The sequence below is a fragment of the Neolamprologus multifasciatus genome, chromosome 4, assembly GCF_963576455.1.
Source record: "Neolamprologus multifasciatus chromosome 4, fNeoMul1.2, whole genome shotgun sequence".
In the NCBI taxonomy this organism is placed as follows: domain Eukaryota; kingdom Metazoa; phylum Chordata; class Actinopteri; order Cichliformes; family Cichlidae; genus Neolamprologus; species Neolamprologus multifasciatus.
Genome location: NC_140442.1, coordinates 29,013,193 through 29,151,325, shown reverse-complemented (window position 1 = coordinate 29,151,325; position 138,133 = coordinate 29,013,193). Strand labels below are relative to the sequence as shown.

Below are 138,133 nucleotides of genomic sequence, written 5' to 3'. Positions count from 1 at the left end.
TCCTGAAGATAAATTTGTGCACTTAATCAAAAGCCTAAAAAAAAAGAAGAAAAAGACCCGGACCCAAAAGTTTTCTGGCCAACTTTATCTCCATTACTTTTATAAGAATATTTGCTGAATTTAAAACCATCTACAGTTATTGAATTGTCATGGTGCCACTGTCCTTGCTGTGCCGACCTATTGTTTTCTGTCTCCACCTCTTGACGTCTCTACCTCTCTCTTTCTGTATCCTGGTGTGTGTGTGTGTGTGCGTGTGATAGACTGTGTGTGTTGGTTTTATGCAGTGGTGACATTCAGCTCAGGTTTCTGCACACCTGCTGGTAATTACACACCTCCTTTGTTTGATGCGCATTTTGGAGCCGCAAGTGGAGTGGAGTGAAACCTGCTACCTCACCTGATTGTGCAATTTGCCTTTGAATGAAAAAAATGTACCTGTGTGGCTCTCCTGAAAAAACCTGCAGTGGGATTCAAATGTACCAAACTATGAGTCCTGTGTTTGAGTTCAGTCTGACCTGGCTTCCATGACACAAATATGAATACAGCTTTGATTACCTACAAGGAAACCTACAACCAGGGGCAGTCCCTGGGCTGTGCCCTGGGTGAACACTTCCTCTGGCACTTCCTCTCCCCCTTGTAAAAACTGTTGATGGAACCATACTGAATTTAACCAGATAAACATACACACACACGCACACACACACACACGCCTGTGGCCATCTCCGTTTACAACTCCTCCATCTAACACACTGTAAACACTGCAATAGGTAGACCCTTTTTACACATGCTCTATTCCACTCTGTAATATTCTAGTCAGTTTTCTTGATATGTATTTTTAATCACCTCTGTTAATCCTCTGTTAAAAAGGTGCTTGTCTGAATGGCTCAATCTGGTCGTTAAGTCTGACGTCACTAGCCGTGTCTGGGCCTAAACTCCGCTGCAGGTCCATATATCAAACGATCACTATGGCATTACTGAGAGTTGAAAAACTGTCTAAAGTCTTTCATCTTTAATAAAATGTTCAGCGTTCTGATCTACCAGGTGTAACAGTCAGTGTTGGGAAGGTTACTTTTAAAATGTATTCCATTACAGATTACAGATTACATGCCCCAAAATGTATTCTGTAACGTATTCCGTTACGTTACTCAATGAGAGTAACGTAACGGAATACTTTGGATTACTTAATATATTATCATGCTGTTTACAACTACATGAATGTACTATTGCTGTGATTTATTACTGTTACTGAAGGTCCGCGGCTCCGAACCGTAGTAAAGGGACCTCTGGCTAATACGGTGGGTTCTGTGTTGGCTCGTAGCTGAAAACTAGCTTTACTTTGTTGTCTGGGTCAACTTTGCTAGCAGAGACAGAGAGAGGCGTTGAAAGGCTGCTCCAACAGAACTTATTGTTTTTGGCTAATAGCTTACTAGCTTAATAGCTTACTTACAGCTGGGCTCGTCAGTAGGGTTGGGTATCGTCACTGATTTCTAGAATTGATTCAATTCCGATTCACAAGGTCCAGAATCGATTCGATCCACGATTCGATTTAATTCGATTCGATTCACTTCGATTTGAATATGGGAAATTTTGACAGTCGGAAATATTATAATTCAGATCAGTACATTTACATATTTTTGTATCTATAAAAAGGAAGCTGACACACGCAAGACTTTATCAAAGGTGTGAGCATCACAGCAGATGCCTTTGTGTCAAAGTAGCTGAAGATAAAACACAGAAACACATGAAGGTGATTTTTCCTGGCCTGGGATTTTATAAAAATATTCTGCAGTACATCAAAAACGAAAGAAAACCATTAATCAACACATGAACATTACCTCTGAAGTTACAGCGGTTTTATTAGAGACACGGCTAAGCATTTTGCATTTTGCATTTTGCATAATTTTAAAAAGTTTAAATTTGTTCAGCATTGAACGGCAGAAATTAGGTTTTCTTTTCGGAAGTAAGTAAAACGGAAAGAAAAAAAAAGTCGGCCGATAGCGCTGTAAACAAAGGTAGACTTGTGCGTAACAAGCAAGCGAATAATGCAGAAAACCATACAGAGAGACAGAGGGGGAGAGAGAGAGAGAGAGAGAGAGAGAGAGAGCTGTGCATCATGGTAGAAGCAAAACAGTAAAAGTCAGAGTGAATACATGACGATGTTTATGTGAAGTTTGGATCTTCTTTTGCTGCTGGTTCGGTCAATATTGTTTGGAGAGACATCAAACTAACAGCTTTACAATCAGCGCATAAAGGGCGTGAACACAAAGCGCGGACCCGCCGACAGATCAGAATCAGCGGGCTGTCGGCTTTCAGCCCCGACTGTGAGAAATTCAACATCTGATTCTGATCCGCGGGCTGCACTGTGTGTTTAAGTCTTTGTGCAGAATCCGTGTTCCTGCTCTCATTTACTGTTTTAGCTGTTTGGTGGTTGTTGAAGTTTTGTGAGATTTCACCTGAGATTCTGGCATTTCGGGCAAAATAAATTTATATTAAAAAATCGATTCAGGATTTTAATGAATCGATTTTACGTAATCCAAGCCAGAATCGATTTTAATCGATAAATCGATTATAAAAACCCACCCCTACTCGTCAGGCACTCTACTTGGCTGCAGTGGTTATTATTATATTTACATGCTTCCAGCTCCCGTTTTTGCTCGATGACAGCTCATACTTTTCCTTTTTCTCCCTCCCTCGCTCACAGACACATAACAGATATGGCAGTCCATTCTCCCTGCAGCACGGACTACACTGCCTATGATGTTACATTCTTTAGAGCTATACCGGTAGCATTCTGCATATTAGCTTAGCACAACAACAACAAAAAGGCCTCTCTCACCCAGGAAACACGCAGAGAGAGAGCGTCACCCTGTAACCATGGCAACCGTAACGCTGCCAACTGGAACAACAGAACGTAGCTGTCAAACAAAACCCAAACAGTCCTGACCCGCTATAATATGAAACAGGGAAGTACCGCCGTGTAATCCATTTATTTCAACAAAGTAACTGTATTCTAAATACCACCTTTTTAAATGGTAACTGTAACGGAATACAGTTACTCATATTTTGTATTTTAAATACGTAACGGCGGTACATGTATTCCGTTACTCCCCAACACTGGTAACAGTTGAGTTTAACATCCAGGCATCCATGAAAACGGAATTTATGACATTTAACGGAGTTAGAAGTTAGCAGGAAGTTAGCCCGCTAGCTTCTATCTAAATACAATATAGCATGCCCTGACTGCGGGGGTTTGGAAACAAATTAAAACATACAGCTCTGTTATCACTTCCAACATAAATGAAGACAGAAAACTAAACAGCAGTGACGTTTGTAGGGTTACTGAAGTTTGGCTAGCTGGTATATAATGATGTGCTACGTGACCGCTAGCGACACAGATATGTTAGCATAATATAAACAAGCTAACTTTTTTTCCACTCGATAAAAGTTAACGTGAGTGTTCTCGGTGGTCAGGAACAAATGTAATCGCATGGCAGGATGCTGAAAAAGGACCAAATTTCAGCCAGGAGAACAACTGAGATAATCCATTATGTTACGTCCTAAGGTTTTAAAAACTTAGCTTAAATAAATGATTAGCGGTAATAAAAGCCGAGGGAGGTCAACAGTGATCACTGACTGTTTTAGGAGCTTTTTGAGATTAAATAGAAGAAAATACAAAACATTAAACATGTTAACAACACAAAAGCCATATTAAACGCAGACTACTTTAGGCCCAGAAGTAGTATTCATCACGCCATCACTTAACGACCAGATAGGTAAGTAAAGGCACTTTGAGAGCTCAGTTGGAGTAGAAAAGTGCTATATAAGAACTATTTACCTTTCCCTAAGTGTGAATATCTCTGTGTCTATCTCTCTTTGTTAGACTGTGATAGTCTGGGATAGGCTCCAGTCCCACTTGCAACTGGATAAGTGGGAAAAAATGGATGGCTACATAGAGTGACAAAGAAAAACACATTTTGACAACAAATAGGTTTTCATAAGCTGTTGTCAGTAAACATTTCTCAATACCAACTATAAGCCTGCAAAGCACAAATTGCAAGACAATCAACGGTATATATGTGGAATGATGGTGGTAGCAAAAAGGTGTAAAAACTGTGTTACACTGTATAATGTTACACTCATTGCTAATTGGACAAAATACAGAGAAATGATACTTAACCCAACCTAGAAAACTGTAAAACTTCTAATTACCACAAGTGTGGGTGAGTCAGGTTGCACTGTGTGTCCACAGATGTCTTTATGCTAAGAGTTCTAGCATTACAAAGCCAGGTAAGACATTTAACTTTTTCTCCTAAAATAGAATAGTCAAGTTTTTAATGACGTGATGATGTGGAACAAAATCTTGAAGAAACAAGATAATTGAAATGCAATTGCACTGTCAAATATACTGAATTATTACTCTTAAAATTTTATTGAAAACTCTCTCTCTCTCTCTCTCTCTCTCTCTCTGAGTGAATGGCGGAGTGAATGAAGCTGGGGACGGGAGTGTCAGAGTGAGTGGATTTCTGTTTTCGAGTTCCTTTTTTCTGTCTTTACTGTCAGGTGTAATTATTTTTGTCGACACACGGTTGTTGGTTTGTTTTGTTTGTTGCCAATTGTTTGTCCCATTGGTTAGCCCTGCTAAAAAGGTTACCATCTCGAATGCGCCTCCTTTTATTAAAAATGAAACTTTAGCCAAGGAGCTGTCACGGTATGGCCAACTAGTTTTGCCCACAAAGATGGTCTCTTTGGGGTGCAAATCTGTGCTCTTCAAACATGTTGTGTGTCACAGAAGGCAGGTTTTTATGATCCTCAAATTACACTGCTGGTGAGCTGAACCTGTCTTTCAGTTTCAAAATAGAGAGTTTCAACTACATGGTGTTTGCTTCGTCTGAGAGCATGACATGTTTTGGTTGTGGTGGAGAAGGGCATTTAATTTGATCCTTCCAGAGAGGCTAAGAAACACGCAGCCAGCGGATGATGCCATTGGAGAACCGGTCCCGGCCAGGGCTCCTGGTGGGGACACAGCGATCGCTTATGTGAAGCCCGCTGAGGCCACGGGTGGCTCCGCTGAGGCCGCGGGCGGCTCCGCCGTAGCTGAGGCGGACCACACTGCCGAGGCACCGGTAGAAAAACGGCTTTTTACGAGCAGTACTGGGTCTGATGAAGCTGACATTGTGAAAAGTGCTGACGGTATAGAAACGGATCTGACTAATGACCAGTCTGCAGGTTTTTCTGACATCAGTCAGAAAGATGGCACGACTCTTGAGTCTGTGTGTGATGATCTTTGTGAGGATGACAACATGCTTGATGAGGAGTTGCTGAAGTTGTCTCAAAAGAGGAAGAGCTCTGAACCTGCCCACTGTAGTACAAAAACGTCGAAAGCTAAGAGAGGAAACAAAACAGGAGAAAGCAGTATGGAGTCTGAAAGCGATTTTTTCCTAAGCCAGGAACACCAGAATCTGTACTCTCCTGCTGAGATCAGGAGATTCTTACAGAAAACCAAAGGCCTCAGCAGTAGCGGTTTTTGATACGGGTGACACGGGCGGTTGCCCGGGGTGGCATCGTGGTGGGGGGCAGCATCACGGCATCGGCAAAAATAAAAATAAAAAATTGCTCGTACTCATGCTGCCCCGACATCAGCCAGCGCATATTGGGAGTGGCATAGGCACCAATCGGTTTTCTATCGCCCATTTGCTGGGAGTAAGGGAGGGAGTGTTCGCCCGGAGCGCCAAACAGGCTAGGACCGCCACCAGGCCTCAGGATAGTGAAAGTGGAGGACCATTTTCCGGACCTTAAGCTTTTTGTTGAGTCGTCTCGGGTCTTGACAAAAAAATCTGGAAATTTTATTGATGATGTGTTGACAGACCAAGAGATTTATCGTTTAAAGAAACTGATTTTGAAAGTGAGAGCTCAAGCACTTACTACTGATGACGACGATGATGTTTAGGAACACACTCTATATGTCCCTGTCTTTTTTCCTCTGTCTCGCTTCTCTCATGTGCGAATTCAAAATAGGCACATTAAATTTGAATGGTACTAGAGATGAGGTGAAAAGAGCTTATGGACTTAAAGAAATTGGATATTATGTTGGTTCAAGAAACTCATAGTACTGGTGACAATGAGAGTGACTGGAGGAAGGGCTGTGGCTCTAGTCACAAGTCCAGTTGTAGTGGAGGTGTGGGGATTGTGTTCTCTAAGAATTTTTTTACCTGTGATTGCGAAGCAGAGGAAATAATCAAGGGGTGCTTGCTGAAAGTTAAAGTCAAATATGAAAATGTGAATTTTGTTTTTCTCAATGTATATGCACCAACTAAAGGAGTGGACAGAATGGGTTTTTTTTTTAGATGTCCTGTGTGATATTGTTGTTTCTAGCGATGATGAGTATTTTTTTTTTTATGTGGGGATTTCAATTATACTGACAACCCACCTTTGGATAGGAACCACACCAAACCTCAGCTGGCTGCAGCTGTGGACCTGTCAGATGTGTGGAGGTTTTTCAATGGACATCAGAGACAGTACACACAGAGTCACTCTAAGGACAATCATTTATCTTTGGCAAGACTGGATCGCATATACTCATTTAAACACCATTTGAGTATTTTTAAAGCAGTGAAAGTGTTAGGGAACGGCTGTGTGCAGGCAGGAGAAGGACCCAAAGTGCAGACTCCGGAGACAGAAAGTAACTCAAAACAGCTTTAATGTTAAACTCAAAAAAGTAACAAAACTGAGTATCCAAAAAATAACTTACATGGACAGAACACACAGCTAGATAAACGGTAGATCGCGACAATGACAAACTGAAACACAGGGCTTAAATACATAGAGGGAGCAATCAGGGAATGGACAACAGGAGGGAAACACAGCTGGGGCAAATCAGAACTGACGAGACAAGGAAGCGTAAACTGAACACACTGAGATAAGACAGAGACCTTCAAAGTAAAACAGGAAACACATAACACAGACTGAACAAAAGACACAGACTCACATGCAGGCACTACAACAGAGGGAACAGAGATGTGGGACCAGGACAGACACAGACTGGACACGGGGATATAGCAGACAGGGGAGACAGCAACTAAGGATTACTCAGAGACAAACCGTAAGACATGACTCTAATGAAAACCCAAAGACTAGAAATTATAAATAATATAATAAACTCAAAACCCCTGGGTCAACGACCCAGGCATCCTAACAGTATCCCCCCCTAAAGGGCTGGCTCCCAGACAGCCCAACCCGAAACACCAAAACAAAAAACAACCCAACCAGGGTGGGCGGTGCGCTGCAGGGAATGGTGTGGGAGCCGCAGGTGGTGGCGCTGCAGGCGACGCAGGTCGTTGGACGGGCCCCTCCAGCGGGAACAGGTGGCTGGACGGGCCCCTCCAGCCGAGGCAGGACGGGCCCCTCGGACCCTCCAGCCGAGGCAGGACGGGCCCCTCGGACCCTCCAGCCGAGGCAGGACGGGCCCCTCGGACCCTCCAGCCGAGGCAGGACGGGCCCCTCGGACCCTCCAGCCGAGGCTGGACGGGCCCCTCGGACCCTCCAGCCGAGGCTGGACGGGCCCCTCGGACCCTCCAGCCGAGGCTGGACGGGCCCCTCGGACCCTCCAGCCGAGGCTGGACGGGCCCCTCGGACCCTCCAGCCGAGGCTGGACGGGCCCCTCGGACCCTCCAGCCGAGGCTGGACGGGCCCCTCGGACCCTCCAGCCGAGGCTGGACGGGCCCCTCGGACCCTCCAGCCGAGGCTGGACGGGCCCCTCGGACCCTCCAGCCGAGGCTGGACGGGCCCCTCGGACCCTCCAGCCGAGGCTGGACGGGCCCCTCGGACCCTCCAGCCGAGGCTGGACGGGCCCCTCGGACCCTCCAGCCGAGGCTGGACGGGCCCCTCGGACCCTCCAGCCGAGGCTGGACGGGCCCCTCGGACCCTCCAGCCGAGGCAGGAGGCTGGACGGGCCCCTCGGACCCTCCAGCCGAGGCAGGAGGCTGGACGGGCCCCTCGGACCCTCCAGCCGAGGCAGGAGGCTGGACGGGCCCCTCGGACCCTCCAGCCGAGGCAGGAGGCTGGACGGGCCCCTCGGACCCTCCAGCCGAGGCAGGAGGCTGGACGGGCCCCTCGGACCCTCCAGCCGAGGCAGGAGGCTGGACGGGCCCCTCGGACCCTCCAGTGGAGACTGAAGACGGCTGGAGTGGTTCTCCAGAACCCCCAGCGGGACCAACAGATGAAGTGGGTGTGATGCCAGAATGTCCAGAGTCAGAATGCTCAAATGGAGCATACAATAAACAGTCACCGTCTCCCCCGAGAGGAGTTTGCTCAACCGACCTGGAGTGGCGGCGGCCTGAACGCCGTTTCCTTCGGGATGAGGAAACAGGAACCGGTGGAGAAAAGGAGACCTCCTCCTCATCCTCTGACCACATAGCCGCCAGGAAAAAGGCAGGCGAACGAGGACCCGGCTGGTGTGGGGAGGGAGAGGAAGTCCGCGGCAGTGTTGAGACAGGTGGAGAGTGTGTGTTGTCCTGGGGCAGCGGTGGGGAAGATGTAGTGAGTGAGAGAGCAAGCTCACCAGCCTCGACTTGCTCTCTCCAGGCAGTAAGGGTGCCATCCAACTTAGTGTCCTTAGCAAACTGAGAGAGCTGAGGGTTATGACGAATGATGGCATCTACTGCACTTAGCCCGACTGCCATAGTCCGTAAATCCTGTGACTGGGCAATGCGGTCGAGCAGACTCACCATCCGCACCATCTCGCCGTTGAACTCCGAGGAAAAAGAGTCTGCGGGGTCCATGTTCTGGTCGCGATCTTCTGTTAGGGAACGGCTGTGTGCAGGCAGGAGAAGGACCCAAAGTGCAGACTCCGGAGACAGAAAGTAACTCAAAACAGCTTTAATGTTAAACTCAAAAAAGTAACAAAACTGAGTATCCAAAAAATAACTTACACAGACAGAACACACAGCTAGATAAACGGTAGATCGCGACAATGACAAACTGAAACACAGGGCTTAAATACATAGAGGGAGCAATCAGGGAATGGACAACAGGAGGGAAACACAGCTGGGGCAAATCAGAACTGACGAGACAAGGAAGCGTAAACTGAACACACTGAGATAAGACAGAGACCTTCAAAGTAAAACAGGAAACACATAACACAGACTGAACAAAAGACACAGACTCACATGCAGGCACTACAACAGAGGGAACAGAAATGTGGGACCAGGACAGACACCGACTGGACACGGGGATATAGCAGACAGGGGAGACAGCAACTAAGGATTACACAGAGACAAACCGTAAGACATGACTCTAATGAAAACCCAAAGACTAGAAATTATAAATAATATAATAAACTCAAAACCCCTGGGTCAACGACCCAGGCATCCTAACAGAAAGTTCCCTTACCACTGCATATAAAGATATAAATAATCGCTTAGCTGCACATTAAGCTTTATTTAACATCTTCACTGACTTTAAGCAATTTTAAATTATTGATAGTCCAACATTTACTTGACATATCACAAAACTACTTTACTTTATTGATTTATAAATCAATTTATTGTTGGGCGACCGTGGCTCAGGAGGTTGGGAAGCGTATCTGTAACCTGAAGGTCGCCGGTTCGATCCCTGGGCTCTCTGTCCTGGTCGTTGTGTCCTTGGGCAAGACACTTCATCTACCGCCTACTGGTGTTGACAAATCGTCAACATATTACGTTTTCGGCTACCCACCACGTTCCTAAATGACGACCTCGGAAAAATGAGGAAATATGAGAACCGTATGGACTCAATCTACACATGTTCGCTCTTTTTCTTCAAATCACTTAGAAACACGCTATTTAACATCATTAAAGTCATGGTTAAGGTCAGGAAAAAGGTTATGGTTAGGGCTAGGGATAAGGTTAGGTTTAGGGCTGGAATACAGGGCTGGAACGTCTATTACTGCGGGAATGTCATTGCACTGGATTTCGGCCATAACCCGCCGCGTACCATAAGAACGCTGAAGGTCTCCTTTTGCGTTTCCTCAGGAATGCCGCGGGACGTGACAAAACGTCGGCATGTTACGCCTCGGGAGTGAGAACGGGCTCCCTCTGGAGGTGGTGAGTGACAGGAGAATGGAACGGTGGCTAAACTGTCATCCCTGTTGGACAACACCTTTCCCCCATGCAGGAGACTGCAGTGGCTGGCTGCGGCCCCCACAATGCGGGACAGAGAGATTTCACAGGTCTTCCTTTCCAACTGCTGTCAGACTCTACAACATGATCTCTGCAGATGACCACACGTGCACACAGACACACACACAGACACACACACACACATCGCATACACTAGTGTAACTTTTGCCCTTTCTCTCTGCAATTTTCCAACTATAACTAAGCATTTTATTCTATTTTGTGTAGAACTTTATTCTACTGTATATAGTATCTTATTCTGTTTTTTATAGTATGTTATTCTATTTTATCTTATCCTATTCAATTGTGTTTTTCTTAATTCTTACTGCTCTTATATATACTGCTCACTCACATCTCAGAAAGTGCTGTCAATAAGCTCCATCCTTTTCCTCTATGGCCTCATCTTGTGGCCATAGTTGGCTATTGTCACTGAAAGCTGCACGTATTTGCTCATGTGCGTTGTGGTCGTTCACAGTCAAGTGACTGTATGAGGCAACTTTCCGATTGCTCAGTTTTCACTGATCTGCACTTCATGTGGATATTGACATTTAACCTACAGTGCTCAAGCCTTTAAAATTAGCAGATTGTTTTTCTTATTAATATTTTACAATTAAATGAATAAAAACACGTATATAATATACTTCTGAGCTCCTTTTCCATAGATATGTGGTCCTCGAATGAGAGCCACTGCAATCATATGATTTATTGAATATGATGCTAAAGATTAAACAGAATGTAAAATATTTCAAATGAGCTGAATTTTTAACGTATGCATTAGTAATATTAGTCCATTTAAGACTGATGATTATTCTGCAGAAGCATCCTTTTTAATAGTCGACATTTCATTGAAAATGTTTCAGGTTGTTTTTAAACTGTGTTTTATTTATTGGTTTCCTTAAAGGAATGTTTTCAAAAATTCCTCCACCACATTGTTTTCTATAACGCTTAGGCTTCTGCTCCTATTCCTGTAAGGGTAGTTCATTTAAGCTGGATAAACAGTTTTCCTAGGTAGTTAAATCTGCCTTCTTCCAATTGCGCCAAATTTCAAAGGTCAAACACTTAATGCTGTACAAAGATGTTGAAAAACTGATGCATGCCTTTTTGACCTCCATATTAGATCATTGTAACTCGCTCTACTCTGGAATCCAACTTGCTCACTCCAACGATTACAGCTCGTTCAAAATGCTGCGGCTCGTCACCTAACCACAACTAGAAAGTTTGCCTCTATTACTCCAGTGCTCTCTGACTTACATTGGCTGCCTATTAAATTTCGTATTGATTTTAAAGTTCTGCTGCTTACTTTCAAATGCCTAAACAACCTTGCCCCTGACTATCTCACCGACCTCCTCAGTCTCTACTCCCAGCTGTTATTTACGATCATCTGGTCAGTTACTCCTGGCCCAGCCCAGGCACCGTCTGAAGACTGGGGGTGATCGTGCTTTTGCCTCTGTAGAACCAAACATCTGGAATAGTCTTCCTGCTACCATTCGTACCTCTGACTCCACTGAATCCTTTAAAGCACGTTTGAAAACTTACCTATTCAACCTGGCTTTCCGACTCGCTAATTCTCACCGCTCATTAATTGCTGTCTGGATAATCATGATCTCTACTTACTAATGATTTTGCTTGTTTCTCTATTTTACTTTGTTTTAATGACTTACTGTTAAATGTAGCCTTTATTCCTTACTGTGAAGCACTTTGGTGTACCCCCGTGCTATATAAATAAAATTCTACTGTATTGTATTGTAATAAAGTACTTACTAGTTTATTACTATTTAAATGATGTTAGGACAGCAATATTAGCTTCTTTCATGATGAATTAAGTTCTAATTAATTAAGTTTCCAGTAAAATGATTAATTACAGCCACAGATTCCCAATTCCCAATCCAGATTACCTTCAATGCAATGACTTCTATTTTCAATCTTTGCTTCATTTAAACTGCATCATACTTATATTGATATATGTTGTGATGGAAATTCCTTTTTCTTTTATGTATTGATCATGTATGTTAACAATAGTATACATATAGAGGTATTAGTTAAAGAGATGGAAAAGATAGCATCATATATGTGTTTTATATTTTATTCTACACATACGCAATTAGGTATTGTAAAAGTTAGACTGACACATCCAGGCACCATGAGACATTAGGCAGATAGCAAAAGCCTTCTCCTTATCTTAGAGAGGAGGGGGCCTTGAGGGAACGATTCAAGACGTAAATCTTTAGGTGACAGTTAAATGAAAAACAACTCTCTCTAGGGGAAGGGGGCATTAGAAACCTTAGGATGAAGTTTTACTGGACCCTCTTTCCTACTGAAACACCTATTTCACCTGAAAGTAAGTTAGAAGCTTAAAGTAACATTTACATAATGCAAAACACTATCAGACTGTGAAATACTGTAAATGATCAGTTACTTAGTTCAACCATAAACATTTATTTAGCAGAAATTCTAAACAGAATCATGCTGAATATTACAGGAACTGGCTTCTCTGTTGTGGTCACTGAATGCTGCTGTATTTTCTTTTGTTGGACATTCTGATGGCGGACAGTCAGAAAACACACGTGCAGTAATTGGTTTGTATTACAGTCTAAGTCAGACTGCAGTGTTTGTGCTTTAAAAATTAAAGGTCTTATAATTTATATAACAGATACTGTCTCTAAGAGTATCTTATTTGAAAGTGGAGACAAGATTATCCACTGATCCAATTCACATTACCTGAATATTTTCTTTGAAGCTGGATTCAATTTAGTTTCTTTCATCTTTTCTCTCCACGATAAAAAAAATCATAGAACATAAAATCAGTCTGCTACAGACCCCTCCCACCAAAACATTCAGCTTAAGAGGAAACTATACAGTACATTTTCCCAGAAATAAATGTGGTTCAAAATATACATAATATGCTTGAATAACATGTCTGAATGTATTTTACCTTGTTCAAGGCCAGTGTACAATATACAGTTTAACCTCAATAAACTTTAAATTCAAGTACATACAATTGCCATACTGACAGTTATGACAGTTATTATGATGACTATCTAAACTGCATGTGACTGTGTTGGAAGAGATATAGCATAAATGCCAGTTCATCTCACAAGAGCTGTTGAATGTATTCATTTAAGTTTTTTTAAAATTAAGAATGTTTTAATTTGGCAGGAGCTGTAGGGAGATGTTTTTATGAGAGAGAAGACAATTATATGCTCCAGTTATACTTTAAAAATTTGTTATCAAAATGGTTTGAATTTAAAATACATTTTTCATGGTGCCGTGGACCTTCTCTCTCTGGCTCAGAGACAAAAGGCTGCAGTAAACACTTTTTTATTGCATGTCACAGAAACACGGTATTAACATGATCGATCAAAACAGTTTAGATTGGCCTTAGGTCTGATATCAGCTCATGTTTCTTCTCCTGAAGCTTTCTGGGCATCTCATTATATGGAAACGCCACTTCATCCTTCTGTCAGCAAAACTCCCGTTACCATGACAACCATCTCTGGTCCTCCGTCAACCTGCAAAAAGGTCTAGAGAGCTTTCCCAAGCTCAGAAATTTACAACCATGTTTATCTTCTGGTGCTTTCACTAGAGAGGCAACCTACCCCCTCAAATTCCTTGGAAACAAGTAATGTAATGTAATGTCAAATAATATCAGAGTAGCAGTCCACCTCCAAAACTTCTCAACATTACACTGTGTGCAGTAAAAGACAAAAAACAAATGTCCAATGCTAATTATGATAAATTAGCCTTACAGATAAAAATAAATCCCAACAATTTCCTCCTTTTCAAGGTGTAAATTCATAATCCAACTTAAAGCCTCATGCCCCTCCCTGGTATCCTTCACAGGAGTGATACTCGATCAGGATGGTCTTTCTCTCTTAAACCTGTTTTAGGGATCGCAAGAAACTGTGAATACTCTGTCACTTTTCTAATAAAAATTACTGGACCTATACAGGCCATCAGCCTAGCTCATCAGAAGAGTGCAACAACATGAGGTCAGCTGAAATGTTTGATGACACAATTGCTACATAGTGAAAGACAACAAAAAACTTTTAACACATGAAAAGAAATCTCCTACTTTGGTATTCTTGTTCCGGTCTCATCCTCGATCCCATCCTCACTTTCCAGGTTCACTAACATACTCCAACAATGGGCATCTGAAGCTGTGTATTTAAAAATTAAGGAAAGTACACAATACCAAACACACTTTACCTCTCCGACAGAAGCATGTCTAAGACCTTCCTCAGTGACGTGTATACAAATTGTTCAAATAAACCTGCAATTGTATGTTAAGATTAAATTAGCCAATTAAACATTACAGTGGACAGAGTCATGAAGATCAGACCTAATAAATAAACTGCTGGCTGGCAAATGCCATTCATTCACTGTAAGAAAGGTCATTGGCAAAAAAAACCCCCAAACAAAATCAAGTCATTAATTATCCAATAATTGAAATTATCCTCTTAAGCAACAACGTCCCCATATACGGAGCCAAAAGGGAGGAGATCATATGTAGGGTTAGGTGTGCGTGCTTAAGAGGTTAAGTTCTTTAAAATAAAATTAAAGATCTCGCGTCTCCCCTTCAAAACCACCTTACTATCTATCCTCATTGTTGGCTAATCAGCTGTGAACATCTTCCTCCTGTACAAAATAAATACAAGCCCACCACCTCTGCAACTCCTCTCCTCGCCAGAGTTGTGACTTTTAGCGTGGCGTGAATAGTTGGTGTGTTGTGTATTCATTGTTTTATTTTGTGTGTTTGTGACATTCATTAGTACCCTCACTAAGGCAGGTTACCGTGTAAACACTGTCTCCAGGTGGAGCACAGGAGTGATACACCTCCTGTTTTGTATACGACTTTATTGTTTAAAAAGTTTGGGCTTAAGTTTTCAAAATTTTGAATTTATATTTGAAAAGTTATGAAAATAATTTACTAAACACGTCTGTGGATTTTACAGTTAAAATCAAAATACAACTACCACTTGGATTTTGTTTTTTTGTGTTATTTCAGATCAGTTGTGTTAATAGAGTATGTCGATGAAAAATAACTAAATTCAGACACCTGAGGTTGAGCTGAAAAGAATGACACTAAGCAAGGCAAGGGAACAACAATTTGAAGGTGAAATACACATGTAAAATCAAAAGTAATCAATAATGGCCAATTATATTTTGGACCTCAGAGGGTTATTATGTTTATGGGGCAATCACTTTTTTTCCACAGAGGGCCATGCTGGTGATAAATGATAAACCCCTTAATTTAGAAACTGCAAGAATTAGGTGACACAGTCTGAGTGCAGCTTTATCTTTATCCACTTGGTAGAGCCCCAGAGCTAAACATGTAAAAGCAGGAAGTTGTTTTCAGGTCTGAAAACACAGCCTGAGCTCATTACAATAAAGCATTTAACCAGAATTTAATATTAAATTAACATCACAGCTTAAAGTGAGGCATTCACATGGATAGAATCACACCCCCAATTACAGATACTGAAAAGGACTGCCCACATAATCCAGGAGTTAAACATTATAACAATAGCCTACATGAAGTATTAAACTATTGTGCTTGTTGTGCACATTGTTTTCCTGTATGGTTAGAGGGAGGGTGTACTTTTCCCGATATGGCTCTGATGAGTCATACTGAAAACAGGAAGTACAAACCCACCACAAAATAGATGGCTCATCAGTGGTCACAGTTTTTTTTTCTTCTTAAAATTAGGTTACAGTACTTCAAGCATCAGCACCCATTTGCTTTTCCTAAAACAATTGTGCCTTGTGTAGGGTTTTGTGCAGAATCCATGCACATACACAGTCAGGGTGCTCTGGAAAAGAACTGGAGGTTGTAAAACAAACAAACAAAAAAAACAGTTGATCCCGTTCAAGCAACCGTAGACAACTTTAAAGAAAAAAACCTGATATAGAATATGGAACTGTAAACAGCATAAAGAACACTTCATAGAAAAACACTTCATTGTGGAGCCTGGTATTACATGACGATAACATGACAGCTTTGGGGAGAGAACACGATTGCTGTGTTGTCATATATATAACACTAAGAACAAAGAAAAACAGTTTAAATGGTAAATTGACCGGTTTTTATGTGTAACATTTACATTTAACCCTTATCTTCATGCTACATATATTGCATGCAAATGAGCAACATTTCATCTTTTAAATACAATGCTACAAGCCTGGTAATCTGAGGGTAGGAGTCCAATCTTTACTTTGCACACACACACACACACACAAACAAAACTGGGTAACAGCCAGGAACCTTGTGGTGTGGGTTTAAGGTGAAGGCTAGACTGGAGAAAAGAGCCAGGGTGCTCAGAATTACTGTAACAGAAGAAACAGGAGTCAAGGGGTGTTCCAGACACTGATCCAGGGTGAAACAGACAAATTGTGAACAGTCCGGGTTAGCAGTGAGTCAAGATTGGAGATCTGAGCTGTTCCAGTGAGTTGGGCAGGGAGGCAGGAAGGAGCATGAGCAGTGAAGCTGCCGAGCAGACCAGTGACTGAACAGAAATCTGGTTATTGGAAGTTAGAAGCTGGAGATCCAATAAACTGGAAGAAAACAGCGCTCACCTGGACCATGACAATTTGTATGCACAGAAAGATTTATGAAAGACAAAAAGCTACAACTGAATACATTGTGTATAAATGTATTGGATGTACACATTTGTAAAATAGCTGTACATGTAGTCATATTGCTTCAAATTTGTTTGTGGATTGGCGCATGCATTTGTTAGTACTCAAAAGTTACACACAAATTTACTGTACACGTTTGCAAAGATTATTTTAAGCTTATGGATCATATGGTATGCATTCATAGCCATTTTGGGGGTAAATATCTCTCCATAGTAATGTAGCATGGGGGACAGGCTCAGCAAACACATGAATGTGGGGTATATGTAGCTGCTGCACAGTGGAGTCTGGGTGGGAAGCCAACTGTTGATCCCAGTGTTGGCGCTGCAGTGTGTGACCCAGGCAAGGATGCTGTGGGCAGATCAGTTTTGGTAGTAGACTATGGGCTCAAATTGTGGTCATAAATATTTTGTACTTGTGAATCAGGATTTGTATTTGTAAAAAGAATTTGTGTTTGGTGTTTTGAAAATGACAGTCTTCACTACAAAGCTTTCTTCGTTATGAATTAGCATACATACATTAGCATTTATTGAACATTTGAAGAACTAGCAAATAAACCAGAAACTCTTGTAGAGGACATATAGTCCGAGATAGAAACGACAAGGAGCAGGTGCATCTAGTACAAGTAGAGCTGCTGCAAAAACCCACAGAGCTCAGCAGCCAGCGCAAGAAATTCTGGATCCTTTGGTTTTAGTTAGCATTAGCAGCACATCCTGCGTCCGTGCTCTCTGATTGGATTGTTACATTTGTGATTGACATGACATTGACCAATCAGATGAAAGAAAGAAAAATAGGGTCAAAATTCGTACTTGTAACTTGCAGTTTCACACGTTTCTTTTGGGCTCCGCACACAAATCTTTTTTACGCACACACAAATTCTTTTCACACATACAAATCCTGATTTACAAGTACAAAATATTTATGACCACAATTTGAGCTCATAGTAGACAACTCCAGAAGAGAAAATCACATCCTGTTTAAGGAGCCAGCTCAGACTTATAATAATAATTATAAGTTAATAATCACAAACCAAAAGCTCAGTCTTGATGACCTGCTCTGACATTGGAAGGAAAGAAGGCGACTTGGTGTTCGCTCACTCTGTGGTATAGTATCGCTTCCTGTTCCTGCTCAAACACAGTGGTGTTTCTGAGTAGCTTATTTGCTTAGCAGTTTAATTAACAACTTTTAAATACATTCTTTTTTCACAGTATAATCTTCACGTGTTTCATCCGAAGCACACTTTCTGTGTACTCACTACCTAATTTATACCCAAAGTATTCACTCACTGTCTCTGTACTGTTTCGCTAGCTTAGCTCGTAGCCGACCCGTTAGCACCATGGCTACTTCACCTGTCCCTTCTGCACTTTCTTGCTCATTGTGTCAGATGTTTAGTTACTCCTCGGCCTCCTTTAGCAGTAATGATATCTGTAACAAATGTAGCATATTTGCAGCTCTGGAGGCCAGGATTACTGAACTGGAGACTCGGCTTTGCACCCTTCACTCACCCTTAGCTAGCCAGGCCCCTGTAGCTGGTGCAGCCGAAGATAGCGTAGGCCCCGCTAGCTGTTCCCAGGCAGATTCCAAGCAGCTGCGGAAAGAGGGCGGCTGGGTAACGGTGAGGAGGAAGCATAGTCCTAAACAGAAGCCCCAGGTACACCACCAGGTACACCACCCAGGTTCATGTGTCTAACCGTTTTTCCCCACTCGGTGACACACCCGCTGGGGGTCAAACTCTGGTAATTGGTGATTCTGTTCTCAGACATGTGAAGCTAGAGACACCGGCAACCATAGTTAATTGTCTTCCAGGGGCCAGAGCAGGCGACATTGAAGGAAATTTAAAACTGCTGGCTAAGGGTAAACGTAAATTCAGTAAAATCATAATTCACGTCGGCAGTAATGACACCCGGTTACGCCAATCGGAGGTCACTAAAATCAATATTGAATCGGTGTGCAACTTTGCCAAAACAATGTTGGACTCTGTAGTTTTCTCTGGTCCCCTCCCCAATCAGACCAGGAGTGACATGTTTAGCCGCATGTTCTCCTTAAATTGCTGGCTGTCTGAGTGGTGTCCCAGAAACGATGTGGGCTTCATAGATAATTGGCAAACCTTCTGGAGGAAACCTGGTCTTGTTAGGAGAGACGGCATCCATCCCACTTTGGATGGAGCAGCTCTCATTTCTAGAAATATGGACAAATTTATTAAACCCCTCAAAATATGACTATCCAGAGTTGGGACCAGGAAGCAGAGTTGCAGTCTTACACGCCTCTCTGCAGCTTCTCTCCTCCTGCTACCCCCCCCCCCCCCAAAAAAAAAACCCCATCTCCATAGAGACTGTGTCTGCTTCCAAAAAGACAAAAAACAAACTAAAAACCAGCAACAAACAACTTAAACATTTACAAAGAAAGAATAATACAGTATCCACATCTGAACCAAAGAGTAAAACAGTGAAATGTGGATTATTAAATATTAGGTCTCTCTCCTCCAAGTCTCTGTTAGTACATGACTTAATAATTGATCAACAAATTGATTTACTCTGCCTTACAGAAACCTGGTTGCAGCAGGATGATTATGTTAGTTTAAATGAATCAACACCCCCGAGTCATTCTAACTACCAGAAATCTCAAAGCACAGGTCGAGGGGGCGGTGTGGCAGCAATTTTTCACACCAGTCTATTAATTAATGAAAGACCAAGACAGACTTTTAATTCATTTGAAAGCCTGATGCTTAACATTGTCCACCCCAGCTGTGAAACTCAGAAACCAGTCTTACTTGTTATCATCTATCGTCCACCTGGGCCTTACACAGAGTTTCTGTCTGATTTCTCAGACTTTATATCTAATTTAGTTCTGAGCTCAGATAAAATAATTATTGTGGGTGATTTTAACATCCATGTTGATGCTAAAAATGACAGCCTCAACATGGCATTTAATCTGTTGTTAGACTCAATTGGTTTCTCTCAAAATGTAAAAGAACCCACCCACCACTTTAATCACACTCTAGATCTTGTTTTAACATATGGCATAGAAACTGAACATTTAACAGTGTTTCCTGAAAACCCTCTCCTGTCTGATCATTTCCTGATAACATTTACATTTACAATAATTGATTACGCAGCAGTGGAGAGTGGACTTTATCAAAGTAGATGTCTTTCTGAAAGCGCTGTAACTAAGTTTAAGAATATAATCCAGCCACTGTTATCATTGTCAATGACCTGTACCAACACAGAGCAGAGCAGCTATCTGAACGCTACCCCAACAGAGGTCGATTATCTTGTTAATAATTTCACCTCCTCACTACGTACGACTCTGGATACTGTAGCTCCGGTGAAAACTAAGGTCTCTAATCAGAAGTACCTGACTCCGTGGTATAATTCTCAAACATGTACCCTAAAGCAGATGACTCGTAATCTGGAGAGGAAATGGCGTGTCACAAATTTAGAGGATCATCATTTAGCCTGGAGAAATAGTTTGTTGCTTTATAAGAAAGCCCTCCGCAAAGCCAGAACAGCTTACTACTCATCACTGATTGAAGAAAATAAGAACAACCCCAGGTTTCTCTTCAGCACTGTAGCCAGGCTGACAAAAAGTCAGAGCTCTTTTGAGCCAACCATCCCTTTAACGTTAACTAGTGATGACTTCATGAACTTCTTCACAAATAAAATTTTTATCATTAGAGAAAAAATTACCAATAATCATCCCACAGATGTAATATTATCTACAGCTACTCTTAGTACCATTGATGTTAAGTTAGACTCTTTTTCTCCAATCGATCTTTCTGAGTTAACTTCAATAATTACTTCCTCCAAACCATCAACGTGTCTTTTAGACCCCATTCCTACAAAACTGCTCAAAGAAGTCCTGCCATTGATTAATTCTTCGATCTTAAATATGATCAACCTATCTCTAATAATCAGCTATGTACCACAGGCCTTCAAGGTGGCTGCAGTTAAACCTTTACTCAAAAAGCATCTCTAGACCCAGCAGTCTTAGCTAATTATAGGCCAATCTCCAACCTTCCTTTCATATCAAAAATCCTTGAAAGAGTAGTTGTCAAACAGCTAACAGATCATCTGCAGAGGAATGGTTTATTTGAAGAGTTTCAGTCAGGTTTCAGAGTTCATCACAGCACAGAAACAGCTTTAGTGAAGGTTACAAATGATCTTCTTATGGCCTCTGACAGTGGACTCATCTCTGTGCTTGTCCTTCTTGACCTTAGTGCAGCATTCGATACTGTTGACCATAATATCCTATTAGAGCGATTAGAACATGCTGTAGGTATTACAGGTACTGCACTGCAGTGGTTTGTATCATATCTATCTAATAGACTCCAATTTGTTCATGTAAATGGAGAGTCCTCTTCACACACTGAGGTTAATTATGGAGTTCCACAGGGTTCAGTGCTAGGACCAATTCTGTTTACATTATACATGCTTCCCCTAGGCAGCATCATTAGAAGACATAGCATACATTTTCACTGCTATGCAGATGACACCCAGCTCTATCTGTCCATGAAGCCAGATAACACACACCAATTAGTTAAACTGCAGGAATGTCTTAAAGACATAAAGACTTGGATGGCCACTAACTTTCTGCTTCTTAACACAGATAAAACTGAGGTCATTGTACTCGGCACTGAAAAGCTTAGAAATATGGTATCTAAGCAGATTCTTACACTGGATGGCATTACCTTGGCCTCCAGTAACACTGTGAGGAACCTTGGAGTCATTTTTGACCAGGATATGTCCTTCAACGCACATATTAAACAAATATGTAAGACTGCGTTCTTCCATTTGCGCAACATCTCTAAAATTAGAAATATCCTGTCTCAGAGTGACGCTGAAAAACTAGTTCATGCATTTATTACTTCCAGGCTGGACTACTGCAATTCATTATTATCAGGATGTCCAAAAAACTCACTGAAAAGCCTTCAGTTAATCCAAAATGCTGCAGCAAGAGTACTGACAGGGACTAGAAAGAGAGAGCATGTTTCTCCTGTTTTGGCTTCCCTTCATTGGCTTCCTGTTAAATCCAGAATTGAATTCAAAATCCTGCTCCTCACATACAAGGTCTTAAATAATCAGGCCCCATCTTATCTTAATGACCTTGTAGTACCATATCACCCTATTAGAGCACTTCGCTCCCGCTCTGCAGGCCTACTTGTTGTTCCTAGAGTATTTAAAAGTAGAATGGGAGGGAGAGCCTTCAGTTTTCAGGCCCCTCTTCTGTGGAACCAGCTTCCAGTTTGGATTCGGGAGACAGACACTATCTCTTCTTTTAAGATTAGGCTTAAAACTTTCCTTTTTGCTAAAGCATATAGTTAGGGCTGGACCAGGTGACCCTGAATCCTCCCTTAGTTATGCTGCAATAGATGTAGGCTGCCGGGGGATTCCCATGATGCATTGAGTTTTTCCTTTCCAGTCACCTTTCTCACTCACTATGTGTTAACAGACCTCTCTGTATTGAATCATATCTGTTATTAATCTCTGTCTCTCTTTCACAGCATGTCTTTTATCCTGTCTTCCTTCTCTCACCCCAACCGGTCGCAGCAGATGGCCGCCCCTCCCTGAGGCTGGTTCTGCCGGAGGTTTCTTCCTGTTAAAAGGGAGTTTTTTTCCTTCCCACTGTCGCCAAAGTGCTTGCTCATAGGGGGTCATATGATTGTTGGGCTTTTCTCTGTATCTATGAAGCGCCTTGAGGTGACATTTGTTGTGATTTGGCGCTATATAAATAAAATTGAATTGAAGTGATGCTTTTGTTTGTTTGCTCACTGTGGAAACACAATTAAGTCATGACTCAGAAGGTTAGGCTTTGTTTTTAGCTTCCACCCCTTTTTCCTCCCTGTTGACATTCTGAGCTGGAGCTTCTGCTTCAACCTGTGGTGGAGTTCCAGGCAGCTCATTCCTTCCTGCATCTGTTCTTAATGAAGGAACCCATATTTGAGGGGCCGACTGGAGCCACAGTCCTCTGCCACATAATCCTCTCTGCTATGTCAACAGTTAACCCTGTCTTGTTTTTGTTTAACCTCAGTATATTATTGCCATTTTTTGCAAATAAACCAGGTTTATGGTCAAGTAGAGGTGGCGCGTTCGCGGTCTGCTCCAGTCCGGGGATTGCCTGTCGGTCTTTAGTGAGCTTTGTTTTCAGAGTGACGCAGTTTGTAAGGAATGTGGTTCAACAGTTTGTGAAAAAACTCTTGCTTGTGCCTTTAGTGAAAGTCATTTAGACAAAAGTGGAGCAGTTTCTAGACGTTGTTTTCACATCTTTATTTATGTACCAGTCAGATGCTCTTTTTGCGAAACATTTAGTGGTAAATGTGGTAGGCATGCTGTGAGCTGTTTTGAAAAACAGGATCCATTGTGGTTGCAGTGTCATTCTCGTGGTTCCAATGTGCTGCATGCAGATGAAACAGAAAATGTCAGTAAAATGTGTTTCTCCCTTTGAATTCATTTTTCCTCATGGTTGAAAACATTAAAGAAATCATATTTTACATTCATATGTGAATCCAGGAACTTGCTGTTTAAGTAATATTGTGAGGATTATTAATGTCTGATAACAAACAAAGTGTTTTATGAAGTTAATTTTATTTTCATGCAATACAATGTGATTTTTATGAGATATTCAGAATCTTTAATGCAGTTGTTAACATATATTATAAGCACATAAGCTGATAAAATCAGATATAGGAGTGTTAAGCTGCTCAAGTTTTCCACCCCCATCAGACTGTTTTTCGTTAACTACACCCCCTGAGTCACTGTACACAAGTGCCCAGCCCCTGAATTCTTAAGAGTTTTTTTTTTTCAAATCTCAAGCTGTTTCATTTCGTGGCTCCTTAATGTCTTGGATATTTATGCTGAATAAATGAGATAAGAGTGAAACTTTACAAGGAAGAAATGGTAAGACATGGATCATTTCTATACTGTAGCCTGTGGTTAAATATCATTAGTTTTGTTCATTCTGTTACCATTAACACAATAATAAAATTTCAATGACATATGACAGAAATTTACATAAATAAATGTAAATGTTAATTCAGTTAATTATGATATTAATTATAATGTTAATTTATTTTCATCTCTTATATGACTACTCCTGATTTCTGTGCAAAGAAATAAAAAGTATATAAACAAGAGTTTTGTTGTAGATATCATCCACGTGAAAGTTAACACTAAAAGAAAAAGGGAAAGATTTGTGCAGACAAGGGCAGACGATTATATATTATATTTGATTTGATTAATATTTTCTTCAGTGCCACATGCCAACATAATGGAGCAGGGGTGTAATTTCCAGGGGGGTTATAACCCCCCAATAATCAGACCCAACCAATATAACCCCCCCAGTAAAATTATGAATTATCTTGCATAAATAGGCTGTTGATTTTCTTTACTCGTTTCAGCTATTACCAGCAAAACAGTTGCATGTTTAATCATCTGGCAATTTAAAAAGATTTATTTATTTATTTAGACAAAGATCTTGACCCCACCAATGTTCAGCACAAAGTTACGTGCAAAGGCAAAAGAGAAAGTGTAGTCATTTTGTTGCGCTGTGAATATTTTTTATATAAATGTAAGGGCAGTTAAAATGTCAGGATTTTCAGATGTTCGAACATTGTCTCAGATTTCAGCGTGCAAAAAAATGCTTTTCAAGTTGGTTGATGGACCATTTTTTAAGAATATGTGTATTAAGTATTGCTATATGAAGCAAACTGTCACGGGGTGCCGAGGCAGGCCGTGTGTGGATAGTAACGGACCCAAGATGCAGACTGCTTAAGTGGAGGGTGAGCTTTATTAACAACAGGTGAAGTACAACAAAAAGGGTGGCGAAAAACAGAACTGTAAAAAACTCTAAACTGGGAAAACTAAAACTAAACACAAAGCCAGAACACGAACGAAGGTACGTGTAGGTGCAGGGAGAATGATGCGGCCAGAATACACAGGAAAACGGAGGGGAAATGACACAGACAAACCAGCAACGACTAAGACAGAAGACACGACTTAAAAACACTCAGAGAACACGGGGAGATTACACACAGCTGGGAGTGATTAACGTGACAAGACTAGGGAGGCAAACTGAAAACACTCACATAAGATGCAGACCTTCACAATAAAACAGGAAACACACACGCAAAGACACAGACTAGGAAACGCAGACTTAACACAGGAATAGATGGGCAGAACAGAATACACTAAACAGGACGAACAACAGAACCAAAATCACACTAATAGAAAACACAAAACGCTGGGTCAAAAGGACCCAGGATGACACAATCACTCTTGTGTCCAAATTTATTACTGCAAAGATTTTATGTAAATGCATTGGGTATGCCAGATATTGACTCTCCCTATACCAGATGCTGACTTTGCATCTTTAGTACTAAAATAAATAGAAATAATCCTGCCACCTGACAGCTGTTGGGGGCAGGAGCATTAGAACGGCCATCTTTCCTTTTGCAGGTCCTTTGCTAGCAAACTGTCTACAACGTGAGCTTGTGTGTGTGTGTGTCCGCAGATGTCATTGAGTAGCACAAGGCTCCAGCTGGTGGCTGTTACTCTGATCATCCTGATGGTTTTCTATGTCATATATTTCTCTAACGTTAATGAAAATCTGATCAAGTTTTCCAGCGCAACAAAACTAAGGTAATAATTTGTGTGTGTGTGTGTGTGTGTGTGTGTGGAAACCCCTCCTCTTGTATATTTGGCAGTGTTTGAAAGTGTTTTCATTAAATTGTCCTTAACACACACCACACGCACATGTAGCGTGCTTTGTATGATCACTTTGTTTGTGGTTTTTTGTTGCTGACCAGAGGTGAAACTGCATTTTATTTGAGGAAACTTGGTATACTGCTATCCAGATGAAGCAACAGTCTTGTTACCCTTAATGCATCATGAAAAGACTTTTTAGACTAGTCTCCCAAACTCCCATAAGAATTGAACTACTTGATTTAAATGACAATGTGATATAGAAGAGAATTTTGACCCTTTAGGAGTTCTGTATTTCCTTTGTTCTTCAGGTCAGTTTCTCCTAGGAACTTTTCATTGGCTCATCAATGTACCTGCCCTAAAGGCTCAGAACTTCTTAAAGATTATATAGCCAAGGATCAATACGAAGAGCTTGTTAAACGGCGAGCTAAGGACCTCCAACAGTACAAAACCAGGTAGAGGGTGGATGAATGAATGTTGTGTACTTTAACAGTAATGCAATGGCATTTGTAACTGAACATAATCAATTGGTATCTTTGTAAACTGTAATTAATGTAGACACATTTGGCATCATTTGATATTATAATCATGAGGTCCAATAAGATAAGGTAAGATGCTTTCTTATTCAAAAAATAAGAAAGGGTTGGGTAGCCTCTTTTTACTGGTCAGCCATGGCTATATCAAGTCAGTCCAACAGCAGGAACTGTGCTGTCCTCTACTTACCGTCATGTTGGACATACATTAACTGTCCAGACAAATGAATGTGGAAACCATAAATGACTATAGCCTTTATCGCCCCCGACCCACTTTGCTTTTTTATAAACAAATCTTACCAAAATGGCTTGATTAATTTATTAGGCAATTTACTATGTTCTTATTGAGATGCTCTGTTCTATAACTCTCTTTATATTGTGGCTTTGCAAATCCCCTAATTGTTTCAGATCTATTCAAATGCTCTGTTGCTGCTCTGCCCTTGTTGTACTGAATAAATGTGAAAAGAAGTGCTGTCAGCGTTAATGTGCACTTAGAGACATGTTGGGTACCCCTGTAACTGGTAAATGGCCTGTATTTGTATAGCGCATTACTAGTCCCTAAGGACCCCAAAGCGCTTTACACATTCAGTCATCCACCCATTCACACACTGGTGATGGCAGCTACATTGTAGCCACAGCCACCCTGGGGCGCACTGACAGAGGCGAGGCTGCCGGACACTGGCGCCACCGGGCCCTCTGACCACCACCAGTAGGCAACGGGTGAAGTGTCTTGCCCAAGGACACAACGACCGAGACTGTCGGAGACAGGGCTCGAACCAGCAACCTTCCGATTACAAGACAAACTGCCAACTCTTGAGCCACGATCGCTAGTGCTTCTTGCTAGTGCTAGCACTAACACATTTGAACTAGTGCTGTCAAAATTAGCGTAGATTAAGCCATCATCACGATTAACGCGATTTTAAAAAAAGTAACGCTATTAACACTTCTGGAGTGCAGAATGACTCAAAATCCCTGAAATGTTTCTGTCAACGCATTTTGGGCAGTTTGTCCAAGTAGAGTTACCTTCGCACATACGCAAATGGGCAGTGGATCTGGTAGTGACGGGCAGCTGAATCAATCACATTGTGCAAGAAGGAATTTTCTTTTCACTGAAGCACTTGCAGCTTAAAATATCACATTGATGCGAAGCATACATTAGCTGGGGATGCTGCTAGGACTTTGGCTAACGCGTCACCCAACTTGCGACAAACCACTCACGAAGCTTGCCCAAGGACACAACGACTGAGACTGTCCAAGCCGAGGCTCAAACCGGCAACCTTCTGATTACAAGGCGAACTCCCAACTCTTGAGCTGCTTCACCCCGCTGCAACAGGTTGGTCCAAACAGACTCCTCGACTCTGCGTTGTGTTGTGTTTTTAAGAACACAAGGAGTCTCTGATTGATTGCCTCCACTTTATTTCCTGAATGGAAACAACAGTGTTGTATCAGTGGGCGACCGTGGTTCAGGGGGTTGGGAAGCTCATCTTACCGGTCCGATCACCTGCTCGGTCTGTCTTGGTCGTTGTGTCCTTGGGCAAGACACTTCATCTACCGCCTACTGGTGATGGTCAGAGGGGCCGAAGGCGCGATATGGCAGCCTCGCTTCTGTCAGTCTGCCCCAGGGCAGCTGTGGCTACAACTATAGCTGCCTCCACCAGTGTGTGAATGAATAGTGGAATTGTAAAGCGCTTTGAGTGTCTTGAAAAGCGCTATATAAATGCAATCAATTATTATTATTATTATTATTATTATTATTATTAGTGCAAAGGGCTCGCCACACACCACTCCCCACAGCACACTATGGTCAGAACATCCCATTAGCATACAGTTTTACACAATAATAAACAAATGAAAAGTAATGGGGGGGGGGGGGGGCTGTTACCCCATTGCGCTGACATTTGTGGCAAGTGGAATAATACCACATAAACACTGTTACACCCAGAAGAGTAATATGTTGATGATTTGTCACCCAGCATTAAATATTACGCTTTGGGAGTGAGAATGTGTTGCACTTCAACAGCAGAGTTGCTTTGCTTGGTGCAGTCGTGCAGTCTGCAGTAAAAAGGTGATACCTGTTTCTATATCTACCCACATTTCATCTCTTCATCAGGATGGTGTCTGAACTATCCAGACTGCTGTTTGCTTCGCCTAACTCTCCTCTGCAGTATCCTATTCAAGGTTATATAGTACAGCCTTTGACCTCTACTCTCATACCAGGTATGCCAAGCCTAATATATGCAACAGACAACAGTTTACCAGTGGTCTGTATTGTTGTATATGTGCTGTATATTCTGTTGTGGAAGTTTTCCATTTAAATAAAGCCTGCAGACGAGCAGTGAGCGGTAGCTAACATTCTTTAATCAAAACACACAAAGAACAGACAAACAAGCTTGATGGAGAGCCTACGTGACCGCGGGGCAGGTCAGCAGAGTCTCACTGAGCTTAGCATGGCTCTCAGTTAAATACCTTCTTCAGGAACAAAAGGCAGTACATAGCTGTTTCACACATTAAGGTTCACACTTCCTTGCTACCTCCCAGAGTCCTCGAAGAGACAAAAGACTCTTCCTGTGGAGCTGTCTGCTCCCCCAACTTCCTTACTGCACCCCCACCATCTGTCTTACAGTATGGGTGTGGAACATGATAAATCCAGTGGCACCAAGGCATCATACAATAATGTGATTAATACATAAGTAAAAGAAATCCCTATACAATCCCTTTCTACTTTATTAGAAAAATGGTTAATAAATGTTGATCTGAGACTAAATTTGGTGGTATTTCTCAGATTATTAAGTTAACTTTAATAGCTCTGAATTAGAGTCATTAGTGAGTCAAATTAACATGCAATTTCAGGAATTTTCCATGTATAATTACATTTAAAACATAATTAAAAGATAATTAACCAAGAGCGATAATGACCAGCAAACTTATACCTCAGCAAACGAGATGGCAAAATTAAATCTGTATTACAGCCAACATATTCACAGACAAGAAGTTGCATGGGGGTTTTAAGGAATTCATGTTGATCCTTTATGCTTCAAAAACGTGTCATGGAGTCTTCCCATAAAAGGACAATGTAAAAGTAATGTCATTTTAATTTCAGGTTTAGGGCTGCATGCAGAAAACAGAAGCAGCTACAAGGTTGGTGTTTCTCCCTCACATCTAATATGAATTGTACAGGTTGGCTGGTTCATACAAGATGCCTCCTGAACATATGCATTTCAAACATTAAGGGCCCTGATTCCCTGATTTTGTGATCAATGTGTGGGGCTGACTTTAATTCAGCTTTAGGATAAATGAAAGAAAAAACACAAACCTCACTTATGGTCTGATGTACAGTATAAAATAGCATCTTTCTTTCCATCTTCAATAGGTATTTCAATGTTACACTGACATAGCATAATAATTTCATACACAGTTTATTTTTTTTGTAGACGACTGTATAGGATATTCTGAGTGCTTTTTAAATTTATTCAGGCCTTTCTTTTGTAGGTATCTTTAAGTGTGTCTAAAGGCATCCTGACCACAAATATTACACCTGAACAGACAATCATCAAAGGTGAGATTTAGTAAATAAGTGACTATATTGTAGGGGGTGTAACTACAGGGGTCCAACAAAGAATGGCCACGCATCATACTGATGTCTTCGGAAATTAATTTCTCTCTCTCTCTCACTCTTATTGTCTTCAGACACCGTGAAAACTGAAGAAACACAAAGTTTACAACATAAATGTTTTGAGCTTATCAGTCTCTCATATCAGTGTCCATAAACAGTCTTGTGCAAGCAGAACAGAAAAAATGCACAATAATGGATATAACAAAAACGTCCTGTCATTACCAGTGTAGAACACGTATGCAACATTATACAAACAATATACATGAAACCATACCGTGTGCGCCTCTTGGACCACATGCAGAATAACATTAATGTTGAGGCTGTAAATGCATCTGTAGCCATGTATCCATGCTAGCTCCACAATGCCATGGTTGCGCTCTCAACCAAACTCATGTGACAATTACAAACTTTACCTCATACAAACTTTACAGCACTTTACATATTTAACAAACCCATATTTTGTAATCACATATTTTAGACATGTTTTTTAATTAATGTTACACTTTAATCATGTTATCTTGTAAATAAATGAACTAAATTAAGCATGAATCTATCACAGAAACATGAAATAACCAACTTTATTTTAACTGTCTCAGGGACAGTTACAGTCCCTGAGACAGTTAAAATTGTTGTTGGATTGGTTTTTGGACCACACGCCAGATTAGCAGCAAGGGTCAGAACTTTCCAGCCATGTGGAGAAGAAAAACAATCTCTTACAAATATGAAATATAAAACATTTACAGCAGTCTTGTCATGGGCTGGGACCCAGCATTTTCTGTTCATTTTGCATTATTGACATGTACTGTAGAAGACATGCTAAGTTCTTGTTATTTCTATCCTTAGTTAGGATTGAGTTGCTTTGTATTTTGAAATTCTTTAGTCCTTGTTTATCTAGATCCTGTTGTGTCGTCACCCCTTATGTTCCAGTCTTCCTTGTTATCAAGTCAGTATTGTCTGCCTCCTGTCTTATTTTGAAAGAGCCTGGTTTTCTTTGTTCATTGTATTTAGTTTCACTTCCTCTGTCCCATTATTAGGTTCATGTGTGTCAGCTGTTTCCCTATGTGATTCCTGATCCCCCCTTGTGTGTTTTTAGTCTGTGTTTTCCATTGTCTTGTCTTTGTCAGGACGTCTGTGTCACCACGTCTAGTCATAGCACTCATAGTAGTCACAGTCATCATAGAAATCATAGTTATCAGAGTCATCGTGATTAGTCACAGTTATCTTTAGGGATGGGTATCGTTTAGGTTTTATCCGATACCGGTGCCAAACCGGTACTTTTGAAACGGTGCCGGTGCTTAAACGGTGCCCAAACCGGTGCTTAAAGAATGGAAAACACAAAATTGGTCCAAAAACCTCTCATGTTCAGCTGTTTTTTTGTAAAAAGATAACAATGTTAGTCTTTTCTGCAGGTATAGGGCATATATGGTATCACTCTGGGCTGGAAGCAGTGCTTAAACAATGGAAAAAACACAAACTTTGTCCAAAAACCTCTCATGTTTAACTGTTTTCCACTTTTTCTTCGGTCATTTTAGCCTTTTTGGCCAGGGTGAAGGGAGTATCTGCCATCAAACAAGAAGACAGCCGCATGTAGCTATGATGGTGTTTGCTAGTTCACGTTACATGCATTAATTTAATAACGCGGTTAGCTTACTCAACGTAAATTACACACGAACAACATTAAGCTACTCACGCAGAGAAGAACGGCTGCTGCTGCCATCATCATTTCTGCTACACTGGCAGGGCTAGGTTCATCGGATTTAAAGTGTGACCTCCTTTGACAGTATCACCTTAAAGCACTTGTTGCAGGCTACTGAGTTTGCATCTTTTGCTGTGAAGTACAGCCAGACTTTTGACTGCTTTGCCTTGGGCATTTTTAATCTGTAGCTCTGCTCTAAAAGAACGTACGTACCTGGACCCGCCTACTATCCTCGAAACGTAAAATGATTGGCTAGAATCTAAAGTGTATCATTCCATACCAGTTGGTGGCGGTAATGCACCTTTCAGTTGTTTGCCAACCGCCAATAGAAATGTAAGGAAGAAGAAAGTGTATCACAGCTCAGGAAAAAAAAGCACCGAAATAAAGCACCGAAATGTGCGCTGCTTTTCGGTCTGGTTACTACCGTTTATGTCAGAACCGGTGCCATGATGGCACCGGATACCGGTACCCATCCCTAGTTATCTTGTTTTGTTTTCCCACTTTAGTTTAGTAGCAGTTTATTTTGTCACCCAGTTTGCCTCGCATTATTTTGTATTCATGTTTATCAGCTAAAATAAAACGTCTCGCTTTTGGTTTAACTCTCCGCTCTATCTCCTTTTGTGTCTGAACCTGGGTCCTCGTTCTCACTCTTGCACAATCAGCAGGTGTGGATCTAGAGAAATTTTATTAGGGTGGCAGAGAAATCAAATGGGGTGGCAAAATCAAAGCCTTATTTTTCAAACACATATGCAGATGGTTACAATGTTATAATGATTCAAATGCATTAAGTATACACGCGTTTCATATAAATGTAATCTATAACTTAATTATTTTCTGTAGCCCACATAATTAAACACGTTAGTTTGACATAAAATTCACATAAAACATGTGAATTTTGTTTTTATGTACTTTATGTAAAATTATTTATCTAAAAATACACCTGGAATTCTTTACAATTTTGAACAACCATTTAAAAATATTACTATAACTAAAAAGAGAGAACAATCGGGTGTCAAAATAAGATGCCCCACAAATTATTTTTGCCAGTAAAAAGAAATGTGTTTGTCGGACACAAGACAGAGGAGAACACCACAGGATTAAACCCTGCAGGCCTGACAACAGGAGGTGTATCACCCCTCTGGTTTTCTACCTGGTCACAGTGTTTACATTGCAATCTGCCTTTATGACAGTCATTAGTACCCTCACTGACACACAAAACAAAACAATGACTACACAACACACTAACTACACACTCCACGCTAAACATCACAAATCTCCCACATCTAAAAACTCGATATCAATATCTCTCTCTCTCTCTGTCACTCGCTCTGTCTCGCTGCTGTCATTTCCAAAACTTTCCCCTCTTCCTATCTGTCCTTAGAAAATGCTTTAAAAGAAAACAAAACAAAATACAAAACAAAACATGACAATAGTATTTAGAAAAAAGCATGACTTATATTATATTTTTGCTATCATAACTCTGAATTTACTGGCCTGTAATTAAAATTTAAAAAACGGTGTATACTTTGAAGTCCGAACTTTCAACACGGGCTGAAAGACTCAGCGTGGTTGCAGCTTGTTGCTATGTCAGCTTAAATCAGTCATGTGATTTGGAGGTGCAGCGTGCCTGTGGACCACAGAGGGTTAATAACACTCACCTTCATTGTGTAACTGTCACGATCCTGGGTCTTATGACCCAGTGTTTTGACTTTAGTTTATTTGGATGTTTATATGATTAAGCTCATGAGTTTTTCTAGTTCTTTGTTATTAGATTCCCCTTGTGTCTTCCAACCCCTGTTAAGTCTCCCCTGCTCTTCATGTGTTTCATGTTTGTGTCTTACGTTGTCAAGTTCTGGTTGTCATGTCTGCGTCTCATTATGTTTCCTATTTTATTTTGAATAGATCTTGTGTTTTTATATTATGGATTATGTTTTGAGTCCTTTGTTGTACTGTTTCTTGTTTCCCTAGATTTCAGTTATGGTTATCATAGGTTTAGTTCTTTGGCTTTGTAATATGGCTTCCCTGTGTTCAATGTTGTGTCTACTGTGACCTTTTTGTACCATGTTTCTGGTCCCTATGTTCTGTCTTCTCAGTTGCTGTTAAGTTTGCATGTTTAGAGTTCAGTCAGTGTGTTTCCTGTTTTACTTTGAAGGTCCATGTCTCATGTGAGTGTTTCTAGTTTTGCTTCCCTTGTCTCGTCCAGCCTGATTACTCCCAGCTGTGCTCTCCTTCTGTGTCTCATTCTCTCGTTATCCCTCTGTGTATTTAAGCCCTGTGTTTCTCTTTGTCAGTGTCGTAGTCTCCCTCATGGCTGTGTTTCCTTGCGTGTCAGTTTATCCATGTTCCAGTTTAGTTTTCCATGCCATTCTGCAATAAAGCAGCTTTTTGAGTTTAATTTTGTTGTCGTGAGTTTTGCGTTTGGGTCCTTCTCCTGCCTGTACACAGCCAAAGCATGACAGTAACAACCAACCACCTGTGTGAAATCTGAAATTCCCATGGTGTTCTTTGAAATGTGCTCAGTCATAGTCATAAGCATCACTTGCTACTGAAAACAAGAAAAATGCCAGTCTGTGCTATGGGCTGAACCTCTTGTTAATGGTGGAGGGGGGTAACACTATGCAGTATATTCATTTGTAGAATTGATATTCACTGTTAACTGTAACTGTGCTCAAAGTGTTAATGCTATCTTATTTTAAAACACAACACTGTCATATGTAAGTAGGGCGGTACTTGGGGTGGCAAGAGTTCATATTAGGGTGGCACATGCCAACCTTCTAGATCTGCCCCTGACAGTCAGCTCCCACTGAGCGAAGTCTTGAGAACTTAATGATTTTAACAATCATCAGATGTTTCTTGTGTTATGAAACAAGCAATAACCTTGGTAATGCGACACCTTTTTATAGGCCATCAGTTGGTACTGAGGATTGGCAGGGTGTCTTTCTAATTACTGATAGATTTCAGCTGGTGTTATGACTTTCCATGCCTTCTTGCACCTCCCTTTCTTCTTGTGTTTTTTTTCCTGTATTAAACTCATTATTACACATCTTGATTCACCTTCCTGTTGTGTTTGGGTCAAATCTGACCCATTTACAAATTAAAACACTCATTTGATTACCTCAAGGCCTTATGACATCCTCCTCACTGTGCATTTGAACATATAAAAGTGATGAGTACCTCTTTCATTTCAGTGTTATGTTAATTTAAGAGCTGTTAAAACAGACCAGTCAATTGTTACGGGGAACACTAAAGTAAGGGGGTTGGGATGCACACAACTGGAGGGTTTATGGACAGTTCTAGTTTCTTTGCATATATCGATTGGATATGTTACATCTGGTACATTTGTGTTATTTTTCATAATTATGTTGTATGAGAAAGCAACATACAACACTAGCAGTTTGTTGTTGTTGTGAACTCACTGACTGCTTTTCAACTTTTTTTTTCTTGAAAATGTGTCCCGCCTTTAGTTGTTATTTAAAAAATATAAGAAAGTGTGATTTCAGCTAGGCAAAAACGCAGCGTAAATAGTTTGAATTCATTTTTATATAATCTATCTTTAAAACTTAAACTATTAATCAAGTCATTTTAATGGTGTTGTGAAATTTTGTGGTTTGAATTAACAGGATCTGGTGAGAACAAACTGATTATCGAGTCTCGCAGCCTGGTGACCCTCAACAACTTGCTAGCTAAAGTGTCCTATACCAGCACTGACTACCACATAAACACTGGAGACCTTGGTATGTGTTTAAGCAATGTTAAATGAGCTAGAAATTTGAAATTCTATATGAAAATAAAGTTTTGCATGAAATTTGATTGTTTCTGAATTCCGTATGTCACGTCCAAGCAAAATAAGTGAAAGCAAAAGTGAAATTAGACTAAGTGTTTTCCAGTTATGCAGTTTGTGTGCTGTTCTAAGGTTTATTGGAAAATCAGTGACTGTGTTTTGTTTTGTTTTTTCTCTTTATACAAGAGTATCCTTTGCACTGTATTTAATCTAAGCTTTTGTTTTCTGATTTTAGCCACTTTCCAGTTTGAAATGCATGAAGCTGTTTTTCCAATTGCCATCAAACAGCCTCGTGTACCAGTCCTGTATGACATGGGAACAGGTAGTTTGTTCTTCCTAGGAATTAAAGATCTCTGTGATGGTACCATGTATTGATTCCTGAAATTATGGCCAACTTAGACTGCCTTCCTCCAATGAATGAAATGTTTCTTAATTTAATTAAACTTGAAAACTTAATTCTGTTTTCAAGGTTCTTCACTAGAGGTTCTTTCAAAAAGTAGTTCCACCCTTCCTGATTTCTTATTGAATATTGTTTTGCATATTTCTCACACTTAAATGTTGCAGATCATCAAATAAATGTCAACATTATTTACAAATAATCTGGGTAAATACAAAAGGCAATTTTTAAATGTTGAATTCTTTCATTATTGAAAAAAGTGATCCGATCCCTTTTGGTGTTATTTGAAAAAGTAACTGCTCCTTATTGTTAAATTATGAATTGACTGTGATTGAGCACATTTTTAATTTTGGAAACGACTCCTAGGCCTGATTACTACCACACCTGCTGAATACAGGAATAACTTAAGTAGAACATGGCTGTGTCCCAATTCAGGGGCTGCATCCTCCTGAGGCCGCATTTTAAGGCTGATTACAGCACAGCGATGGCTGCTCCATATGCAGCCAACAAATGCATCCTTCATTTCCCCAAATTGGAAGGATGGGTCGGGTGTATCCTTTGTGGCCCAACCTATCCCAGAATTCATAGCGCGGCCCAGTCAATTCCAGTTTCCAACAATGGCGGCAGCTACTTAGTTGAGGAGCGTGGCTGAAGAGTTTAAAATATTACTCTTTTTGGGTCACAAAATAAAATTAAGAAATTTTCAGGCGAGAATGTAGCTGTGTCAAGTTCAAATATCTGCTCGGTTTATTAAGACATCACATATTTGCAAAAAAGTGCTCCGATGTTTTCGGAGACATCTGTTACCGACCAGCTCGATAGCTGACTGGGTGGTCAAGGCTAACTAGAGCCGGCGAGTACAGTCAACATCATTTTCAGACCCTCGTGCAGTCTTTCACTACTCAGGTTAAACATGATATATACGTCACTTGTTGATTAAAAATGTTATTGTTTGGTGTTTTTCAGTGTTTTATTTGTTCCTCAGTAAATCAGTTTAGCTGAGATTAAAGTTTTTTCACACAGCTGAATAAACGTCAAACAGAAAACTGATTAAACAGAAGTGTGAGATGGTTGAGAATTTACTCCAATATTCTGTTATATTTTAGATAGCAAGGAGCAGATGGCTGAGTTTATTAAACTCCACCGACACAGTGACACAAATCTGAAGTCTAGACAGTCCCATTTCACAGAATCGCACTTCTGGCCTTCTCGGACCTGGCCCACATAGACTGCAAAGGCGGGGTCCTCCAAAGGATGCAGCCACTGCATTGGGACATAGCCCATTTCTGACAAAATGAAACTAAAAGATCTTAAAAAGCAACCCATCCTAGCAGGACCTAAAGAAACTTGAGAAGATTAAAAACAATGTCAATAACATCAATCAGTCTGGAAAGGTTACACAGCTTTTTCCAAAAGTGATGAGTCCAGTTAACCAGGATGAGAGTCATTATCTACAAATGAAAAAAGCTTGAACTAGTGGTGACCCTTTCCAGGAGTGGCCGGCACACCAAAATTAATCCAAAAATGCAACATCAGCCAGAAGGTCACTAAAATACCAACATCAGCTTCTAAAGAACTGCAGTCCTTTAAGTTAGGGTCTGTGTTCATGATTCAACAATAAGAAAGAGACTGGGCAACAATGGCATCATCTGAGAATCCCTAGGTGAAAGCCACTGCTGACTAAAAAGAACACAATCTCACATTTGCCAAAAAATGTCCTGATGATCTCCATTTGAAAAAATATTCTGTGGACTGAGGAGACAAACATTCTGATTTTTAAGGAGATTTGCATTCTGTTAGATCAAGCATAAAAATAACATATGATATGATATCATAAAGGAATATCATATCAAGAGTCAAACATGGTTTACCAGAAAATCCTGAGGGAGACTGTATTGTCCAGTTTATGCCTTGAAGCTCAATTACAGCAATTCTGCAAAGACAAATAGGACAAAATTCCTCCACAGTGAAGAGAAAAAACATTGCCAGTAATCACTCGCATGAGTGCAGGTAGGTAGGTCTATCCCCCCCCCTTAAGAAGTAAAATCAGCATTTAAAAACTCCATTTTATATCTGAAACATTTCATTGTAGTGAATGGGGACAAATACTTTTCCATGGCACTATAGGTGAGAGAAGGATGCACATAGAGAGATACGATAATAGTGTCATACGATAATAGTGTCATACGATAACTCATTCTATGCTGTAGCAGATCACCCTACTTTTTCTTGAAATAAGTCTTTGTTTGCTTCTGTCTCTCAGATATCAGCTCTCAAGTCACCATCACAACAAAGACTTTCCAGCGCTATACACACTTAAGAGTGTTGCTCGACAGCATCCGGCAATTTTATAGCAACGTAAAAATTATTATTGCCGATGACAGCTTTGAAACGGAGCACATTACTGGAGAAAACATTCAACATTACATTATGCCTCCAGCACAGGTATATACCTACATTCTTATGGACTAAACTGACTATACAAAATTCAGAACATATGTCACTTTACTTTAATTCTTGAAATTTTATGTAGTAAAAGTTCTATAAAATCTGATAGGAAAATAATTCAGATTTCAGATGCATTTAAAATGTTATTAGCTAAACTTGTGTTACTTAGTTGTATCAAGCATGTTAAATTGCTGCTAATCTAACTAACTAAATAAAGAATAAATGGACAGCAGTCACATGTGGTCACCACCACAATTTAAGGATAAATCTGAAATCAGAATTAGAACTCTTATTATTTGCATTAAGATGTGAAAGATGTTTCCTTTCTCAGGGCTGGTTTGCAGGCAGAAATCTGGCTGTTTCCCAGGTAACCACCAAGTACTTCCTGTGGGTGGATGATGACTTTATGTTTATAGAGAAGACGAAGATAGAGAAGCTTGTAGAGGTGATGGAAGCGATGCCAGAACTTGACGTGGTGAGAATGAAATGGCTCCTGTTTGGGTTCATTTACTTCTATTTGCTTTATGGGATACAGGTTAGGGGTGGGCGATATAAACAATATACGATAGAAACGATATAAATTTGGCCAACGATAGAGATTTTGACTACACCGCTCTATCGCGATAGCACATGTTGATGATGTCATCAAGCTGCGCCTGTTTTGGTCGAAAGCATCGCAGCGGCTAAAACCATTATCATCTGCAAATTATGGCGACAGTCATGGCAAAGAGATGAAGCACTTTTGAAATATGGGGAAAGCCAAAAACTGCGCTTCCTCCACTTCCGTAACATTGATTCATTAATGTTGAATTCTCTCGCAGCTGCTCTATTCCCATGTTGTTGCAGTATATTAATGACTAACCTCGTATTGTGGATGGATTATCTCAGTTGTTCTCCTGACTGAAGTTTGGCCCGTGTATAGCATCCTGCTATGCGATTGCATTTGTCCCTGACCACCAGAATCCCTCACGTTAACTTTTATCGAGTGGAAAAAAAGTTGTCGTTCATCCTCCAGCTTCACTGTGCTAATGTTATGCTAACATAGCTGTGTCGCTAGCAATCACGTAGCACAACATTATATACCAGGTAGTCCAACTTCAGTAACCCTGCAAACGCCACTGCTGTTTAGTTTTCTATCTTCATTTATGTTGGAAGTGGTAGCAGAGCTGTACGTTTGAATTAGTTTCAAAAATCTCAGTCAGAACATGGTATGTCATGTTTAGGTGGAAACAAGCGAGCTAACTTCCTGTTAGCTTCTAACTCTGTTAAATTTAATAAATTCTGTTTTCATGGATGCATGGATGTTAAACTTAATTGTTACATCCAATAAAGCAGCAACATTTCTGCACGCCCAAATCGGTTTGAGGTCAGTAAGCACAACCAGAATTCATACATAAGGCACACTCTCGTTTTTTGAGAAAATTAAATGATTTTAAGTGTGCCTTATAGTATGGAAAATACATTATACAGAAGAAAAGAATATATTGTGATATATATCGTTACCGCACATGCTTCAAATTATATCGCGATATAAATTTTAGGCCATATCGCCCAGGCCTAATACAGGTTGCAACCAAACATCAAATATACATAGCTATTTCTGTAATTAGGTAAAAAAAAAACCTTTTAACTTTGTAACTTTTTTACCCTTTTAATACACTGATTGGTGTTCTTATGGACTTTACTCTTTCCTTGACGATGATTTATCTGATCCAGTTACAACATTACCAAATTAATTTTGGTTTTTCCAAAAATTTTGATGCATTTTTTTCATTTAATTAAATCAGTTTTAATAATAGTTAACAGCTCTAAGCCTGTAATGTTACGGCTGTGTGCAGGCAAGGATTGGACCTAAACGCAAACTCACTGACACATAGAATAAACTCAAAGCCAACTAAACTGGGAAACTAATAGAACTAATGCACACGAGGAGACACTGGGGAGCACACAGCATGAGGGACAATGCGACATGGAACAGAGGGAGACTCGGACAAAAATACCCAGAAGGTAATGAGGAAAGTGGAAGCACACGGGGAACGCAGCTGAGGATAATTACACGTGACAGGATGGGAAATGAAAACTGAAAATGTTGACAGCAGACACAAACCTTCAACACAACACAGGACATACACAGAGGCAAACTGGAGGGAGAGAGAGAACAAGAAGCAGCACATGACAGAGTGAGAAAAACACAAGGCACAAGAACTAACATCACAATTTAAACACAGTTACACAAAGGGAGACACAGAGGGCAACTACATGAGGGAACCCTACTAAATACACAACCAAACACAATACAAGAAACTCAAACTAGGACACCAGGCTCTGAATAAACTAGGGCAACAAAGAAAATTTACAACATACATTTATAATAAAAAAAGTGTACTGTCCCGAATTTGAAAATGTGGCACAAAAACAAACCAATGGAGGCCCAGTAGAGTGCAATCAGATGAAGAGTTTATTAAGAACACACGCGTGGGAAGAAGCACACAGCATCACATCAGCGGACTTCTTCGCCCAAAATACACAGACAATGGCTTTTTATAATGTCAGGGTTACCGCCCCTTCACGCGTTATAAGAACATTATTTGCATCTTGAGAAACATTATGTGCATCGTTTACAGACAATGATCAATTTTTAGAGCTAAACGCAGACACAGAAGTTCCTCTTGCTACCATCTTTTCCAAATATGGCGATGACTTCAGGCCCTGAAGGCCCCGTGGACTTGTCCTCCTCTCTGACACATCTTCTGTCACCTGTTACTAAGCAAACTCAAATGCAACAGGTTGCTGAATGCATTCAGGCCTTTGCTCAGGCTTGTTTCTAGATTGTATGTATTATATGTGTTTTGTAGGCGTGTATGCAGTTTTAACCTTCTGTAGCTTCACACATAGTGGAACACTATGGACTTAAAAATCAGACAATGTGATTTTCTGGATTTTTTTTTCTTATTTTGTCTCTCATAGTTGAGGTATATCTATAATGAAAATTATAGGTATACCTGTATGCACCACTTCCCACTGCACTCCCATCCTTACATCTTAAATCTCTTATTCCTTCCTGTTTTTCACTTCTGCTGCTTACACATGAACCCAGAATTAGAAAACTGAAAATCAACTCTTTCTTTTTTTTCTTCAACAACACCATGAATGTTACTTAAACATTTTTGCAAGCGCATTTGAGTATTTGAGGGCTGCAGCAGCAATATATTCCTTATTTGTATTAGTATTAGTAAGAGGGCATTTTGCTGTCTTACATAGCTAAATTCAAACGTGTGTAAGGAGATTACATTAGTACCTGTAGGAACAAAAATGAAAGTCTGCGAGGAGAAACAAAAACTCACTTAATATAGACTGCAATTATTCTAACCACGGTTAGAGTATGAGCTTAAATGCTGAAATGTATATTTGGTGCAGAAACTAACAAATGATGAAGCAGGTAATAACAGTACAATAATCAAGAACCAGGGTGAGTAAAAGATACTTCTATGAAATTTACATATATTTGCATCACTTTGGTGGAATTACAGAAGTTAAAAGCTGAACATGTGCAATGTTCACAGTTGAAGTTGAAATCAGGTTAAAGCAAGTTTCACAGGATGTTGGGTCAAGCTGAGACAACCACAGCTGTAGAAACCAGCCATTTCGTCAACTTTCTCACGCTATGAGGCTCACTGAGCTGTCAGCATGGCTATATGTGCATATGTCTGTGTTTTCATGAAGCCTTTAAACCACTAGTATTGTCTAACTGTAATTGTTTCACAGCAGACTGATCAGTGAGCGTGATTCTCTGTTTTAGAAGGCATTTGCATTTTCTTTCTTTTATTGGTGAGTTTTCCTCTCCTCTGGGTCTATTTACAGTTTAGTATAAAGAAGAAGTTAATAAAAAGAGACAGGATACTTGTACAAAAAATAGAAAAGAACATACTGTATAACACCTGAACTGTGACCACGCTCCCCCTTGTGGTGGCTAGTGGGTAATACACCACACTACAATTACTACTACAGGTTTTCAGCCATCATTGTATGTATTAACAACCAACAAAGCCTTTCACACACATAAAAACTTTTTTAATTGTAATATTGAGGTAAAAAGGTTTTACGATACACATTTAGGGACAAATGTGTGGCTGCTCGTCTATAAGTTTGTTTCTGTTTATATCATTTCTGACCTGCATCATTTACAAAAGTCGCACAAACCAGGTTTTCTGCACTGTCACCTAACGCTTCCAGAAATACAATAACTTCATAAACGACTTCTCTGATTTTTTAGCTGGGATTATGCCCAATTGTGCTGTTAAGAGGGAATGTCATCGAGCAGAACACAGATGTGATGGATGGTCCCAGCACGGAGCCTTGAGGAACTCCACATAGCAGCTCTGTGGATTCAGACTTAATCTGGTTTGCAGACACATTAAAATTCCAATCAGATATGTAGGAAGAAAACCACTCTAAAACAGAGTCTGCCGTGGTTTTTGTTACAGCCTCCAAGAGACAGCGTGTGGTAATCCAACTGCTCTCAGAACTGCTCAGTCCAGTGACTGCTGTCAAACAAATCCTTTTTATGCTGACACAGAGAAACTACCAGCTGACATAAACACATCAGGTTTTTATTCTGGGTTAAAATTAGTGCTGTCAATAGATTGGAAAAAAAACTAATTAATTTCACAATTTTCTGTAATTAATCGCAATTAATTGCAATTACTTGATGAATAGCGTGGCTGCAATTACACTTTTTTAACTTTATATTTAAGCTTGTAACAAACATTTATGCAATATAATGAAGTAATTGGAGAATAAACACAAAGAATGTGTGCTTAAATTCAGAGTGAATTTGAACAGTTTTCTTTTAGCACAGGTTCTCTCCTGTGAAATGCAACTTTTTTTAAAACCTACATACTAATAGCTAAGTATACACTAATATATAATATATATATATTAGTGCTCTCAAACAATTACAATTTTCAATCGGATTCATCACAGGGTTACTGTGGATTAATTTTTATTAATCACGATTAAATATAATTCATTTTTAATCTATATTAATCGCATTTCATTTTGCATGAGCAAACAGACTCGAGAAAAAAGCGGAAAATGTACGCACTTAACATGTTTATTGACATCTTGTACATTCATGTTAACAAAAAACTCTGTAAACATTTATCCTCTCTCGCTGTCACTCTTGCAGAGTCCCTTCAAGTCCTTGAGACGAGGAACCAAAGCTATGTAAAGCGCGTGTTCTCAACGACATTAACAGGTGTGCAGTTTGTTGCAATCCACTTGGCAATTGTGTCAGTCAATATGTTCGAGGTAGACTTACTGAACCCCCAATGCTTCGTGAGTGGTTTGTCGCAAGTTGGGTGACGCATTAGCCAAAGTACTAGCAGCATCCCCGGCTAATGTATGCTTCGCATCAAAGTGATATTTTAAGCTGCAAGTGTTTCGGTGAAAAGAAAATTTCTTCTTGCACAATGTGATTGATTCAGCTGCCCGTCACTACCAGATCCACTGCCCATTTGCGTATGTGCGAAGGTAACTCTACTTGGACAAACTTCCCAAAATGCGTTGACAGAAGCATTTCAGGGATTTTGAGTCATTCTGCACTCCAGATGTGTTAATAGTGTTACTTTTTTAAAATCACGTTAATCGTGATGATGGCTTAATCTACGTTAACGCGTTAATTTTGACAGCACTAGTTCAAACGTGTCAGTGCTAGCACTAGCAAGAAGCACTAGCGATCATGGCTCAAGAGTTGGCAGTTCGTCTTCCGACAGTCTCGGTCGTTGTGTCCTTGGGCGAGACACTTCACCCGTTGCCTACTGGTGGTGGTCAGAGGGCTTGGGGGCGCCAGTGTCCGACAGCCTCGCTTCTGTCAGTGCACCCTAAGGCAGCTGTGGCTACAGCGTAGCTTCCATCACCAGTGTTTGAATGGGTGGCTGACTGAATGTAGTGTAAAGCACTTTGGGGTCCATAGATACTAAGTAAAGTGCTATACTAATACAGGCCATTTACAATTGGCCTTGGTTATGGCAGGTTAAGACTCTACAGAACGTTGTAGAACCACATATCAAAGGATTTAAGTGAATCTTTGTATATATTTGAATATGTGTGAATAATTCTGACCATCTGTCAATTCGAGAAAAAATAATTAAAGTCAACCCAATTCTTTTGTTAAGTAATTATACACAGCAAATTCAAAAGTGTTAAATGTTTTGGTGTTAGTAGTCTTAGAGTTAATTTTACTGTAAGTAGAGTCACATTCTTTTAATGTAACTCTGAGGTGTAAAATGATAGTAGTTAAAATCGAGTGTTAGAAATGAGTGTTTCTATTTCAAATCTGGAGGTGTTACAATGGAAACATTAACTCTTGACCTCTTAACTCTGAACTCCTACAGGGGCTATGACACCAATAGAGTAAATTCACAGACTCCGCCCCCAGCACGGCTCCAATCGAAGCTGAAGTGAAGCCATTTCAGAACATTTTGCTCTACATATTTGAGTTGTTTGCCATGCTTGGTAAGTCATGTTTTCAAAGATTGTTTCAATTATTGTTATTAGCTTTTACTTCTGTGGCTCTTTGGAGTTGAGACAAAGCTGTGTGAAAGGCATTAGCCATGTTGCTCGGTGATAGCATAATATTCTGTTTTAGCTAGCTGAAAGGTATTGTTTGCGGGCAAATACCACAGCCTTGAAAAAAAGCTTGCATGTGAATTTTCAGTCAAATTTCTTGGTCAAATACACTTAAAACAATGTCTAGAATGTGAAATGTTGATATAATGGTGCTACTTGAAGCCTGAAAACGATCTCCCATAAAAAACGAGCAAACAGCAGTAGCAGATGTCCCGACTGAGTTCTACGTTAGCACTTAGATTCCTCCAGTTTTGTGCACACGGTTTAGGTAAAAATGAAAAAGGTTGAGGTTTTACATTTAGTTCAGTATTACCTGTTGTCTGTGTCCTTGTCTTTTGGGAAAATACTTTACACAAGTAATGGCTCAAAAAGGATTCCTTTTTTTTTTTTTTTTACTGTGCTGCAATTGATTTGTGCCATTAATTAGTGTCAACTAATTTTTATTCACTCTCCACATAGGATATGCTTGTGAAGATGGAATATGGGGGAGAGCAGAAGTGCGTTGAAGTTCCACAAAGTGATGAATGAAGGACATGCATATTGTATTTTATATTTATTGAAATAAGTGATGAGAATGCTGTTATTTGCATTTACCAGCTCACCTATGTCAGACCTTTTGATAAACAAAATTCTAATGAAAGTGAGAACATGTTCACTGTTACATCTTTAGAAAATGTTTTGAAATTGTGGTGCACAGTTCAGAATAAATGTTTTTCAAAAACCATTGCGTCTTTTTAGTAAATGTTTATTTCCAAAAGAAATTTCTAGAAGTTCAGAACAGTAAAATTCCCGCTTTTTAGAATTAATTAGAAGATAACTCTTACGTAGTTAAACTAAAATACTCTTTGAGAGTTAATATATAAACTCTTAACACCAAGTGTTAAATTATCAACTCCAGAGAGATTTGGTGTTTAACACTAAATCAGAGTTAACATACCAACTCTCCAAAAAGAGTTAAATTAACACTCTCGGGTGTGGACCCATATAGACACTTTAAAAGTGTTGAAATCAAATCTGACAGTGTTAATTTGGACATGCTGGATTTGCTGTGTAGTTTTAAGCTGTACAGTCAGTCCACCCAGTTAAAACATCAGTCTACAGAAATAATTAAAGGCTCAAAATTATTTTGGCATTTATGCCCAGGGTGGGCATTAATATCTACAAAAACGTGTGCGGTGAAGTTCATCATCTGCTAATACTTCTGTTATTGCTGTTATTGTTAATAATCTAGTTCCTTTATACTGCTGTCTTCTGTCAGGGCTGGCTCATTATATCTGTACCGTTCACTATTATTTCTATTGTGCTGTAAGCCTTTGGATCGCCGCCTTCCTTCTCTTCTACTTCCTAAGTAGCTTCCTTCTAATGATATCATAGCACTAAGCTACCAGGTACTTTCCGACCAGTGTGGATGTTGGTCTGCTTATCTATAGTTCCCACATGTGTTGCATGTTTGGTCTAGTTTTTAAGATAAAATTCTGGGTATTTTCTGTACTATCAAAGTAAAACCCAGCAGAGATGTGATATTCTGGTGATGGCACTGACCTTTGTGTATTCTTTGTGTACTGTGCTCATATGTTTCCTGGACGTTTGGCTCTTAGGCCGAGTTTAAAGTGCATGTTTTTGTGCATTAATGTCTCTTCAAACCACCAGATGGCAGAAGTGAGTAAACATTAACAGATGAGGATGGATTACTGCTGAAGGAAGTCTCATCACTAAGCAGGCCAGAAGCAAAACCTCAATTTATATTTATATTTTTAACATGTACCATGATCTTATTTGAAGAACGCTGAGAACATTGTGTGACACCGTCATGCACAGAGACATAATGTCATTTAATTTTACACATTCAGTCAAAGTTTCACATGTAAATTTGTTCATTAGAAAGCTGGTGTACTGCACTGATGTTGTGAATAATCTTAACAGGAATTAGTTAAAAATTTACACCAGAAGGAGACATTAGCTTTGCAGCAAGATGCCTTTGTGAGGCGCCAAGCTGTTTTCAGTATTTTATTTGTTTCATCATTCTTTATAATATGGTGAATGAAAGGCATCTATCAAGACCCATTGAGACTTAAATCTGAGCCAAAAACACACACACACAAACACACACACACACAACCATTAGGTTTTTATTCTTGGTTAAAATTTGTCATTAACTTAACTTAGCTGAGGTTTGTTTTTGCTCCCCAGATGTCTTGACTGACCCTTACTTCCTTGTGTGTATCTAAAGTCTCTCTTCAGTCTTTATCATTCCACTTATTGCTCTATATTTCTTGGTCTGTTTATTAACCCCTTTTAATGGTGCATTTTGAGTTGCTTTGCCTGCTTTTGAGCCTTTTCATTTAGGTCCTTTTGTCCTGCACACCATGGTAGTTATGATAGCATAACGTATCATATAACTCATAGCTCTTGCCAAACAATGTCGAACAGGTTAGATTTGGTTTGGCTTAAAATTCCTAGAGAACCACAGGATTTTGCATATATTTATTGAGATAATATATATATATATATATATATATATATATATATATATATATTTTTTTTTATTTTTTTTTTTTATTCACTTGCTGGTAACTGAAAACATGAAAAACTATATTTATTAATGGTCTGAGAAAGAGAACAGGCTGTGTATTATGAAAATAATAACATGTTCTTTTTTCAAGATTGTATTAGACTTGGGAATAATTACTTTTTCAGGGTTAAAATATGAATGTAATATATAATACATGTAAATAACAGTTGCATTTAGATTTTTTTTCATTGTGTCTGAAACTTTTACAATTCAAACACCTTTGTGACTATTGCATAAAAAGTGTCTTGTTCTGTTTTGTCACTTAAACATGTCCGATGTGTAGATAGTACTTGATGTTCCTAAGCCACTGCATATAACTACGACTTATAATAATAACATATAACAGCAAATTACAAATATCAAATGTGATTTTCATTCATATATTCAGATTTTCATCCAATACATAAACATTTTAGATAATAATTAATGATGACAGCAACCTAGTGGTTGTCATGAACAATAATATCTACATCAGAGTATTTATTAGTAAAGATTTGTTTTGTAATGTTCTCTGTTCTTGTTAGGTTGGTGGGTCGGTGAAAGGGAATCAGTTTTACTTCTCTCTCATCTATGAGGAAGGAGAAGAAATTGAAGGTGGCTGCCTATACAGGAAATCTGGAGGGAAATTTCAAACACTTCCTGGTTACCCACAATGTTCTATGACCAATGGAGTTGTCAACTTCTTCCTGGCACGCACAGATGCCGTGCAGAGGGTGGGCTTTGATCCTAAGCTCCAGCGGACAGCACATTCAGGTAAGTCCATACCTCATCAAAGTTTGAGTTCTAAGTGGCAATTAAAGTTTTTTATCTTATGGGGAAAATGTCTCTTTCTTTCTCCAGAGTTCTTTATGGATGGTCTGGGCACTTTGCTAGTTGCCACATGTGGTGATGTGTCCATTGACCATCAAGTCACAACATCAGAAAACAAGAGTCCTTTGTACAACAAATTTAGATACCCTGGACAAGGTGATGTTGAGTTCAAACTGAAACTTCACTTTTACAAAAATCATCTAAAATGCATTAAATATGGATAGAGTACCAAAAAAAAAAAATGAGAGTCACTGGTTTTAGAACATTTTATGTTTCTTTTGTTTTGGATGTTATTGCCACAATGAAAGAAAGTAAAAACAGTGATACTCTGGTCTCACAGCTTCCTTTCACCATGTATGACAATTTGTTATTTCTGTCATTTCGTTCAAGTGTTTAATTTGAATAACTATGTGAAAATTGTAATGTCACTGCCACTGACAATTTTTTCTAAATTTTTAACACTGGTACTTTATTTATTGCTTCTATTTAAAATTTTGTTTTATTGTCTGTGAAATTTTGTTTCTTTAATCCAACTATGTAAGGAACTGCAATAAGGGAGTACTGTTTTGATGAAAGGATGTCCATCGGGGCTGAAACTTGTGGCAGCAAGTGGCCTGGGAATATGTATATATATATGTGTGTATATATATATATATATATATATATATATATATATCATAGGTGTACACCTTGTGTCATCAATTTGATTGATGGCCCCAGCCTTGACCTTTTGACCTTACCGGAAGTACTCCGGAAGTGTCTAATCGATTTCATATGTGTGACTAATCGCATCCAATGGGGAAAAAAGGAGGGGGTTTGTGGTAGAGATGGACCGATCTGATATTACGTATCGGTATCGGTCCGATACTGACCCAAATTACTGGATCTGCTGGCAACTTGTGGCAACATAGTTATACCCTAAACTAGAGATGGACCGATCCGATATTACGTATCGGTCCGATACTGACGTAAATTACTGGATCGGATATCGGCAAGAAATAAAAAATGTAATCCGATCCATTGAATATCAAAAAAGCACCTCACAAAACTTGCTACATGGCGTAACTCGGCTCATAACTGCTGCACGTCGCAGCAGTGTGCATCACGTGATAGAGTGGCTGTGTTTATTTGTAGCCTTGCTAGCAAACCAGCATTTCATCTCCGAGGAAGTTTTCCCAGAGAGAAGTAAAGCAAGTGTGTAAGTTCATCTCTGAATGTCTGTAAAGCATTCCCACCTTAAGCTTAACAACAGATATATGGAGCGACTGCCTCTCTCTCTCTCTCTCTCTCCTGTTGCTACTTCAATCATGAAACTGATCAATGATCAGCTGATCGTCTTTTCTGTCGTGAGTCCGTCTCTCTTGTTTGTTTTTGGCCCACTTTGCACCAGAAAGAGGAAACCAGCGGCTGAACAACAGCAGCACGTTTAAGCTTGATAAGCTGTTGTTAGAATTTAATTAATATTACTTTCTACACCAGGATCTTTTTCTACGCAGCTGACGTAACTGTGCAGGGGCGGATCTAGCAAAGTTTAGCCAGGGGGGCCGATAGGGCATGAACAGGGAAAAGGGGGCACAAAGACATACTTTTCTTTCTTATTCTCATTTAAAATGTCTAGTTTTTAATAAATAATTATCCAAATCTTACTCCCAAAGTTTTAATCTGATGTAAAATGTATAGAAGTCCATTACTGTATATAGTAACTGTTAAGTCTAATATACCCTAGTAAGCTATAGTACTTTTTCCTTTGGGAAGATACCATCTGTGCAGTCTGCAATTCTGTTGAAGAAAGATGTTGAATCTATTTAATTATTCTTGAAAAATAATTTATTTCTGTGCATTTTTCCCCCTGCATCAAATTAAAGTTGATTACATCGATTAAGCATCATGAGGTGGAGGGTGGGGGGTGGTTCCCTATATAGTTTGCAACCCTATTAGTTAGGTTGCTTAATATTTCAGAATAAGTACCAGAATAGGGAGGATGGAGGATTTAAGTTTATTAGATTGATCAGTTTTGCTGAACTATGAAATATTTTGGGCGCAGTGTATTTTTTACATACAGGTATAACAGAATAGCTTTAGTGTTGTTATTTATTTAAACTTGAGTATAAACTTATACAAAATGCAGCAAGATATTAAAAAAACGTTTTATTGATTAAAAAACACACTATATCGGATTCATATCGGTATCGGCAGATATCCAAATTTATAATATCGGTATCGGACATAAAAAAGTGGTATCGTGCCATCTCTAGTTTGTGGAGGGAGGAATATAAAAACAGAGGGGCCGGCGCACACTTTTCTATGTGAAGACAAGATGGAGCCTGCACCCCTGCGTTCCTCTGTACTTGGACGGGGAAGAGATCTGCTCTCCTGACGCCGTAAGCATGGGAGGCAGCAGCAGCAACCGGTCCTCATTAGTGATCAGGGACACCCCCGTCACTGTCTACAGTAACAGATGCGATGCGGCTGATTTCATACAGGTCTCAACTCCTTGTACGTGTAAAGTAACCCTTAGTGGAAAAAAAGCACATATTCAGAACTCTATCCTAAATATCTTATTAAAACACCCTGATGAGGTATTTTGGTTTTGTGCAGCCACTCTTTCTCAGATCAAAGTAAAGAGTTTTTCTTCATTTTTTTGAGCTACTTTTACAACAGGTTTTCTCAATAGACAGAAAAACAGAAACCCTCAAAGAAAACGGCCTTGTTTTACACACCAAGGAGGAGTCAACAACCCCTCTAATCAATATTAGTATTTCTTAATGCCTCCAGCCAAGCAAATAATTTCATAAAGACCTCAAGTCCTTGTACGTGCAAAATAACCCCGAGTGAAAAAAAAAGAGAAAAAAAAAGGCACATATTCAGAACTCTATCCCAAATAATTTTATTAAATCACCCCGATGAGGTATTTTGGTTTTCTGCAGCCACTCCTTATCAGACCGAAAGTAGAGTTTTTCTTCATTTTTTGAGCTTCTTTTACAACGGGTTTTCTCATTAATAGAAAATAGACAGAATCCCTAAAAGAAAACGGCCTTGTTTTACGTACATCAAGAAGGAATAAGACGACCGTCGGTTCATCCTGGTCAATTACCTCCGAGAGATCGGGATGCTTCCTCCGTCGGGTACCATAAATGTATAAGAAAAACAACCCAGAGAATTTATTATTTGTGTAAGACTGAGAGAGAGAGAGAGAGAGAATTGATCAAACGTTTCTACAACACGTTATACCACTCCGGCTCAGGAGAGGCAATATAACACGGACCGGCTGGATGACTACGCGGATGGAAGCATAACCTCCTGTAGTAGTTTGAGTTGAGGCTTCCTTAGTTGTCCCTGCACGACTGAAAGCCTCTCCTTACAAAATACAATTAAAAAAGCATACATTAGATTGTCAAGGGAGCAGAACTATACACGTAAGTAGCATTAAAGAAACTGTAATTAACCCTTTAAAGCTGGTCGGAGCGGGCACGCTCCATTTGACATAACTATTTTTAAATCCCGGTAGCACTGCAGCCACGTAAGCTAGCAGTTTTTGCAAAGCTAGCTTTGCAAAAACTGCATAAAAAGCACTTGCAGCAACAAAAACATGATATTCTAGAAACACGCTTTGCCGATCCGATCAGCTGTTTGTAACACTTCCTACGTCCATCAGCGTGAATTATCGCATGTCCGCCATGACCTGCCCGAAACCGGAAGTGACGTCATTTTGCGGAAATATAGTTTTTTACCATCGGGGCCTTATGAGCCTATACTTGTGTTTTTAAAAGTTATGTTTGACTTTATGACTTTCTGTGTCGTTTCTGGGATGCTTAGGACTCATATTGCACTGCTGGAAATAGTTTATTTTGATGCATATGCTGCTTTTTTGCAAATTTGCATTATAATATTTATTTTCATTTTCCTGCAGTGTATAAAAATTGGTGTATTTCAAAAATAAAACTATGAAGACACTCAAAATAAATTTCCTGTGGTGGGAAACTATTTTGTGCAACTTTTTTGTATTTACAATTTTGAGGGATAAGCCTCTTAAATTTCTTGGGAAAAACCTTTTAATGTAACTAAAAAATATAAGGTTGCATTTTTACATTTCTGGAAAGACAGGTTGATGAGTGATCATCAATCAAGTGTTATTCTAATTAATTATTTTGAGTCAACTCAGTTTAGACTTTTTTTTTTAATTAAAAAAAAAAAGAAAAGAAAAAAGGTTTCACCAAGGACATGCAAGTAATTCTCACCTCTGGTCCATTGCTGTGAATTGCTGATATCCTGCCCTTAAGTGGAGGATCCTGGGATCGCAACTCAAATTCTTTGGCTTGTAGCAGAACCACGGCTCACCTGTTTGGAGGTCAGTGTAGTTGCACACGGGCTGCTGGGTTGGACGCAAACATACGTGACATTTGGTAGTTTCAGTAACTGAGCCTGAGCGGAACTGGCTCACAAAGCACATCCTGTCAGGCTGTTCGATGTTCAGGTTGTTCGATGTTCAGTCTGCGAAGTTCTGTGGCTGCCTCACTGGGGTGAACCAGTGTCACCTGGTAGGACCAAGAATCAAAGTCTGGTAACCCGGTCTCGTAGATTATATGTATACAAAGGACCATGTAATATACTCTTTGCACTCACGATTCTGAGTGCCAGCATGTAATCTACTCAGATTACATGCTGGCAACAGGAAACAGTGCCAATAGGAACAAAAACAAACCATGTGTGGATGGACACTAATCTACCTTGTTTATGTGAGATAGTAGCATTAATGACTAACAAAGTACACTGAAGGATTGGGTGTTAAACATAAGAAGAGAGAGATCAACACAGACTCGGCCTGGAGAAGACGCCAATCTGGCCCACTGGCCAGCTTTTGGAAATGTGAGGGAATGAATAGATTTTGAACTTTTAACTGTATTTCCACAAATGTTAAAGCTTTTCTTATTGATAAAGACCCCCCCCTCCCCTTTGCCATTCATATTACACCAATGTAATGACCTCAGTGATAAACAATTAAATGTTTGTTTTTCCACTTAATAGTGGAAAAACAGAAACTTTTTTATATATACCAGTGAGTCCAAGGTATAAATAAATAAATAAATGATAATGTAAAATTACATTGTACGAGTATAAAAGTCAGTGGGGCTGGCTTAAGACTTTTTGACACTACTGTACAAGTTGTTTTTTGGGCAACTCCAGTTTTTCCTTACTTTCACATTACATTTACTCCTTATCCATAGATTATGACCTAAAATCATGTGAGTAATCTGTGTGTGCGTGTCTGTGTGTGACTCCTCCCACCAGATAATGGCTGTGGATTTTTCTCTCTTCTCTGTCTCTCCGGTATGGACATGGGTGTGTCTAAATGGTGATTTTGACTCAGTGTCAACATGCAAATATTTGCATGCCCAAGAAACAAGATATAAGGTGTACTGTAATGAACAAATAACAGTTTGATCTTTAAATTCCCATTATACTAATAATCTAAATTCAAGGTCTTTGTCATCAGCTAATAGGATGATTGCATTTTGCCTTCATTAGGAATTTTTGGCATGAGCCTTTTAGAACAACTGAGTTAAATCAACACAGGTTATTTATATTCAATAAACCTGTGAATTCTTTGTTGATAAAACGTGATTGAAACGTTTAGATGAAGTAAATTGAGCTCTTGGAATATTTTTAATCCCTCCCTTACTTTGTCACTTCATTCCAAAACTATTCACTAACTTTTACTCCAATACTACTTGGTCATTTAAATACTACATGTGGTCTTCATATTACATATTGTTCAACAAAATCTAGAGTGTGGTCAACATAAAAATGCAATGGATTTACAACAACTTCCACTTTATCGACCTCCTTTCTTTATCCGGGTTGCAAGGGTGGGGGAGATGGGGCATAACCCAGAAGTGATAGGGCACAGGTCGCCAGTTTATCATAGGGCAAACACAGAGAGACAATCAAACATTTGCACTCACATTCACGGGTAATTTAGAATAAACAGGGTACGCAGAGAGAACCCACTGCAAGCTAGCTGGACTGTGGATTTGATCCCACCACCACGCCACCAAGCTGTCAATCCAAGCTTAACAAAAGTAGGAATGATTGCAAGGCTTGATGCTGAAGTTTTTGTCCTTCACAGGTTAAACCACAATAAATAGCAACAGCATACACGTGGTGTGTGTAGGGATGGGTACCAGTATCCGATGACAAAAACATTAGTAACCAGACCGAAAAGCAGCGCACATTTCGGTGCTTTATTTCGGTGCTTTTTTTCCTGAGATGTGATACACTTAAGATTCTAGCCAATCATTTTCCTTTCCAAGGATAGTAGGCGGGTCCAGGTACGTACATTCTTTTAGAGCAGAGCTACAGATTAAAAATGCCCAAGGCAAAGCGGTCAAAAGTCTTGCTGTACTTCACAGCAAAAGATGCAAACTCAGCAGCCTGCAACAAGTGCTTTAAGGTGGTACTGTGCAAAGGAGGTAACACCTCAAATCTGATGAAACACCTGGCGATGCATAGCTTATTTTTAAAGCCGAGAAATGCACCGTACTTACTACGGATGTGGTGCCTGTTATTGGACCCGGAGTTAGCAACATCCCCCAAAAACCCAAAGAGGAGAGTCCTGGCCCCTAGCCCTGCCAGTGTAGCAGAAATGATGAGGATGATGATGCAGCAGCAGCTGTTTTTCTCTGCGTGAGTAGCTCAATGTTGTTCGTGTGTAATTTACATTGAGTATGCTAACCACGTTATTACATTAATGCATGTAAGGTAAACTAGCAAACACCATCATAGCTACATGCGGCTGTCTTCTTGTTTGATGGCAGATACTCCCTTCACCCTGGCCAAAAAGGCTAAAATGACCAAAGAAAAATTGGAAACAGGTAAACATGAGAGGTTTTTGGACAGAGTTTGTGTTTTTGCCATTGTTTAAGCACTGCTTCCAGCCAAGAGTGATGCCGTATATGCCCTACACTGAAAAAAGGCCATGTTGGATTTACTTGATTCAATAGTGGACATTGGTTGCACACAAATGTTTTGCTTTGGCAGAAACTTAAACAATTGAGTTAAATCAACACAACTTTTTCATATTCAGTAAACCTGTGCATTTTGTGTTCATAAAACACGATTGAAACATGTTTAGATGAAGTATGTTGAGCTCTTGGAATATTTTAATCCTTCACAATTTTGTCATTTTATTTCAACACTATTCAATAACCTTTACCCCAGTACTACTTGGTCACTTAAATACCACATGTTGTCTTCATATTACATAATGTTCAACAAAGTCTAGAGTCTGGTTACCATAAAGATTGAATGGATCTACAACAGCTACCATCCTCCTAACCTTATTCTGGTGCAGGGGGGCTGGGAAATAACCCTGAAGTGATAGGTTACAAGGCAGGACAACTCACAAGTCTATCACAAACCACCATTTGCACTTACATTCACAGGTAATTTAGAATCACCAATTAACCTAACTCTAACAACTGCTTGACTTTTAACTGTGGGAAGAAACCAGAATACCCAGAGAGAACCCAGGGCAAACTAGCCAGATTGTGGATTTGAACCCAGGACTTTCTTAACGTGAAGCAACAGCACTAACCACCATGCCACCAATCCAGACTTAACAAAAGCAGGAAAGCTATGATTTCAAGGCTTGATGCAGAATTCTTTTGTACGTTTTTGTCCTTGACAGGTTAAACCACAATAAATAGCAATAGCATGCATGTGGTGTGTGTGTAGTTGTCTGCCTCTTATAACTCCAGTGATTTTCCTGCAGTTTGACATCTCGTGCGATCTTGTGAATTTCATGAGTTCAGCAACTAACCACTCTTACAAGATTGTATCATGTCATCTCAACAAGAACAAATTAAGTTGTTGAATTTCGTACAGATTCTTCATGATTTAATTACATTCATAGAAACATGAAATTATTGTGTTTAAATTACAAGTTAGACTTTTTTAATGCAACAACCACCCAATTTACTTAGAGGCGGCTGCTCGATTTGACTGAGATGGATGCCTTCCTGAAACCACGATCCAAAGCGTGCGAGACTGAAATCCCGTGCGGTGTCACAGTAAGTTATTGACTTACTTCACTCGAACATGATATGAACAATTTAATCTAGCCTCTCTGCATATCATGTAGTTTCTACACTATATAGTTACACTTAACTTTAAAGCATGAGGCACTTATGTTAAATACACGCAAGATGCTTACGTAAAACCAAGAGTTGGCCAATCCCTTTTTTTCAGTGTATAGCTGCAGAAAAGGCTAACATTGTTATCTTTTTACAAAAAAAACAGCTATACATGAGAGGTCTTTGGTCAAAGTTTGTGTTCTCCATTCTTTAAGCACTGGTTCGAGCACCATTTAAGCACCGGCACCGTTTCAAAATTACCGGTTTGGCACCGGTATCGGATAAAACCTAAACGATACCCAACCCTAGGTGTGTGTATAGTTGGCTGCCTCTTAGAAGCCCAGTGATTTTTCTGTGGTTTGAAATCTCGCGTGACCTTGTGAATTTCGAGAGTCCAGGACACTAACCACTCTTAATAGATTGTATCATCATCTCAACAGGAACAAATTAAGTTGTTGAATTTCATACAGATCCTACATGATTTAATTATGTTCACCATAGAAACATGAAATAATTTTGTTCAAATTACAAGTTAGACTTTTGTAAATGTAACAACCACCCAATTTCCTTTTTTGACAATTCTCTACAGTTAAGTGTCTAGAAATGTCAAGTCTGCTTTTCTATAAGGCAGTAGTTCCCAAACTAGCATACGCGTACCCTCGGGGGTACGCAAGTGGCTGTAAGGGGTACACGTGGGTCGGGGTTGGACTGGGGATCACAAATTTTAAAAGCCGAAATTTGCGCTAATGCATTTTTATGTGGCTATCAAATACATGACTATATACCATCCTCTGGTGTTCAGCAAAAAAAATAGCTCTGACAAAATCAGATCATATCTGAAGATGCATTTTCCAGTGACCGCACAGGTGATTGTTCAACAACAATGTGTTCGTCAGATTTGGATGCTAGCACGGATGTATCTGTGGTTACTAGCCAAGTGGCTAGCATAGCTGGAGCCAGTAATGTGGAAAGTGATGAAGTGTCTGATGCGGAGCGTCAAAGTGGGAGAAAGCATGACAGCTCGGACTGTAACACAACTTCATCAATGAAGCGTAAATATGATGACAATTATATTTCGCTGGGGTTCACATGTATAAATATTGTAAATACAACATACAACATGTTGGTTAGGGGGAATCCCTAACCAACAGGAATCCCCAGACGCCCTAAGCCCGTCCCTACACCCATATCAACCAGGCAGGACCAAACTATGACCCCCAACCCCCACTAGGTGATGAAACCGATCAAAGGAGCCGAGAGGGATTGATCAAATGTGGTGGCACTGGCAGAGGCTGTATCAAGACTAATGTGATCTATTAGATGGTTTTTATATTGGTTAGAATTAAGATTATTTTTAGAGTTAATGAGGACAATTTTCTTGGCAATGCATAGGGCATAAAAACAATGTGAACTGTGTTCATTTCTGTAGTGACCTCATTGACTGAATGATGAATTCCTATAAGTACGATGCATGGCAGCTCTTTCCTCAATAGACCGGGTGTTTCATGGAATGAACCCGCACAATATAACCCAGTTCAAAAATGTGAGCTTTTTCCATTATTAGAGTTGTACAATGAAAAACTGAACAGTGGTGAGAGTCAGAAACAAAGACAGTATTTGGAGCATTCAGAGTCAGAACTGTGCATTTTGAAACAGGTCAGCTGCAGTAGTAACAGTTTTGCTGCTCCACCATGCATGGGGGCAATACTTAAATTTACATATACTCAAAATGCATTCTTCTTTAACAGATTAAGAACTTACTTTAGAATACATAGTAGAAATCTGAAGAAGAACAGATCTTACAATAAAAAATGAGTGGGATTTGTATTATCATAATCATGCCAAAGAACTACACTTTTGCTGAGGTAACAGCAGCATGATATTATTTATGTAACATACATTACTTTAGTATTGTGTTACATTATAGTAATTGTTGGGTCTAAAGTCAGACCCCGCTGATCCCAGAACTTATTCCCGTGAAAGAAAAACAAGGCAACAGCGATCGATCGTTTTACTTGCAAGGGAGGCCTTGTCGGTATCTCAGCTCATCACAAATGACCTTCACGACGGCGTCCTCTTGCCTCCTTTTATTGACAACGTTCACACAATAAACAATAGTTTACAACACGTACCTTCCCCACGTAACCCCCCTTGGTTACAAAGACAAGGCACTGTGTGTGTGTGTGTGTGTGTGTGTGTGTTCTCCTGCTGATCAAAGGGTCATATAACATAAAAGCAGGAGGAACATCCTTGGTCATAAAGAGGGTAGTCTCCCCCACACCCTAGATGGTTCACCCTAGATAACACAGTGAAGCCATACAAAGAGGAGGAAGTTTACCAACATCAAACAGACCTTCACAAGGATGTGCCTGTGATAAAAACACTACTGCCCCCAATCCAGATTCTTGAGAATTTGGGGAGGGGAGGACAGAAAGAATTCCTTAAAAAAACAAAAACAGGAATTAATATTTTCAAAAGGAGATGCCACCAAGGACCAGACATTAACCAAGCTGTCCAGCCTTGTGGTGCATCTACTCCTGTCGTGCGATTCATTATGTATTTCTGCAAGTAAACAACTGAATGTCAAAAGTCAAACAAGAAGAATCATCATTCTCAAAAATCATATGTCACTACAATCCAACTCTATACAGACATAGGCATTCAAACACATCAGTTGACTTCCTTGTTTGTCCATGTGGCTCTCAGCCAACTTCAAAGCTGTAGCCTGGTCAACACCCTTCTTTATGACTCCTATCAACCCCCCAAATCTTCTCACTGTAGGCATCCTGTGGGTGAGTCAACTGGTGAATTATCTGCATTTACAACTCTTCTCCTGTCCTGTTGTCACCACAGAAAACGATTTGTAAAGGAAATTGGATCAAGCTGTTTTGATCCTCTTGGCTCAAAACCTCAAGTGTTCATGATGTAAATGTAGACAAAAGGCTTCTCTGTTTACATCCTTCTTGCAGAAGACAAAAGAATAGGTGATGTTGCACAAATTCCATGGTAAATCTCCAACTTGGACTAATCCATTGCCCTTCATACACATAGGTAACTGGCCTGTTTCCAGTTCGTTTAACTGTTCAATGTCCTGCAGCGAGTCAGATACTTTGAGTCAGATGAGCAGGTCTGTCGTACCAGAGCAGTTCACCTTCCCAGCTACTGGTGAATCAACCGTCCATTCAGGTTCAGAGCAGTTGAAAAGTTGGCAGTGTTCCAAGTTTACCAACTTGGCAACACATCGAGGATGTGTTGCTAAGGCAACCAAACAAACTGTCTCGCTCTCAGTGATGCTATATGGCCACAGTCCAGAAGAATGTGTAGCCAGTGGCATCACAAGCATAACCATTGGTCTCCTTCTTTATGTGAGCGGTTGTGTTCTTAAACAGCCACCAGTAGTTGGTTGAAAACCCATACGGGTACTGGGTGTGGTTTGCTCTGTCCCAGTGCGCTCCCTGTCACAGGCTCAAGAAGATGCACAGCACATTCCCAGCCATTCTGATGAGTACCTGTGGCTCAGTTGGTTTCTTCACCGGATTGAGACGAAGGGCCCTGGAGGCTTTCCCCCCCCTTTGTACCCGGTCTTCCTGCCACTTACTCCGAGCTGGCCTGGATGTGTGTCACCTTCTTGCAGTGCAATGTATCCAAGTGTTTCTTCCAGCAATCTTCACTGCTGTGGTCGTCGTCAGCAGCACCCGATAGGGACCTTTCCATCGTGGACTGGACCAGCACTTCCTCTCCATGGCCTTATCAACATCCAATCTCCAGACTTCAGACTCTGTTCCTGCGGAGAAACAGAATCATCTGGCAGATCATTTGTTCTCAAGACTTCTTTACTTTTGAACATTTCAAGTCTCTAATCTGCTAATGTGCTCTCTCTTCTGCTTTTCTATCATCACTACAGAAGACTAGAACTCTAAATGCTCTATCATATATAATCTCAAAGAGTCAGACCGTTCTCTGTTGGAGGAATCCTCATGTACATCTTAACTAATTCTATACAGTCTAACCAGTCTTATACAAATTCTTAGGCAGTATTGGTTTATCACACAGATAATAAACGCCATCCTGCAAGCTCGCTCCTTCTGTCACAACTGTTTTCCTGCAGTAGGTGAGTGGGCCTGCATGTCTGCTGATGTTGTACTGCCAAAATGCTAACACCATGTTCAACTAAAGCTGCCTCTCTTGCGATGTTATCTGCAAAAACATTACCTAATGCAACTGGATCTTTCCCTCACATGTGTGCCTCATATTTACAAACGGCAATTTTACTGGTTAATAACACTGCCTCCAGCAGATTTTGCAAGAGTTTGGCGTGTTCTACAGGTTTCCCTGTAGAGGCTGTCACACCACATCCACTGCACTTCAAAGAATTGTACAGTAGCAAATGCATACTGGCTATCAGGGTATATTGTCTCTCTACAGCTTTACACGCTTCCGTCTCTGCTGCTTAAGCAGATATGAAACATGCTAGTTGTCCTGCACAGATAACTTTCTCACCATCTACTACAGTAAAACCTGTTTTAATCTGTACCTCTGCTGTTGTAAAACCATCAACAAACCAAACCTTTCCCTCAACGAGTGGCACAGCTATTAAGTCATCCCTCAGCTTACACTTCTTCTCCACGTGTTCTCTACACTCATGAGAAGTGCCCTCCTCTTTCGTTGGCAAAAAGGGTTCGACAGATTCAGAATTGTGCACCACTTTATGGTTATGTATGGTTGTGCGAGTAACAGTAACATTAAAGACAAGTGTCTTGTAGGTGACAGAAATGTAAGTTTAGTCTGCAGTAGTAGACATCTACCTCGTGTGGAACTAACAGTGTCAAAAGGTGAAATAAACTATTTTGTGAAACATTGTACAGCTTAAGCTGCTGCACATACTGATCTCACGCATTGAAGTAAAGCACAAGCAACCAGAGCTAATCTTTTAGGATAGTAAGTTACCAACTTTACTTGTGGAAAAAGTGCTGTTAGTTATTTTACAGTCACCTGGCATTTGTGCTGTTCACAGAACCACAAGTCCATCGCTGGACCTCCTCTGCGCTGTCATTTTTTGGAGCTTGGCACGCTCCCTCAGGTTCTCATGTTCCAACGCTGCTGAAGATTTAAGGCAGAGCACATCGTACACCTTAGTTGTCTTCCTTAACGCCAACGTCGAAACTCTTTCATTGTATTTAAGATTTTGCTGTGCAAAGTCTCCTCGTGACGATTTCCTTGTGACAATCCTTTGGAAGCCCAGTAGCACAGCTCTCTGTGCTGAAGTCTCTCTCCAGGCCTCAGCTTCCATCTTGTGGGCGATCCTCTCAGTCACTCCTTCTCGTCATGGCACCTCACGACATATACAAATTAAAAAAATGACACTCCTCTTGCCACACGGCTTTCGCCATGTGTCAACTCCCCAATGAGCCATGTACAAAAATGTTGCACAGTCTCCCTAAAACAATCTCCAGGGTTTGTCCCTTGGAGCAGCTTCGCTCCAAGCTGTAACCCTGTGTAAAAACACATTAGTCAGCAGTTAAATGTTTAGCTTGTTTAACTCCCAGCTCCACCCAGAGCCTGTATCCTAGAAGACAAAGTCTTAAAGTTAAAACAACTTCACATTTGCAACCAACTGCAGCTCATAAGTGTAATAAAGTATTCAGCATCACAGAGACAAGTATCATTGCAGGTTTATTCTGAACTCATTAAACTCCTACTTTTTCCCATAATTTGTTCCAAATCATTTAACATCTCAACGTCATTCCACATTGTAATCAGTGACTTCCCTTAAGTTTGTCACTCACCACGAGCCCCATAGTGGTCAGATAATGAGCCCCATATAACTATTCAGTAACCACTGCACATCTGTTCAATTGTCACTTGTCTGCCTGTGCTGAATCCTCTACAAACACTCTTAGAGAAAAACAAACATTAGCCAAACACACGGATCATCCTGGTTGTCAGGTGTCGGGCATCCAGATTCCAGAGGAGCTGTGAAAGGTCATAAATTTAACACTCGCTGTGGAAAAAGTATCACTGGTTTCAAACACAGTATGTCTCAAACTGTATTAATTTCTCCCCTGTAACATTCAACATTTTCTCCAACATTTTTTCAACAACACAGTGTAATTTCATCATCAACATATAGCCTGTAACTACAGTTTTCTTCACATAAAATCTCAGTAATCCTGTGGTAGAAAAACATCATTGTGTCCTGCTGTAAATCACATGATCAAATCACATGATTAACCATCTGCTGTAAAAAGAAATGTAAATGTTAGCGCTGCGCAGGTGTATACACTCTTTCTCACAGTAATCTCTGTGAGCAACACAAGGTAGTGAATAACACACCCATGGTAAATTCACAGACACAGAAAATTTTAAACTAAAAAGGTTAAATTTGCAGAGTTCACATAGTCATGTGACCCAAGTTTCCTCCTTTGGTCTCCTTCTGCTCCTGCAACAGAGACACACACAGAGATACATCCACACCTTTGTCAGGTGGGGGTTAACTTCACACAATGGTGTTAAGTCAGTCAGTCTTCTCAGCTTCCCCATTTATTTTAAAATTCTCACTCATTCACTCAGTGATTCTTTCTTTTGCTGATTGTGGAAATTATCGTCGCTTTCGTTTCCACGCTCAGCAAAATGACGTCATTTCAAAAAGAAAAAGAATTTAGACTGGATTTTCTCGTTGAATCCTTTTGGACAGGAACTTGTTTAATTTTGGAGAAGCTCACTTTGCAACAGTTTTCTCGACGACGAGTCGTATAGCGCTTCTGTTCTAATCGTGCAGATCTGCTCAAACAGAGATCATCAAACAAAACTTCAGTGGACCATGAAAGTAACAAAATAAAAGGAAAGAAAGAAAATAAATGAAAGCAAAGGAAAGAAAGGCCTTGTTGAGTCATGACACGTGTTCTTCATGCCAGGGGGATAAATCGGCAGGCTCAACTTAGTAACAAAAGACAAATCAACAGCGAGTTTAATCTCAAACATTCATCCAATCAGCCATATACACAACATACAGCATAACCCTGTTGACTTAGCACATAATAAGTTTCTTCTCATGTAACCAAATGTGTGCCATGTTAAAGCTTCTTCACACACCAGAATCTCACAATCAGCTCACTCATTTAAAACCTCTCATCAGCATTCTGTTTTCTCCTCTATGATGCAACCATCTGTCCTCCTATAATATTCAGTCCACTAGTCTATGTATCACTTTCATCTTACTAGTTACTTGGACAAGATGACAAACAGAATCTCATGCTGTCTGGTCTTCATGAGTATCATTGTATGTGTATATGCATGTAGGGTTAGTATAGTTAATGCATTTTCTGTATGTTTTTGTGTTCCTCTCTCATCACATTTTCATTATTCTCATCACTGCTTTAAACAACACACATCTCTCTCTCTCTCTGTTTGTTTGTTTTTTAAACTGTCCTTTCCTCCAAAACAGAAAATAGCATTACAGTTGTTTCAGGCTGAGAAACACCAAACACTCTTCATGCTATCATTCATCCACACAACTATTTTATTTCTTTTGCCCACTGGGCAGGTGACCTGCAGAATCATGTCTGCCCCAGCTGGATACCTTTTCACACACACCGTGACGTCAGACACACTCATTTCTGCTTAGCGCACAATTTCACTTTATTCGTCAACGATCCACACACCACGTGCTGCCCAATAAAAACTTTGCAGTGTATTTCATCATCTTTCAAGGTAGACTTCTTTTAAGTTTGCGGCAGGCAACGTGCCTTACCCCAAAACCCAGGCTATGTGTACACAACAGGTCACAGAATTCCGTTAACACCGCTTTAGGTTTCCTTCTGCGCTGTTGCGTTCACTTACTGGCACTCACACACATATACGCTCATTCACACTCTTTTTAGGCCTACAATCCCCCTTACCGCAGCGAGCTCTTTCCTCCTAACTTTGGTGGAGAAACCATACACTCAACGCCCCTAATCTCCCCAATGTGTTCAGCTGGTGCTAATTGGCCACACCTAGTCAGATGTGTATAAAAACATACCTGAGGCAGGCTTTCCAGAAGCTCACTAGTCTCTGCCTTGGTGGCACCAGCCATTTTAGCTAACCTGCTATGCCATATAAAGACAAAACCTCTTCTCACTCAAAACACTCATCTCTTTTTTTATGTTGCATTTTTTGAGCTGGGTCGTAACACAACTGGGGGCTCGTCCGGGATATATTTTCCGGAGCTGTAGACAACTCTGGTGTTATGTTACTGCCTTGTATTTAATTATGGATTTTGACTTACAAGATTTCATTTGTGCGCTGAGTTCTGAGAAGTTTGAGTTATGTCGTAAAGATGACTTGTTGAGTTCTACAGCACACTTTGATATTCCAGTAAAGAAATATAGTGCGAAAAAAGAAATAAGAGTACCATTTTACAACAATTAGTTGAGTTGAAAATTCCTTCTATTGAGCAAGGTGTCCAACCTTTGAAGGAGGATGTTGGTGCTACAGCAACTCCGCCAAAAGTCCAGGTGGAGCCTAAGAAGCCTCACACTCTACCTCGTTTCGATCCTGTGTCCCCAGATTTCAGTTAATTGGAACTTTCCTTACCGAGTCTTACATAGATTTGGTTTGCATGAAACAATAATTAAGACCATACAGGCACTTTATGATAACCCTACGGCAAGGATTAAAAGTAATGGCTACCTATCAAATAGTATTAAGCTGGAAAGAGGAACAAGGCAGGGCTGTGTGTGTTCACCATTATTATTCACATTATATCTGGCACCATTGGCTCAAAATATAAGGCAAAACAAAGAAATTGAAGGCATTAATATCCATGAGAAGGAGCATAACTTAGCCTGCTATGCAGATGATATTTTAATAGTTTTGGGTAAACCAGCAAACTCTCTATTAATGCAATTATTTGAATACTTTGGTTAATTATCAGGATATAAAGTTAATATGAGTAAAACATATTTGTTAGTCCATATTAGTCCAACTATATTCCATCAGAAGAAATCATAAGTAAGTACCAATTAGCATGGCAAACACAGTATTTTAATTATCTTGGAGTCATAATACCAAAGGATTTTACAGAACTATTAGAACGAAATTACTTACCAATACAAAAGAAAATTAAGGGAGATGTATTGAGATGGAATTTAATTCCATATTTAAGTTTATATTCGAGAATAGATTCAATTAAAATTAATATACTGCCTAAATTATTATGTGTATTTCAAACACTACCAATAGAAATAAACCAGAAACAATTTAATGAGTGGGATAAAATGTTGTCAAGCTACATATGGCAAGGAATAAGGCCCCGAATTAGATTTAAAACCTTACAACTTAATAAAGCAAAAGGGGGGTGGGGCTTACCTTCTCTTGGGGATTATTATTGGGCAGCACAATTAAGGCCTATGATATGCTGGTGTAATCCTTCATATGACACTCAATGGAAAGTCATTGAGGAGGGTCTGACCTCCATCCCCATACAAGTTATTATAGCAGACAGCAGCCTGTAAGATTTAATAAAAAACTATTGAAAATCCATGGATCAAAAATTTGGGAAACAGTAATAAAAGAATATAAACTAGAAGAGGATATACAAATTCTGTTCAGAGACCTGGATATATTGCAGGTCTCTGGCTCTCTGATGATATCACATCTCTCTGGGATGTGATATGGAGTCATCCAAAAAAGAACTGTACCTGTGCCTGATCTTTTCAGTTTAAGAATCTGACAAAAGAAAATGAGCCCCATAAGTTTGCCATTTTGCCTAATTTGTAAAACTTCAATATTAAGCTACAGTCACTGTGTCTGATCCTCTTCTAAAATTCAGGCATATTTTACTTCCCTGCTCTTTGCTCCTGAGCTACCTGAGTCTTGATATTAATTGTTGGTGAAGTTCTGGCAGACGTCATCATTTTATTGTTCCATGCCATAAAACAACTGTATTATGTCTTAAAGCCTCTGTAACACAGGATTCTATTATCTGTGTGTCCACCTTGGTGCACATGTCTTGACACACCTTATCAGATACATACCATTTACAGGCATGTATATTGTGCTGCTGATGCTGCAGGTGTTTAAAATGTTCATACCCAGGCATACTTGGGATATGATAAACAACTGGAATATAAAAAAGTGCACCTGCTGTAAATAATCAGAATCCAGCAATCATTAACAGTTACAGACAGAAATGTGTAACCGCCTAATTTGCACTACCTCATTGCTTTCTTTACTGCCACCTTCACTTCCTGCTCTTCCATCAGTGTCCACATATACTACCATTTTGATCCATGCAGTGAGAAACCACAGAAGCCTTTCTCCTTGTTGTGAGTAAACTTCTTCTGCATCATTTTTACTCCGGGGGCAGAAACAGTATAAACAAGATCGTTGTGTGTTTGTTTTTTTCTTGTTAAAAAGCTTTGAAATTTAATTTTTAGTGCTTGTACAAAGTAATTATAATTTAAAAATGCTCCATACAGTGTTTATTTACTTTAAAAACCTTTATTATTTTACTTATTTTCAAGATTTGAATGGATTGTAGTGGTTATTCTAAAAAAAAATCCTCAATCAAATAGAAAGGGGAGAAGTACATGAGAACCAACTTGCAATAAACTTGCAAATGTCATGATACACTATCCTCTCATTTAAATATGGAAAATTTATACTCAAACATACAAAACAGCAGCAGTCAGTAAGGATCCATTTGTTTATTTACATTTTTATTCAACAACTGTTCATAGAACTGTACTTTGCACATTCCTACAACAATGTTGAGATTTTATGTTTATATTTATATGTTTATATTTATTTATATTCTTAAATTTGATCCTTAAACTCATATTTCCTAAGTGAACCCTGACAGCAGTGTTGCTATAATTGATTATATTAGATCAATTGTTTTACATCAGATGTACAACCTGAATCTGCGTGCAGCAAATGGCAACATAGATTCTGTTACATGTTTTTAGAGGAAATACTGAATGCCTATAGACTCCAAACCCAACATGTGGACTAACTTATATTGTGTAGTAAAATACAAAAGAAGAAATGTTGTTGCTGAAAATATAACTTAAAGCTTTAATTGTAGAGAAAACATTTGAGACAGACAGACCAACAAATGTTATCCTCTTTATCCTCCTAAGACCCGAACTCCTTCATGGCATGCATTTTTAATCTCTCTTTGCTATTTGGGCTGGTTGGGACCTGATGAATGCAAAAACAAAGAATTACCAGTTTTGTTTTTACCTGATTTTTGTGTCTGACAAAAATGAGATGCACATATGAGGACATTCATTTTAAATTTCGATAGAACAGTATAATGTCTTTGTAAGTGGATATCAGGCCATTGTGGAGCAAAATGTAGTATTTTGGTCTACACAACCCAAAATGTAATGTCCACATATGTGGATGCCAGGTCTTAGGAGGTTAAATAATGCTTATATTACCATCTGGATCAATGAGGTGGACTGTCTATCCAACTAGCCATTAAACTAGATACATACAAGTAGCTATCCCTAAAACATATTTGCTTTTTGGGTGACAGAATTTCAGTTATATTTACTGAAAGCAAGATGTGTGGGTTCGTATAGAGGGGGTTTTATTTTAATGTTTATTATGTATTATTTTGAAGCACACATTACCTCTTTGTTTTTTGGTTCTTCTTTAAAAAACAAAAACAAAAGAACAACTGATGACAGTACAACACTGCAGACAGAAATGAGGACAGCTCAACAATCATGAAGGTCCAAATTTGTAAAAGACAGGCGGTCTGCTCTTCCCTTCCAAAGTATGGTTACATCGTCCTGTTGTTGGATGTGTTTGTCTTAATCTTGATCTTAATCATGAAAGACAACATGGACACCTTAGAGGTAAGCACCCAGTTTTGAATAGTTTGACTGTAATGTTACTGTGAAACGCACTACACACAGGCACACACACGCCCAGGTCTTTGTCTCCAGATGCCACGTTTATTTATTCTTTCCTTTGTTATGACCGACCACAGTCTGACAGCTGTCGGTCTCAGCTGATTTCCAGCCCCCCTCCGCTCCTCTCCCGTCTTACTATAAAAGGGGAAGGAAACCATGATCAGTCCAAAACGCCATCAGCTGTTCTCACCTGCGTGTCCAGCACCGCCCCGTTGAGCTCACCGCACCACTCCTCCCCTGCAGCCGCGCCCGGGACCACACCTCCGCCACAGTTACTTATAAAGTTTGGCAGAAACATGGCATTGTATTCACATTTCTTCTGTTTTGGCTAACAGAGCCAAACACATATTCATGTCTTTCTTCCATTGCCAACTGATTACATGGAAATCTGCATATAATTTTGACACAGAGTCTGTGCTGCTATAACTTTATTTCATAGATTTTTTGTGGCGACAAAATCACAACCTATATATATATTTAAAAACATCTAAAGGACATTTTGGGTTTAGAGCTAGGAGCATTGCACAAAGCAGAAAGTAAATTTTGACATTCAGAGTATATCACTGTGCAAAGCAGCATCACACTTTATATTCTTACATCTTGCTTTTGATTGAAGGTGTTAGCAACTGAAAATCCTGAAAGGTCATTCCAAGCGATATCAGTAAGAGCGTCTCGTCTAAGCTCCCAAAATCCACAGATTCGTATATTTATTGAAGCTGCATAAAATATCTTCATATTTCAAAAAACGGAAACAATAAAAATATATGAATGCTGTTCTGAAAAAACAGTCATTTTTGTTGTGTAGTGATATCTGTGTGGAAATAAAATTTAAAAAAAAAAAAACTCAAGCTCTTACTGTAAATACTAATGTGCCTGCCTATAAAGCAAGACTCATACTTTTATGTAACTTGGCAAAGGTAGGACCCAAACTGATTATAGCCACTACTTGAAAAACTTAAACAAAAAGAGCTAGTGGAGAGCCGCACCTAGGAGCCGTGAAGAGCGATCTTCAGCAGTAACAACCAGCTAAACACAGATACAGTAGGTGTGTAAGACTGCAACTGGTCTTCCTTGTCTTTTGAGCTGTGCCATCCACAGTAGGATGGAGGCAGTCATTACAGTCTTCACTACCTCAATAAAGGGCTCTCCTAACAAGTTCGCGTCTTTCCCAGAAAGTATGCCAGTTATGTATGAAGCCTGCATCATTTGCTGTACACCATCTAGGTACCCAGTGCTTGAAAGATGACTTTGGGCTTTACGTTTCATTACTTGTTAGAATTAGAATGATTTTGTATAAAATCACACTGCAGGTAACAATGCTACTGCTGAACCTTTTTGTCAATACATTTTTTATTATTATTTTATATATCTTTTAGAAATTAATAATTTTGTTTACCAAAAGCTTCTTTGGCACTTCATTTGTTTGATGCATCTTTGTCAGCATGTCTCTTTCTTTCAGATTAAACTGAACTCCAAGATCTTTACCCCGGGTGTTTCCCCCGTTTCTTACACGGATCATGGCTTCTGCAACTTCCTACCATTGTCACCCAAGGATGCTCTTGAAGAAGAATACATTCTGAAGTCCATTGCATGGCCTGAAACTCCACCTTTACCATCTCCTTTTTCCCAGAACAAAACCAGTGATCCAGCCCACAGCATCTTTACCATTGTCTCAGGGAGAGGAGGAGGACAGTGGCATGTTGGGGATAAACTGGAGGTTATGGTCAAAATGTATGATTCCCAGAGAAATCCAAAGAAGTATGGTGGAGATGTCTTACTTGCCCGGCTGCACAACCCAGCTCTTGGTGCAGGTGTGGCAGGGCAAGTGAAGGATCATCTCAATGGCTCCTACTCTGCTGTATTCTCTTTACTCTGGGAAGGAAGTGCGCAGGTTGAGGTGATGTTAAAATTTATCATTTTTAAATGTGGTTTTAGGTGTTGTTAATCTATTTACCAGTCAACTTTGAATTCTGCAAAAAGTCAAGGGCCCCAAAATTATGCATCACTATTAACTCAGGCTGGTATTTGACTATTCAGAAAGTGATGAATCTGTACCTGGATCATGAGCCTCTTTATTTTACTCTATTTGAATAACAGTAGCCATATTACTGAGACTCAAGGCTCAAGGCGTTTGGCAGAAATACATGAAATGACCATTTTCTGCTGCTTATCCTTGTTCAGATTGCAAGGTCAGCAGTCCAAGTAGAGAAGCCCAGACCTCCCTTTCCAGAGCCAACGGTTCTATGAGCTAGAACCATGTCCTACTGTTCCACCTCCCTAATACTAACCTGATACCTTGTCCAGGGGTATTTGTTTTTTTTTATTTGTATAGCAAAATTCATTACAACAGCAGCCTTGATCAAAGTGCTGTACAGAATTACAAAATAACTAGTACCAAATAACGCGGTTGTTCCCAAACTTTCATACCCCCCCCCCCCCCCCACACACACACACACACAAACACATCCTCCAACCACACATACCCATATTTTGTTTTCAAACTCCATTGCTGTTTATTTCACACCTCAAACATTTAGTAAGCAATTAAACAAATAAAAGTCTAAAGGCTAAAACCGAACAAACCAGAGAGGAAGGAACCCGACGCTACGCAGAATTAGATCGGGTAGTGAAGAAAAGCTGTCGGAAAGCCAAGAAAGAATGGCTAGAACAAAAAGTTTCCGAAACTCAGGAAGCAGCGGATCGGAATGATTCCAAGACCCTATACCACATCGTAAACAAGCTTACGATGCAGGACCAATGCAAACCAAATGACTACGTCATGCGGTGAGCCGGTGCCCATACAGGAGTTGGCATCCATTGGTCTGATCAAGACCATCTTGGTGACCTCAAATTCGCTGACAATATCGCCTTACTTAAGGAAGACGAGCTGAAGCTACAGCAAGGAACGACCGATCTAAGAAGAGAAGCTGGCACAATTGGCCCGACGATCAGCTCTGAAAAGTCGAAGATCATGCATGTCAGCTCCAAGGACCCACAACGAGGGATCTACATCGGGACACAGCAGCTAGAAGAAGTGGAGAAATTCACCTCCCTGAGTAGCTTGATTTCCCATGACGGCGATGCGGAGGTGGATGTCAAATGCCGCATTGGAAAGGCAGCTGCGGTATTTCGGAGGATGAACAAGATCTGATCCTCCCCAACCATCTCCCTCAAGGTCAAATTCTGCTTGCTTAATTCGATCATGATCCCAACTGCCACTTATGCCAGCGAGACTTGGAAGGTGTTGGCCTGTATCAACACTAAGTTCGACATCTTTCAGCAGCGATGTCTTTGCCGGATTCTGAGGATCTGCTACACCTATCACATCACCAACGAGGAGGTCCTGCGAAGGAGTGGCACAGTCAAACTTCACAACATCGTTCCACACAAAAGACTCCGACTGGCCGGCCATATCCTCCGCATGGATGACGCACAGATTCCAAAAACAGCGATGCGCTTCCAACCCCTGGGCATTAAAAGACTACGAGGACGTCCCCGCAACACCTGGCAAAGGTCATTCCATCAAGACCTAAAGACATCAAATATATTGTTGGAAGAAGCTGAAGCCTGGGCACAAGATCGAGCCTGGTGGCATTCGTTTGCCGCCCGATATGCCACATAAGACATTGGAGGATCTAAGTCTAAGTAAGTAAAGCAATAAATTACAGGCAGCAATAAATTATAAAATAGGGTAGATTATTCCACAGTTTAGACGTTAGGACCCCAAATGCTTGATCGCCTCTGTGAACCAGCCTAGACATTGGTATGGCTATAAGCAAAAGATCATTTTATCATCATTTTCAGACAAATACCCAGGAGCCAAGGTTTTGTAAGTCAACAATACAAATTTAAAATCAATTCTAAAGTGAACAGGGAGCCAGTGAAGAGAGGCAAGCACTGGTGAAATATGCTCACGTCTTTTAGTTAGTGTCAGAAGATGAGTTGCGGCATTCTGGACCAACTGCAGTCTTGCAATGCAGGTCCGACCAACTCCAACATATAAGGAGTTACAAGAGTCCAGCTGGAAAGTAATAAAAAATCATGGATTGCCCGATCAAAGTTTTTAAAAGATAAAACTGAATTCACCTTAGATAAAAGCTTCAGTTTGAAAAAACTTCACTGTACAACTGAGCTAATCTGTTTTCAAGGGTGAAATTACTGTTAAATCTAACCCCGAAAATTTTTGTGTGCGACTTAATAAAAGGCTCAAGACTGCGCAGGTTAAAATGAGAAGTGCTGGGATCGCCACTTGGTCCAGACATTATCACTTCAGTTTTGTTCTTATTAAAGTTAAGGAAGTTAGAGGCCATCCAGGATTTAACTTCAACGAGACATTGAAGTAAGGGTTCAAGTGGAGCAGAACAGCATCTCTTCAGCTGAAGGCAGATCTGAGTGTCATGGGCGTATGAATGGAAACAAATGTTATATTTTCTAAAACTTTGACCAAGAGAAATAACATGGCGCCGGTGAGGTCGGATGCCGTGCTGGATGCTTTGCCCCAACTTTTCCACTTTTTGCGGTTTACGTCACTTTTTGCAATATCTGCCATAATCTTACATGGGCATCATGCAAAACACACAAATTCGCTACAGTAGAGACACTCTGGTTTCTATTGGTCTACAATACACGAACATTTCACCATGTTCAACTCCGGACCCAACCTGGCCAAAGGAGATCCTGAAAGAGAACAAAGGACGCGACCCTAAGCGACGACCTCGAGGGAAACGAGCCAGCATCAGGAACAGGCTACGGGCTCACGCAAACCGCGCACCCATGCCCAGTATCCTGCTAGCCAATGTTCAATGCATCGAGAACAAGCTTGATGACCTCAGAGACAGAATTAAGTTCCAGAGAGACATTTGGGACTGCAACCTCCCCTGCTTCACCGAGACTTGGCTGAACCCATCGATACCAGACCACGCTGCGCAGCCGGCGGGGTTCTTTTCGGTTTACCGCATGGACAGGACAATGGAGTCGGGGAAGAAAAGAGGTGGTGGAGTGTGTTTGATGGTGAACAACAGATGGTGCAACAGCACAAACATCTCCCCACTCACACGCTCTTGCTCGCCCAATCTGGAACTTTTGATCGTTAAATGTCGCCCTTTCTATCTCCCTCGGGAATTCACTGCGGTCATTGCCTGCACTGTTTACATTCTGCCTCACGCGGACTCGGACAGTGCCTTATGTGAGCTGCATGAGGCTCTCACACATCAACAAACACTTCACCAAGATTCCGCACTCATTGTTATGGGAGATTTTAACAGAGTGAATCTCAAACGGACATTTCACAACCTTCACCAGCACATCAACTGCCCCACCCGGGGCACTAGGACATTAGACCACTGCTACACCCCGTTCAAGAACTGTTACAAGGCTCAACCCCTGCCGGCATTTGGGAAATCGGACCATGCCGCCATCTTCCTCATGCCTGCTTACAAACAAAGGCTAAAGCAGCAACCACCAATCAGGAGGGAGGTCGCTCGCTGGACGGACCAATCAGTGACCACGCTGCAGGACACACTGGATGACGCAGACTGGGACATGTTTCGGCGCAGCTCTGATGACATCAACATGTTTACGGAAGCGGTTGTGGGATTTATCGGGAAACTAGCGGACGACACAGCAGAAAGACCTATCATCCAAATGTTTCCCAACCAGAAGCCGTGGGTGGATAAAAACATCCGCGACGCTCTGAGATCACGCACCGCTGCCTACAATGAAGGGCTCGTCTCTGGTAATATGGACCTATACAAGGCTGCGTCCTACAACGTGTGCAGTGCGGTCAGAAAGGCAAAGCGGAGCTACGGGGAAATACTAGAGTCACACAGACAGTGTGACTCTAGGAGCCTTTGGAAAGGACTGCGGACAATAACGGACTATAAACGACCAGCTTCTTCAATGATGAATGCCGACGCTTCACTGGCTGATGAGCTGAACACGTTTTACGCTCGATTTGACGCCGCAGCAACTAAAACAACAAAAGGCTGCGTGTGCTCGGAGTGCATCAGTGAAGAAAATGCATTCATCATCACAGAGCATGCCGTGAGGAACACCTTCAGGAGGGTGAACACCAGGAAGGCAGCAGGACCAGATGCAATCCCTGGCCGGGTCCTGAGAGCCTGCGCTGACCAGCTAGCACCGGTGTTCACGGAGATCTTCAACCTCTCCCTGGCCCAAGCAGTGGTTCCCACGTGCTTCAAACAGTCCATTATAGTTCCTGTTCCAAAGAAACAACAGCCCGCTTGCCACAATGACCACCGTCCAGTAGCAATGACTTCAATTGTAATGAAGTGTTTTGAAAGACTGATGAGAGATCACATCACTTCTTCACTTCCTGCCATCAGCGACTCACTTCAGTTTGCTGAACGATTCCATATCTCACCTGCTCCACACATCCCTGAGTCACCTGGACACTGGCAGAGGGAATTATGTTAGGATGCTGTTCGTGGACTACAGTTCAGCATTCAACACAATAATTCCCTCTAAGCTTTTCACCAAGTTGACGGATCTAGGACTCAGCTCATCACTGTGTCAGTGGATCCTCAACTTCTTCACAGACATACCTGGAGGAGATTAGGAACCTGGAGACCTGGTGCCAGGAGAATAACCTCCTAAACATCAGCAAGACTAAGGAGCTGATTGTGGACTTCACTACAAAGCAGGCGAGGAATTGCAAGCCCTGTCCACTCTCTCCAGTGGCACGCCAGTGGAGAGAGTGGACAGTTTCCAATACCTGGGTGTCCACATCACTCAGGACCTGTCATGGTCCTGTCACATCAACACCCTGGTTAAGAAAGCTCGTCAGTGTCTCTTCTTCCTCAGAAGACTTAGAGACTTCCATCTGCCATTGAAGGTGCTCAAGAACCTTTACTCCTGCACCATCGAGAGCATCCTGATGGGAAACATCTGCACCTGGTTTGGGAACAGCACCGAGCAGGACAGACGAGATCTGCAAAGAGTGGTGTGCTCGGCCAAATGCATCATTCAATCAGAGCTCCCTGACCTGCTGTCCATCTACACCAAGCGGTGCAAGACCAAAGCTAGGAAGATTATGATGGACCTCTCCCATCCCAACAATGGACTCTTCTCACTGTTAAGGTCTGGGAAGCGCTTCCGCTCCCTTAAGGCCAAAACAGAGAGAATGAGGAGGAGCTTCTTCCCCCAGGCACTTCCTATAATTTATAATCTCTTTCTGCTATTTGCACATTTTTACTGTAAATTTCTAAGATAAATCTATAAATTTTGTAATAACCTGTAAATTGTAAATACTGTAAAACCACTGTCATTTAATGGTCGGGCATTGCACAGCTACAAGCATTTCACCTCATGTCATACTGTGTATGGTTGTGTGTGTGACAAATAAAATTTGAATTTGAACTTAGAGGCAACCAGTGTTGGGAAGGTTACTATTAAAATGTATTCCAATACAGATTACAGAATACGTGCCCCAAAATGTATTTTGTAAAGTATTACATTACGTTACTCAATGAGTGTAACGTATTCTGAATACTTTGGATTACTTAATATATTATCATGCTTTTTTTACAACTACATGAATGTACTATTGCTGTGTGATTTATTACTTTTATGAAAGGTTATTCGTCATACCAATACCAATTAAATTTTTAAATCTTAATATAAAATGAGCAACAGTAGGTTGACATTAGGTAAGGCTACACTTTTTGTTGCAATCTCGTATAGAAAACTATTCTGCGCGTATATAAAACAAATGCGTAAAACCGTAAAGGGACCTCTGGCTAATACGTCGGATTCGATGTCGGGCTCATAGCCGAAAACTAGCTTTACTTTGTTGTCTGGGTCAACTTTGGTAGCGAGAGACAGAGAGAGGCGTTGAAAGGCTGCTCCAACACAGTGTACAGTCAAGTCAATGGCTTACTTATAACTGGGCTCGTCAGGCACTCTTTTGGCTGCAGTGGTTATTATTATATTTACATGCTTCCATCTCCCATTTCTGGTGGGTGACAACTCTTACTGTATGACTGTTCTTTTTCTCCCTCCCTTGCACTCACAGACACATAATGGGTATGGCAGTCCATTCTCCCTGCAGCATGGACTACACTGAGCCATGAGGCAACATTCTTTAAGGCCATGCCTGTAACACTCTGCCTATTGCCTTCTTATTAAATAATTTTTGTGAATGATTTTTAAAAAAAAATTCTTCACGTCATTTTGCAGGCCGCAAATAGAGGTGACATGGGCCGCAAGACTGACACACAGGCATTAGAGCCTCTTAATGTGCGTTTTGTTTAGGTTATCTCCGGTGTGGAATACCAAAAATAGAGAGAGCATAGCCAAATATATGAAACAGGAAAAGATCGCCGTGTAATCCATTTATTTCAGCAAAGTAACTGTATTCTGAATACCACCCTTTTAAACAGTAACTGTAACAGAATACAGTTACTCATTTTTTCATTTTTTGTATTTTAAATACACTGGACGCAGCATATAAATAGAGAATAAAATAGGCCTCAATATAGATCCCTGAGGAACACATAAAATGAAGAGGAACTGAGGAAGACATAAAATCTGCAAACTTCACAGAGAAAGTCCTGTCAGACAGGTATGACCTGGACTACTGTAATGAATTTCCTTTGATCCCGCAATGCTCCAAATGCAAGATCAAGATGTTGTGGTCAACAGCATCAATGGCAGCTGTCAGATCCAAAAACACAGCCTTTTTCTGTGGTGCCACGGTGCCACAATCCCAGCAACCACTGACGTCGGTGAGTCGGGAACTATCGCCTGGATGCCGAAGCTCCTGGTAGCCATGAGAATGCGATCCGCTTTTTCTGCGAGCGAGCGGTAATCCTTCACACCAGCAGCGGGGAGTTGGCGAGGCCACCTCGCACCGGCATCTGTTGGAGGAAGACGTGAGTGAAGAGAAATCCACCATCATCCATTTGTAGCGAGAGAAAGAGGAGTTTCTTTTCCCGCTTTGCATCCGAGAGGGAGTAGCGCCGCAGAAGCAGCGCCTTGAGAGCAGCGCCTTGAGAGCAGCGCCTTGAGAGCAGCGCCTTGAGAGCGGTGTATTTCCCTCGGGTGGGGGGATCCCAGAGGACCGTCATCACACGGCGGGTTGACAGCGGATCCAGCAAGGCCACCACATGATGGTATTTTGTGTCGTCGGCTAAAATGCCACGAAGAGCAAACTGAGCTTCGACGTGCATGAATCACGAAGGAGGGTCGTGAAGCCAAAAATCCAGCAGCTTCACCGCCACAGCAAAAGTTAAGACGTTCAACTCTGCTATCACTTCCAACAGAAAACTAAACAGCAGTGGCATTTGTTGCGTTACTGAAGTTGGGCTAGCTGGTATATAATGATGTGCTGCGTGGTGGCTAGCTACACAGCAGTACACAGTGGTTAGCATAATGTAAACACAGTGAAGCTGGAGGATGAACGCTAACTTTTTCCACTCGATAAAAGTTAACATGAGGGCTCCCGATGGTTAGGGACAAATGCAATTGCATGCAATGGACCAAAATTCAATGAGGAGAACCACTGCAATATTAGGTTGCTCATTAATATACCTCTGCATGGGCTGGGCTGTAGTTAACATTGTAAAGTTTTATAAACTAAGCGGTAAAATGAATAGTGACGATAAAAACCGAGATACAAAGATACAAAGCATTAAAACATGTTAAAAACACAACAGCCTTAATAAACGCAGAGTAGTTTTGACCCGGAAGCAAGGGTTCATCACGTCATCACTTAAAGATTGGCTATCCAACCTGCTGTGAATGTTTTAATGCAGTACAGTTATTATTATCACTCGTCACATCCTGTACTTTAATGTCGGTCATAAGGGTGGTACTTCAAGAGCCATAGATTTTATGAGTTGGTACTCATTGTGAAAAGTTTGAGAACCACTGGTCTAGATTGAAAAACTAGTTCATGCATTTATTACTTCCAGGCTGGACTACTTTAATTCATTCTTATCAGGATTTCCTAAAAACTCGCTGAAAAGCCTTTAGTTAACCCAAAATGCTAGCAGCAAGAGTATTGACAAGGACTAGCAAGAGAGAGCATATTTCTCCTGTTTTGGCTTCCCTTCATTGGCTTCCTGTTAAATCCAGAATTGAATTCAAAATCCTGCTCCTCACATACAAGGTCTTAAATAATCAGGCCCCATCTTATCTTAATGACCTTGTAGTACCATATCAGCCTATTAGAGCACTTCGCTCTCGCACTGCAGCCTTACTTGTTGTTCCTAAAGTATTTAAAAGTAGAATGGGAGGTAGAGCCTTCAGTTTTCAGGCCCCTCTTCTGTGGAACCAGCTTCAGGTTTGGATTCGGGAAACAGATACTATCTCTACTTTTAAGATTAGGCTTAAAATTTTCCTTTTTGCTAAAGCATATAGTTAGGGCTGGACCAGGTGACCCTGAATCCTCCCTTAGTTATGCTGCAAGAGACGTAGGTTGCCGGGGGATTCCCATGATGCATTGAGTTTTTCCTTTCCAGTCACCTTTCTCACTCACTATGTGTTAACAGACTTCTCTGCATTGAATCATATCTGTTATTAATCTCTGTCTCTCTTCCACAGCATATCTTTCATCCTGTCTTCCTTCTCTCACCCCAACCGGTCGCAGCAGATGGCCCCCCCTCCCTGAGCCTGGTTCTGTCAGAGGTTTCTTCCTGTTAAAAGGGAGTTTTTCCTTCCCACTGTCGCCAAAGTGCTTGCTCATAGGGGGTCATATGATTGTTGGGTTTTTCTCTGTATCTATTATTGTACATTCACTCCCTGATGACAGAGCAACATCCTTCAGTGCCATCAGCAGACTCTCGCCCTCCGCGTAGGCAAAAGAAAGGTTGATACAGCACCTTGAGGCGACTGTTGTTGTGATTTGGCGCTATATAAATAAAATTGAATTGAATTGAATTAGGTTGTAGTCAGATGACCAAACCACCTCATCTGGCTCCTTTCAATATGGAGGAGTAGCTTGGTTATTTGGGAGTCTCTCATGTTATGTCCAATGGATAGCTGATCCATCCTTCGAAGTGTCATTTCTGACACTTGTATATGGATATATAATCCCATGATTGTGTTTAGAATCCATAGTGAGGGCATTCTCATCACCAGTGCTGACACCACAGAAATGTGTCTGTCAGTCTCACACTCCAGTCTCTCCATACTTGTATCAGGGTCTATGAGTGGCTGAGCTTGGGTTTTCAGTTTTTGTGGGATTTTGTTGACACACGGATGGCCTGAGGGTAAAAGCTCCTCTTGAGCCTCTCTGTGCTTGCCCGGATGATGCAGAACCTTCTTTAAATAATATTGACATTATTGCTTTTAAGCAAAACAGAATGCTGGAAACCTAAGGTAGGATCAATTCAAACCTTATAATATAGTAATACTATATGCTACGCTACTATACCTACACTGGTACCAGTGCTACAAGCAGTTTATATATGCCCTTTGACTGTTTTTGGCTCAAAATGACACATATATCATTGTTTATGTTGACTATGTTTTTCCCAAATAAATGTCAATTTTTTGAAGTTTGACAAGTTAATTTTGTTGCCTAAAACTAACCAAACAGTGACCAAAAGAAGAAGTAATTGTTAAAATTTTTTTTAAATAAGTATAAGGACCCAATTTGAGGTACAAAGTCTGATCTCCTGGGTGGAAGTCTTCAACAAAACATGACAACAGTGTTCTTGATTGACTTTTCATTTTTATTGTTTTCACTTGCTGGCATTTTACAAGTTTACCAGCAACTGAATTCTGTTTTAAAAGACCATTGAGATTATTATATGCACTTTAGTGAGACCAGGCTGAAAAATTCTGCTAATCCTTTCTACCAGGTGACACTGGTTCACCCCAGTGAAGCAGTCACAGTGCTACGCAGGCTGACCAGAGAACAGCCCGACAGGATTTACTTCAAAAGCCAATTCCACTCCGGCTCAGCCACTGAAATTACCACCTGTAATGTATGTTTGAGACCGACCCAGCGGCCTATGTGTAACTACACTGACCTTCATACAGGTGATCTGTGGTTTTGTTACAAGCCAAAGAAGCTGAGTTGTGATGCAAGGATCAGCCACTCCAAAGGAGGATTTAATCAAAACATCTCGGCCATGGAGAGAAAGCTTTTTCAAAGGTATGTTTTTTCCTGTCTACATCTCCTTGGTGTGAAATTTCAGGCGCTATAAATTTGGATATCAGTCAGTTCTGAACAATATCCAAAAGAGCAACCATTAACATCACATCTAATTCACGCTAGTCGCACAGTGTCTGATAATATCTATCAAGGTGTGGTGTTCCTGAATTGAACGTGCAAGGTCATAAAACCAACAGTCGTATATGATAATATGCTTATCTCTAAAAGTATCGATTTCTGTTATTTTATTGGGCAATTTTTTGTGTGCTTTGCCTTAGTGGTCTCAACATGAAGGTCTCCATTCTGGCTTCAGGACCTGCCAAAATTACTGTGTTGCCAAAAAACAAAGGTAAAGGCCAAGTCACCAATATCCATAAATAAATAAAACAGAATGTAAGAGGTTATTCTCTTATCTCACAGAGATATGCACAAGATGTTCTTTGCTATCAGTGCCATGACTGGTTGACTGGTGGAGATTGCTAAATCATAAGACTGTGACCCACAGTGCTGTTTTGGAGTTTTGTATTTTGTTTCACTTTATTGCTCACCTCCATAACATATTATAGCAAATATCACCCCCTTATGATAAAGGTCAATGCCCTCTGCTCTTTCTCCTGGTGTAGCCACACTTGCACTCACCTACTACCCTAAATATTTGTAATAAGAGGTTTATGACGTACACACTAGACAGGTCACACAGCCATTTTAAGCACAGTCAGAGAGTGGAGCACAGAGATAGGTCCAGATATATTTCAATGAATCTTAATTGAGGGAACAAGTAGCATGGCAAATACTATATATAGTGAGAGGGTGTGTGTGTGTATGTGTGGTCCTAAATAAAACAGAAATGAAGGTTCAATAATAATTATTAGATGACCGATATAACAAAAATTAATCATCATTGTCATATACCAAAAGTCAGTTACACAATCATGTAATAATTAACTAAATATTTTAGGTAAATGAAATCTAACAGTGCAAGTTCAAACTGTAAGAAAGTACGAATATCTATATATCCAAAGTAATAGAAAGGCATAATATTTCAATATTGGCCAAAATGGACAATTAGGTAGCAAACAGAACCCCCCAAAAAACGTAACTGCAGTACCCAAATCCATCAAGTGTCAAAAGGCTGAGAGAAGTCATACGCTACAATTTCAGTCAAATGTCCAAAGATATTCAATATCAGGTACATGTCCTATAATGTAATACTTATTAAGGATGTAAACAATGTGACCAAGTATAACTCTGTCTCCTCCTAATTTAACCTGAGAGGAGATGTGCAAAATTTTATTTGTATAGCGCCAAATCACAACAAAAGTCGCCTCAAGGCGCTTCATAGATACAGAGAAAAACCCAACAATCATATGACCCCCTATGAGCAAGCACTTTGGCAACAGTGGGAAGGAAAAACTCCCTTTTAACAGGAAGAGACCTCCGGCAGAACCAGGCTCAGGGAGGGGCGGGGCCATCTGCTGCGACTGGTTGGGGTGAGAGAAGGAAGACAGGATAAAGACATGCTGTGGAAGAGAGACAGAGGTTAATAACAGATATGATTCAATGCAGAGAGGTCTGTTAACACATAGTGAGTGAGAAAGGTAACTGGAAAGGAAAAACTCAATGCATCATTGGAATCCCCAGCAGCCTACGTCTATTGCAGCATAACTAAGGGAGGATTCAGAGTCACCTGGTCCAGCCCTTATTATATTCTTTACCAAAAAGGAGGGTTTTAAGCCTAATCTTAAAAGTAGAGATAGTGTCTGTCTCCTGAATCCAAACTGGAAGCTGGTTCCATAAAAGAGGGGCCTGAAAACTGAAGGGTCTGCCTCCCATTCAGTACTCTTGCTGCAGCATTTCGGATTAACTGAAGGTTATTTAGGGAGTTTTTAGGACTTCCTGATAATAATGCATTACAGTAGTCATTAAGATAAGATGGGGCCTGATTATTTAAGACCTTGTATGTGAGGAGCAGGATTTTGAATTCAATTCTGGATTTAACAGGAAGCCAATGAAGGGAAGCCAAAACAGGAGAAATATGCTCTCTCTTTCTAGTCCCTGTCAGGACTCTTGCTGCAGCATTTTGGATTAGCTGAAGGCTTTTCAGTGAGTTTTTTGGACATCCTGATAATAATGAATTGCAGTAGTCCAGCCTGGAAGTAATAAATGCATGAACTAGTTTTTCAGCATCACTCTGAGACAGGATATTTCTAATTTTAGAGATGTTGCACAAATGGAAGAACGCAGACTTACACATTTGTTTAATATGTGCATTGAAGGACATGTCTTGATCAAAAATGACTCCAAGGTTCCTCACAGTGTTACTGGAGGCCAAGGTAATGCCATCCAGAGTAAGAATCTGGTTAGACACCATATTTCTAAGATTTTCAGGGCCAAGTACAATAACCTCAGTTTTATCTGAATTAAGAAGCAGAAAGTTAGCGGCCATCCAGGTCTTTATGTCTTTAAGACATTCCTGCAGTTTAACTAATTGGTGTGTGTTACCTGGCTTCATGGACAGATAGAACTGGGTGTCATCTGCATAGCAGTGAAAATTTATGCTATTTCTTCTAATGATGCTGCCTAAGGGAAGCATGTATAATGTAAACAGAATTGGTCCTAGCACTGAACCCTGTGGAACTCCATAATTAACCTCAGTGTGTGAAGAGGACTCTCCATTTACATGCACAAACTGGAGTCTATTAGATAGATATGATACAAACCACTGCAGCGCATACCTGTAATACCTACAGCATGCTCTAATCGCTCTAATAGGATATTATGGTCGACAGTATCGAACGCTGCACTAAGGCCTAGCAGGACAAGCACAGAGATGAGTCCACTGTCAGAGGCCATAAGAAGATCATTTGTAACCTTCACTAAAGCTGTTTCTGTGCTGTGATGAACTCTGAAACCTGACTGAAACTCTTCAAATAAGCCATTCCTCTGCAGATGATCTGTTAGCTGTTTGACAACTACTCTTTCAAGGATTTTTGATATGAAAGGAAGGTTGGAGATTGGCCTATAATTAGCTAAGACTGCTGGGTGTAGAGATGGCTTTTTGAGTAAAGGTTTAACTACAGCCACCTTGAAGACCTGTGGTACATAGCCGATTATTAGAGATAGGTTGATCATATTTAAGATTGAGCTTTGAGCAGTTTTGTAGGAATGGGGTCTAAAAGACACGTTGATGGTTTAGAGGAAGTAATTATTGAAGTTAACTCAGAAAGATCAATTGGAGAAAAAGAGTCTAACTTAACATCAATGGTACTAAGAGTAGCTGTAGATAATATTACATCTGTGGGATGATTATTGGTAATTTTTTCTCTAATGATAAAAATTTTATTTGTGAAGAAGTTCATGAAGTCATTACTAGTTAACGTTAAAGGGATGGTTGGCTCAACAGAGCTCTGACTTTTTGTCAGCCTGGCTACAGTGCTGAAGAGAAACCTGGGGTTGTTCTTGTTTTCTTCAATCAGTGATGAGTAGTAAGCTGTTCTGGCTTTGCGGAGGGCTTTCTTATAAAGCAACAAACTATTTCTCCAGGCTAAATGATGATCTTCTAAATTTGTGACTCTTCAGCTTACGAGTCATCTCCTTTAGGCTACGTGTTTGAGAATTATACCACGGAGTCATTTACTTCTGATTTGAGGCCTTAGTTTTCACCGGAGCTACAGTATCCAGAGTCGTACGTAGTGAGGAGGTGAAATTATTAACAAGATAATCGACCTCTGTTGGGGTAGCGTTCAGATAGCTGCTCTGCTCTGTGTTGGTACAGGGCATTGACGATGATAACAGTGGGTGGATTATATTCTTAAACTTAGTTACAGCGCTTTCAGAAAGACATCTACTGTGATAAAGTCTACTCTCCACTGCTGTGTAATCAATTATTGTAAATGTTATCAGGAAATGATCAGACAGGAGAGGGTTTTCAGGAAACACTGTTAAATGTTCAGTTTCTATGCCATATGTTAAATGGTAAATGGCCTGTATTTATATAGCGCTTTTACTAGTCCCTAAGGACCCCAAAGCGCTTTACATATCCAGTCATCCACCCATTCACACACACATTCACACACTGGTGATGGCAAGCTACATTGTAGCCACAGCCACCCTGGGGCGCACTGACAGAGGCGAGGCTGCCGGACACTGGCGCCACCGGGCCCTCTGACCACCACCAGTAGGCAACGGGTGAAGTGTCTTGCCCAAGGACACAATGACTGAGACTGTCCAAGTCGGGGCTCGAACCGGCAACCTTCCGATTACAAGGCGAACTCCCAACTCTTGAGCCACGATCGCCCCACATCGTGGGGCCCCACATCGTGGGGCGATCGTGGCTCTAGATCTTGTTAAAACAAGATCTAGAGTGTGATTAAAGTGGTGGGTGGGTTCTTTTACCTTTTGAGAGAAGCCAATTGAGTCTAATAACAGATTAAATGCCATGTTGAGGCTGTCATTTTTAGCATCTACATGGATGTTAAAATCACCCACAACAATTATTTTATCTGAGCTGAGAACTAAATCAGATAAAAAGTCTGAGAAATCAGACAGAAACTCTGTGTAAGGCCCAGGTGGACGATAGATGATAACAAGTAAGACTGGTTTCTGAGTTTTACAGCTGGGGTGGACAAGGCTAAGCATCAGGCTTTCAAAGTGCTTTGAGTGCTCAGATGAGTAGAAAAGCGCTATATAAGAACCAGTCCATTTACCATTTACCAAATGTATTAAAAGTCTGTCTTGGTCTTTCATTAATTAATAGGCTGGTGTGAAAAATTGCTGCCACACTGCCCCCTCGGCCTGTGCTTCGAGATTTCTGGTAGTTAGAATGACTCGGGGGTGTTGATTCATTTAAACTAACATAATCATCCTGCTGCAACCAGGTTTCTGTAAGGCAGAGTAAATCAATTTGTTGATCAATTATTAAGTCATGTACTAACAGAGACTTGGAGGAGAGAGACCTAATATTTAATAATCCACATTTCACTGTTTTACTCTTTGGTTCAGATGTGGATACTGTATTGTTCTTTCTTTGTAATTGTTTATGTTTAAGTTGTTTGTTGCTGGTTTTTAGTTTGTTTTTTGTCTGTTTGGGAGCTGAGACAGTCAGATTTAATCTTTATAGCCAGAGGTGTGTAGAGTAGCCAAAAATTCTACTCAAGTAATAGTAGCACTACCTTAACATCACAGAAGCATAAGTAAAATGTAGTTGTCCAACAAATTATTCAAGTAAGAGTAAAAAAGTATTTAGTAAAAAAGGCTACTTGAGGACTGAGTAACTGATCATAACATCTGATCTGACACAACAGTCTTAGCAGCAACAAACCTTATGTACAAACAAGAAGAGTCTTGGTCCTAGGTCAATTTGACCCAGCGTTCTTTGTTTCCTTGTGTTTCTGTATCATGTTAAGTTCATTTGTTATTCTTGGAGTTCTTCTACCGGTCCTAAGTTGTTCAGTTTAGTTTATTGGGTTTCCCCCTTCTTGTGTTTTATTCCTTGTTTCCCCAGCTCATCATGTTTGTGCGTTCCCTCATGCTCCTCAGTGTTTTCTTTCCCCTCCGGTCTGCGTCTCTGTGTATTTCCTGTTTTATTGTGAAGGTCTGCGTCTTATGTCAGTGTGTTCAGTTTACGTTTCCCCTTTCTCATCAGCTCTGATTTCTCCCAGCTGTCTCCGATTCCCTCCGATACTCACAGTGCCCCTGTGAGTATATAAGCCCTGTGTTTTCTCCTGCTTGTCATTGATCTGTCTGTATTTCTTCCCTGAGTCATCTCCCTGAATTGTCACCCTCTGTTTATCCAGTCTGTTTTGTTAGTTTTTCCAGTATAAGTAAGTACAAGTTCTGTTCATCCGTTCTACATTTCTGTTTGTATCACCAACTTTATTGATAAAGCTCACTCGCATCCAACCTAGTGCCAGTGTTTCGGTCCTCTCTCACAACCTCAACACGTCTGCCACCGCAGTTGTGACAAGAAGTCTCACTTTGACATAACCTGTAGGTTTGTGTCTGTGTCTCATACATTTTGGTCAAGATGTGTTTAGTGTTCATTAACTGAAGTTACTCATACTGAGTAGAGTAGCCAGTAAGAGTAGCAATACTTCATAATAATATTACTCAAGTAAAAGTAAAAAGTACTGTGTAGTAAAGCTACTCCTAAAAGTTTCTTCTTCTTTTTTTCAAAAAATGTACTCAAGTAAATGTAACTGAGTGTAACTGAGCCATATTCATATCCACTATATTTTGAATTTGACTCTGATAGTTTGAGAGATTCTGACTCAGGCACACAGCTAGTAATCTTGGTGGTGGTGGGCAGATCGATCCAAATATTGATACCAACGTTTGTACGAGTATAATGAGATTGATACTTTAGTTTCTGTTTCTCCCCTGTATGCACTGCTGCTGGCTGTCTGTGTAAGTGCCGCTGCTTTCAAGTGTCTCAGCACGGAGCAGGCACAGTTTGTTCGTCCTTTCTTGTGTTTCAGTGTTGATGGCAGAGGATATTCAGGTAGATCACGGTAGTAATAGTAATATTTTAGTTATCCTCAGCATTACTTTAATTTTCAAAGTGCAACTGGCTAATTCTTACTTTAGCCAACCAGGCATTAATTAGGCTAAGACATTGATATAATACATTTATCTCACTGAAACATGTCATTTAAATAAAACCATTTACTGAAATTGAAAAAAAAAATATACAGAATATAATATGGCTCAGATTTAATTGAATATAATTACCCTTTGTGTTAACTGTGAAAGGAATACCCTATGATTTCTATATTTAAACTACAAGTAGGTGTGCTATGGAGTATTTTGATTTTATTTCATTCTTTCAAGTTAAAAACTTACTTTTTTTTAACCTTCTTCTCAGGTCAGTCACAGGTGAGTAGCAGCAGCGTGGAGTCTGGGCCCTCTGGTTATTACTACCAGGGTGTGTGGCGAGCAATAGGTGGCACTACAGTTTCTCAGTTCAACACTTCCTCAGCCATCACTCAGTGCCTCAAAGGCAAGGTGGTTAACCTGTATGGAGACTCCACCATCAGACAGTGGTTTGAATACCTTAACACAGCACTACCAGGTACATGCCCAGGAAACCTTTTGTAGCTCCAATTAGATTTTCTTCACTCTGAAACTTTTTCTTCGATATCTTAGATCTTAAGGAATTGATCCTGCAAAATTCGAAGCAAGTTGGACCGTTTATGACCCTGGACTATGCAAACAACATCTTGGTGACATACCGCTGCCATGGCCCTCCTATTCGATTTAGTAATGTCCCAACCAGTGAACTCCGCCATATTGCCAACGAGTTAGACAACGTGGTTGGAGGCAGGAACACCATTGTAGTTCTTGGCATCTGGTCACACTTCAGTACTTTCCCTGTTGAGGTCTACATCCGGCGGCTACAGGGAATCCGCAGGGCAGTGGTGAGGTTGCTGTCCAGGGCTCCAAGCACACTGGTTGTCATTCGAACCGCAAACCCGAAAGCTCTGACGCTCTATGAGACACTTACTAACAGCGACTGGTACTCGCTGCAGCGGGACAAGGTGCTCAGGGCCATGTTTAAAGGATTGAATGTCCATCTGGTGGATGCCTGGGAGATGGTCGTGGCCCACAACCTGCCACACAGCCTCCACCCACAACCTCCCATTATCAAAAATATGATTAATGTTCTTTTGTCCTACATATGTCCTACATAAAAGGGAGCTTAGATGTATCTGGTTTTCTGCAGTCCATACATGTACAAGACAGACTACATTTATTTCTCATTTATTCCTAACAAAAAATTGGGGGTAGTCTTTAACTAAACAAACAGCATTCTAGGAGATACTGAACCCCAACCAACCAAGAAGTTGGTTAGAATAAGCCCATAATAGACAATTGTTTATTTATTTTTTGGTATAAAAGCACTGTATGATCGTCTATGTGAATGGGTGAGGCTTGTAGTAAAGTGCTCAGAGAAGTGCTGTATAACTACTAGTACATCACCTGAAAAAATAAATTTTCTGCACATTTTGATTTATGTCTATGGGTAATACTTTTTGTTTTTCAAGTCTTGTGAAGTGAAGTTTTACATATTAATGTAATATATATTACATTAATATTCACCAGCTGTGCTGACAATTTTACTATCCAGAACAAGGGGTAGTTTCAGTGCTAGAATTGTTGCAGCAATCAGCAATGAGGAATGTGAGGTGTTTAATAATAATAATAATAATAATGTATACTTTATTGATCCCCATGGGGAAATTACTCTCTCTGCATTTGACCCATTCACTCAGTGAAGCAGTGGGCAGCCACTAAGCAGGCACACCGGGGAGCAGTGTGTAGGGACGGTACCGTGCTCAGGGGTACTTCAGGGTAGCCTTTCAGTGGAACTCAAACCCCCAATCTTCCGATCATGGGGCGACCACTGCCACCAGGGATAGCTCAGTAGGTAGGGAATTATATATGGACAGGTTCAGTGAGTTATTTAAGCATTTTATTTTATCATCTTTTTGTTTCTTTTTGCTTTTCTTGTGTTGTTTCTATTAAGCTCCTTTAATATAATTTTTCCATTTTTTGTTCTGTGATATTGTATTGATTTTATTGAGTTAAGTTGATATACATGTTCTGTCAGCTACAGCACATTCATCTTGCAACTTTGAACATGAATACATTTTTTCTTCTTTTTTGCCTTCTTGTTCTTTAATGTCGTTCTTTCAGCAGCTTACTGTCCGTCAAGAGACAAACTACACTCTGCTGATTATGCTTCAAGGAAAATAAATGTGCTTCACCACACTCATCTTTACAATAAACATTTGTGCTATACAAGTGGTAGTTTAACCCTTACCGTACAGGTGATATCTGACTGTGTTGAGAGCAACAGTAAAAAACATTGTAAATGTAATTTGTTCGTAATTGACCCAGCATATGTATAAACAAAAATATTAGAAAACTTTATACTATTCCACACATTTTTTTTTTGCAACTGACTTTGTTCCAGGTCAAATTTAATCCATATCTATATTTTAGATCTAGAAATTGTGGTTTTAGGGAATCCTGAAACCATAAAATCATGTCTGTGTGTATTTTTTAATGGGACAGTGGTGACAGAGTTCAAACAGGACCTTAAGATGTCTCTCGTAAAAAAACAAAACAACAAACCATTTTTACTAGGATATACATTAATAAACTGCAAAATTACAACAGTCACATGCTCAAGAGTCCTATTCTTAGCCTTGAGAATCACAATTTGCACCCAATGAAGGGCAAGAACCTTCCATGGCACACACCAACAGTGGTGGACACTGGAGTGGGTTGATCCACATGGATACAAAGAAGGGTCATTTTTTTAGGATTAGGATCTAGTGCCTAAATCAAACAAATTAAAAAAAGTAATACTCACAAAGCTCATGATCATTCAGTTCAATTCTATTCTATTCTATTCTATTCTATTCATATGCTCCAAATAACAATAACAGTGGCCTCAAGGCACTTTATATTCTAAAGTAAAAACCCTGCAATATTAGAGAAAAAACTTTCAGACACTTTGATATGTGCAGAAATCTGTGCCATCAGAAACTGAATTTGAATAAGTTAAATTTGAATTTGAATTGCTCAGATTGAATCTGAATTGTAACTTGAATAAATGCTTTTACAAACTGAATTTGAATTAGCCTAATTTGAAATTCAATTTACTGGTTTGAAAATGATCATCACTAAATTGAAATTGAATTTTATATTTTGAAAAAAAAATTTGTTTGCTTTGAAACCGTATTTTATCCTTTAAAAATTTAGCTCTCGAATAATTTCAGATTCACTTCTCACCATTCAGTTTCAGTTCTACAATAGACCCTGTGCACGAGAAAATGCTAACTTCCTGGTTTGAGACCGGATGTGGGGTTGTACATTTCCGGTAGCTTTACTTTGCGGTCAATCGCTACTGCGAAGATATACTCCAAAATCATGTCCAAAACTCGGAAACGGAAAGATTGCGTTAAGTTACAAAGAGCAGAAGGTGGGAACACTCACCACTGTTGTGTCATAAAAAAAATCTAATGATCAATTTTGACATTTAAAGAGTTTTGATCGATCAGTTGTTTACATCACTCTGCACACTGCATTACAAAATCAGAAGACACATCGTCCACATTCAGAAGCACATCTCTGTATAGTGACTGGTCTTATGATTTAAACAGGCAAATGTTCAGCATTCAAACTACAGGTGAAGAACAGTCAAACCAGATGTTTCCCTGTTATGTGGATATCAGCTAGTCAAGTACACACCTACACAGCATGTTAACAAACCGTGAAAAAAAGTAACACAAAAAATGAATGATTGCTTGTAAGGGTTTCTATACATTAGTATTTACGAAGGGTATGTTGTGACTTACCTTCAAAATTACAGTGGTCCACCTTTCACCTCGCTGTTTCGCAGATTTTTTAGTGCAAGTTTGCATGCTTTTTTTTTTTTTTTTTACATCACATTGTGTCCTGTGTCCTGATCGCTGCAGACAATCTCCTCCGTGACGTCTCTCCTGTACAGTACAGAATCGCTGCATTGATCGCTAGCAGTGTGACTCTGAAGTGCAGTGCTGTATGTCGACGATGTCGACAAAACGTTTTGCACCGTCAAAAAATAAAATTGGCTACTTGATTTCACTTATCGTTGGTTATTTTTAGAACATAACACCTGCGATAAACGAGGGGCCGCTGTTTACAGATACTGAAAAATATAAAATTTGAATTCCTTTTCTCTTTTGCTCTGAGGTGCGGGGCAAAAAATATTGACAAGTCCATGAACATCATTTAAGATAAGATAAGATAAGATGAGATAAAACTTTATTAATCCCTCGGGTGGGTTCCTCTGGGAAATTCGGTTTCCAAAAAAGCACAGCATCGACAGAAGTTACAGAGTTACAGAATATTATATATATATATATATATATATATATATATATATATATATACACATATATAAATACAAAGACATATGTAAATAAAATATACAAAGGGGATAAATAGAATAAATAGGTATAAAAATAAAAATGCAAGTGAATTGCACATTTCAGGTATTGAAGTCTATTGCACCGTTGACTATTAACAAAAAGTATTGCACAAAAGGTAATTGCACAGTGAAGTGAAGAGGCACTACAGCTTAGTTGTTCCCCCCTCCTTTGTCCTCTTTCCCCTCCCTCTCCCCTCCAGAGAGGAGTTAAACAGTCTGATGGCGTGTGGGACAAAGGAGTTTTTAAGGAGTTTTTTAAGTTTTTATATTTACAGATATATATATATAATTTATATTTACAGATATATTGGGTAAATGCCCAAGACATCTATAGAAATGTAAATCGCCGCTTGATTCATTCATTTGCTTAACTTGTTTTGATGTCACTTATTTATGTGCGAATGTTTAGTAATGAAGAACATTAAAAAAAGTATTGTTGGCCACATGTCGGCAAAGTTATGTGACATTAGTGAAATTTGTACTTTCAGCGTTTTAAAGCCTCTACTTCAAAATATATATATAGTTGACCTTAATCTTATAGAGAATGTGATAATTTTATGGATAATTAAAGTCAGTCATATATCCACAAACACAACAAGCTGAAAGTCAGTGATGCTGCTCGGTTTGCAGTCCTGAATATTACGGCACAAGCTGGACTCACTGCACTGTTAATGTTAGCTACAGTGGGGCAAAAAAGTATTTAGTCAGCCACCGATTGTGCAAGTTCCCCCACTTAAAATGATGACAGAGGTCAGTAATTTGCACCAGAGGTACACTTCAACTGTGAGAGACAGAATGTGAAAAAAAAATCCATGAATTCACATGGTAGGATTTGTAAAGAATTTATTCGTAAATCAGGGTGGAAAATAAGTATTTGGTCACCTCAAACAAGGAAAATCCCTGGCTCTCACAGACCTGTAACGTCTTCTGTAAGAAGCTTTTCTGTCCCCCACTCGTTACCTGTATGAATGGCACCTGTTTGACCTCATCATCTGTATAAAAGACACCTGTCCACAGCCTCAACCAGTCAGACTCCAAACTCCGCCATGGCCAAGACCAAAGAGCTTTCGAAGGACACCAGGAAAAGAATTGTAGACCTGCACCAGACTGGGAAGAGTGTATCTACAATAGGCAAGCAGCTTGGTGTGAAAAAATCAACTGTGGGAGCAATCATCAGAAAATGGAAGACATACAAGACCACTGATAATCTCCCTCGATCTGGGGCTCCACGCAAGATCTCATCCCGTGGGGTCAAAATGATCATGAGAACGGTGAGCAAAGATCCCAGAACCACACGGGGGGACCTGGTGAATGACCTGCAGAGAGCTGGGACCAAAGTAACAAAGGTCACCATCAGTAACACACTACAACGGCAGGGAATCAAATCCCGCAGTGCCAGACGTGTTCCGCTGCTGAAGCCAGTGCATGTCCAGGCCCGTCTGAAGTTTGCCAGAGAGCACATGGATGATACAGCAGAGGATTGGGAGAATGTCATGTGGTCAGATGAAACCAAAGTAGAACTTTTTAGTATAAACTCAACTCGTCGTGTTTGGAGGAAGAAGAATACTGAGTTGCATCCCAAGAACACCATACCTACTGTGAAGCATGGGGGTGGAAACATCATGCTATGGGGCTGTTTTTCTGCCAAGGGGACAGGACGACTGATCCGTGTTAAGGACAGAATGAATGGGGCCAAGTATCGTGAGATTTTGAGCCAAAACCTCCTTCCATCAGTGAGAACTTTGAAGATGAAACGAGGCTGGGTCTTCCAACATGACAATGATCCAAAACACACCGCCCGGGCAACAAAGGAGTGGCTCCGTAAGAAGCATTTGAAAGTCCTGGAGTGGCCTAGCCAGTCTCCAGACCTCAACCCCATAGAAAATCTGTGGCGGGAGTTGAAAGTCCGTGTTGCTCGGCGACAGCCCCAAAACATCACTGCTCTTGAGAAGATCTGCATGGAGGAATGGGCCAAAATACCAGCTACTGTGTGTGCAAACCTGGTAAAGACCTATAGTAAACGTTTGACCTCTGTTATTGCCAACAAAGGTTATGTTACAAAGTATTGAGTTGTATTTTTGTTATTGACCAAATACTTATTTTCCACCCTGATTTACGAATAAATTCTTTACAAATCCTACCATGTGAATTCATGGATTTTTTTTTCACATTCTGTCTCTCACAGTTGAAGTGTACCTCTGGTGCAAATTACTGACCTCTGTCATCATTTTAAGTGGGGGAACTTGCACAATCGGTGGCTGACTAAATACTTTTTTGCCCCACTGTATGTTATATTGCTGCCTCTGTTCGGTGGTGTCGAGCCAAACGGACTTTAACGTGTGTTTGAACGAGCTGACGGTTCACTCGTTAAGCTGAAAGAAAGATGCTTTAATCACAGGAGTCACATGTGTCCACTGTACCACCTGTTTAGCACTCGCAATAACACACACACTAAATCCTCCTTCTCTTGTGCTGTTTTGTAGCAGTGTATAAACCTGAGACTGTCACCTGTCTGTCTGTCCTGCACTCTCTCTCTCTCTGTTTCTTTCTCTCTGATTGTGTAATAAAAGTATGAACATGTATTTATAAGTTACACTTGTGTTTGAATCCTGCAGCTTATCACATATTTGATTTCCATGTGTGACAACTGCAAGTGTCTAGAGTGAGGACAGACTGAGGGACCCACTGCTGCACATCATCTGTGAGGCTTTGCACCCCTGATGATCCACCAGGACAAACTCAGCAGTGTGTGAGGAAGAGGAGTAGGAAGAGCCAGCAGCAGCTGACAGATGGAGAGAATAGACAGACTGTTCCCTGTTTGTGAAGGACTGCTAGAAAAGTTTAGAATAACTAATTGTCTGTCCTGAATCAGTCTTATTAGGTAATGTTCAAATAATTTTATCATTCCAGTGTTTTCAGTGTGGGAGAAAGTGTCATGAACCAACAGGTTCGATCAGGAAAGTGGACCCAAAAATGCAGACAAACACGGGCAAGGAATGCTTACAGTGAATTTTAATCGAAAAAGTGACAAGGGGGGGGGGTCAATCAGGCTAGTTGCAGGGATCGGGAGGAGGTCAGTGAGCCGCGGGAATATTCTGTAACAGAGGAAGAGGTTATAATCGGAAGGGAAAACTGGAGCATAGATAACTAGAAACTGGAGAATTGTTCACCTTACTGTGCCAGTCCGGGTTAGAATCACTGAGGGGAGGGGAGAGGTCCGTGGAAAGTGTCTGGAGGGTCCCAAGATGAAGCGTGGGGGTTGGAGGGCAAGCGGACGAGTAGGCTGGGAGGCGGGGACTGTCCCCGTAAGGTGAAAGCCAGGATAGGAACTCCGCTGTACGAAGGGAAGACAGAAATTACTCCAAGAGCTAAGTCACACAAGGAAAACCACAAAGGGAAACGTCATTTACCACCGAGACAGGTAGAACAAACTGGCACGGAGGAGCCAGTTGAGACAGCTGAGGTAGGTCTCCAGCTGATTGCTCGCAGCTGAGGCTCAGTTGAAGCTCCGAAGTCCCCGCCCCAAAGGGATGGTACAGCAACCAAAGAAGGAGACACCCTCCAGGTACCCCCACGGACCATGACAGCACCCCCCCCCAAGTGTCGCCACCCGGCGACCGGCCAGACTGGGACCTACGAAGTGAGGAACGAAAAGCAGAAATCAGCGACGGATCCAAAACAAACGACCCGGGGACGCAGGAGCCATCCTCAGGGCCGTAACCCTCCCAGTCGACCAGGAACTGGAACCCCCGCTCCCGCTGGCGCTCGCCGACAATCCACTGGACCGCGTAGGCCGGGTGGCCACCGACAAGCCGGGTAGGCGGAGGGGTCCAGACGGAGGGCACAGGGGGCTGGTGAGGACGGGTTTAATTCGGGAGATGTGGAACGTCGGGTGGATCCGCCAGGACAGCGGGAGCCAGAGCCAGACCGCCACCGGGCTAATGACCGCCTCGACTTCATAAGGACCAATGAAATGAGGGGCCAGTTTCTGGGAAGGGACCCGCAAAGGAATACCCCTCGTAGACAGCCACACCTTCTGTCCGGGCTGGTAAACAGGGGCAGGGGACCGGTGACGGTTGGCATACCATCGCAAACGGGCCTTGGTTGTCAGCAGGGCTTGGCGAGCCTGGATCCAGACGCGCTGGTAGCGCCGAAGGCCAGACTGAGGGAACGGCTAACTCCAGCTCAGTCTCCGGAAATAGAGGTGGCTGGTAACCAAGGGCTATTTCGAAGGGCGAGAGACCAGTGGATGAGGTGGTGAGGGAGTTGTGGGCGTATTCCACCCATGACAGAAGGGACGACCAGGAAGAGGGGTTATGGGACACCATACAACTCATGGTTCAGTCTTTCGGTCTGGCCGTTGGTTTGGGGGTGAAAACCTGAGCTTAGACTAACACTAGCGCCGAGGGCGGGAAAGAACGTCTTCCAAACTTGAGAGGTGAACTGAGGCCCTTGATCCGACACTATGTCCTGCGGGATGCTATGTAGTCTAAACACATGATCTATCAAGAGTTGGGTCGTCTCTAGGGCAGTGGGCAACTTCTCAAGTGCAACGGGGGTTTAGCCTCTTCGCAGTGCTCAGGTAAGTGAGGTTCTTGTGATCAGTCCAAATGATGAATGGGAGCTGGGCTCCCTCCAGCCAGTGCCGCCATTCCTCCAATGCTAGTTTTATGGCGAGGAGTTCACGATCACCCACATCGTAATTTTGTTCTGTGGGGGAGAGACGGCGGGAGAAAAGGGCGCACGGCTGGAGTTTGCCGTCGAAATCAGATCGTTGTGATAATACTGCCCCAACGCCAATGTCGGAGGCATCTACTTCAACGACGAATGGTTTACTGGTGTTGGGGTGGACTAAGATGGGTGCTGAGGTGAAACGGTCCTTTAAGGTGGTGAAGGCAGTGTGGGCCTCAGAGGACCAGGTAAAAGGTACCTTGGGTGAGGTGAGGTGAGCTGCGTGAGAGGAGCAGTGATGTGACTGTAGTTTCTTATGAACCGCCTGTAGAAATCCCTCAACACGTCGTTCACTAACGCCTGGAACACTTCAGGGGCGTTGGTGAGGCCAAAAGGCATCACCTGGTATTCAAAATGTCCCAGGGGCATATTAAATGCCATTTTCCACTGATCTCCCTGTCGGATGCGAACAAGATGGTACGTGTTGCGCATGTGTAACTTAGTGAAGACGGTGGCTCCATGTAATAAGTCGAAGGCAGAATTCATCAATGGGAGCGGGTATTTGTTTTTCACCGTGATGTTGTTTAAGCCGCGATAGTCAATACAAGGGCGCAGCGAGCTCTCTTTCTTAGCCACAAAGAAAAATCCCGCTCCAGGTGGTGGTGGATGGTCTGTGAGCCCCACCGCAAGCGAATTGTGTATGTAACTCTCCATGGCCTCTCTCTCGGGTCGGGGCAGACTGGGAAAAGGGCCAATAAACTGAGGAGACAGCTTTTTAGACTCCGTAGTCCGTAGTGGCACAAAAAGATTAGACAGCCATTCCTGTTGCGTACTCAGGGGCTGGTGTCCGTATATGACAGTCAGCGAGGGCCTTGTTCCGCTCCTTGGTATGGAGTAGGGCAGCCCGAGTCGCACGCCAGGCATGACGACACCTGCGGAGGTGAGCCTGTACCAAAGGAATGGAGTGCTCACCCTCGATGGCGGGAAACAAAGGCGGTTGAAAACCCAGGGACGCTTCGAAAGGAGATTTGCCCGTGGCGGTGGATGTGTGGCTGTTGTGGGCGTATTCGATCCACAGAAGCTGTTCACTCCAGGTTGATTGGTTGTGCGAGGCAACACAGCGGAGGGCAGCTTCCAGCTCCTGGTTGGCCCGCTCCGATTGGCCATTACTCTGGGGATGGAAACCGGAAGAGAGACTGACCTTGGCCCCCAGTGCGGAGCAGAACTCCTTCCAGACTCGGGATGTGAACTGCAGCCCTCTATCCGAGACGACGTCCTTGGGGATCCCGTGAAGCCGGAACACGTGAGAGGTGAGGAGCCGGGCCGTCTCCAAGGCAGAAGGGAGCTTCGGGAAGGCGACAAAGTGTGCAGCTTTGGAGAAACGGTCAATAATGGTAAATAAAGAGGTGTTACCTGCAGACAGAGGTGGGTTGAGTATCCAAAAATTGTACCCAAGTAAGAGTAGCATTACTTTAAAATAATGCTGCTCTTATAATAATAATCAAGTAAAAGTGAAAAGTAGTCGTCAAAAGTACTTGGCGAAAAGACTAGTCAAGTACCGAGTAACTGTTTGAAATGTCTGATTTATTTTTTAAATAAATGTTATCAGACAAACAAAAATAAATAAATATACAAATTTTACCATTTTCAAAAGGAATATATGTAAAAACATCAACAAAATAAGGCAAAACAATTCTAATTTCCAGATTTCAGTTTTTCACAACATAAAGCTTTTTTCACCAATACCTACAGTAAATAATATAAATATATAAACAGTGCAAACAATTTCCAGTGACAAGATATGCTGTAAACTTTATATTCATTTTTGCTCCAAATGGCACAACAGCCTCAGAGAAAACATTAGTACGAGGCATCTTCAACATATGTACATACAAGGCAGCTCAGTTTACCATAAGTTGTATGGGTGTGCATTTATCTCTGCATATTTAGCAAAAATGTGCCATTTCTTCACTCAGTGAGGTGATGGTGTTTTTAGCAGCAGTTTGCGCTCAAGGTTCTTTCTGTGAAGCTGTGACTGTTTAGCAGTGAACATGAGTCCTGCATGACTAAAACGTCCTTCACAAGCTTCCGATGCAGGAAGAGCTGTATTGACTTTGATCGACAGCTTCTTGATGTGAGGAAAGCCATGCAATAGATCCACACCTCCAGTGAATGGACATGAAAGGTACCTCTCCAGCTCCCCTGCTTCTGGCTTTCCTGACCCCATGGATCCATCATCTTCGTCGAATAGGCCGCTGTTTTTGCTGGCTTCATCCAGCTCTGTGTCTAGGTGATGTCTGATGAAATTGAGACCTGTGGAAAGATGTAAGGTTTTCAAAAGAATTAGGTCTGGTCATTATAGTGCTGTATACACTGCCAAGCTGCAGATGTTTGTTTGGAGCTAGCCTCCAAAAGCTGGCCATACACTGTGCGATTTTTGGCCCATTTTGAACCGATTTTTCAGTCGCGCAACCGTTTTGGGGATCTGCCCGTGTTTTTCCTTAATCGTGTGTGCATCGTGTAGTATACATGGGGTAACGAAAAGCAGTTAACACCTCACGACCAGCTCCCAATCATCAATCGTATGGTCGCAAGATAATCAAACCTGTTTGAAATCCTGTCGCCCCTCAACGCACCCTCTCACACTGCGCACGCACAAACACAGAAATGAAAGAGAAAAGGTGGAGCAGCACGGCAGTGCAGCATGTGATCTGGACACAAGAGATGGAGGCACAACTTGTAGGATGAGGCAAGCTCATCCGAGTACGTAAGCATAGAGCTGCCACCCAGGCAAAAGAAAAATAGAGCTATATCATGTTAGAACGTGAAAAGTTTATTGTTCTAACAATATACTTTTCATGTTCATGCAATATACTGTACCTTTCACGTTTGAACAATATAATATCACGTTCATACATAATTGTGATAATTATGTATATTGTAATAACATGGTATTATTTTGTTCAAACATGAAAGGTATATTGTACTAACATGAAAAGTATATTGTTAGAAAAATAGACTTTTCATGTTATTTCACGTTATAACGTGATATAGCTCTATTTTTCTTTTGCCTGGGTGGCAGCTCTACGCTTACCTATCCGATGCTTTTCAATGTGGCCTCACAAAATTATCACGACTACTACAACCATGAAAAGAGTTGGATGGACATTGCTGCTCAATCACAGCTGCCTGGTCAATGTTTTTCATTAGTAATTTAGCAAAGTTGATGGTGTGTGTGTGTGTTTGTAAGACAGAGAGAGGGAGAGCGAGGGACAGATTTTGTATGATAAGCTTCATGTTATGGACGCACAGTTTGAGCACTCAGGTCGCATCAGAACATCAGGCCGTATAGTGTGAGACCTTACATCGTGACCTATGAACTTCTAACCCCTGAGATTCAATTGTACAGTTTGAGCAGGAGCTGAATAACGCGACTGGAAAAAATCGCACAGTGTTTGCCCAGCTTAATGCAGACTGTTTAAACTAAACAAGCTACTGTTTCACATAATAAACCCTGTCACCCACAGTATTGCCTTCTGTTTTAACAGTTAAAGCAGTAGAGACGAGCTGTTTACATGTGCGTTGAACTCCAGCGTCATTAACCAGGCTAGCTGTTAGCTTATACCTCACGTTAGCTAACCAGCGAGCAGTTAAAAAGACAGCTGAAGCTGCACAAAACACCCACAAACTTTTCTTACTACAACGTAGCGCCGAAAATATGACTCGCAGCTCGAGCTCGACACAGCTGCTGTAACATAAGACTGACATCCAGCTAACCACAGCTAAAAAGATATTTAGAGAATATTTACCATTTCCTCAGGTTACACGAGTTGAGTTGTTGCACGCTGAAAAGTTGGTTTGTTTTGGCTCTCACTGAAGACACCGGCACTGAAGACATACAGTGGGGCAAAAAAGTATTTAGTCAGCCACCGATTGTGCAAGTTCCCCCACTTAAAATGATGACAGAGGTCAGTAATTTGCACCAGAGGTACACTTCAACTGTGAGAGACAGAATGTGAAAAAAAAATCCATGAATTCACATGGTAGGATTTGTAAAGAATTTATTCGTAAATCAGGGTGGAAAATAAGTATTTAATATTAATATAAGTATATATAAATATAAGTATTTAGTAAGCTGTTCTGGCTTTGCGGAGGGCTTTCTTATAAAGCAACAAACTATTTCTCCAGGCTAAAAGATGATCCTCTAAATTTGTGACACGCCATTTCCTCTCCAGATTACGCGTCATCTGCTTTAGGGTACGTGTTTGAGAATTATACCACGGGGTCAGGTACTTCTGATTAGAGACCTTAGTTTTCACTGGAGCTACAGTATCCAGAGTCGTAGAGGAGGTGAAATTATTAACAAGATAATCGACCTCTGTTGGGGTAGCGTTCAGATAGCTGCTCTGCTCTGTGTTGGTACAGGGCATTGACGATGATAACAGTGGCTGGATTATATTCTTAAACTTAGTTACAGCGCTTTCAGAAAGACATCTACTTTGATAAAGTCCACTCTCCACTGCTGTGTAATCAATTATTGTAAATGTAAATGTTATCAAGAAATGATCAGACAGGAGAGGGTTTTCAGGAAACACTGTTAAATGTTCAGTTTCTATGCCATATGTTAAAACAAGATCTAGAGTGTGATTAAAGTGGTGGGTGGGTTCTTTTACATTTTGAGAGAAACCAATTGAGTCTAACAACAGATTAAATGCCATGTTGAGGCTGTCATTTTTAGCATCAACATGGATGTTAAAATCACCCACAATAATTATTTTATCTGAGCTCAGAACTAAATTAGATATAAAGTCTGAGAAATCAGACAGAAACTCTGTGTAAGGCCCAGGTGGACGGTAGATGATAACAAGTAAGACTGGTTTCTGAGTTTCACAGCTGGGGTGGACAATGTTAAGCATCAGGCTTTCAAATGAATTAAAAGTCTGTCTTGGTCTTTCATTAATTAATAGACTGGTGTGAAAAATTGCTGCCACACCGCCCCCTCGACCTGTGCTTCGAGATTTCTGGTAGTTAGAATGACTCGGGGGTGTTGACTCATTTAAACTAACATAATCATTCTGCTGCAACCAGGTTTCTGTAAGGCAGAGTAAATCAATTTGTTGATCAATTATTAAGTCATGTACTAACAGAGACTTGGAGGAGAGAGACCTAATATTTAATAATCCACATTTCACTGTTTTACTCTTTGGTTCAGATGTGGATACTGTATTGTTCTTTCTTTGTAAATGTTTAAGTTGTTTGTTGCTGGTTTTTAGTTTGTTTTTTGTCTTTTTGGAAGCAGACACAGTCTCTATGGAGATGGGTTTTTGGGGGGGGGGGGTAGCAGGAGGAGAGAAGCTGCAGAGAGGCATGTAAGACTGCAACTCTGCTTCCTGGTCCCAACTCTGGATAGTCATATTTTGAGGGGTTTAATAAATTTGTCCATATTTCTAGAAATGAGAGCTGCTCCATCCAAAGTGGGATGGATGCCATCTCTCCTAACAAGACCAGGTTTCCTCCAGAAGGTTTGCCAATTATCTATGAAGCCCACATCATTTCTGGGACACCACTCAGACAGCCAGCAATTTAAGGAGAACATGCGGCTAAACATGTCACTCCTGGACTGATTGGGGAGGGGACCAGAGAAAACTACAGAGTCCGACATTGTTTTGGCAAAGTTGCACACCGATTCAATATTGATTTTAGTGACCTCCGATTGGCGTAACCGGGTGTCATTACTGCCGATGTGAATTATGATTTTACTGAATTTACGTTTACCCTTAGCCAGCAGTTTTAAATTTCCTTCAATGTCGCCTGCTCTGGCCCCTGGAAGACAATTGACTATGGTTGCCGGTGTCTCTAGCTTCACATGTCTGAGAACAGAATCACCAATTACCAGAGTTTGACCCCCAGCGGGTGTGTCACCGAGTGGGGAAAAACGGTTAGACACATGAACGGGTTGGTGGTGTACCTGGGGCTTCTGTTTAGGACTATGCTTCCTCCTCACCGTTACCCAGCCGCCCTCTTTCCGCAGCTGCTTGGGATCTGCCAGGGAACAGCTAGCGGGGCCTACGCTATCTTCGGCTGCACCAGCTACAGGGGCCTGGCTAGCTAAGGGGTGAAGGGTGCGAAGCCGAGTCTCCAGTTCAGTAATCCTGGCCTCCAGAGCTGCAAATATGCTACATTTGTTACAGATATCATTACTGCTAAAGGAGGCAGAGGAGTAACTAAACATCTGACACAATGAGCAAGAAAGTGCAGGAGGGACAGGTGAAGTAGCCATGGTGCTAACGAGTCGGCTACGAGCTAAGCTAGCGAAACAGTACAGAGACAGTGAGTGACTTTGGCTATAAATTAGGTAGTGAGTACACAGAAAGTGTGCTTCGGATGAAGCACGTGAAGATTATACTATGAAAAAAGAATGTATTTAAAAGTTGTTAATTAAACTGCTAAGCAAATAAGATACTCAGAACACCACTGTGTTTGAGCAGGAACAGGAAGTGATACTATACCACAGAGCGAGCGAACACCAAGTGACACAAGACACCAAGTCTTCCCTTGATGTTCATCCCAGGGCCAGAGGTAACAGTGGATGAACGTCTTGTCCACTTTTCGAGGAAAATGCCCCTACCGGCAATACATACCCAGTAAGCCAGGAAAATACGGCAGAAAAATCTGGGAAGCCTGTGATGCAAAAACCAACTATGGCTGGAATGTACAGATTTTCACAGTCAAAGCTGTGAGTGGCACCCCTGAGAAGAAACAATGAAAATGTGTGGTCCTCGATATGACCACTGGACTGCAGGATCACAATATCAGCTGTAATATTTTATTTTATTTTTTACCAGATATGACCTCGGACAAGAACTTCACAAAGGGAACTTCACAAAGGTGTAGCTGTATCATTGGGAAGCGATAAAAAGCCCACAATTACCCACGACTATAACCAAAAGAAAGGAGGAGTGGACTTTTTCTTTTTTTCAGTTTATATTAAAGGTCTACTGCTAAAAAACAACAATTTTTTTTTGTCTTTTCTTGATGTAAATATCTATGGGTCGAAATTGACCCATAACACCATAGATGTCATTTTAGTAATTAATCTTAATGGGGTTACATTAATAGATTCAGGATTAAGTTAAAGTCTTATTTCAGTCTGACAACCTTGGGGGTAGAAACTCCAGTCATTCTGTCTTTGTTGATAACGTCTCCTTGATGGCAGCAGGAAAAAACGTCTCTTCCTGTTTGTGAGGCAGTTAGGTCCCCAACGGTCTCCGTATTTATTGCATGTATTTGCAATAAATGTGTCCTCTGCTTAGTGACTGAAAACTAGTTTGGGAGAATTGTAGATTTGCTTTTAAACTCTGAAAAAACAACTTGTTTTATAATCCAAAAACTGCTATTCTATGAGCAAATATTTAGATGTTGTGTGTCGCAGGATTACAGTTGTGCTTCTTTACCTTTCCCTATAGCTAAGCAAAAAGATAAAAAAAAAATCTACTTCATTTGCAAAGATAAGTATTATAGATACTTATCTTTTATACTTATCTGCAAAACTTTCTTTTATAAATCTTTTATTTATAAAATATGTTTCATGCCATGCTTTGTATGGTAGGAAGCAGATTCATGAGTTTGTTACATTTGGATTTCTGTTTGAAATCTCCACCCTGATAGGTTAGGGTGGAGTCACTGTTTTGTGACTCCACCCTAACCTTGTTTTGTCCAAGGTTCGCTGTTGTTTGGGATTACCGGAAGAAAAAAAGACAGCCCTCCTTCCTGTATGCAGTGCCGATGGTGGATGACCTCTTAAACAGTTTTCACAAGATTTCAGAGGTTCCAGTGATTCCTGCTGATCAGCGAAACTTAAAAAGTGGAAACGGTAAGAAGACATTTCTATACTATTATTTTTGTTCTCACTGCATTCTCTAACCTCAGTTTCTGTGTATTTACAAGAAGCATAGCAGCCGAGAATACTATGTTTTCTAGTAAAAAATATTAATCATAATTTTGTATAATACTAAAATTATTCCACATTCCTTCTCCAGATGTTTTCGTAAAAGAAAGCACCTTAAAAAGTCATATTTTTACAGCCTAGGTTCGTATTCTAATTATTCCTTGATGGCTACATTTCGTTGTATCCTTCAAGAATTCAAGACACCTTGGTGCTATTTGTAGTTCAGGTTTTTTTTATTTTCCATTCTTGTTCAAAGGAAAGTTATATTCTATTGTTCTGGAAAATTTTATTGTAAATGAACTTATTGATTCTTAAAAAGCTATTTGATTTATTCACCCTACTAATATTGCTATATTGATTGTTTTTTCTCATTCAAATACAAGAATTACAGTTGAAAATTATGCAAATCTAATTTTTTTTACTAACTGTGAGCAACACAGTGAAATTATATGAAATTAGATAATTATATTATTGCATTTAGACTGAATTCTGAATTCACCATTACTTCCATGGTAACAAAAAAACAACACCTTTGTCTTCCAAGATGACTAGTTCCTGGTGAGTAATATGAAAGGTTAGCATTCACTTTAGTGAATGTTTAACAAGGTGTGTACTTTCATAGAATTAGATTGCTCAATGTGAATCTTTGCGTTTATATGTATTCTTTTACATACTGATCAAGAACTGCTCTTAGACAAACTAATAAACAAAACAAGAATAAAATCAAGCAGGTTATAAAGACTTGTTGTCAGTACGAAAAAACTGCACTTGGTTCTTCAGTTTTGCTTAATTTCAAAATAGTCTTTTTCAATCACTGGTTGATCTGAGCTCAGAGTTCAAGAGGTCTTCATTGCGTAGCGGTTTGAGGCAGTTACCCCTCTATAACATCTCTGCAGAACACATGGCAGGTTGCTCAGAGTAAGTTCTGACATGTTCAGGGTGAATGTAACTGAACCCTGGTCCACAGAAACATTTGGGTATGTAAGTTCTTTAAAAAGCAAAAAAAACCCAACTTAATATGCAGCCACTATGAGCAGAGAGTACAAACATGTGGATGGATTGGCTGTTTTAGTTCAGTTAGAGAGTTATTTGTAAACAAAACAGTTTTCACTAGCAGTCAAAAATGAATGTGTACACTTATATCTGCATTTTTATTTTGTTAAATATGAACAAAATTATAGCAGAAGCGCTGCCACGTATCTGGTCAGAAAGAGGTTACCAGTTTGTTTATTTGGTACTTTAGATAAAGGCAACACTACATTTTTGGAAATATTTGTGGGTGTTTTCCTGTTTGTTTGTAGGGCTTTTTTTAACTACTTGAACACTAAATTGGCCCTCACGTGAGATGACATTGCCAGCAGTGGCCCACAGCTCATTTAAATTTGAGACCCCTAGACTAGACACTTCTGTTATTTCCCTTCACTGTATTAGCTTCCATGTTGCAGAAATTAACAAAACACATTCATTTTGACAGGATAATGTTGGCTAAGATTAAAATGTCTGTGAAGGTTCTCAGTCATCCAGGTCATCGTAGTCAAAGGAGCTTGCAAAGAAAAGCGTCTGGACTTCTTTAAGTTGCTTGAAGACGTTTCACCTCTCATCCGAGAAGCTTCTTCAGTTCTAAGGTCAAATGGTGGAGAGTCCGAGATTTAAACCTAGTGGGAGTATCCCCCCACAGAGGGACAAAAGGACCCCCTGATGATCCTCTAATCGCCTGAGCCAAGGTGTGAAACTGGGTGTGGGTCCCAATCAGCCAGGGAGGGAACTCAAAACTGGATTATAGATGGCAGATAGTTGGTGTTGTAAACCACCGCCTCTGTTCAAAGATGGTCGCTCACAGTGGACATAGATGCTTCTTTCACTCCTCTTTCAAACCATCTGTCCTCTCTGTCCAAAATGTGAATGTTGGCATCCTCGAAAGAGTGACCTTTGACCTTAAGATGCAGATGGACTGCTGAATCTTGTCCTGTGGAAGTCGCTCTTCTGTGTTGTGCCATGCGCTTGTGAAGTGGCTGTTTGGTCTCTCCGATGTAGAGGTCTGGGCATTCCTCGCTGCACTGTACAGCATACACCACATTGTTAAGTCTGTGTTTTGCCGTTTTGTCTTTCAGGTGAACCAGTTTTTGTCTGAGTGTGTTGCTGGGTCTGAAGTACACCGGGATGTCATGCTTGGAGAAAACTTTCCAGAGTTTTTCTGATACACCGGCTACATAGGGGATGACAATGTTGTTGCGTCTGTCCTTCTTATCCTCCCTCGCTGGTGTCTGATCTTCTTTTCTGTGCCTCTTTGCTGACTTTAAGAACGCCCATTTAGGATAACCGCACGTTTTGAGTGCTTCCTTTACATGTGTGTGTTCCTTCTTTTTTCCTTCAGGCTTAGAGGGAACATGTTCTGCCCGGTGGTGTAGGGTCCTAATTACTCCAAGTTTGTGTTCCAGAGGGTGATGGGAGTCAAAGAGGAGGTACTGGTCCGTGTGTGTTGGCTTCCGGTAAACTTCGATGTTGAGGTTGCCATTCTCTTCAATGTGCACAGCGCAGTCCAGGAAAGGCAAACAGTTATCCTTTGTGTCTTCCCTGGTGAACTTGATGTTTTTATCCACAGCGTTGATGTGCGCAGTGAAGGATTCCACTTCTTGTGTCTTGATTTTGACCCAGGTGTCGTCTACATATCTGTACCAGTGGCTGGGTACTCTTCCTTTGAAAGCGCCAAGAGCCTTCCTTTCCACTTCCTCCATGTAAAGGTTGGCTACAATAGGTGACACGGGGGAGCCCATGGCACAGCCATGTTTTTGTCTGTAAAAGCCTTCGTTGTATTTGAAATATATTGTGGTGAGGCAGAGGTCTAACAGTGTGCAAATCTGATCGGGTGTGAAGTTGGTCCTGTCTTCCAAGGAGCTGTCTTCTTGTAGTCGTTTTCTGACAGTCTCCATGGCCTCCGTGGTGGGGATGCAAGTGAAGAGAGAGACTACATCAAAGGACACCATGGTTTCATCTGGATCCAGGGTAGGTTTCTGGACCTTGTCAGTGAAGTCGGTGGAGTTCTTGATGTGGTGTGGGGTGTTCCCCACGAGAGGAGCAAGGATGGTAGCAAGGTGTTTTGCAATGTTATAAGTGGCTGAGTTTATGCTACTGACTATGGGTCTGAGTGGGACAGCTTCCTTGTGTATTTTAGGAAGTCCGTAAATGCAGGGTATGGCATCCCCTGGGTAAAGGCGGTGATATGTAAGGCGGTCAATGATTTTGTCCTTTTCCAAGTCTTGAAGGCAAGCTATAACTTTCTTTTTGTAGCTGCTTGTGGGGTCTCGCTTTAAGGCTTCGTAGGTATTGTTGTCACTGAGGAGAGTAGTGATCTTTGTATGGTAATCTGTAGTGTTTAGGACCACGGTGCATCTTCCCTTATCAGCTGGTAAAACAGTGATGTTGTGGTCTTTGCTCAGGGAAGCGACGGCCTTCTTTTCTTTTATTGTGAGGTTGGACGGAGGGACTTTGGCACTGGAGAGGGTGGCTGAAACTTTCATCCTGATTTGCTCTGCTTCTGTCTGTGATAATTTATTAATCTGTATGGCAGTTTCTGTAGCTGTGATGAGGTCCACTATGGGCAACTGTTGTGGAGAAATGGCAAAATTGAGTCCTTTGGCTAATACTCTCTTTTCAGGTTCAGTCAGATTCCGATCTGAAAAGTTCTTAACCCATTTCTCCTGACTGTCTTTAGGTGTGTTTTCTTCTCTGGGTTGTGTAGGTTCAGAATGACGAGTGTGTGTTTTTGAAAGCAAGGTGTGAAATTTCCTGCGTTGTCTTTCTTTTCCTTTAGAGTGTTGGGCCCGCTGAGCCTTGACCACAAACTTGTAAACCTCTTCTAAGATAGTAGAGGGTAGAAGGGTTTCCAGTTCCTGCAGAGTCTGGCTGATCTTAATCTGGAGGGCATCTATAGTGAAATGGACCTGTCTTATCCTTTCACTTAAAAGGTGATTTTGTGCTCTCTGTAGAATCAAGTCTGCTCTGTATCCCCTGACAGTGGATCCAAGGCGCAGGCACTTAGGCACTCTTCTTGCAAAGAAAAGCGTCTGGACCCCCTGATGATCCTCTAATGCGGGTGGGTGGAGAATCTGACCAATTTGCGACCAATTGGACCACAGTTCGACCAAATAAATATTTGGTCGAACTGTTCGGGTAACAAAACAAAAAAAATCTCTGCAACTCTCTGTGTGGTCAACAACAGACACACATTATGCCCCTATCGTGGACTAAACCAATCAGAGATAGTCAGGGGCGGGACCTCTCTGATTGGCCGCGGTCCAGTTGAAAGTGCAGGTGGAAGAGAGAGGTGAGTAGTTTGAATAAGGCGATATCAATTCATTATCGGATTCCACACAAAGACGTAAACACAGAGCGGACCCGACGCATCAGGATCAGCTTTGTCTTTCTCGGCTTTCTCACCCGACGGCCCGAACACGGATACGCTGCCGGAGCTTCTGATGCGTCGGGTCCGCTCTGTGTTTACGTCTTTTTTGCACTAGATTCTGAGCTGCAGGTTTTGTCTCTCCCCAACCAAAATTCGCCGAGCCAGCAGCAAAAGAAGCAGCAAACTACGCTTCACATTTGATCAACGTTGTCATAAATTCCCTCTGACTTTTGCTGTTTTGCTTCCACCACGATACAAATCACACTTCATGCACAGCTCTCTCTCTCTCTGTACTTCAAGAACAGTTTCCTGTCTCAAATCTGTTTTCTGCATTATTCCTTCGCTTATTACCCACCAGTCTACCGTTGTTTACAGCGCTGTCTTTTTCTTTTTTCACTTAAATGACCTCGGACAAGAAAGCCTAATTTCTGCTGTTCAATACTGAAGAAATTTAAACTTCTTAAAATTATGCAAAATTGCAGAATATTGCAGAATATTTTTAAGGTTATCTGCTTTAAAAAGCCGGACCAGGAAAATCTTCTTCATGTTTTTCTGTGTTTTATTCTCAGTTACTTTCACACAAAGGCATCTGCTGTGATTTTCACAATTCTGATGAAATCTCACATGTATCAGTACTGATAAATGATCAGAATTATAATATTTCTGACTGTCTGAGGCTAAATTGAATCAAATCAGGACTTTGAGAACCGGAATTGAATGGATTATAGAAATTAGTGATGATACCCAGCCCTAGTGAGCAGCCTACGCCCGACAGAAGTGGATGTAGCTGTGGGTAATGAGAAAAGATGAAAAGAACGATTGATAACTTTTTTGTTAAGTTAAGGCCTGATCCGTCTGAAATTCATAGCCAGTGCTCTGACACGGTGCCATCAATCTTTGAACGCTGAAAAAGCAGCAGTGTATCCAGAAAACACATTATATGCTGCAATAAATGCACTGCCCAAGTGTCCCCTCTCCCCACTGCCTTTCAGTAGCAGACAGCAGCAAACAGGTCGTCAGAGGAGGCCGAGATGATGATTAAATTTAACATTTTCTACAATATTTACAAAGCACTTTAAGCACAAGTTTGTTAGTTAATAATTTAGAAATGAATATTCTCTGTATGGACTTCCCCCCCCAAAGAAAGTGCACATGTAAAACTGCAGTGATAAGCGATGCTGTTGAAAAATTTGAGTGCGCCTAACTTTTGTGTTGGTACGCCTAAATTTTTACAGTGAGGCGTACCGGTGCGCCCATGTCAAAAAGTTAGTCTAGAGCCCTGAGTATATATGTTATGTTGCTGCAGTCTTTACTATATGAAAACTATGACAGCGAGCCAACTTAGCTAGTTCAAATTTTCCATTCAGACCAGGCTTTGATTTACCTGCTAGCCAGTAACAGTGCTTAGCCCGCCCCTTAAAAAAACATTAAAAAACCAACCCAAAAACCTTTAAGTTACAGGTCTATTTTTACTGCCGCATAATATAAGTTGTACCGTTTTTAAGGAGAAGCAAGTAGAAAGCGGGCCACTTCAAAGGTGGTACACATAGGCGCTAACAAGCACGTTAAGTATGGCCTTATTTTTCGGACACTATTCTGAGCTCACGGAAAAAAAATTGAGAGCACGTAAAAGAAAATTTGCAGGTGCACGTGTTGCATTTTGAGGAGAAATTTATTTTAAACAAAGAAAAGCTCAATTTAAGTGAACAAAATTTATTGCTGCGTGCAAAAAATGTATTTCAGTGTTTGCTAGTATCCATATACACATACAATAGCAGGCAGCCCCTCTCGCTCAGTTTTTGCATTTGCATTTTGCTCAGTTCTCTGCGGACCTGCTCGCAATGTGTTGCTTGCGCTCTTAACGCCGTTATATTTGTGCCACAAAACCAACCAATCACAGACTTGGATGCAAATAATTCTATAAATAATAATTTTTTTGCACGCAGCAATTTATTTTGTTCAGTCAAAATAAATCGTCAAACACTTACAATGTTTTTTTTTTTTTTACATGTGTGCTCAGAATAGTGGCACAAAAATAACGCTATAGTTAAGCTAATTAATCCAGGGAATAACACAGACATGCTTGGATGTCCACTTATATTTTAGGGGAAACATACCAAAAAACTTTCTGATCTTCACATTCACCATCACTGTATTTTAATGCGACTTTTTAATTAACTTTTTCACACTGTTAAATATATTTTCTACAGCCGAAAGGCAGTAACTACTATGGCTTGGTACACCCAGCCTGAAGAAAAGCTGTCAGACTACACTTTGTATGTCTTCTGACTCAAACTGGGTCTCTTCCACAAAGTCCTCATCTATAAAGTGCTTTACAAACTCGAACATTGCAACTAACAGCTGGATTTTCCCGTTTTAGTGCAGCTAGCCAAACAGCAAGCGGCCAATTGCCGCTAAGAGACAGACCGTGAAAGTGGACAGCAGAGGATATCTCTGTTTCTTAGCATAAAACTCATAGTTGCAGACAGGGACAACACAAAAGGGATTCCCTTAAACTGATTTTTAGTTTTAGTGTCCCTAATTTCCTCTGAGTTGAAATCTAAAGTCTATTAGCTACCAACTACATGATGTCACGGTCTGTACTGGAAGAAAATGGCGCTAATCAGGTTTTTAAAACTTCAAGGACTTATTTCTTAAATTCAGTTTTGTCCGTTTTTGACAACTATTGCTTAAGACCACTTTAAAAATGACAAGAAAATCTGGCATCACTTACTGGATGCTTAACAGCAAAATATTAAAGAATGAGGGATGGATAAAGACTTTTGCACAGTACCATATAGATATCCTGATCTAACTTCAAATCCTTATGAATTGTTACTTTGTTCTTTCTCCACGGCTCTTGTTTATTTATTTATAGTTATAGATTTTAAAATGTTTTTCCAGATTATAATGGATGTGCCTGCGTGTCTGTGCACCTCTACAGATGTCTGTATTTCACAGATGGAAGCTCCAGGTGGTTTCTGCTGTGTGTGTGATCGTTGTGACCATATCCTATTTTATTCTGCTGAAAGATGTTACCACTACACCAAAACTGAGGTAAAATTCAACCTCCGAGAAAGATACAGTATGCTCCTTATGCATGTTAGCAACTTTTAAGTTCAAATACTTGCAGTTGGTCGAGTTTGGGCAATTTGTACATCTAAATTGCCCATAGGTGTTGTCTGTTTTTATAGTCGTGCAAATGTCTTCGTACATGTACACGATTCTTCAAAGATCAAAAAATACAGCATGAAAAGCACATACAGTGGCTTCATTGGACAAGGTTTGTTGTTTGCTGTTTCACATCAGCTCTTTGATGTAAACGTATGTTACAATTTTGCTCTTTTCTTGCTGATGGACCTGCAGTTTAATCCTGCTTTAATGGGAAATTGTGTCTTGTTAGGAAGCTCTATGAAGATTCTTTTTAGCAATGTTTCTTCCTTAACTTTTTATTCCAGCAAAATACTGTGGAAGATTTTCTGCCTGTGACTGATTACTGTGATTAATTAATGTGTGGAGTCGTTTGTACCATGCATCTCCAAGTTTCATTTCAAATTCAAAATTTCTGAATCACATTTAGATTCTGTATGATTTGGCCATCATGGACCACTTGCTTCAAACAGCATGTGGATATGTTTCTCTAGAGAGCAATAATAGGCAAACGTTCAGTTTACCCTTTGTCCTCTTTACTATCCAGTGCCAATAGTTACCAGGTACTCTGCTCCAAAATTCTGCTTTTTGATGTGCCTAGAATTCTGATAGATCTAATGGACAGTGTATTCTTATCATTAGATCTAAACGTAAAAGTGTCTATATCTGTTCTGTGAACTTAAAACCGATGAAGAGAGAATTAGATATTTTCCTTGAGCACTGCTACTAGTGAGCACTAGTGTTTCAGGTTATGGGTTTGTCTATTACATGATCTGTTTATTGTATTTTTGTATTGCTGTTACCGGTGGCCAGGTCTCCCTTGTAAGGAACCGAGTTGTACCTTTTAAATAAAAATAATATAAAGAAACAAAGTGATTTTGCTACAAGACTGTGGAATATGGCATTTTTTTTTCTGAAAACACAAATATTAAAAACAATGATACCCTGTTTCTATCATTATTTCAGATGTAATTTAGTTTCATAAACCAGTTTTTTTTTGTTAAACTTTAATATCAGTCCATTAAAGTACATCTCCAGACCAAATGAGGTATAATAATAATCGTTGTACTAATTATAGTTATACAGTTGTGTGGCATAGAATGAGTGTTAGGCTTTAAAGATATCTGATATACCCTCACCCTTCTACCCTTCCAGTTCATCTCTCCCCACGCATCTTCCCTCATCTGGTCCATGCACTTGTGCTGCTGGCTCAAGCCTTCTTAAAGAACACCTCCCCAAGGATCAATATGAGGAGTTGGTGCAACGGCGAACTAAGGAATTCCAGCAGTACAAAGCCAGGTAGATGGACGGAGTTCACTAAACTGTTAATCGTTTTTGTCAGTGTTATTTTAGCAGGACAACAAAGAATGACGCAGTACTTTTTTTTTGTTTAATTCAGACACCAAAACTATTTCCAGCAAACAGTTCTTCATTTAGCCATTTCAGTCTAATCTAATAAGTAGGTACAATTTACAGAAGTAGAATGTTCTTGCACACAAGCTTCCTCATGGAACCCAATCCAGATGTGGAGGTTATTTCTGAGTCTGGTCAAATTTCATTTTTAATTTAGCCTATTTTTTCCTTCCGACCTCTGTTTGAATTATGAGAATGTCCTTCTTTTATTTATTTTTTTGTTAGCTTGCAACTTAATATTTTGACTTATTCTTCAGATTTCTTTAAACTACTATATTGTGCAAATGTCTTGAGTCAACCATAATTTCTATATATTTTGCATAAAAGAGGCCAGACTTTCAGTTTTTTCTTTCTTTAGTTTTTCTTTCTTTAAGTGCTCACTGGGCTTTATAAAGGCTATTCAGTGCTTTTTAAATCATTTTCAGTCCAGTTCTTCTACCTTGAAAGAGAATTTTCTTTAACCATAACAAATGTGTTAGACCAGTGCTAACTTGAGAGATCTTGTGGATGTGTAACTCTTATCAGCTGTTTAAGCCACATTTTATGGATGCTGGGCTAGGTCTTTGGGAATGTGAGCAAACAAACAAGTAATTTCATGGTGTATTCTGTCTCTGCAGATAATTCCATCAAGTAGAAATTACTTCTGCATATTTTTAAGTTACACTTGGTTATAAATCAAGTCATCATGTCACAAAGTTTGCAGAAATATTAACAACAGTTTTAGTAAGGTACTCACTGCATACTTTTAAAAATTGATTTAAGAGTAATGTAAAAATTAGTGGTGGGCATTTAGCGTGTTAATTGCGATTAATTGATTTGAATAATAACATTTTTTTTTTTTATATAGAGCTTTCAAACAAAGTGCTGAACAGTTATTAGAAGATAAAAAGATGAATAAAATAAAAAATAAAATAAAACCAGTACAGAAAAAAACAGGCAGATTGTTCCACAAAAATGGAGCTTGAAAAGAAAAAGCATGCTCCCCAATAGTCTTTTTTTCTGGCTTTAGGAACTTTCAGAAGGCCAGTATCCTGAGATCGAAGAACAGGGAAAGAACATAGAGGTACAAAAGGTCAGAAAGATATGAAGGCGCTAAACTTTAAAATCTGCTTAAAACTGATTTCCGTACTGGGGTAATGTGTTCAAATTCCCCAGTTTTGGTTAAAATGCGAGCAGCTGCATTTTGTATCATTTACAAACCTTTAAAATCTTCCTTCTGTAACCCAGAAAGAAGAGCTTTACAATAATCAAATGCAAAGGCACAAATGCATGGACAAGTACCTCTGCAGTGTCCAGTGATAAAACTTGCCTGATTTTAGCTATGTTCTATGTTCTTTAGGTGATAAAGGGCAGTCGTTATTTTCTCTTCCACACTGGACTCAAAGGAGAGCACCGTGTCAAACCACACACCCAAGTCTTTTACCTTGTCTTTGCAATTTATGACATAGTCATCAATTTTCAAGGTGAAATTTTGGGACAAGTACTTAAATTTTTGTGGTCCAATGACCATCAAATCGGTCTTATCAGTATTAAGAAGCAGGAAATGATCAGATAACCAGCTACTAATGGCAGATAGACAAGCTTCTAATTTAGACAAGTCAACACAGTTTTAAAGCTGCAGGTCAATAGCATAACAATAAAAGGTTACATTAAAAGAATGTACAAGAACAACAAAACGCAGCAGATACAAAGAAAACAGCATTTTTTCCCTCTCAGAGGCTGGAGATGTAGGAATTAAAAGATCAAATAAAATTGCTAAATGTTCTAAAATAGGTAAAAGACAGGTTTCAGCCACAGATAGATTCAGTACGTACCCCAGGACAACGTCTAGGGTGTAGCCCTTGCTTGTTGGCCCAGACACAAATTGTGTGAAATTTAGGGACTCAATTCAAGAAGTCTTTGACCAGGGATTTATCCTCACAACATAGATGAAAATGAAAGTCTTTGTTTTTTTCATATCACTCACTATGAAAGAATCCTTTCATACAGCGATAAAACAAGTCTGAGAATTCTGAAATCAACAAGTCAAGAGCCCTTTCTCAATTCTAAGTACGGACTCGCGTTCTCGGCGAGACCGTACTTGGCGAGAACGCACGGGTGTACGGACTTGGCGAGAATGCGAGTACGGACTTGCGATTTGTACAACTGGAACACCAGCGTACTTGATGATGTCACAAGTCCGGAGTTTTTACTGCCGTCCCCTCTTAATTTAACTGTGATTAATATGTTATGAAGCTTAACTTTAATCTCAGCCAAACCGATTTACTCAGGAACAAATAAAACCGGTGCAGCGTCCGCATGGTAAATGGTAAATGGACTGGTTCTTATATAGCGCTTTTCTACTCTGTCCGAGCACTCAAAGCGCTTTATACAGCTAATTCATTCACCCAATCACTTCTAAGTTTAAGTGCTGAGTATCTAACATTCGTACACATTCACACTCCGATGGATGCATCAGAGAGCAACATGGGGTTAGTATCTTGCCCAAGGATATTTGGCATGCAGACTGGAGCAGCCGGGGATTGAACCACCGACCTTCTGGTTAGTGGCTGATCCGCTCTGCCACCTGAGCTACAGCCACCCCATCACTGTAGCCGCAGCACCAATCTGTCTGTCGATCTCCAGCTCCCTTCTCCCATCACTTGCGAATAAGACCCCGAGATACTTGAACTCCTCCACTTGGGGCAGGAACTCATCCCCGACCCGGAGTGGGCACTCCACCTTTTTCCGGCTGAGAACCATTGCCTCAGAAACATAGGAGCACGTTTGGAAATATATGTTTATGCCATCTTGATAAACCGAGCAGATATTTAGGAACATAACGTCCAGCTTATTACTTCCCCTCCTATACCTTTGGCATTGCGACGAATAAAACTGCAATGGGTGAGCATGCTCCGATAACATCAGGTAAACCGGAAGAAGGCAGCGCTGTTTGGCAGCAGAAAAAAGTTCTAAACAGCCATGATCGCTAGTGGCAAGAACCCGCCACATCCAAGTTCTGACTCGCACGTGCTTCCCAGATCGCACGCCATGTATACGTCCACTTTTTCAGCGCTTCCTTTCTAAAGGATTCCAGGGTGGATCACGTTGATGCATTTTCTCTGGTACCGACGCCAGAGGCGGCAGGACTCCTCCAGGTCGCTCACTAACGCAGGGGAGCATCAGCAGTGAGTCATGGATATTAAGAAGCGTCTGTTGCTTATACACCAACAAGGAGTGCATTTTTAAAGCTAGCAGGGACGGCACTATGAACACAATACATAAACATTTCGGAACTAAGAGACGCCATCTTGACCAGGCTTAAGGCAGCAGGCTAACACATATAAAAAACAAAAACAAACAAACAAATTAATCGATGCACACAGCTACAAAAATGGAAGAATCAGAAGAAAGCATGTTGCTAGGACTGATCGGAGGCAAATTTCATTTCAAAAGACTACCCGACGGAAGCCTTGAAAAAAAGCTTGGTTTTGTGCAAACTGTGCAAAAAGGAGTTGGCATACCACCGAAGCACTTCAACCTTACGCCGCCATCTAAATGCAAGGCAGTGAGCACAGAAACTGTGGGAGCTGTTGGCGCTAGCAGTTCGAGTACCAACAAAAGGTGTCAACAGCCCAAACATGATGAAATGACTGTTTTAAGGACCAAAATTAGTAAGTCAACACAGGACAAACTTACAAATTCTCTAGCAAAATGGATTGCTTGGGACTGTAGACTACTATCAGTGGTAGGGGGTTGGAAAATGTGCTACAGATTTAGATGAGGAAGCCCTGTGTAAAAGGGCCCTGAGTTTGTGCAGAGCAAAAGCCACCATCAGTGAGACAGACTTCCCGCTACAGTGGTGGTCCAGTTGATCAGTGAACCACCCACAGCTGTCTGTCCTGTCCTACAAGTATTCGATTAGTCCTGCCACTTCTGTCCCATGCGAGAGACTGTTCTCACCTGCAGGTCACACAGTAACAAAAAAGAGAGCTGTGAACAGGCTAGTTTGTCTAAGTAACTGGCTGCAAGAGACAGACAGTAAATAAGAATGGAGGTAATGTGCATCCATTGTTTTTTTTGGTTTTTGGTTTTTTTGCTAAAATGTTTAATAATCACACTGTTTTAGCCAAATGTACAGAATAATGTTGGCTCAGAGTTTAAAGGTGAAGGTTCAAATAACCTTTTATGTTTCTGCCTTATTTTTTTTAGGATGAAAAACTGCACTTAAATATTTATTACTATTATTTAAAGATGAATATTTTGAAAATTTACTCAAAGTACATTAATCCTAACAATAGAAAGATACCCTGGGTATGTTGATCTCACGTTGTAGTATAGGGCCCAGAAATGTATGACGTTGACACACAGAATAGAGGTCTAGTCACACCAGCTCTTAAAAAGTGAGAAATGTTGATCAGATATTGATGACGGGGCAGGGCGCAGCAGTTGGGGCGGAACCACAACTAATATTACTAAATCTCAAAAGCTAAAAAAAAAAAACTCAAGAGGTGTTTAACTATTTTCATTTTTTTTAGCCACACCGAAATGATTCCATGTTTGTTGAAAACATGATTACATGCTTTATTTCCCATATGGATAAGTGTATTGCTTATCCAATAATGCCACTACTTAGATTGACCTTTGGCCTCATAGTATTTATTTGTTGTTTTGTAGTCATTATACTTGAATAGTCAAAATGATCTGTGTTGCATACACCTCATTTCTTCCACAGGACAACTTCTGTACTGTCCAAGCTGCTGTTTGCTTTGCCCAACTCTCCTCTGCAGTATCCAATCCAAGGTTACACAGTACAGCCATTGTCCTCCTCTGTCATACCAGGTGAGACATGAAGAAATACATAGGTAATGAGTAATAAAAGAGATTGCGCCAAATAAGGCACTGCAGCATGTCATATATTATCAAACACAATTTCAGGGTAGAGCTACCATGGTTACAGACAGGAAGGTGGATCTCGGTTTTCACATGTTCAGGCACTTCCTTGATCATTTGCCTTTTTATATTTTCTTTGTTATAAGGTCAATATAACCACTGACGTATCTATTTCTTTCCATCATGGGATGCTGTCACAGTGTGGTCATTTTAATTTTAGGTTTACAGCTGCATGCAGGAAAAAGAAGCAGCTACAAGGTTAGTGTCATAAAACAGTTCAGCTTGATAGGCAAATCTCAACAAACTCTGTTAGAATAGTAGAGGTGCAAGATGGGTATCAAATATTTCTCCAAAGGTAGGTCTGTATGTTTCATTTAAAAAACAGTGAACTTCAAGGCTGCCACTGTAGTATTTCTACTTGGTAAAACTTTAAATTTCCTCATAGTAATTGTGATGACCTTAGAAGCTCTTGGTAACTTTCATTTTAATACTATTATCATAGAGATTTAGAGAAACAAAGATGTTGAATTTGCATTCTTTATGTTGTAGGAATAATTCTTTGTCATTTGCAAATGAAGCCATTTTGGTGTTGAGTTTGAGTTGAAGACAGAAACCACACCGTAAGCAAAATTGTCAGGCCCTAGATATTTAAAGCCAGAGTGTTAGTAATATGAATTTTATAATTTGCTATATGATTATTAAACCAAAGCTATTTCTCAAATAATATAATTACTATAATGTATAAAGTCTAACTCAGGACCTATCCAGTTGCCCCACCAGTGCTTTTCTTCATTCATTCTCACTTGAAGTCACTTATTTACATTACTGTAATAACTTTTTTTGGTCTCTGGTTGTCATGTGCTTCCCATGTGGATGGCCCCTAAGCTCTCTTTAGCATTTTGCTAGCTGCATACATAAAGCCCTGCAGTAACATCAGGCCAGGACACTGAGTCTGGTTTTGTGGTTGTGGTCTGGGGCCAGCTTTCAAATATAAGATAATACATCTAAATCAAATACCACAAGAAATTAGGTAAATTAAAAATGAAAACAGTTTCCTGTGATTGTATGTAAATTTATATCCAGCGTTTACTGTCACTGTGATTAAAATGAATGATGTCACAGATGTCTGTGTAAGTATGTAAGTATACTTGGAGTACTTTTTAGTTTATTCAGATTTTTCTATTCTAGGTGGTCTTAAAAGTCTCTAAAGGTATCCTGGCCACAGATATTCCACCAGCAGAGGTCACAGTCGAAGGTGAGATTCCACTTCTCATCAGTTTATATACAAATTGGTGACAAAAAAAGCTAGAACTCCTATACTAAACAAATCTGTTATTTTGTGGAGGTTAATTTGTTGGCTTGATTTGTGTCTGATATATCCCTTAAAAGGATGGGTCACTGCAAATCAGGAACAAATATGTTCTGAGTCATTAACTTTATCCTATGGTAGAGCATTTATGTCCCGAAAGTATGAATAGCGCATGAATAGGCCCATATGATGGGTTTGATATGTTATGACATTCACAATCAAACTTCAATCTAAAGAAGACACTGGAATGAAATGTTGTGAAATTGTAATTCACAGGTTCTGGTGAGAAAGAATTGATAATCAAGTCCAGGAGCCTGGAGCTGCTCAATGACGTGCTGGTCAAAGTGTCCTATACTAGCACAGTCTACCATATCAACACTGGAGACCTTGGTCTGCATTGTCTGGGAACTCAGAGTCTTGTCTTTTAAGCCCAAATCTTCTTTTTAGTGTACAATAAGTATTTTTTATTTTTCTGTTTTTAGTAACTTTCCAGTTTGAAAACCATGAAGCTGTGTTCGCTATTGCCATCAAGCAGCCTCATGTACCAGTCCTGTATGACATGGGGACAGGTAGGAATCTACTTTTCAAACAAGGGTATTAAAAAAGAGAGAGAGAGAAATGCAGGAAAACCATGAATTTTATGAAGGTTCTTTCACAGTATATGCCAACCCAGTTATTTCTTTGGTTTTATTTTGTATCTTACTACTAGTTAGTGGGAATAGTGTGTTGTTAAAATATTAAGTATTCTAAGTTAAATTCCCCTTCACAATTGTTTTTTGTTCCTTGTGGATTATTAAATCTATAACTCCTTTGGTTGAGTGCTTTGAAACCAGATGCAAAAAATAATGTGTTGTACAATCTCACCAGGTCTAACCTGGGGTCTGCTCTCAGTTTCGGGTCTCCATCCATCCATCCCATCCCAAAGCGGCACCGGGTCATGGGGGCAGCAGCCTAAGCAGTGAACCCCAGACCTCCCTCTCCCTGTTCACATCCACTAGCTTGCTAAGGGAGCGGCTAGCCACCCTTAGGAAGCTCATTTCTGTCGCTTGGATCTGCTATCTCGTTCTTTCAGTTGCTAAACATAGCTTGCAATCATAGGTGAGGTTAGGGATGAAGATCGACTGGTAAATTGAAAGCTTCACTTTTACACTCAGCTCTCTCTTCACCACAACGGACCGCTACAGTGTCTGCCTCACTGCAGCCACAGCACCAATCCGTCTGTCGAAGATCCGAGATACTTAAACTCCTCTACTTGGGGCAGGAACTTGTCCCTGCCCCGGGGTGGGCACTCCACCCTGTTCCGGCTGAGGATCATGGCCTCAAGATTTGGAGGTGCTGATTCCCATTTCCACTGCTTCACACTCGACCACAAACCACTCCAACGCGAGCTGGAGACCATCAGCCGATGAAGCCAACAGAACCACATCATCTGCAAAAAGCAGAGATGAGATTCTGAGACCACCCAAGCGAAAGCCCTCCAACTCTTAGCTACGCCTAGAAATTCTGTCCATAAAAATTATGAATGGAATCTGTAACAAAGGGCGCAGCCCTAGCGGAGCCCATCATCCACCAGGAACAAGTCTGACTATGTGGACCAGGTTCTTGAAATGGCTGTATAGGGATTGAATGGCCTGTAGCAATGGGCGCGACAACCCATACTCCTGAAACACCTTCCGCAGGCCACTCCGAGGGACACGGTTGAATACTTTCTCCAGGTCCACAAACACGTGTAGACTGGTTTGGCAAACTCCCATGCATCCTCAAGTCTCCTTGAGAGGGTAAAGAGCTTGTCCAGTGTTCAACAACTAGGGCGAGAACCCCATTGTTACTCCTGTATCTGAGGTTTGACTAACAGACAGACTCTCCTTTCCAGCAACCTGGCACAGACTTTCCCAGGAAGGCTGAGGAGGGTGATCCCCTTATATTTGAAAAACACTCTACTTAAAGATGGGAACCACCACCCCAGTCTGCCAATCCAGAGGTACTGCCCCTGAACTCCACGCACCATTGCCAAGACAGCCCTACAACATTCTGAGCTTTCAGCAACTCAGGGCGAACCTCATTCACCCCAGTGACCCTGCCACCAAGGGCCTGTTTAACTGCCTTAGTGAACTTGCCCCCTGAAATAGGTGAGTCGTCTCCCTCGTCCCTAGACTCTGCTTCCTTCACGGTGCCAGTGAGATTAAGCTGGTCCTCGAAGTATTCCTTCCAAAGTATTCTTTCCACTGCTCGACAATGTTCTCAAACGAAGTCAGCAGCGCTCCATCCGCACTATACACAGTGCAGGTAGAGCACTGCCTTCCCCTCCTGAGTCGCCAGAAGGTTTGCCAGAATCTCTTCAAGGTAGTCCGAAAGTCTTTTTCCATGGCTGCTCTGAACTGCTCTCACACTCAAGTTTTTAGCTTCACCCACTGCTCAAGCCGCGTTCCGCTTGGCCTTTCAGGTGCCTCTGGAGTCCCACAGGCTAACCAAGCCCGACACAACTCATTCTTCAGCCTGGTGGCTCCCTTCACCTCTGGTGTCCACCATTTGGTTCGGGGGTTACCACAACAACAGGCAACAACGACCTTGCTGCAGCACTTCAGTGTAGCGGCTTCAGCAATGAAAAGTTTGCTGTTCAATTTGCACAGTTTGCACAAAACTCATTCTACTCTGTAGCAGATGATCTGTCTTATTTTCTTGAAACATTTCTTTGCTTCTGTCTGTCAGATATCAGCTCTCAAGTTACCATCGCCACAAAGACCTTCCTGCGGTACGAACAGCTGAAGGTCTTGTTGGACAGTATCCGAAAATTCTATAGCACCATAAAAGTTATTGTTGCAGATGACAACTTTGAACCAGAGCACATTACCGGAGAAAACATCCAACATTACATCATGCCTCCAGCACAGGTATGCATAGACATTTAGAACTTAAGATTGTGTTTTTTGTGGGATTTTTTTTATTCATGCTGAGTTTTATCAGACATCTTGGACAGAGCAGTATAATTATTGAAGGATTTAATAAAATAGTAAAATATAGGATTTTATGCTTTTTTCTTTTCTAGAATTAGACTTTAAATCACTCATCCCCTAAATATAAGAAGAGTGGAGAGGAAATGCTCAGTGCATGGCATGAAATCCTCCAGTAGTCTGAGGGTAGTCAAGTGTGCATTCATCCAGCCCTACGTGTAAGCTTTTAGAAGAAAAAGTTTGCAGCTTTTAAGATTAGACTCCAGTGTTTTGGATTAGTGATTTTAGGAACTTTCAGAACAATCTGATAATACTGAATTACAATAGTCCAGTCTAGAAGTAATGAATGTCACAAGTGACTACTTACACCTCAGAGGGTAAAGGACCATTAAAACAGACTGTAAAAGATGTTTTCATCCTCAGGGCTGGTTTGCAGGCAGAAATCTGGCTGTTCCCAGGTAACTACCAAGTACTTCCTATGGGTGGATGATGACTTTTTGTTTACAGAGAAGACAAAGATAGAGAAACTTGTGGAGGTGATGGAGGCGGTCCCTGAACTGGATGTGGTGAGAATGAAATAGCTCATGTTATCTGATTATGTTTTCTTCTTTAAATAGAACACTAACTGATCTATGTACATAATATATATATATATATATATATATATATATATATATATATATATATTAGGGGTGCAACGATACACAAAATTCACGGTTCGGTTCGATACTTTGGTGTCACGGTTCGATAGTTTTTCGATACAAAAAAAAATGTTCATGCCTTTTTAATTTGTCATTTATTAAATTTTCACAGCACATTCTGCACCACATCTCTGTGCGTTCATCATTTGTTTGAAGCCAGCTCACCTCCTGCAACCACTTTTCCGAGAATACGCGCTTCTTTTGTGGTTTGGACTCCTGACATTTCTTTGGAGGTGGAGGAACATCACAGTAATTGCTTAAAGGAGCTTCTTCGACATCTTTAAGAGTTCTAAACAAATGTCTGTCCTCCTCCTGAAAATCTTATGTACGCAAACACGCGTTGCAACTTCTTATCTTGTGCGTGTTTTTTATTTTGACAGCGAATGCGCACCTGCGGACCACTTATGTGCAGCCCTGGTTATTTAGCTCGTCATATTGCAGCCACAGAAATTCGTTTGTCCATGAAACCATAAAGCTGCACTTTCTTTTTGCCTTATAGTCTGATTTGTCATAACTTTTCCGTTTTGTGGTAAGCTTTTCTTTGGCTGTCACTTCTTCACCCTGACCTGTCTTATTTGGCTCAGCAGAACTAAAATATATATCCTGCTGCTTTTACACACGCACTCACATAACGCTCAGCGATTCTCTGCGCGATCAACCTCTCACATGTTTAAGCTGCGGGAGATTTCACTTGTCATGTTTGCATAGTAAGCTAACGATTGATAAGATGATGTCAGAGGAATTGGTGCGCAAATAATCATCACTCACCAATCAGTGCTGTCGCTCTCTATACACAATTCGCGCGATTGCAAAGTGAAAGCAAAAAACAAGTGCAAATTCAAACGTGATTTCAATATGTCACATATTGACAGTGGCTCACCGATGCCAATGACATAATTACCCAGCTACATTTCCGAAAGAATGCAAAAGCATTGACATATATTTTTCCTTCCTACAATAGCCCGACGGGCAGGGCAGAGATAGATTTTGGCAACCCGACTGGAAAAATCGCTAGCCCCGGGACGTCGGGCTAGCGATTTTGCGAGCCCTGTATCTGATTGAGGAATCACTCATCTTTGGAAAAGAGAGTTTATTACAGAGAAATGGCTCTTTCCAAAATAAAAGCTATACTATACGCTTCTTCTGGGCTATATTCTCAGCAGCATATTAAACATATCAGGTCCCCATAAGGAGAATCATGTGCTAACGGCTGTCTAAATGACTCGGCTAAAGTTTGTAGCATGCGTGCTTGTTGTTTTTGTCTGCTTCCACTTGTCTTTGCACTAGGATGATGTCGGAGTAAATGTGCAGTCATATTCGTTGTGTTCCCACTAGTGCTGTGAGCGTTAATCTCGTTGAAATGACGTTAACGCCACAACACGGCAAATCTCCGTTAACGAGCTACCGCGGATTGCCCCGTGCGTGGGGCTGGACGGCCAACACATTAACGAGCTAACTGCGCTAACACACTAGTTCCCACCCATGTAATTGAGCATTGCGTGGCACATCCAACATACTGTTTTACTTTAGTCCATGACACGCTTACCTTCAGGGTCATACTTCACATGAAAACCAAAATAGTTCCAAACCTCAGATCTGAATGAGGGTGGGGGAGGTTCAATTTGCCATGTTGCAAGGGGAGCTTAACTTCTGTATCGCTAGCTTGCCCTGCGCTCATTGAATCTGCGTTCAACTACTCCGCCTAGGCTGCACTGTCGAGCGCAGATCCACTGAGCGCTCAACACAGACAGCATCGTCAGAAGGAAAGTTGTTAAAATAAATTAAAAATTTTGTATTGTTCATTACATATGCGTACCGAACCGAAAGCACTGTATCAAACGGTTCAATATCCACACGAGTATCGTTGTACCCCTAATATATATATATATATATATATATATATATATATATATATATATATATATATATATATATCCTTCTCATTTAACAGTTGTAAGCCCCTCCCCCCCAATTTGTTGATCATTTTCATCACTAATGTGATCTAGGTTCCTGCTACACTAAATTAACTGCAGAATTCTGTGTTTTTGTCAGATTTTTTTTCTTCTTTAGCTAAATCAGATGTTTGCATTCTAAGTATGGCCTAATACGCCCATTCTACCATCACCACCAAGGCTCATTCCCTTTTGATAAGACTGGTCATAAACCTTGCACTTTTACGGGAACAGGAATAAGCTTCCAAGCTTTTGTACAGCATGTAACATAAAAGCCACAGTCACATGTATTATATTGTAAACAGTGAGCAGGAGGAAGTGGTTGAGAGGTTTAGATTGTGTTTCAAATATCAGTTGTAAACTGAAGCTGTCATTAAACTTGGAGATTGTGTTGGACTACAACCCAACTGATCAGCATTATTTGACTATTCCAAAAAGAAAAACAAGTTAGAATAAAGGACTGTTTTTTAAGCTGCATCAAAGTGCAATTTAGCAAGCCAATAAAGTGGCCAATCAGATTTTTTTTTTCTTGTTATTCAGAGTTACAACCAATAACAAGCAAAAGTTAGACACAGTTAGGACCAAGCTTAGTTGAAGACCATTTTATTAAATAAACGACAGTACAAAAGGTTAGCCACCTCATAAACTAGTTTGCGATAAAGACTTGGTTTTGATTTAAAAAAAAAACAGAAAAAGAAGTCACGATTATCTGTTCGGCGTTCATGACCAGTGTTGGCCAAGTTACTTGAAAATAGTAATTAGTTACTACTAATTACTACTCCAAGAAAGTAATCCCATTACTTTACTGATTACTATTTTCAAAAGTAATTAGTTACTTAGTTAGTTTTTAAAAGCGTGATACACAACCTGAATATAAAGCAATAGACCTTTCAGCCCAATTCTATTTTTTCTCCATAATCCATCATATTTTAATCTTTCAATCCCTAATCTCTTTAATATACAAGTAAAACACAGCAGAAAATAAATAAAATCAAAGACTCAGCAGGACTGAGTCCTGTCGCTCTTAAATCTATTTTAACCTGTTTAGCAGGAGTGGGGCTGGTTGAGGGTTTGCCCGTTGTCGCAGCAGTCATGTCAGTGGGGTGGTCCGGGGATTTCTCTGTGAATGTCACATTCCTGTGGCAGCGTGCTCAGTGTTTGCTCATATTTGAAGTTACATTTTTCTCTGTAGAAAGAACTTTTCTTCCCACACAGAGTAACAACGGACGCTAATGGTTTTGTCACTTTTTACAGAATCAAACTCAAAGTAATGTCAGTACTTCCACACTTTAAACGCTGCATGGTCGTACTCTCTCCCGCACTCCATATTGTTCATTGTTAATCTGCACACGTCTGTTGCTTCCACGGACATGCACGCTCTTACGTCATTGTCATGAGACACTCTCACAAACAAAATCACAGTTTAGTAACGCAATAACGTGTTAATGACTTTTTTTGCAATAGTAATCCCTTACTTTACTCATTACTTGAAAAAAAGTAAACATGTTACTGCCCATCTCTGTTCATGACAATATTTATAGCTCACGTTTCGGTTTCTCTTCTTTTTAGGTTGGTGGGTCAGTAAAAGAGAATCAGTTTTATTTCTCTCTTATCTATGAAGAAGGAGAAGAAACTGAAGGTGGCTGCTTATACAGGAAGTCTAATAAGAAATTACATTCAGTTCCTGGTTACCCACAATGCTTTTTGGCCAGTGGAGTGGTCAACTTCTTCCTGGCCCGTACAGATGCTGTACAGAGGGTGGGTTTTGACCCTAAGCTACAGCGGATAGCACATTCAGGTAGGTCCAGATCTCAGTTTGGTTTAAAAGTGACAAGAAGGGGGGGCTTCTAGTTTTGCTTAGCTATGATAACAAAATGTTTTATTTTAAAATACTTGTTGTTTTTTTTAATCTAGAGTTCTTTATGGATGGCCTGGGCTATTTACTTGTTGCCACTTGTGGTGATGTATCCATTGACCATCAGCATGTAGCCAGAAGTGCTCATTATCGCAAGTTCAGGAATCCTAGAAAGAATGACTCAGAATTCAAATTGCAGCTTCATTTCTTCAAAAACCACCTTAAGTGCATCAAATATGGATAGAAGACCTTAAGAGAACATCAGTGAACTGGTTGTAGTTATACTGCACTTTATTTTACTCAGAGCAATGTTTTCATAGATATTGCTTTGCCTGTAATTGTCAATGTTTCTCATAATCCATTCTACTATACTGTATGTTATAATAAGAAGAATTCAAATTGGATGTTTCCAAATATTCAGAATAAAAACAAATTCAATAAATGTTTTGTTGTTGATGAAATAAGGACTTTGAAGTTTGGAAGTCACCATAGCATTTATGCTAGAAGAAGTTATTGGTTACTCATTAAGTTATAGTTATAGTGAGTTATAGTTGTTGAGAAGTTATTGTTATAAAGTTACTGGTCACTTTCAGCAACAGATAAAAACATTAGAGAAGAAAATTAGGGGCTATAATTAATTTTCATAAGTTTTTAGTGAAAAATCTGCACATCTCAACTGTTTTTTGTACAGTAACCTTTACATTAAACTACATAAAACATAAAAAATTAAATAATATTAAAGCCATGCAAAATGTATTTTCACATTATGAATGTGTTCCAGCTTATAGACCCTCATAGTGTGTCTTTAGGAAATCTTACAGTGGAGATTAATAAAATGAAGCCCTTTTCATGTGCACTTAATATACTGCCAGTGAGATTTCTAAATGAAGTTCATGTATCTGTATAATTCTTCAAATAATTGTAACCTCTTCTGAGAAAAACCTCTCTAAGTCCTTCAAAAATTTCACAGTTTTGGAGATTCCAAACTTCTCTTACACGTTAATATCATATCCTGTTAAAATTTTTAAAGTGTAAATAAATCTAATAAATAAAACTAATAGCATCTAACTATTTCACACTGTGTACACAGCTGTAGTAACTGTAGTAACTGACACACTCAAATAAGTTATGGTTGGTACACAAGCATCCATTGTTTTAATGATCCACAACAGGCTGACAGGTTTAAAGAGAGAAGGCTTTCTTCTTTTTCAGTTTTTACATGTGAGACATCACTTGTTGCTAGCAACAGCCAAAGTGCACTTTAGAATAAAAAAAACAATTTAAATGTTTGTTTTTTTTTTAAATAATAAGTTAGGAGTAAATAATAAGTTAGTCCTCCACACAGAGGCTTAGCTTGGTTTGTATCTTAATTAACTGATAGATTGATAGGCTCATAGAGAACTTATGGACTTTGTTCTCAGCCCACCATTGAGCTCAAGTCATCATTTTTTGATTTACTTAATTTCTGAAATATTCTTCCCTGCAGTGCTATAATTGCAATTCCTAATCGCTTGCTTCAGCAACAAAAGAAACTCTAATAATAGCCTTTAATCAGATTAATATGGTGGTTGTGCTAAAAGCAAAGGGTAATCAAGTTTCTGTTAGCATCACTATAAATGTGTTTTATTGAGGTCAACATTATTGTGAGGTTGAGATTTTTGCTTTTCCACTGGACCTTTACTAAAACTTTCTGTGACTTGAGTAATGATTGGCTGATGTTACAGCATCGCTTAAATTGAGGACAAAACACATTCAGACCGAATTATATTAAACTTTATATTCCCTTTGATAATGTAAATACAATTCATGATATTTGTATGTAATATATATATTAGAGTGTATGATCTTCAAGCAAGGAAAGATGTTTATAGTTCATATATTTGGTTTTTCTTAGCTTTTCATAAAGGTTCACACACAGGAAACTGTCATGAAAGCTGTGTGAGGAGAGGCAGGATAGGTCCAAAAAATGCAGGATTCAAAGGCAGCTTTATTGCAGGACTCACAGATTGACATAACAAAACCATGAAGGCACTTGGGAATTAAACTGGGAAACACTAAACTGACAGAACACACAGCTGGAAGGATGATGGAGATCGACAGCAGACAGGAGAAGACAGAGACAATGTTTACACAAAAGGGAAATCGGGGCAGAGAGGAGGGGAACACGGCTGAAGTCTGACTGACGAGACAGGGGAAGCAGAACTGAACATAATGCACACAGGACAAGAGAATATCACATAAAAAGAGGAAAGAGAGAATCACTTAGTGAGACTCAGATGAACTAAACGCAGAGAGTGTGGGACAGAGGGAGAGCAAGAGCGACATGGAGACAAGACAGAGACTTGACATCCATAACCAGACATGACTAACTACATATAGGGGTGCTGGTGAGGACACACAGAGGTGACAAAACTCTGTGAAATAACAACTTGGATCAGGGCTCTGAAAACGTAACATAAGAATCAATAATTCCCCAAAGAGTGAACAAGACCAAACAATACAAAAAACATAATACAAAACAAACTTAAAACACTGGGTCAAAACCCAGGACCATGAAAGATTCAGGACTAGATGTTACAACCCCTGATACTGTAACATCTAGTCCTTTTACTGAAACTTAATAATTAACACTTACACGATCAGTTTCACTTCATCTTATTAATGATGGTCCAATAGTCCGTTGACTTGTGGGGTGACATTATCTTCTGTCCTTTCATAAAGGACGGCTTAGTGTATTCTTTGATAAAGGACGTACTTATCAAGGGTTGAATAACTTCTTTATCTCTAGCATATAATAAATACAAGTCTGTTGTATTATGGCTGCAGTCCAGCTAAATCCTGGTCTTTTTCACACAGATAGGAGCCCTGTTGTTTAAATGTTCAACCACATGTTTAGTTTCGTTATCTGATCTGTCTGCTAAACCACTCATCTTCTTTGCTCTCTTTTTATGCTCAATAAAAGAAGCAATTAGCAAGTGAAACCTCAAAATTTAGGAAAGATGAAGATCTTCTGATTTAATCAAAAACCTGTTATTTATGTAGCCATTTTAAACAGAGGCAGCTACTTACGTAAACACACCACTACATCATCCAGTAAGTGCTAAAGTCTTCTCTGGAAATTCCCCATTTGTACATTGGATTTTTTTATGGCTTTATTTTCTAATCGGTGGTGTACACAGCTGTAAAACTTTATAAGTTGTGTTAGAAAAGCAAAGAACAATTTCACTGAAGAGCTCTGCCCATTGTCAACCTGAATTTGTAAATGCGGTTGTGGGTCCTCTGTGTGATTCATCAGCAATAACAGAAGGAAACTATTTCCATTACATTGATCCGTCACATCATAGAGCCAATGGAATGCAATGTCTTCCACTTAGCAGAGAATCTTATTTTCTTTCAAGATACAGTTGTAGGAAACTTAAATAAAAACCTTTTATTTAGTAGAATATGCTAAATTCACAATCTGAAGGCCAACTCTACCAGAGAACGTCAGGAGAAGTTTAAACGAGCAGCTCAGTACTTTCAATAAGTGCTTCAGGATCGACATCCTTTCTTTTTACATTTAAAAAAAAATATCTGTACTTTCCCAACCAGATTTTTGGAAATAGAAAGTCAGTTTTCTGTATTGAAGTGTATTTGTGATTAGTCACAAAAACACATAGCCCAAGAAGAAAAAATGTTCCCCCAAAGGTTCTTTAAACTCTGAAACAACTTGAAACTAAGATAAAGAATAAGAACAGCGAGGGATAACATACAGAAAACAATATCAAGATTAAATCAAATAGAATATTTAAATAACAAAATAAAATCTTATAAAAGCTGGGCCATGACACAGGACATGTCAGTGTGTGTGTTTTTCCTAATCCTACCTCCTGTATATTTTTAAGATAAATAAACTGTGAGAAGTAAAATGCACAAAATGTTGAATGTATGAAAAATTATACAAATCAAAACATATATTCAAACTGATATTTAAGGAGTGAAGGGTTGTCTTAGCTAGCCACACCAATGGTGTGCTTGCTAAGACAACCCTTAGCTTGCTCTGCCTTTCTTTTATTGTCTCTTTCCTTGCACAAAGCTTTCAAGTAGTGTGAAGTCGTGTTAACAGAGAGCGCCCAAAATGGTACAATGCATGTTGATGGCAAAAATTCAGTCACAAAACTATGCTTTTACATTTTTATGTGACTTTACAGAAATCCTGTTGTATTGCGGATGCTGTTTTCAACTAATTTGTTGGAAAGTTGAAAAGAAAGGTGAAATTAAAATAGAAATCAAGTTGTGTTGTGCTGTGTTGTTATTTTTTTATTCCAGTTTGATTCTAATACTTTTATTCAAATCTGTTTAGTCTACTTTGAATAATTGAAACCATTGCAATGATTTCTATTTATTAAAAAAAAACACTGCAAAGTCTGGTTTTTACAGTTTTTTCTGATTGCTTAAGCACATTTTTTGTAACTATTGGCTATTTTTGCAAAACTCTACACACAAATAAGAAAACCTGTCACCCAATTATCAAAACATTGTAGTTCTCTTGCAAAAGCGAACACAGCTAGATTAACTCTTCACACCTTTGTAAAAATGGTGTTCTTGTATCAAACAGTACACACAAGCCATCATCTACTAAGCACACAATGTGCCAACTGCACACTGATAGTATTGGTGTTTATTCACACTCATCAAAACCAAGACAAAGTCAGAACACAAAATAGGAATTTCACAAAAAAAAAAGGGTCCGACCACAAAATTTCGTCCACATCGCATGCGATATCCTCCAGTCCAAGGCACCGGGGAAAATATCTCCTTGAATGCCGTATCCAGGCCTGACATGATGCCTGGTCAATATCTCCACATGCCTCCTCCATTGCCTGTAAAAGGGCTACCTGTTGATGAGGATGACGGTCGTACACTTTCCAGCGCCAGGCAGAGAAGAACTCCTCAATGGGATTTACAGTTTTTTCTGATGGCTTGAGCACATTTTTTGTAACTATTGGCTATTTTTGCAAAACTCTACACACAAATAAGAAAACTCTTCACCCAATCAGCAAAACATTGTAGTTTTCTTGTAAAAGTGAATAACCCTTGCTTAACTCTCCACACCTTTGTAAAAATGGTATTTTGGTATCCAACAGTTAACACAAGCCATCACATTAATAAGCACACAATGCACCAACTACACACTGATGGTATGAATGAAAAACACATCTGGCTTTTGCTTTCTCTGTGCACAAGGTAGGCTATGTCAGTTTGAGCTCATACTTTTGTCATAGGTCCATAAACATAGACCTATGACAAAAGTATGACCCAGTACAAACGTACTGGTGTTTATTCACACACATCAAAACAAACACAAGTGTTTACAGTTTTTTCTGATTGCTTAAGCACATTTTTTGTAACTATTGGCTATTTTTGCAAAACTCTACACACAAATAAGAAAACCTGTCACCCTATTATCAAAACATTGTAGTTCTCTTGCAAAAGCGAACACAGCTAGATTAACTCTTCACACCTTCGTAAAAATGGTGTTTTCGTATCAAACAGTACACACAAGCCATCATCTACTAAGCACACAATGCGCCAACTGCACACTGATGGTATGAATACAAAACACATCTGGCTTTTGCTTTCTCTGTGTACAGATGTCAATTGAACATTCTGCCTCTGCCCCCAACATCTGGACGTCTAGCAATTCTGTAAAGTAACAATTTCAGTATTTTTGCATGTATGGTACTGTTGTGTTTCTCATTAGAGTATGGCAGTGCTACAAAGTACTTACCGATTCTCATTTCGAAATGTCCTAATGATGCTTGCCACAGTGTAGCGGCTCAGTTTAGGCTGAACCCGTTGGCCAGCTTCCCTCAGGGTCATCCCATGGTTGATGACATGGTCCACTATTGTAGCCCTGATGTCATCAGTTATTCTGTTTCTTACTCTTCTTACCCTTCCTCTTTCCCCTCCTCGTCCTCTTCTTGCTCCTCCTTGTCCTCTTCCTCTAACTTCCTCTAACCCTCTTGCTTCTTCACCTCCACGTCCTCTTCCTCCAACTTCTTCACCTCCACGTCCTCTCCCTCGGCCTCCTCTGATTCTCACTCTTCTCACTCTTACTGCTCCTTCCATTGTACTCCACATAGACAGCTTACCTGTGGCCTGTTTATAGTGCTTAGGCTGATTGCAAAGTGGACTAATTATCTAAAACAGTTTTCACATCTGAAAGTGTGCCAGACAGTTGGCAAAATAGTGTTAATGATAGCCATACATGTGTATAATTTTGCTAGGAGTGTGTTGGAAATTTGGTAATTGAGTGTAAGCAGTGAGTTGTGCCTACAGTTTTGCAAAGTGTGTGTTACAAAATTGTAAACTGAGTGCAAAGCAGTGTTTGTGCTTTTAGTTTTGCAAACTCAGTGAGTGGTTTTGCTATAAGTGTTAATAGTTTTAGGAATTGTGCTGTAAGAATCACAGTTAGGGTTTAAGCATTCAGAAAAAACTGTATTTCCAAGTCAAAACGAAATAGTAATTTCACTGAGGAAAAAAAATAAACCAGTCTACATCGTGTCGTCTCTCTGGATCTGGCCACAAAATTTTGTCTACATCACATGCAATGTCCTCTAGTCAAAGGCACTGGGGAAAATATCTTCTGGAATTTTACATCTATGGTATTGTTGTGTTTCTCATTGGCATATGGCAGTGCTACAGATCTTAGTGCAAAGTGACTGTACTAACCGATTCTCATTTCAAAATGTCCTTATGATGCTTGCTACAGTGTAGCGGCTCGAGTTAGGCTGAACCCGTTGGCCAGCTTCCCTCAGGGTCATTCCACGGTTGATTACATGGTCCACTATTGTAGCTCTGATGTCATCAGCAATTCTATTTCTTACTCTTCTTACCCTTCCTCTCCCCCCTCCTCGTCCTCCTCTTGCTCCTCCTTGTCCTTGTCGTCCTCTTCGTCCTACTTCTTCACCTCCATGTCCTCTTCCTCGGCCTCCTCTACTTCTCACTCTTCCTGCTCCCTCCATTGTACTCCACACACAGAGCTTACCTGTATTATAGAGCTTAGGCTGATTGCAAAGTGAACTAATTCTCTAAAAAAGTTTTCACATGTGACAGTGTGCCAGACAGTTGGCAAAATAGTGTGCATAATAACCATAAATGTGTATAGTTTTGCTAGGAGTGTGTTGATCATTTGGAAATTGAGTGTAAAGCAGTGAGTTGTGTTTACAGTTCTGCAAAAAGAGTGCTGTGCAGTGGATTGTAGCTACAGGTTTGCAAAGTGTGTGTTACAAAATGGCAAACTGAGTGCAAAGCAGTGTTTGTGCTTTTAGTTTTGCAAACTCAGTGAGTGGTTTTGCTATAAGTATTAATAGTTTTAGAAATTGTGCTATAAGAATCACAGTTAGGGTTTAAGCATTCAGAAAAAACTGTAAGAATGGAGAGTATGGAGGGAGGTTACAGTTTTTTCTGAATGCTTAAACCCTAACTGTGATTCTTATAGCACATTTTCTAAAACTATTAATACTTATAGCAAAACCACTCACTGAGTTTGCAAAACTAAAAGCACAAACACTGCTTTGCACTCAGTTTGCCATTTTGTAACACACACTTTGAAAACCTGTAGCTACAATCCACTGCACAGCACTCTTTTTGCAGAACTGTAAACACAACTCACTGCTTTACACTCAATTTCCAAATGATCAACACACTCCTAGCAAAACTATACACATTTATGGCTATTATTTACACTATTTTGCCAACTGTCTGGCACACTGTCACATGTAAAAACTTTTTTAGATAATTAGTTCACTTTGCAATCAGCCCAAGCACTATAATACAGGTAAGCTCTGTGTGTGGAGTACAATGGAGGGAGCAGGAAGAGTGAGAAGTAGAGGAGGCCGAGGAAGAGGACGTGGAGGTGAAGAAGTTGGATGAAGAGGACGACAAGGACAAGGGGGAACAAGAGGAGGACGAGGAGGGGGGAGAGGAGGACGAGGAGGGGGGAAGAGGACGAGGAGGGGGCAGAGGAAGGGTAAGAAGAGTAAGAAATAGAATTGCTGATGACATCAGAGCTACAATAGTGGACCATGTAATCAACCGTGGAATGACCCTGAGGGAAGCTGGTCGACGGGTTCAGCCTAACTCGAGCCGCTACACTGTAGCAAGCATCATAAGGACATTTTGAAATGAGAATCGGTTAGTACAGTCACTTTGCACTAAGATTTGTAGCACTGCCATATGCTAATGAGAAACACAACAATACCATAGATGTAAAAATACTGAAATTGTTACTTTACAGAATTGCTAGATGACCAGATGCTGGGGGCAGAGGAAGCCTGTTCACTGCAGACCAAGAAACCCATATAGTCAATATGGCGATTGCAAATAATCCTATACTTGGAAATAAACACTTGTGTTTGTTTTGATGTGTGTAAATAAACACCAGTACTTGAAGTTTGGATCCCTCCATGTTTACAGACCTATGACAAAAGTATGAGCTCAAACTGACATGGCCTAGCTTGTGCACAGAGAAAGCAAAAGCCAGATGTGTTTTGTATTCATACCATCAGTGTGCAGTTGGCGCATTGTGTGCTTAGTAGATGATGGCTTGTGTGTACTGTTTGATACGAAAACACCATTTTTACGAAGGTGTGAAGAGTTAATCTAGCTGTGTTCGCTTTTGCAAGAGAACTACAATGTTTTGATAATAGGGTGACAGGTTTTCTTATTTGTGTGTAGAGTTTTGCAAAAATAGCCAATAGTTACAAAAAATGTGCTTAAGCAATCAGAAAAAACTGTAAGTGCCATGAAGGATGGGTGGTCTGTAAACCAGTTGCGGACCAAAGTAGCCCTATGGAAACTAACATTGTCCCATATGATGACATATCGGGTCTGCTCTGGTCTCTGAACAGTGAGCATGTCATGCAAGGTGTCCAGGAATGCAATAATGTGTGCAGTGTTGTATGGGCCTATGGTTGCATGATGGTGAACAACACCATTTTGGCTTATGGCTGCACACATGGTTATGTCACCACCACGTTGTCCTGGGACATTGATGATGGCACGGTGTCCAATAATGTTCCTGCCACGTCTCCTGGTTTTACTGAGGTTAAAACCGGCCTCATCTACAAAAAGTAGCTCATGTCCCGTTGCATCTGCTTCTAGTTCCATCACTCTCTGGACAAGACAAAACAAATGTAACACATCAGGCCCATGCACAGCACTACAGTATGCACTTCCAAATTCAGAACCAATGACACTAGCTTACCTGCACATAGTCATATCGCAGTTGCTTTACACGTTCTGTGTTTCTCTCGAAAGGAACTCTGTAAATTTGCTTCATTCTTATTCTGTGGCGCGCAAGTTCACGACTTAGTGCAGACATGCTTGCACTGTGTATATTTTGAAAGATGGTGTCATTATCAATTATGCGCTGCTGTATTTCGCGCAGTCTTATTGCATTATTGGCAATCACCATGTTCACTATATGGGTCTCTTGCTCTAGAGTGAACATTCTGCCTCTGCCCCCAACATCTGGACGTCTAGCAATTCTGTAAAGTAACAGTTTCAGTATTTTTGCATGTATGGTACTGTTGTGTTTCTCATTAGAGTATGGCAGTGCTACAAAGTACTTACCGATTCTCATTTTGAAATGTCCTAATGATGCTTGCCACAGTGTAGCGGCTCAGTTTAGGCTGAACCCGTTGGCCAGCTTCCCTCAGGGTCATCCCATGGTTGATGACATGGTCCACTATTGTAGCTCTGATGTCATCAGTTATTCTGTTTCTTACTCTTCTTACCCTTACTCTTTCCCCTCCTCGTCCTCTTCTTGCTCCTCCTTGTCCTCTTCCTCTAACTTCCTCTAACCCTCTTGCTTCTTCACCTCCACGTCCTCTTCCTCCAACTTCTTCACCTCCACGTCCTCTCCCTCGGCCTCCTCTGATTCTCACTCTTCTCACTCTTACTGCTCCTTCCATTGTACTCCACATAGACAGCTTACCTGTGGCCTGTTTATAGTGCTTAGGCTGATTGCAAAGTGGACTAATTATCTAAAACAGTTTTCACATGTGAAAGTGTGCCAGACAGTTGGCAAAATAGTGTTAATGATAGCCATACATGTGTGTAATTTTGCTAGGAGTGTGTTGGAAACTTGGTAATTGAGTGTAAGCAGTGAGTTGTGTTTAAAGTTCTGCAAAAAGAGTGTTGTGCAGTGAATTGTGCCTACACACTTGCAAAGTGTGTGTTACAAAATTGCAAACTGAGTGCAAAGAAGTGTTTGTGCTTTTATTTTTGCAAACTCAGTGAGTGGTTTTGCTATAAGTATTAATAGTTTTAGGAATTGTGCTATAAGAATCACAGTTAGGGTTAAAGCCATCAGAAAAAACTGTAACAGGATGAAACCTGAGGGAGGGGCAGCCATCTGCTACAAGTGGTTGAGGTTGTTAAGGTTCTGGGACTGGTCTCACTCAAGATGACAGACCATAGGACATTACTGCAGGATTTACTGATGTGTTGTGTTTTATGGCTTTCATGGATCTCAGCTCTTACCCAGCACTGTCCGTCATCATGTCCAAAACACCAAATGAGGGAATATTTTATAGAAGAGTGGTTGTTCATCCCTTTGTGCCACTTTTGGAGTCACTGTCGAGGTTTGGCAGTGTGGCAGGGAGGTGTGTGTTGTGGCTCAGCTGCAGAGGGAGAGGTGACGTGGATGGTTGAAGGGGCAGCACCAGGAGAAGCTGGAGAGGTGTCGGGACCAAAGAGGAGCAATATTGTGAGCAGCTGGCACGCTGCTGGAGCAATGCCTGGGAAATTTACATTGTACATTGAAAAGTAATAAACATGAAACCCAGAGCACGGTGTGTGAGAGTCTGTGTCATGTGTGTGTCTTGCATTTACACAGCAGAAAGATTGTGAAGTTAACATAACAAGCAGCACTTTGACAGATTACACAATTATAATTCACTATTTTGGTTTCCTTTCTTAACCCACCACTCTTCCTTTATCTCACTTCCTCTCATCACCTTCTTCATCTTTGGCATCTTGCGTTCTGTCTTCGCCGCCCATCGTTTAACCGAAATGTTCACAGGATTGGTCCCCACTTTTAAATGAGCTAGCAGTTCTGGATGGAAATATCAGTTTGCTCTTTACTTCTTAGCCTACGCCTGTTTCACTGAGCTCTTTAAGCTGGCCGTGTGAGAGGAATTTGTTAAGACGTTAAGTTAAGCACTGGCTTTTGCTTTCTTTCTGGGTGTTGTCATGTTCATGTATGCAGTTTAAAAAATAAAAACTGTGTAGAAGAAATCATATAAAGCAGGGGTGGGCAACTCCAGGCCTCGAGAGCCGGTGTCCTGCAGGTTTTAGATGTGTCCTTGATCCAACACAGCTGATTTAAATGGCTAAATTAGCTCCTCAACATGTCTTGAAGGCTGTATCCCAATTCAGGGTCTGCGGCCTTAAAGGGTGCATTTTAAGGCTTATTACGTCACAGCGGCGCGAAAAAGGCTGTCCCAATTCAAAGGCTGCTCGAAATGCGGCCCTCAGATGCGTCCGTTTGTGCGGGTGTCCGCTCCCCAGGCTCCGAAAGCCTTGCCAGCCCTTGTGATCGGGTGGCACCGCCCACCAGGCGTTTGAAAGAAAGAAGAAAAAACCCGGACCGGGCCGCCTGGCCACCCTTTGTGCGGGTGTCCGCTCCCCAGGCTCCGAAAGCCTTGCCAGCCCTATATTTCGGGTGGCACCGCCCACCAGGCGTGTGAAAGAAAGAATAAAAACCCGGACCGGGCCGCCTGGCCACCCTTTGTGCGGGTGTCCGCTCCCCAGGCTCCGAAAGCCT

The 138,133-nt window shown here is 40.5% G+C and overlaps 3 protein-coding genes and 1 pseudogene across 6 annotated transcripts; 3 read left to right on the top strand and 1 right to left on the bottom strand.

The window, feature by feature from the left end:
* Positions 1-23,550: 23,550 nt before the first annotated feature.
* On the top strand, positions 23,551-63,749 carry LOC146520766 (beta-1,4 N-acetylgalactosaminyltransferase 2-like). Of its 3 annotated transcripts, XM_085157001.1 has the most exons (12): positions 23,551-23,674; positions 25,287-25,414; positions 25,789-25,932; positions 28,121-28,227; positions 29,111-29,148; positions 29,500-29,566; positions 34,940-35,053; positions 35,336-35,422; positions 37,761-37,942; positions 38,277-38,420; positions 47,672-47,900; positions 47,988-63,749. In XM_085157001.1, the coding sequence occupies exons 1-12, from the start codon at positions 23,672-23,674 to the stop codon at positions 48,179-48,181; spliced, it is 1,437 nt and encodes a 478-aa protein (XP_085013127.1). In that variant the 5' UTR covers positions 23,551-23,671; the 3' UTR covers positions 48,182-63,749. The 3 variants fall into 3 exon arrangements, with proteins under 3 accessions (XP_085013127.1, XP_085013129.1, XP_085013128.1); XM_085157003.1 differs by lacking the exon at positions 25,789-25,932; XM_085157002.1 differs by lacking the exon at positions 23,551-23,674 and having other exon boundaries at positions 23,724-25,414.
* Positions 63,750-64,208: 459 nt separating this feature from the next.
* Positions 64,209-88,299, top strand: LOC146520765 (NXPE family member 3-like). Its single transcript, XM_085157004.1, has 6 exons — positions 64,209-67,938; positions 69,455-69,892; positions 79,821-80,116; positions 80,395-80,465; positions 86,979-87,185; positions 87,260-88,299. The coding sequence occupies exons 1-6, from the start codon at positions 67,807-67,809 to the stop codon at positions 87,802-87,804; spliced, it is 1,689 nt and encodes a 562-aa protein (XP_085013130.1). The 5' UTR covers positions 64,209-67,806; the 3' UTR covers positions 87,805-88,299.
* Positions 88,300-117,360: 29,061 nt separating this feature from the next.
* Positions 117,361-126,582, top strand: LOC146520764 (beta-1,4 N-acetylgalactosaminyltransferase 2-like; annotated as a pseudogene). Its single transcript, XR_014873798.1, has 9 exons — positions 117,361-117,499; positions 117,771-117,808; positions 118,739-118,805; positions 119,136-119,249; positions 119,342-119,428; positions 121,569-121,750; positions 122,234-122,376; positions 126,033-126,261; positions 126,378-126,582. The product of XR_014873798.1 is annotated as a beta-1,4 N-acetylgalactosaminyltransferase 2-like (transcript).
* An 8,409-nt stretch (positions 126,583-134,991) lies between these two features.
* On the bottom strand, positions 134,992-138,041 carry LOC146520763 (uncharacterized). Its single transcript, XM_085158412.1, has 2 exons — positions 135,569-138,041; positions 134,992-135,477 (listed from the first exon to the last, which is right to left on the bottom strand). Exons 1-2 carry the CDS (start codon positions 135,944-135,946, stop codon positions 134,992-134,994), a joined length of 864 nt encoding a protein of 287 aa, XP_085014538.1. The 5' UTR covers positions 135,947-138,041.
* Positions 138,042-138,133: the final 92 nt, after the last annotated feature.

Excerpts from the sequence above, each read along its gene's own strand:
- LOC146520766 (XM_085157001.1), top strand. Across the intron at positions 28,228-29,110 it reads GACCTCTACTCTCATACCAG|GTTTAGGGCTGCATGCAGAA; the intron begins GTATGCCAAGCC and ends TTTTAATTTCAG. Across the intron at positions 47,901-47,987 it reads CCAGCGGACAGCACATTCAG|AGTTCTTTATGGATGGTCTG; the intron begins GTAAGTCCATAC and ends TTCTTTCTCCAG.
- LOC146520765 (XM_085157004.1), top strand. The coding sequence starts at position 67,807 with ATGAAGGTCCAAATTTGTAAAAGACAGGCGGTCTGCTCTTCCCTTCCA. Across the intron at positions 69,893-79,820 it reads AAGGAAGTGCGCAGGTTGAG|GTGACACTGGTTCACCCCAG; the intron begins GTGATGTTAAAA and ends CCTTTCTACCAG. Across the intron at positions 80,466-86,978 it reads TGTGTTGCCAAAAAACAAAG|GTCAGTCACAGGTGAGTAGC; the intron begins GTAAAGGCCAAG and ends CCTTCTTCTCAG.
- LOC146520763 (XM_085158412.1), bottom strand. The coding sequence starts at position 135,946 with ATGAGAATCGGTAAGTACTTTGTAGCACTGCCATACTCTAATGAGAAA. Across the intron at positions 135,478-135,568 it reads TGCGATATGACTATGTGCAG|AGAGTGATGGAACTAGAAGC; the intron begins GTAAGCTAGTGT and ends TGTCTTGTCCAG.